The 144,179-nt window shown below is 34.1% G+C and overlaps 5 protein-coding genes, 2 long non-coding RNA genes and 2 pseudogenes across 19 annotated transcripts; 3 read left to right on the forward strand and 6 right to left on the reverse strand.

Moving 5' to 3' along the window:
- The first annotated feature begins 1,127 nt into the window (after positions 1 to 1,127).
- LOC144575226 (uncharacterized) lies at positions 1,128 to 2,173 on the forward strand. The gene is made up of 3 exons (XR_013518378.1): positions 1,128 to 1,317; positions 1,397 to 1,498; positions 1,958 to 2,173. It is a non-coding gene; the product is annotated as an uncharacterized LOC144575226 (long non-coding RNA).
- Positions 2,174 to 5,191: 3,018 nt separating this feature from the next.
- AUG3 (HAUS augmin-like complex subunit) lies at positions 5,192 to 16,903 on the reverse strand. Its single transcript, XM_078324712.1, has 19 exons — positions 16,620 to 16,903; positions 15,761 to 15,797; positions 15,389 to 15,492; positions 14,857 to 15,052; positions 14,421 to 14,487; positions 13,374 to 13,477; positions 13,043 to 13,127; positions 12,740 to 12,797; positions 11,773 to 11,904; positions 11,191 to 11,260; positions 10,568 to 10,625; positions 10,423 to 10,478; positions 9,817 to 9,969; positions 9,031 to 9,142; positions 7,554 to 7,695; positions 7,113 to 7,188; positions 6,914 to 7,009; positions 5,994 to 6,178; positions 5,192 to 5,336 (listed from the first exon to the last, which is right to left on the reverse strand). Exons 1-18 carry the CDS (start codon positions 16,796 to 16,798, stop codon positions 6,035 to 6,037), a joined length of 1,869 nt encoding a protein of 622 aa, XP_078180838.1. The 5' UTR covers positions 16,799 to 16,903; the 3' UTR covers positions 5,192 to 5,336; positions 5,994 to 6,034.
- A 3,046-nt stretch (positions 16,904 to 19,949) lies between these two features.
- LOC144574631 (uncharacterized) lies at positions 19,950 to 28,048 on the reverse strand. 3 transcript variants are annotated; one of them, XM_078324642.1, is made up of 12 exons: positions 27,909 to 28,046; positions 27,763 to 27,801; positions 26,830 to 27,276; positions 24,835 to 25,538; positions 24,324 to 24,648; positions 24,158 to 24,242; positions 23,740 to 23,796; positions 23,551 to 23,610; positions 23,254 to 23,427; positions 22,292 to 23,132; positions 21,591 to 21,775; positions 19,950 to 20,567 (listed from the first exon to the last, which is right to left on the reverse strand). In XM_078324642.1, exons 3-12 carry the CDS (start codon positions 27,189 to 27,191, stop codon positions 20,295 to 20,297), a joined length of 3,066 nt encoding a protein of 1,021 aa, XP_078180768.1. In that variant the 5' UTR covers positions 27,192 to 27,276; positions 27,763 to 27,801; positions 27,909 to 28,046; the 3' UTR covers positions 19,950 to 20,294. The 3 variants fall into 3 exon arrangements, with proteins under 3 accessions (XP_078180768.1, XP_078180771.1, XP_078180770.1); XM_078324645.1 differs by having other exon boundaries at positions 27,763 to 27,797; positions 27,909 to 28,043; XM_078324644.1 differs by lacking the exon at positions 27,763 to 27,801 and having other exon boundaries at positions 27,909 to 28,048.
- A 3,221-nt stretch (positions 28,049 to 31,269) lies between these two features.
- LOC144574655 (polyubiquitin-like) lies at positions 31,270 to 71,581 on the reverse strand (annotated as a pseudogene).
- On the reverse strand, positions 55,358 to 58,431 carry LOC144575152 (ribonuclease 3-like protein 3; annotated as a pseudogene).
- A 2,776-nt stretch (positions 71,582 to 74,357) lies between the features above and the next one.
- On the forward strand, positions 74,358 to 86,145 carry LOC144574689 (uncharacterized). 2 transcript variants are annotated; one of them, XM_078324713.1, is made up of 12 exons: positions 74,358 to 74,527; positions 75,632 to 75,807; positions 76,120 to 76,231; positions 76,458 to 76,546; positions 76,637 to 76,705; positions 76,787 to 76,919; positions 77,414 to 77,572; positions 77,732 to 78,089; positions 78,328 to 78,440; positions 78,620 to 78,764; positions 83,745 to 84,236; positions 84,799 to 86,145. In XM_078324713.1, exons 2-12 carry the CDS (start codon positions 75,660 to 75,662, stop codon positions 86,026 to 86,028), a joined length of 3,048 nt encoding a protein of 1,015 aa, XP_078180839.1. In that variant the 5' UTR covers positions 74,358 to 74,527; positions 75,632 to 75,659; the 3' UTR covers positions 86,029 to 86,145. The 2 variants fall into 2 exon arrangements, with proteins under 2 accessions (XP_078180839.1, XP_078180840.1); XM_078324714.1 differs by having other exon boundaries at positions 74,361 to 74,527; positions 78,623 to 78,764.
- A 15,346-nt stretch (positions 86,146 to 101,491) lies between these two features.
- Positions 101,492 to 103,420, forward strand: LOC144574693 (uncharacterized). Of its 5 annotated transcripts, none has more exons than XR_013518284.1 (3): positions 101,492 to 101,808; positions 102,755 to 102,873; positions 103,006 to 103,412. It is a non-coding gene; the product is annotated as an uncharacterized LOC144574693 (long non-coding RNA). The 5 variants fall into 5 exon arrangements; XR_013518282.1 differs by having other exon boundaries at positions 101,672 to 101,808; positions 102,577 to 102,873; positions 103,006 to 103,420; XR_013518281.1 differs by having other exon boundaries at positions 101,678 to 101,808; positions 102,738 to 102,873.
- Positions 103,421 to 104,421: 1,001 nt separating this feature from the next.
- On the reverse strand, positions 104,422 to 111,137 carry LOC144574612 (myosin-binding protein 3-like). Of its 4 annotated transcripts, none has more exons than XM_078324615.1 (5): positions 111,038 to 111,137; positions 109,163 to 110,369; positions 108,197 to 108,771; positions 105,941 to 106,586; positions 104,422 to 104,784 (listed from the first exon to the last, which is right to left on the reverse strand). In XM_078324615.1, exons 2-4 carry the CDS (start codon positions 110,304 to 110,306, stop codon positions 105,984 to 105,986), a joined length of 2,322 nt encoding a protein of 773 aa, XP_078180741.1. In that variant the 5' UTR covers positions 110,307 to 110,369; positions 111,038 to 111,137; the 3' UTR covers positions 104,422 to 104,784; positions 105,941 to 105,983. The 4 variants fall into 4 exon arrangements, with proteins under 4 accessions (XP_078180741.1, XP_078180742.1, XP_078180743.1 ...); XM_078324616.1 differs by lacking the exon at positions 111,038 to 111,137 and adding an exon at positions 110,837 to 110,978; XM_078324618.1 differs by having other exon boundaries at positions 104,612 to 104,722; positions 111,038 to 111,135.
- A 5,369-nt stretch (positions 111,138 to 116,506) lies between these two features.
- Positions 116,507 to 124,158, reverse strand: LOC144574811 (protein WVD2-like 3). 3 transcript variants are annotated; one of them, XM_078324882.1, is made up of 7 exons: positions 124,091 to 124,158; positions 122,385 to 122,839; positions 119,944 to 120,023; positions 119,370 to 119,436; positions 119,110 to 119,181; positions 118,630 to 118,740; positions 116,507 to 117,120 (listed from the first exon to the last, which is right to left on the reverse strand). In XM_078324882.1, exons 2-7 carry the CDS (start codon positions 122,826 to 122,828, stop codon positions 116,875 to 116,877), a joined length of 1,020 nt encoding a protein of 339 aa, XP_078181008.1. In that variant the 5' UTR covers positions 122,829 to 122,839; positions 124,091 to 124,158; the 3' UTR covers positions 116,507 to 116,874. The 3 variants fall into 3 exon arrangements, with proteins under 3 accessions (XP_078181008.1, XP_078181006.1, XP_078181007.1); XM_078324880.1 differs by having other exon boundaries at positions 119,370 to 119,460; XM_078324881.1 differs by having other exon boundaries at positions 119,370 to 119,460; positions 124,075 to 124,096.
- Between the last annotated feature and the right edge of the window lie 20,021 nt (positions 124,159 to 144,179).

The following is a 144,179-nucleotide window of genomic DNA, read 5'->3' on the forward strand; positions in this document are numbered from 1 at the left end:
GGTCTCTAAGCACATTTTATTGTAGAGATCACATCTAATGGTTTGGATCGACGATTTGGACTTTGAAAATGTAAAAAATAGTTATGGTAAATCAAAATTGTTATAATTTAAGAATCAGCCTTTGGTCTAGTGGCCAAGGCACGTGGTCTCTGTGTGAGAGGTCATGAGTTCGAAATCCGGATGAAGAAAATCCTTTGTTGTAATAACAAGGGTATTAAATAGTTGGGTGACTTGACTTCCAACCTTTACTTGAAAAAAATTGTTGTAACTTGATCCCTCCTCAAAACATATAATACCAGGTCGATACTAGGTCGGATATGACCCGCCATATATTTCAGTTCATGATAATGACACATCAAACTTTAACAAGTCTATGTGTATATTGGAAAAGCAACCAGAATTCGCATCCTCTGAGATATCTCATAATTAGCCTAAGGGCATTTCAACTAAAAAAAAAAAGAAAATCTCATAATTTGCGCGACTGTTTAGAAATTCTCAACCGTTCAAAGACATTCTGCACGAATCTCAAAGCTCAAACAATACTGGCCCCTGCGCTATCCCCGAATAGGCACCGGACACGTAGGTCACGCAAAATAAGAGATCCGAATTTTTTATTAATAGAAATAAAATAAAAAAAATATTTAAAAAGAACACTACTTTAAATTTTTTGCGAAAACTAGGTAGATCGGGTTTTGTAAACCCGTCCCGCCGGACGGGACTACACAACCCGTCCCGATTAATCATCATTAAGTCTTAACCAACATCTCGAAAAAAAAAAAAAAAAAAAAAAAAAAAAAATCCTGGACGGGTTTAAGCGTCCCGTCCAGCTCCGTGAAAAAAAAAAAAAAAAAAAAAAACCTGAACGGGTCCTCTTAGCCCGTCCCATCCGACATTCCTTTCCCGTAAAACTAAAACAGATGGAGGGGTTCCTTGTAATTTTGCTTTAAACTCTCTGACGAGCTTCCTTCTTACCAGTAACTTTCCTTTAAAACATCATGAAGGTGCTATTTCTGCTGTTTGAAACACTCCCCCCCCCCCCCCCCCCCCAACAAATTTGAGATTCATTCTTGTTTTACCATGGCAGTGTTGTTGTGGACTCACTACATGATAAGTTTTATTGGGTTTCTTGTGTTTATCTTTTCAATGCTATATGCCTCAAGTGCGAGGAACACTTACTAATCTCAAGATGCACCAATTATGTGATAAAATTTTATCCACTGTTGCATATATGCTAAGTTACTACCATTGATTGCCTTGCAGATTCCAACAGATATGCATCCATCCACAAAGAAATCTTCTCTGGAGACAGTTTTGACGGTATTCTCACATAAAGAGAGTATAATAAATTATATTATATTCATGTTGGACTTCTCTAAATATTAAAAGAAATATTTAGGTGTTACATGCAGGCGGCAAGTTTGGTGGGTCCAGCAGTGGATACAGTGTTTCTGGTGGTCTTCATGGTGTTGGCTTGTCTGTTGTGAATGCTTTGTCTGAGGTAATTTCATCTGTACTTCTGTAAGAAAAATTCAATTTTTTGTAGTACCTTTTTGAATTAAGAAGAAATTTGTTTTTCCATACTGGCATATCTTTGCCAGTTTTTTGTGTACCTTTTCCTTGCCACATTAAGTGATAACTAGTTAATTGATATTAGATTTTTCTTAAGAAAATAAGAAGGTTATCTGGAATATAATTTAGCTTTTGTTAATGGATACGGACATAATTTAGGGTCATGCCAAATATTGTAAGGAAAAATTAAGATCAAAGAGGCACCACTTGGGCACTAAAATATATGCCAATCTGACAGGAAAGCAATAAGCAAAGACATTGCTAGTGCAGCATTTATATTAGGCCGTTTTAAATCCACGAATTTTATTTAGTTGATTGTCATTTGATACAAGCAAGTTAGCTTATTGGTGTAAATAATCATTAATAGGCTCTATCTAAATACTGTTAGGCACTTGAGATAACTGTATGGCGAGATGGCACGGAGTTACTGGTAAGAAGGAAGTTCGTCAGAGAGTTTAAAGGAAAGTTACAACGAACCCCTCCATCTGTTTTAGTTTTATGTCGGATGGGACGGGTTAAGAAGACCGTCCAGTTTTTTTTTTTTGTTTTTTTTTTTTTTTTTTTTTTACGGAGCGGGACGGGACGCTTAAACCCGTCCAGGATTTTTTTTTTTTTTTTTTTTTTTCCGAGATGTTGGTTAAGGCTTAATGATGATTAATCGGGACGGGTTGTGTAGTCCCGTCCGGCGGGACGGGTTTGCAAAACCCGATCTACCTAGTTTTCGCAAAAATTTTAAAGTGGTGTTCTTTTTAAATATTTTTTTTATTTTATTTCTATTAATAAAAAATTCGGAATAAGAGATATCTCAGGGGATTTCTCGGAGTACTCAAGCAACCAGCCAGTAGCCACCGGTACGCGCATTTTTCTGAGTACTCACTTGTGTTATTGTGTACCCTAAAATCTTAATTGAGATCTCGAATGAGATCAGAGTCGTCATATTTAATCTCGCACGAATCACAGAATGGACCCTTATATCTAAATAAGCATCAAATTCCAATCGGTCGGCTGGGAGCTCATCAAAGCTCATTGTACCGAGCTGGGACGGGGAGGATACCGATTCATCAAATCTGGTCTACACTGCAGCACTGCTGCAATATTAATATTTAGAGAAAAAAAAAATTATACTGATTTGGTATTATTTGAAAATACAATCACCGGTTAATTTTTTCGTATAAGAGCACAATTACTGTGCATAGTTGTCTAATAGTATTGTAATTTGTTGGGAGGAATAGATGAATATACGTAAATAGGAAGTAACGGATGAACACGAAATAATATTATATATATCATTTTCTTGATTGATGAACGGTACAAAACGCATGAACAACAAAAAATAAATCTTTTTTTTTTTTTTTTATAATTGTAAATAAAATAATGTATAAATGCAAAGAAACTGAAATTATAAATAATCTAGTATATATCACCATACCTAATTAATTTATATAATGATTTTGCAATAAAATCAGATAGCTTATTTCTAACAGTTGGTTTATAACATTTTTCACCTAATCCGATGAATGGGCTAGTTTTTTTAATCCTGCAAATTTTAATTTAAATGCATGATTTGGAGCATCAGCACTTATATTAACAAATTTTTTATATGTATATGCAAAATATAATATGACTTGATACTCTTGCCAGTACTTTTTATATGTCAATGCATGTAATGAATCAAAAGATCCAAAAAAATGTAATAGATAGTTTATACATCATCTATATACAAGTATGCAATACATCTTGATGTCATCTTGGTTATAACTTTTGTTGGTTATACATCTTGATATGAAATATTTTTTATCTGATCAGTCCAACTTTTGAAATTCATTTCTGAAAAAAAAATGGTTAACAAACTTTTGATCAGTCAATTAGATTGAAACACCACCAAGGAAGATGGAAAATAGGGTTTGCAATTTTATCAATCAAGTTAATTGATAAAAAAAAATGAATCAATGATATTCCAGTGTACTTGTACAATCATATCAGTTTTCCTGTTAGTAATATTATAAAAACAATAAGCTGGATGAAATCGAACACAGGCAGCTATAATGTTTATAAAATGGTTGAGAATAGTGGTTAAGACAATATTTTCTGCGTGAGAATTTATATATTTTATATCCGATAATTTTTTAAAAAAATTAGAAATTAGAATAATATCTAAAAGAAATTTATGAATATCAGCATTGACATTTGACCTTGCAAATTGCAATTCTTGTTCTTGTCTGATAAAACTATCAGAAGATATAAAAAGATATCCAAATGTATCAGTTATCTAACAGGCTGCACAGCCAAGCTTGCTAACCACATGAACAGATGGAAATAGATATGTCAAAACTTGCAAGAATCCAAGAAATCTAATAGGAATATTATATGTACCTTCAAACTTTTTTCCAAAATATTTTACTTCTTTTTCTTTCAACTTAAAAAAAAAATGAATAAGAAACTATGTATCATGAAATAGCTAAATGTGACTTGGTGTACGTAATACTCAAGTATGCAATTAAACATCTTATTGTAGTTAATTACACTCTGAATATCTGAACTCGTTTCTATTTATATGCAACAACCTTTTCTTTTTAAATCTTTTCAAAGGCTGAAAAACTGTGAGCGGGGTTTGAACTCTCGACTTTTAAATAGCTAATGGAGGTTTACACTGATCTCAAGATTTTCTTACTTTTTACGCTACTAGATTGATTAAAATCACGGCATGAATCTAGTCAAATGAAACGTATTCAATTGTTAATATGTTATGTTGCTGAAATAATTTCCTATTATAAGTTACCATTATATTAACAATTTTGAGTTATGATATAAATTTGGTTCCTGCATTATTAAAGATTGATGGTTGAATCCATTAGTTGCATTATTTGTGATTCGAACCTAAATAATTCGCGAATCAATTTCGAACAAATTATATTCAGTTTGATTTGTTTTAGAACGAACTAATTTCGAATCGAATTAATTGCGAACTTTTTTCGAATCAAACACAAATCGAATCACGAATTACGAACTTTTTGTGCAGCCCTAATAGCACGAGTCGATGTCTGGCATTTCAATTGCAAACAAAACTTGGTCATCTGACACAAACATCGCAGAGTATAAGTATCATTTTTTATTGCTAAGTTTTGACATTTCAAGCAAGGTAGCGAGAACTGAGAAGGCGGTACTTGAGATGGCAAGTTATAGTTTCCGTTTGAGAAAAATTATCGTAGTCCTATATTTCATTCATTGTTTGTATACAGATTACAGAGACAATTTATGGTGCAACATTTAACACGATCCTCCAATAGGATATAAATTCTTATTATGCCGTAATTAAATCAAATTTAAATGTGTTATATCATAATCAAATTAAAAAAAACTATCACGGCATCTTAATCACACCATGACCACACGTGTTATGAGTGGTCACAATTGTCACATTTGATCATGTGCAACTATTTTTTTTTTCATAATTTAAGTTTAATTGAAATTCACTATTCGATTAAGATCTAACAATCCTAATTATGCGTGATTTGTGTGGCCACGTGCCGTACTATGTGTATCTGGTCACAATGTGACTTTTTTACATCCCCGTCTGTCAATGATGAATTGCATCTTGTTTAATATAGTAAAAGAAAAAGAGTATGGAAAAAGACATTATATTATAAGATGTACATAAAATTACAAACAAGCGGAGCCAAACCAACACAAAGCAACAAGTAAATTAAGCCATTGAAAGGCATTTAACAACATAATACACAATCGTCAACTATCTACTGAAAGAAACCCTGAAAAATTGTAAAAATAAGTTTTCATCAGTAAAAATAAAGAGAAGAATGATCGTGTATTCACAGCGTACTAACAAATGTCTAACAAGCTGTGAGTTTTCACCCAACATGTACCAGTATTGGGCCCTATCGCCTATCAGTACAGCAGAATACTCTGTTCAGTCCACTTTTTGAAGTTACCAGGTTTAATTTATAAATGCTTAAGCAAAGAAAGGGCTCTTAAGGCAAACGACCAAACAATTAATGAAATGCAGAAAAGCAACTCTTTCTGCATTATTTACAAAAAAAAAAAATGTTAATAAAATCGAACCGTTCATCTGTGTTTAGATCCGTGCATGAAAAAATTTAACGGTCCGATTTAGAATAACAGGGTCCTGCTCTCCTATTTGGAGAGCAGTGGAGTCAGATCCCTCACAACATTATGGTAAGGTAATAGAGTACCCATATCAAGCCTTGCCTAATTTCCTTGTGTAGACATTTTTAAATAATAGTTATGGTAAGGTAAGTTCTATAACCAACAATAATATCTTAGTTTTAACTCTCTTAACAAAATCAGCAATTTCTTTACAAATAATAAAAAGAAAGGGGCCCTTCTGCCATTTCATACTTTTTTGACAAGAAAAGGAAAAAGAACAAGTTAATAGTTGAGTTTTATACCTATAGGAGCAGAAAACAAGAGTCTGAAAAGTTAACTAGGGTTAACTGAGTTGGTGAGGAGCTTGAAGAGCGCGTGCACGTTGAGTTAACTCCTGAACTTGCCTTCTTAACCGGTCGGGATTACAAAAGAAGTCCACAAAAACCTGCCTTTCACGCCCCACCTCCACCTGATTGTGCTTCACGATCTACGCCATTTTGTTTTTTAATTTGTTAGATAGATCCATGATACAATAACACCAAGGGGTACGATATAATACCAGGCCCACTGAAATGGTTCAGTACCAAGTCAGTTTGGTATCAAGATTACTTATTTTTTTATATAGATATAAAAATGAGGGGGGGGGGGGGGTACAAATGCCTCGTGTATATCATGCCTCACATCTCTTATCTCCGTTTTCAAAGTCCAAATAGTCATCTGAACCGTTCAACATGTATCTTCATATTAAAATGTGCTCGGAGACCATAAAATTTGATCTCCGAGCACATTTTAATATGAATATCATGTTCAACGTTTCAAATTGACTTTGAAAACAGAGATAAAGGATGTGAGGCACATGTGAGGCACGATGAGGCATGAAAGACATGAGCCATTTAAACCCTCCTCTAGATATAAAAGTACACACAACTATTAATATCAATGTTGGCTAGAGTTTGATGTCTATTTGAGCCTTCATGTTTATAAAAAATGGTTGAGGAACCCAAGTAGGTCATTAAAACAGTGCAACAGTAACCACTAACAATATAGAGATGTATGTTCCCTATATAAGAGAGTGAATGAGACAAAAATTTGTTCTTACATCTATTTTCATTGCCAGGAAACCCCATAGTTGAAAACTTATCCACACATAGACCTCTGCTTGCAATTAGTTCTCATGTAAAGGATTGCCAAGAAATATGCATGAATAGAAAGAAAATAGTACCTCAGCCTTTTCACTATGAGCCTTGGTCACTTCCTCAACAAAAGCAGAGACTTCAGAGTTCACCTTCTCCATGTTCTCTAGAGCATTCATTAGAGCCTAAAAATACAAAAATGAGTCTGGGCATTTCCGATTTTATTCATTGGATCTCAACTCTCCTTATAATATTCAATTAAGAAAAAGGAAAAAAGTTTATATTTACCCTCGGAGTCAGTATCGGTTCAGCAGTGGTTGAAGATGCAAATAATAGTTGCTCCAGCATTTGAATAATAGTACATCTAAAAGGATAAACCAAAAGGCATGAGAATTTAAAAATGAGGTGTATGACTCATGATCTGCACCAGTATATGCATATGGTACAGTGCCAATATTGGTCCTAATCTTTTACCGTTCTACCCATTCCCAGATATTTGTATCATACAATCTAATCAGTCTACCAAGATTTACCAGTGTGACCTCAATCAATGTAGCAAATAAGATTTTCCCCTTTTCTTCTCTTCTCAAATTCCATGCATTTTTTGCTTGGGGTTTTAATTCATGTAATAAAAAAACACATTCCATCCATGAGGAATTAAAAAATAACTTCTGTACAAAGAAAAGAAACAAACTAAATGAAAATTAGCTAAAAGGAAAGAAAACACACAGTTCATTAATGCATCTTCTTCTATCAGCTGGGAGAGTGTTCTCCAGTTCAAACTGGAGAGACGTCAAGTGGGACCGAAGAGTTGAAATCTGCTGTACCATTCCATGTGCTGACACATATGATGGCAGTGCCGCTTGCACATCTACCAAGGAATCAAATGAAAAGTGGTGAGGGAATATCATATTTACCTGGCAACTTTTGTAAATTTGAGACTCGAGCTTGAAAAGGGAAAATACAATTTGTTAAGTACCAGATTGCAAGGAATGCTGGTATTGCACAATGATTTCATTTGACAATTATTTATTTTGAAAATCTTGACAATCTTAAAAATAAGGCTCAAATTTGAAATCCAACATTATAGGCATGATTTACACACCATGTTTGTAAAATATGATGAGAGGTCTATGTTTCACCGCACATCATTTGACTAGAAATTTAAACGGTCCAAAATTAAAGGTCTTTGCTGCATCATCAAACAATACTTAAACTGCATGAAATTTGATTGTTAAGCTATATATGTCCAATAACATACCTATAAATTTACTTGCCAATTTTCAATTTATTTGCATTTATTAGAAAATCCATTGTCAAAATGACAAGTGATCCCTCCTCTTGGACAAATTAGGTCCTTAACTAATTTACCAGTTTGCCTAGGTAACAGGCAAAAATATTTTGAGTCTAACAAGTAGCATACAGCTTAGAAATTACCCAGACTGGACCAGACATAAACTGAAATCTTCAGAAAAAAAAAAAATGACCTGAAAGCAACCTGAAAACACCTGAAATTCAACCCAATATGAAAAACCAGATAACTCAAAGCTGATGGAAACCTGCACCAATAGACCAGAGTTCCAAACAACTAAGGAAACTTTCTTTTGCCTATCCCGATTTTCAAAATCTTGAACAATAATATCATTGTTTTGAAAAGTTTGACAACACCATGCCTACTTTCTGAACGCATGCATTCACAAGTCATTCTGAACTCGTGCGTTTCGAAAAAACTGAAACAGCTGACTGAACGCATGCATTCATTGCCCTGTGTTCAGATTATTGGATTTTGGTACACAGAAACTTCATTTCAGCATTTTTCAGTTTTTTCAAGCATTTTTCAGTTGTCTGAACGCATGAGTTTAGAATTAAGTAGGCATATTGTTGTCAAACTTTTTAAAAACCGGGATAGACAACAAAATTCACACCTGAGTACAGATGATCCATATTCTAAAACCCTAGTACCCAGAGCTGTATAAATTTTGACTCAAGGACACCCTCTTAGAACCTAAGCCAACCAAACCAAAGAGTTTAACCAAGTGAAATGACCTGCATCCAAACCAGATACCAAGTTGGAAGCCAAACAAGTTGAAATGAACCCAAGTAGACCCAATATAAACAAAACAGAAGCAAAAGTACAAAATTAAGACGGCTCTTATTGATTAGCAAAAACTTTCAGGCTTGATTTGAAAAGGAAAAATGTACTTACTGGAGTGAATGTTTAGGAGGTTTCTCACACCATGGAGAAATGTGTCTCGATCATCTACAGCTCCTTGTTCTTGCACCTCAGATGCTGCTTGAATTAATGAGAGGTAGTGCCCCTATATTGCCATACAAAAAATGAATTTTAGAAAAATTGCTCTTCTACAAAAGAAAATGACAAAATGGATCTCTCCCAAACATAAAGTTGAAGAAAAATATTTATGTTTTTTTTAAAGGTAACCTTACTAAACATCAAAATATAAATGTGTACTCCTACAAGAACTGGAACATCTTGTATCCACCTAAACATAGTAAATATTATCTACTGCCTGCCTCTCATTATTTGTTCAAAAATTCCAAACACCTCTGCTTTGAAGTATTCAGGTACCCAAAGTGTACCTGAGATAATTTCATATAAGGGAATCTATATATTATCTCCAATTGTTCGTTCGCTATCCATGATATTCCTCGTTTGTGGCTTATACACAATATTTAATGTACCTGAGATATTTCATATAGGGAATCTATACTATCTCTGATGTTTTGTCAAGTATCCATCATATTCCTTGTTCGTGGCTTATACACAATATTTTAACATTTTGCAGTGCTACATACAGAATTGTGCATATTGCAAAACTATCTATAAAGCGATTTATAAAGAATTGAACCTCACATTACAAAAGGTTATAAAGGATACATAGATAAATATCGGACCAGCTTTCTTTAGATGGTAAATTAAGGAAATTTTCATTAGTAGATAAAAGTTAATTTAGCAAAAGAAAATTTGCCTTACCAGTCGGTCATTAGTTGCGGATAGATATCCTTGCAACTCAGATTCAATCACTTTAAGTAAAGAATTTGCACCAGAAATAGTCTTCCTCTCAAGCTGGCAAGCTACTTTCAAAAAACAGTGTCTGGCAAGCTGATTTACCAGATGATTTATGAACTGTACAAGATCAAAGTGTATCTCAGGTCAAAGTGATGTAAGAAGTGCAAACTAAAATTTGTATAAAGGAATATAGGATGTAGAATATTTAGCTGGGGTTTTGGTCCAGTTGAAAAGTGATGTTCCAAATTTTTTGAAAAACAGCAATTTTGTACCCATCTTAAAAAAGAGTAAATAATTTCCAAAAAATGTAAAATTTGGTCTCCAAGCACATTTTAATATGGAGGACATGTTTTGAGCACTTCAGATTGAATTTTTGGACTTTGAATACAGTGGTTCACAGTTGAATGTACAAGAGGGCATACAAATTGCAATGCACCATAGCCCATTATTTATATATGTACACACACACACGCGCGCGCGCGACTACAACCAAAACACAAGCAAAGAAATGAAAACAGAAATGGACAAACAAAAAAAGTGCAAGCAAATTAAAAAAAAAAGTGAGTATACCATTTTTTGTCGGTTTATATAGTGATCCTGCCGCATGACCTTTAAATCATAATCTCCTGGTAAATTAGAAAAGAGACAAATTAGCCAAATTTATCAACAGATCTAGCAGTATTAGTAAATTTGACTAAATGACCACAATTTGCACCTTGTAGAATATAAGTGTCTTGCAGCTGAGCAAGCTCAGAGCATAGTCGTGGGATAATCTGAAAAAAAAATCAGGGGAATAATAAACAAAGTGAAGATTATGATATGTAGTTTGGCATCGTATGATTTAGACAATTTTAGACCAATAATACAACAGTACGGCAAGACTGGTCGCTTATGTTAGTCTTTCCTTGTATGTGTACTTAACTTCTTCTTTTTCTTCTTCCTTTTTTTGTTATTTTTTCTAGGGTGGAGTGGGCATTCATGGAATATGACTTCCCTTTGGAGTATAAAACGTAATTCTTTTTCTAACAGCATAAACCATGCGGACATTAGAATAAATTTTTCATCCAAAACATTTTCAACAATGTTTCTTAGTTCTTACTTTCTCCATAATATGCTGAGATTTTGGGGTCTTTTTAACAAAGATGAGATCTCCTGAGTTCTAAATAGACACCCATGATTTGTTCTTTTTGGTAGGTATAGGTGACTACTTTGGTAAGTGCAGAAATGGAAGTTCCATTTATCATGCAACACTAAGAGTAAAACATAAATATAACCATCAAAGAAAAGCATTGGGTTCAACTGAATATATAAGCACTTCAAACAAAAAAAATGAAGTACCTCAGATATAAATTTCTCCACTTTAAGGGAAAGGTTATCAAGCTCAGCTGTTAGGTCAGAGCTTTTTCTCCTGGGAAACGAAAAAATATTAAGTAAAAAATAATAATCTTACCAATGGGAACATTTCTGAGCTCTGGTTGGTTTTCCATTTAATTTCACTAGACTCAATTAGTCTTCACTAGGCTCCTTATAGTGCTTAGCTAAGGTCCTTATCAGGGTTCAAAGCTTAATCAAGGCCTAAAACAAATTGATCTGATTCCACAATTGCCATAAACCCAATACATGTAGATCCCTGCAAAATGAGAAATATCACCTATGCTCCTCTAATACTTGTAAATCGCATCTCAGCACACTCTCTTAATCTCTTGACTGAACCAAACACCAAACTTTTCATCCTTACAAGAGATATGAATACATCTTTTGATTGCAGAGGAATACATGGAAATTGCCCCAAAAGAATAAGTTTTGTCATGCTGATTCATGACTACTAGTGCAGTTACAAAATTTATTTAAACACCACGCACTGTCAACACTTTGAATTGCACATGAAAGTTCCATAGAAAGAGAGTGCAAAGATAATACCGAAGAGAATTGTTGTCAGGATGAATATGAACTTTGTCAGAAGAAATTTGGGACTTGAGCATAGAAAGTATGGCTTGTTCTTTTGCATTCTCTACTTGTGCCTCCACCCACTGTCTTTCACTTGTAGCAAATCTGTTAAGATTAAACATAAACATGTTTTATATCAAATCCTAGTTGCAAGCCTAGTTATTTTACTCAGATGTACTTATTTTTACATGTTTATTTTTTTTCATTAATATTATTTTTCCTTCGGATTTGTGAGAGTACATAAAAATTGGCCCTTTAGCATATCCCCAACTCCCCCTTTCTCGACTTATTCTTACAAATCAATGTTCCCATTTTTCCAATAAAATTTGCAACAGGTACCACTTTGGTCCTATTGCAATGTTCCCTTGGTAGAAGTTGATGGAATAGCATTCATTTCAGCATGAAATTTCCTGCCAACACTTGTTTCCTATATTATGTAAATTGTTTCAAAGTTCAGGAACTACCATTTTGGTCCAAACTTTTGTGCTATCTTCATTAGATTCTTAAAAGACTTGAGCTTTTTCCCAGTAAGGGACCACATGCAAACTGTCCAGTTTGCTCTTAAACTTGGATGATTTTCTTGATTTGGTAATTGTCTGGAAATTGTCTCGAATAGTTTAGAAATTTCTGGATCAAAATAAAAATCTAGATTCTTGAGGACCAAATGGCAATTGTTAATAAGCTTGAGGACCAAAATAGAAAATTCCTAGAACTTCAAAGAAATTTGTGTAAATGGGGAAAAAAGAGGTCTTGGTGAAAAAATTGGGAACTTTAATACTTGGGGATCAAAACTGGAAAATATGATGCCTACTAAACATTCATGACATTTACTTGTATTCTGTTCCTTAAAACATTGATCAGTGTTAACTAAAAAGGACAAAAAATATTTGTAAGAGCCATTTAATATTAGAGAAAAAAAAGGTGACATGAGAAGCCGTACATAGAACGAAGCCGCTGCAATTCAGCTATGCGGTGGTGATGTGATTTCTCTGAGTCCCCTATGAAAATAGGAAATAAAATTAACAAATAATTTGAGTAAAACAACTACTAGTGAAGCGGCAAGATGAGGAAAGGCTGGAATAATAAATGAACAAAATGGTACCAAAAGTGAAGGCTCTATTCTAGAAACAGAGTGCAGCTTTCTATTCAGGTTTTGGAGGGTACTCAAAAGGAAAGCACATATTTGAAAGGCAAATCAGATTTGAATTAAAAAGTTCAAGATGAAAAAGGATAGAGCTTGTACCCCTTCTTAAGCAATTGGTAATGTCATCAAGGCTCACCCATGAACACTTTGACTTCCCCTCCTCCGCCACTAGCCTAAATGGCCCCTTTTAAACAAACAAAATGGAATCGAAAGAAAATTGTCAAAGTTATTTAAGAACAATAATATAAGATATTCGTTTGCAACATTTTCCACGAAAAATAAAACTACAGTGTGATACCATCTAAATCTAGTCTTTGGTTCAACAATCAAACTTTTTCACTGCAGAACTACATTCGTTTTGTTTCCATTTTATATAGAGAAAGAACCATTTTGCAAGGTTTTCAAAAAAAGAGAGTGACAAAGAGAAAACCTTTTCAAATTGCTTAGAAAACCAGTGGTTTAGCTCCTTGGTACAAGCTAAATCTCCAAGCACAAATGAGTGGAAATCTGAGTAAGCTAGGTAAATGCCATCCTCTGCACAAAATATACGAAGGGCAAGAAAACACAAAAGCAATTGTTAAACTTGTCAATTTCAGAAAATTTTCACAATAAACAAACTAGGGGCTTTATCAACAATGTAGAAAAGAACCGCAAGCCCAACACAGATGGTGAGGAGCCTCGCCTCTCTATGGAGAGATGCAGGTCAATTCCCACAAAAGGCATGCAAAGGATGTCGAATTTGTATCCCCCCAGGTACCTGAGGGTACAATTGAGTAAATCTGGAACATTCTTTAACCTGGCACGAATCTCAAAATGGACCCCTATATCTTCGATAGGCACCGGATTTCTTTTGGCCCGGTTGGGACCTAATCCAGACCGTTCTTACTCATTGTACCCGTCCGGTACCTGAGGGAGACGGATCCAAAGGATGCTAGGGTAATGGGCCATTGTATATATAAAGAAAAGAGTGAGGCTATGGTACTATGCATAGCACATATTGGTCCGTACTATGGATCAATATCTTCATTTTCAAAGTCCAAGCAATTGGCCAGAACCATTCAACATCTCCATATTAAGACGTACTTGTAGTTAAAAAATTTATATTTTTTAGAATTATTATACTACTTTTTTAGATAGGCAGAAAATCACTTGATCTAAAGATTCTAGACCATTCAAAAGTAGTGATTTATGACCTATCTGTATAATAATATAATTCTTGAAAATACAAAATTTAGTCAAGTACATTTTCATATGGAGATCATGTTGAATGGTTCAGATCGATTGCTTGGACTTTGAAAATGGAGATATTGATCCAAAGTACAGACCAATGTGTGCTATGCATAGTACCATAGCCTCACTAAAGAAAATATATCAACAATGTAGAATATCTCTTCAATAACTTCTGTTCTTCAGTTTCATTTTTCATTACTGAAAAGGTTGCCCATATTTTTCAATAAGTTAAAAGAAGAAGGCCCACCATCTCCTGAGTGGTAGTGAGCCAGTTCTTGTGCTGTTGCAGCCATCTCCCCTAAAACCTCATTCATCTATTAAACAAAACAAATAAATAAACCCAAGTTAGAATTAATAGATATCAAACATCAATGGTGGATAGTCAGGCCTACAATTATCTACTAATGGCCACTGATCCATAGTACACAGTCACTCTTTTTCTATTTTTTTGTTTGGTTCCTTATTATTGGATTGTTTTATAGTTCAATTGCATAATTAGGTTTTATTTGAACACTAAGCAGAAATCAAAATAAGGCTTGACGCTCGATGCTACTTGATGGAAACCAATCATCCATAGACTTTAGTAAATGGCAATAGCATTTTATTGTATAATTGATGTACCCAATATTAATTGAACCACAAAGTAAGACGTAAAAAGTATAATTCAATAAAAAAAATAAAACCTCTCTATTGCTAGCAGAGAGTTTCTCGTCTAATACAATGAGCTGTCCATTGATAGCTGATGTGGCACCTACACGGGACCTGCGTCCCTGGATAAGTGAAGAAGCTTGGTTTGCAAGCAACTCAAACTGTACTTGCTGTCGCTCGATTTGTTTCTTCAACTCCAAAGCCTCCTCCTTGTATGCATTCTTTGACTCTCTATATGGCAAACCAAGACCAAACCAATTAAGATTGGAACCAAAATTTCAAATAATAGCATAGCAATAAGGCAGACTATCGTTAGAAGGGTTTGGCCCCCAGTTTTGTCACGGTAAATAAATTATTGTAAGAAGGTATTTATTCTGCTTGCATACTTTTGGGAAAATGTACTATTATTTATATCATTTTCTATTTTTACGGGAATTCTGATATATAAAACCTTTTAGAAAACAAAAAATACATTCTCCAGAAAATTAAAATAAATGCTTTCGTTGATTATTGTAATCCCATAGATTTATTACTTTACACCTTCAGAGAGAGAGAGAGAGAGAGTACATAATGTCACTTAGTTTTTCTTCAGTACCAAATACCGCTTCTTGGTTATCCCGATTAGTAGTGAAGGCCGAAATGCTGTAAAAAGCAGAATCCAAATCCTCCCCCTGCAAAACAAAATAACCTTCAGCTGTATATTTATTTCATAGTACAGGTGTATACCAATTTACCAATAATCTGGTATAATTTGATAATAGGGGACAGGCTGGGTCAAACTAGAAAAGTAGCTGTCTCACAACCTTACTGTTTTTGAAAATATTGGTATGGGACCTCACCGGTACAGTACCAGCATTTGGTAAAACTGTAAGTTCTGAAGATTCTAAATACATACTAAAAAAGTATCCGGTAAGATAGAATTTTACGGTTGTTTTGTACCTCTAATAGCTTTCCTTCTTGCACAAAACGTTCATATCTGAAAAGGAAAACATCAAAGTATCTGTCAGCCTTAGGAAATAACAACATGGACCCTCTAATTTGGATAAATCACAAAATAAAAGAGGTTTCATCAGCTTAAAAAAAATGCAATAAGTTATTACTCTCTAAGTGTCTATCAGAAGATGTACCAATATTTTAAACTCTGCTCTTGTATAATATAACAAGTTCAAAAACCCGCCATCAAAAAATTTCCGTAGTAGATAATGCAGAAAGGGCAAAAAATTATAATTAGTTAAAAAAATATAGTTGACCACATGAATTGGGAACAAAGTTCTAGGGGGCTTTGAGACCAACTATAAATCCATACATACAGAAAAAGCTTGAATTAAGAGGGCAAAAGAATTGCAGCAATTATGAGAATTTCTAAAGGTTCCAGTTTTCTATTAAAAAACCTTCTATAAATTCACAAAATTAGGACCCATTCTCTATACTGCAAAATGGCAAAAAAAAAAAAAACAAGAAAAAAAAAAAAACGTGGTGACGAAATTGAGAGGACAATACGAGAACATCGTGGCATTTGGTAGAATATGTACGACATTTCAAGCTTTTAATTCGAAATATCTAGCAAAATTATAGGATTACGATTTAAAAGAAAATCGGTATACGTACTGAGGTGTCTTAGAAATTAAAGCACACAACAAGAATTGCAGCATTTAATACAAACATTACCAGGAATCCAATTTGTTTTCTGAGAAAAATTGAAGCAATGTAGAGACCAACCACTCGAACTTCCCCCCAAATTTGTACAATAAAGAAAATGAAATAATAGAAAATAGAACAGATGAAACTGGAGGCGTACTGAGAAAGCTCGGAAACGGAGAGGACATTAGAGGGGCGGAGACTGGAGCAGATCCAGTCCAGTAGAGGCCGCGCCTCCTCGTACTGGAACGGCCACTCGAAGCTGTCCGGATCTAACGACGAATCCTGACCATCCAATCCTAGTTCCTCCAAGAGTGCGCACAATCTAGCGCCGCTCATTTCACCCTCTGTCGATGTACGGCGTCGGGGGTTCTTCGTTCTCTTTTTTGAAAGAGCTTAGTTTAGTTTGGTGCAGAGTTGGGGACTTCCACTGATGATGTTGCTCAGTTGCTGTTGTATCCTCTGATGTAACTCAATTTTGAGTTTGGATCCGGACCGTCCGATCAGAATCCGAGTAATTCCGGTCCGAGCGAATGCACGGAGCCTTAAATTTTGAGTTTCCTTAAATTATATGAATTCTGAAGGCCTGATGAAATTTTATCTTCACTAAATTAAGTTTTACAATTTCGAAAAAAAATATTAAACCGGTTCATTATGTATCCGAAAAGAGCAGGACGAGCCAGATTAGGATCGAGTCAAATCAAACTTGGATGGATAAAGATTTCAGTTATTTCGATTCTCAGGTGTTTTCCTCACAATTTTTATTTGGATTTTTTTTTTTTTTTTACCAAACCGTTTGAGGTTTCACTTTTTCAAATCTCAGCGTTGATATTGTAGCTGGGATTGTCAGGTACTCAGGTTCAAATTTTGCCTGGTCTCAGTAACAAATTTATAATCCTGGCTGCATAAAAAAATAGGTGTTCGTATTTATTCATAAAATTTGGTTCATTATTTTGAAAAAAATGCTTCGAGCTAAATAAATTTTGAAGTACTTCAAACATTACAGCAGTAATCTCTTGCATTACAGACTTGGGGCTGAAAATGCTGAATTGATCCAAATTTTGATTGGTTAGTGCATTTATTTAAGGTAATGCAGGGGATCCGGATAATGAGCTCGATCAAATCTCCCCGAATTTTTTATTAATAGAAATAAAATAAATAAAATATTTAAAAAGAACACCACTGTTGAGTTTTGTCGAAAACTAAGTAGACCGGGTCCTGTAAACCCGTCCCACCGGACGGGTCCAATTGACCCGTCCCGGTTAATCCGTATTAACCGTTAACTAACATCACGGAAAAAAAAAAAAAAAAAAATTTCCCGGACGGGTTTAAGCATCCCGTCCCGAGTCTGTAAAAAAAAAAAAAAAAAAAAAACAAAAAAATTCCGGACAGGTTTCAGCATCCCGTCCCAAGTCTTTAAAAAAAAAAAAAAAAAAAAAAAAAAAAATCTGAACGGGATAAGTAAACCCGTCCAGAATTTGAAATATTATATTTATATTATATTATTATATTATATTATATTATATTATATTATATTATATTATTATATTATATTATATTATATTATTATATTATATTATATTATTATATTATATTATATTATATTATATTATTATATTATATTATATTATATTATTATATTATGATTTTAAACATTCGAATTAATTTAGTATAAAGTCAATCGGTCAAGATTAAAAGATTAATAAATTAATTTTAGTGCATTTATTTTTTGAACGTTTTCTTACCGCTTGACTTTATACTAAATTAATTTGAACGTTTAAAATTTTCACATGTAGATGCATCACTCGCAAGATAGGCAGGTTCTAACGGTTTGGATTCGTCATTTGAAAACGATTTAATAAGTTTTGGAGTTAAGCTCACCAAACACTTTGGTGAACTTAAGCACAACTAAACTAGTTCTATTCATAATATAATATATATATATAAGTATATTAATATAATAATATAATATAAAAAACAAAAAAATATAATATATATAAAATCATAATATAATATAATATAATAATATAATATAATATAATAATATAATATAATATAATATAATATAATATCATATAATATAATATAATATAATAATATAATAATATAATATAATATAATATAATATAATAATATAATATAATATAATATAATAATATAATATAATATAATATAATATAATATAATATAATATAATATAATATAATAATATAATATAATATAATATAATATAATATAATATAATAATATAATATAATATAATATAATATAATATAATAATATAATATAATAATATAATATAATATAATATAATATAATATAATAATATAATATAATATAATATAATATAATATAATATAATATAATATAATAATATAATATAAATATAATATTTCAAATTCTGGACGGGTTTACTTATCCCGTCCAGATTTTTTTTTTTTTTTTTTTTTTTTTTTACAGACTCGGGACGGGATGCTTAAACCCGTCCGGGAAATTTTTTTTTTTTTTTTTCTTCCGTGATGTTAGTTAACGGCTAATACGGATTAACCGGGACGGGTCAATTGGACCCGTCCGGTGGGACGGGTTTACAGGACCCGGTCTACTTAGTTTTCGACAAAACTCAACGGTAGTGTTCTTTTTAAATATTTTATTTATTTTATTTCTATTAATAAAAAATTCGGTCAAATCTCCTATACGAATCTCCATGCAATACGAACAAGGAGTAAAGTGATAAGTGCTCAAAACATTTCTTCCGTAACTAGAGCAGAAACAACCTAAGGTGGCAATTTCAATTAAAAAATATATTGGAAATTTTTTATAATAATTCTCAAATTAAGCTAAAAAATATAAAATTTTAGAAGAAAAAAAAAGACTTGTAGACACTTTTCTTATCACGGATTGGTAAGTACGACAATTACAAATTGATATACATTTTACAAATAATATAAACCAAAATCCCAGAAGTCAGATCTGAAATTAAAAGTTATTTTTAAACAGTTCATTAAAAATTGTCAAATTAATTCAAAGTCTAATTCCAATTTATTATATCAAACACCAAGTCGTTAGATATATTATTAGATTGCGCCTTTTTAGCAGATAAGGAATGAGATCAACCGCACAATAAGATATTAAGGCAATTCAATTTTACTTTCAATTTTTTCATGCATAAAATCATTTCATGCAAATAAGTTTTCTCTTACGTTTTGGGAAGATTTTGCTTTGTAAATAAACCGTGATTGTCTGAGAAGTGATCAGTGACAAAATGTAATATACCATACAGTCCAGTAAATCAGGCTCTTACATGTACATGGGTAAACTACCACAATCCTAAACTAGTGACATAGTATAATATACCATATCAGTTTCTACAAAAAAATAATTACATTAGATGTTGAATAATAAAAGAAAAAAAAAATACCATATCAGTTTCTACAAAAAAATAATTACATTAGATGTTGAATAATAAAAGAAAAAAAAAATACCATATCAGTTTCTACAAAAAAATAATTACATTAGTTGTTGAATAATAAAAGAAAAAAATACAAAGAAAATTCAAGTTTTCTTCATCAGAACTTTCTCAAATCACCAAATGGACTCCTGAAGAATTTCAGTTGCACCAAATCGGTTCTTGGGCATATCTAGAAAACCAAGTTGGTATCTGGCGTTTCATACGCACCTAATCCAGGATCAACATTGTCCTTCTCTAGGACAAAATTTGGTATTTATTTTTCCAGTTCATGAAACAAATTGGTGCAAATTACAGTTCATGGAATAAGTTCTTTATTTTGGAAAATTCAAGAACCAAAAACTGAATTTTCCAAAACAAACAGAAACGTTACTTCAAAACAGGTTGTTTCCGAGGTTTTCTTGGGGCAGTTACAGGCCTGTTACTGGTACCTGTATCCAACTGTGCACTGATATTGGCACCTCTTCCTCTAGCTTTGCGAGGTCTTGACTCAGTTTTGATTTGCATACTACCATCTTTCCTTGATTCTTTCTTTTGTTTGGGTCCTCTTGTGTTCGTCTGGTTTTGAATTAGAAGAGATGCATCTCTTTGTTTCAAGGGCTGATGATTCTTGTCACTAAGAGCCACCAAAGACTCCAGAACCTTTTTTTTTTTTTAAATGCAAATAATTAACTGAACAATAGATCGTGACAATTCAGAAAATTATACAAAATAGGTATTAGCCAGGCACCAACAAAATTTCCAAGCAAAACCAGAGGTAAACATTAGAACTACATATAAGATATGATAGAGGAAAGATGGCAAGTTTATATTTTTATTCACTCGTACTTGCTCAGGTCTGGCAGGTTACTTGAAAGGTGATCAGTATCATGTGAGAGAGTGCCAACTGGACTAGACGGCAGCTTTTAATTTTCCCTGCACTCAGTTTTTTTAGAAATTAAGGTTCTTTTCATTGTGCATGTAATTTTTTTTTTCATTTGACTCTAATTATTCTTGCAACCTCGTCTTTCATTTAGTAGAGATAGCTAGTAGTTTGCTACCCGTCTTCTAACATTTATAAAAACTAGAAATTAAAATATGTACTTCTTGTCCTTCTATGCTTGCCTTTTGCTCCTCCCTAGAAGTTTGCTCAGCCTCTGCCTCTGGTTTTACTAGGAGAAAGGTATACTGGGGTCTTCTTTGATTAAAATAAAGAGTGAGGCTATGGTAATATGCATATTATGGATCAACCCGTGCCATGGATCCATATCTCTATTTTCAAACTTCAAACAGTTGATCTGAACCATAAAACATGATCCTCATATGATACATGGAGAGCAAATTTTACATTTTTAAAAATTTTTTACTATCTTTTTAGATAGGAAGAAAATCACAGCTCTTGGATGGTTCAGAATTTTAAAATCAAGTGATATTTTACCTATCTAAAAAAGTAGGAAGAAAATTCTAAAAAATGTAAAATTTGGTCTGCAAGTATATTTTCATACGAGGATCATGTTGAACGGTTCAGAATCGACTGCTTGAAATTTAAAAATGGAGATATGAGTCCATAGAGCAGGCTACTATGTAATATGTATATCACTGTAGCCTCACTCTTAAAATAAATACAACCACACTCTTTATACATTCCCCATAGAGAAAGAGATTGAAATGAAAGAGAAACATTACTGGTGATTGGTCATCATCAGAGTCGACCATCTCCTCACGCTCAAACTCGACATGCTCGCTGTCGTCCCCACCATCATCGGAGTCACTGAGCTCCTCTTGCTCCATCACTATTCCCTGTATTGAGTCCTCATTTATTATAAGAACCCCACTTTGCTGGTATACACCGCCATTTTGATGCTCTGCCTCTGAGAAAGTAAAATTATAATCTTAGAAATTGAAAAGAGAGTTAGAATGAACAAGGAAATGGGGCACTAGGCCATTTCAGCGCTGTTAATATAATGCATTTTTTTTTTGTTATTCAGAGTGCCTATAAATTTCGTGAAAGCACCAGCACTCTGGTGTCTTTGAAATAATTGGTAATTATTATTTGGAGTTTCTAAATCAATACAGCGTAATTTATCTCTACTAATGCATTAAGCATGTAGTGACCTATCTTTAGTTTCCTTATTTGTTTTTTTTGGTGGAGTATTGAAAACTATTATCGCGAATTTCTAAATCTATACAGCATAACTATTATCTTTCTTTCTCCATTTTTTGTTTCTTATTTTGTTCCTCAAACAACTTGTTTGACACAGACTATGAATCAAATGGCGCCCACTAGATTTCCATCGCCTTTTGGAGGATGGCACAGTAAGCTACTTCAAACTTAATTAAAGATAACCAAAACAAACTCAAATAGAAAATATCAACAGCAGGAGTACCTAGCTCCACTGTCCTTTGCTCAAGAGAAAATGCATTAGCCACTTCAAGATGTGCGTCCTCATTTGCATCCATACTCTCAATCAGTGTGTTATTGCTGGGTCCACAAGGAGAAGAATACAGCTGTATATTCAAATCAAGATTATTGTGTACCCTCTGACGCTCCCCACTACAATTACTCTGACTATCAAGCCCCTCATCAGTACTAATTCTCCAGGGATGAAAAGCAAGAGTTACAGAATCTCCAGGGATCTCTTTACTAAATCCACGAAACCCACTTGAAGAACTATCGTTCATTGGACGGGTCGCAATTGGTCGATACAAGCTTAACTGCTGGTCTGGAGTCATCTGGAATAGCAAAGGATGCATTTGGAATTCCGCCTCAGTTTGGGAATTGTTATTCTGGGTACTATCTGGGAACAAGTCAAGTTGCTTGGGGGGTTCCACTATGCTTGAACTTGTATCTTTTGTGGCAGGGGTTTGACTTATATTAAATCTAGCTCGAGAGATGATTCGTACGGAAGGGGGGAGGTTAACAGGTGGCAACTCAGGTGCCAATTTAACAAGCCGATAACCCTTCTTTCTTCGATTTGGCAGGGGAAGAAAGGATCTAACTGTAGGAGAGTTATACTTGGACAATCTGGAATTAAGAGGTGCTAATGTTTGGCTGGGATTGTTGGGGTTAGAAATAGAGGGTCCAGTTCCTTGTTGTGGAATACTGCTGTTTGTATCATTCCTTTGCTCAGAGTCCGCCAAAAAGGCCTCATGAACATAAGCTTCTTCCTCGTAAGCATTATTATCATTCTCATATTCCCCATTTAAACCTTCATCCATCTCATTTTCCTGAAATATGCATTAGAATATCCAAATCAATTAATTGAGCTTTAGGAAAATAAGATAATCTCCGGTGATTTCTCTTTTGAGTAAGGCCATAATTAAAAAAAAAAAAATTAAAGTAAAGAACCTCTTCTGTATTCAGATCTTTTGAATCAGCCATAAGAGCTCTCTTTCTCCTGCGCTTCGCTTCATACCTTCTCCTTTTCTCCCTAGTAACTTCACTTTTTGCATATGATTTCTGGGTGCCCATTGCAACTCTCCACTGACGAGGCAGTAGAGCGGGGTCTCTATGTGGAACCACCTGCTTCCAAACCAATGACCAATCATTTTTATAGAACTTAGAGGCCCTGAATAAAAGAAAATTTCCAGATATTATATTTTGATAACAACAGGTACTAAAGTACAAATTTAGCATAAAGCTTACCTCTTGAATTTGCATTATTTCATCTGGTCCTAAAGGAGAGGTTTTCATGTGCCGCACAGCCTACATAAATTTATATTTTATTAGTCAAACTTCTTTTTCCTGACAAGACATAAATAAATAAGCCAGTATTCACATTACAAATTACTCTCTCTTTTTTTCTTCTCTCTTTGGTTGTTGAAGTCATTGTACCTTGATTGGATTATCTGGAGCTTTTGAAGAATTGCGGTTCTTTTGCCTTACAAATATCTACACAAGAAAGAAAAGAGCAAACAAGACAAACAAAATCACTTAGTAGTAGAAACCTTTTATAAACCAGGTTCTTAAGATAATCTATACTGATGTAATTAAAAATTGTAGCATTCTTAACTCGTATGAAACTTGGAAGGACACAGATTTTGAGTCTTTGACAGTAATCTTCTCAACCCATCACGATGAAATACATGTTACAGATATCTTTCCAAGATAGAAAAGGAGGCATGGAATTTCATATCACTTTTCATGATTACATGGCCGTAATTGATCTCTCAAAATTTCTTTTGGGAAAAAATGGTACAAGAGAAAATCACTTATTTTGTAAACATACAAGAGAGAAGTAAACAATAATCACCTGATGCTTAGATTTACATGGAAGATAATGCTTTTGTATTGCCTCCCAATCATTGTTGAAGTCCATCAAACCCATTGCTAACAATCTATATGGAACGGAAAAAAATCATACGCAATTTCAGAATTAAAGATTAGAAAATGAAGTTATAAATTAATTTCTAACCAACCTGTCTTCAGCATCAGTGAAGAGCACACGTTTGGCCACAGCTGAAACAGGGGGTTTATGTGGCAGCATCTCCAAATTAAAAAGTGAATAAAACCGCTTCGTGATTTTGGCGATATCGGCAGGTACCAATGCAACTGTTTGTTTCATTGAGTCTTCCACAAGAGTTGCAGCCAGTGTCTTTTTTGGCTGTTTCTGTCCCTTGTCAGTGTGGGACCCATTATCAGCTGTTTTGCTGCGGCTTGTAGGTAGAGGGAAGAGAGGCTCTCTCTTGGTGTAGCTCTTGTCCGTTGTGCTTTCTAGATGGCTTTGCTTATACCTAACAACACCTGACATGTGATGTATACAATACTGATCAGAAAATAATGTCCAGATATTATATATAAGATTACAATATTGAACCCTAGGTACCAACCACATCACACGTTCACAAATCTTAAAAAATACTTCTTATATGAAAAAATATTTAAGGTACAAGTATACAAAAAAGCACAAAAATAATAGTGGATACTCACTGGCCGTAACATCTTCCAAGTAATCCTTTGCAAGCCTGAGAGGCATAACATCCAAAACAGAATATATAGGGCCATCAATTATAGGCATCCATGGGGCTGATTCGTGTCTCCCATTAACACTACCGCTAATCGATGAGTAGAGATTCTGAGCTGCGAAACATGACCCTGGAAAGGCAACTGTCTTCCCAGTCAAGGCATCCTCACGCTTTACCACCATTTCCTTTAACAAATTCTGTGTCTCAGTTGTGTATTGCTGACGTGCGGGATCCATAACAGAGACAGAGAACACCTGCACCAGTAGCTGCACGTGCTCATGGAGCATAACATAAAGCTGTCCTATCTGCTGTGCCGTAAACCCAAACAACTGACCCGGTACAGTGGGTCCAGAAAGTGTAATGGCTTGTCCAGGTGGCAAGTAAGGTACAAGAGGTCTTAACAGGGCTGTCTTGGTGAGTAGGTCTGACTGGTGATTGTCTGAATAAGACTCCTTCATCCGCTTCTTCTGACGGGTTTCAGGGCGGCGATGGGCCCCACCAGTCTTATCTCCGGCTTCATTTACTATATTGTCAACAGGCTCGTCAGGGTCACTCTCTAGGGCTTCTTCAATCTCTAGCTCAAAATCGGCATCATTCTCATCCTCGTCAGCAACACCCACTTCTTCAGTGTTGTTTGGCAGTTCATCTGTCAGCACAGCAGTCAGAAACCTGCAATTGGGTAGCATCAGAATAAACTAGTACTGATCTGCACCTCTACTGATAACTGCTGCTATACTGAAGTGGTACTCCAATGCTAGTATCAGCTACTGCTTGTTGATGTTTGTCTGTAGCAATTTTACCAATTCGTGAAGTTTAATGGTATAATTAATCAAGGAGGGGGGTTTAAATTGAATTCTCGTCTTTCATTATTAGGAAAGAGTAAGATTAGATTATATATACTGTCAAAATAAACAAGATCCTTCATGTTGTGTATACCAGATTTCTAAAATGGAACGAATTCGGAGCAGATAATGCTACCATATTTGCATCCGCCTTAGCGGATACAAATATATGGATAATAAACGGATATCAAAATTTACACGGATACAGAGCGGATAATAAATACAGATACAAAACGTATAATTGTTGGATAATTGAGTCATATGAACTTTAAAATACAAATTCTAATTAAGAAAATAAAAAAATTAAGAAAATAAAATTAGGAAAGGAAGAACAGGTAAAATTAAAAAAAGAGCTAAAAATGGAGAAGAGAGGAATAAAGAAGAGCGGGAAATGGAGAAGATAAGCTTGGGAGGGAAAAGCTTGAAACATAAAGTAGTGGAGTGTGAAAAGTTTCAAACATAAAGTAGTGAAAAGTGAAAAGAAAGGGCAGCAATCCAGACGGTGGAGCATTTTAGCTCCACAGTTGAGATTAGAAGTTAGTTAAAACCTTTATATATGGTTTGGATAGAGACAACTTTAGAAAAATAAAGTGGATCATTATGATATCACCTGCTCCGATGGGCTGCAATCCGTTCCGGATAGATGCGGATATCCGATTATGTTTTTCAATTCTCAACTGTATCCGGGTCTTTCCTCCATGTTTTAAGAATATCCGGATCCGTATCTGGAAAACTATTTGATCCGTTTATCTGAATCTGGAATCTATGTGAATACAGAGCGGATTCAGACCAGATATTCCAGATCCATTTTCACCCCTACATCTAACGGTTTTATTTTGATAATTTAAATATTAAAGTTCCAAAAAAGGATGCATAGTACAGGCGCCATAAGTGGAGGCATGTGAACCAAGCTCTTAATAAATGAGACAAAACAGTTGCCAGTACTACTAATTACTAGTGTACTGCACAAATCCAATAAGACTGCTTATTTTAGGCTCTATACCAGTGGTGTAGCTAACAAAACATACTGTTACTGAAAATATATACTAACGTTAGGTATACCAGCCTAAAAAGTACAATTCAAAAAGTTGGTAATGCAAAGTTTTAGAGGTTCATACCTCCGGTACTCTTCCTCCTCGTCCACATTTTGCCCCTCAACATCCTCGTCAGACTCCTGGAGGAAAACCTCCAGTTCATCCAGACTGTAGTTCTCCAGTGAAAAGCGGGCCCGCGTCCTCTTGCATATTGCCTCTTCCTCCTCTTCTTTGCTCAAACCTGTAGTTGGCCCAACCTGACCAGACAGGCCTGCGGCCAAACTATTATCCCTGTTATTTTCATCTAAAGGGGATTCTGTCAGCGTGGGGCCTGCACTTTCATTTTCTGAGGTGACACCTGACGAGCCATCGTCAGATGGGATATCTTCTCTGAGAAAGGGAACAAAGTCAAGGTCCTCTTCTTCCTCCACTTCTTCTGGCTCCATTACGGTGTGTTCTTCTGGCAAGCTAAACACAATAGATCATAGTCTCCAAAAAGAGCTTGAAAGGTAGAAACTCCCTTGCTTGCAACTGCAAAGAAACGAAATGAAATGTCTTAGGATTTAATAGTAATTAGAATAGATGGGAGATAAATAAGTAGTAGTTAATGGGGTTAGGCTTATTAGAGTGTTGAGTTAGAAAAATTAGCTATATTACCCATGTAATTCTAGTAATTAAATATGATGAATGAAATTTGAGTCTCTCTCTCTCCCGCTCTCTCTCTACCCTCTCCGTCTCTCTCTTTTGAAAAACTTGACAGTGGCTGTCAAGCAGTCAAGGTTACCCTCTCTCTCTCTCTCTTCTCTTCCCTGTATATCTTCTCTCTATTCTCTTGTATCCACTTAAAACCAAAACACCAAAAAAGTTCCACAAATTAGCAAAATTCCCCCAGATCCCCTCCAATTGCCATCTACTTCCCGTTATGGACATGACACGAAAACACTCGAAATGGGAAGAAGTAAAGAAGATAGCGGCGCGCTTAGAGAATACGGGATGCATAGAAGGGTTTAATTTCACCTCTCAAAGCAAACCTAGCAACTGTAACTAACCGCCTACCTAAAGAAAAAAGATTAATTTTTATCTTAGCATTCACCGTTGTTCATCAAAGTGCGCAATTAATCGAGAAATTGAAAAATTAAGATGGAATCAGAGAATTTTAGTACCTCGCTCTGCACCTATTCTCCGAATTGATGAGGCAGACAAGACAAAGTGCGGATCGAAGAAGGTTGTTCGCGTCTCTTATCTTCCCTTCTATCGCCTTTTTATTTGTTAATTTCTAATAATTAGAAGAGTATACCCTCTGATCGGAAGGGAGGTTTTCTCGCGCAAACGAGAAAGAGAAATGGAATTGACGCTGTTCGCCTGATCGGAAGAGGGCGACGAGCGGGAAAAGAAAAGATTTCATGCGGTTTGGAGGCGTCAAAATCGCAGGGAAATCCAGCGCAAAAGCAAGAGATTTGGTGAGAATCATCAGTAAAAATACACAACTATCCTTGTTGGGCTCTCTTTTTACACAGCTGCCGGCTAGAAGAAAGAAGAGGCGGAGAGGCGGAGTTGTGAGTCTCGTGATTTGTGGCTCAAGTAAAAAATAATAGACGGAAAGAAGTTTTGGGTCTCCGAAGTTCGTGGCTGCAGGGAAGAAGAAGAGGCGAAGCTGTGGAGAGTGAGTTCGCGTCTTCTCTTTAACTCTCTTTTTGCGTTTTTGTTATTCATGACAATTTTCATAATTAAAAGAACTTTTAGAGCTATTTCTTACTACTTAGAATTGAATTCTTTCCTTTTGTATCCATATTCTGAGCAAGAAAATTCATTCTCAAATTAATTTTTTTTTTGTCTCTTTTCTATTGAATTGTATTCTGTTTTAATTGATTTCCGATCAAAGGGCATCGAATGTTTCGCGCTCGCAAGTCGCAATATCCCGCAAGAAGCCAAGAACAAGGCCGATTTTTTTATTAATAGAAAATAAAATAATAAAATATCGACAAAGGGTATAGATTTTGAATTTTGTCGAAAAATAAGTAGAACGGATTTAATAAACCCGTCCAGCGAGACGGATCTAATTATTCCGTCCGGCTCTAAGTATCAATTAATTTAATAACGACGTTAATCAAACTCAGCGGAAAAGGAAAAAAAAAATAGAAAAATCCGGACGATACAAGCAGACCCGTCCGGAATTAAAAAAAAAAAAAACAGAAAATCCCGGACGGTATAATATAACCCGTCCGGAGTTAAAACGTATCATGCTCATCTTCATTGTTCTTGGCCTTCACACAAGAAAAAAACAGGCCTGATCTATTACATATATAGAATAACAAGCATTATTTTGTGTTATATATGCAATTTATTTATGTATGCATCTCATTCGAATTTATGTAAATTCTCACATGAAACTAATTTGAAATTATGTATATATACTCCTACGACAATTTCCATGTATATAAAATCTGCAAGAAATTGCAGGGGAATATAGATAAAATTTGCCTTTTAAGAGGAAAAAATTACTTAGATGAATTTTGATATAAAATAAATAATGGACCTGAATGTATAATGATATTAAAGGAGAGATCTCCTCTTTAATATTGCCCTTAATAATCCGATATATATTCTCTCGCCAGAAAGTTGATGATGAATGATACATTTGGATACTGAATCTGAATTTAGTAAACTACTAAGTAATGACATATATATAGTTGTATATATACTTGAGCCATACTGCCAAATAAAGATGTGAGGACCTTAAAAAAAATGTAAGTGAGGGTTTGAGGCTCTTTTAATTTGAAGAAAGAGTAATAGCCAATAGGCAAGATTCTTAGTGTGCTCCTCATTCTGCAAATATAACATTCACAAATGAAATGTCATTCTTTCTTTAAAAACAGAGATCAAATTAGGATGAAAACAGTTATCGATCATTCACATGTTGGTATACCATCACCACAATAGATTATTTTTCAAGTTTGTTATGGGATATATTTTGCTTCAAGTACAGAAAGATCCACAAAATAGTTGTATTGTGTATATAAACTCTAATAAGCAGACTGAAAGATTCCCAAGCCAAATATGAATTGATACTCAAGTTATATTATACCATCCGGGATTTTTTTTATTTACTCTGGACGGGTCTGCTTGTACCGTCCGGTTTTTTTTTTTTCCTTTCCGCTGAGTTTGATTAGCGTCGTCATTAAATTAATTGATACTTAGATCCGGACGGAATAATTAGACCCGTCCCGTTCTACTTATTTTTCGACAAAATCCAAAATCTATACCCTTTTTCGATATTTTATTATTTTATTTTCTATTAATAAAAAAATCGGAAAAACAAGGCCTGTGTTTGCTTTCTGGACGACGCTTCGTTGGACAGTATGATACGTGTTAGAGAGTAGAGACTGACATTATAGAATTGGCTGTAAGATACGTGTTAGATTAAAAGAACGATGCAGATCTCATTGTACACGGTAAGGTTACTAGGGTACCGCACTGGATCGTAATTCTGAGACTCACTGACGGGCTCGATTTTTTTATTTAAATAGAATCAATATTAATGAACAAGTCTCATTGGTTTTTTTTTTTTTTTTTTTTTGAGAAACAACAGCTCCACCGATTTTTAGAATTGGTAGAGAAAGAAATAAGTAGAAATAATCAATGTAGGTTGTTCAAAATAAAATTTAAATTCTCCCTCCATTGATTTCTGAAACTTTTTTTTTCTAAAAAAACAAATCAATAGTGCTTGTTTTCTTAAAATAATTAAATTGATTCTTTAAAAAAAAAAATCAACAAGCTCGGAATCGAACCTAATCCCGATTTCATGGTTCGTAGGTAAATTATTGATTTTAAAAAAAATAGAATTAATTTTAATTATTTTAATATAACAAGGAATCAAAACGATATTGGAATAACCTAATTCCGACTTCACGGTTCTATTTTTTTAAATAGAATTAATTTTAATTAGCTTAATAGAACAAGCATTATGGAGTTGATTTTTATAAAAAAAAAAATAGCTCCACCAATATCTTGGTGGTGGACAGAATAAGTAGAAATGACGAACGCAGATTCCTTAGAATAAAATTTAAATTCTCCCTCCACCGATCTCTAAGATTGGTAAAGTTGTTTTTTTTATAAAAATGAAATCAATAGTGCTTGTTTTATTAAAATAATTAAAGTTTATTCTATTTTTTTTAAAATCTAAATTATCTGTTCTGTGTTATTGAATGAAAAAGAGATTTTGACAATCAATAATACAGACATGAACGAAAGATAATCTAATAACCGTATAACAGAAGGGAGGGTACTACAGTTTGATGTTAATGCTAATGCTATACTTTTTTCATCATGTGAGGTTAGATGTGATCCGTATAAAATGGCATAAAGGTGATCAGACTTAAATTCTTTATCAGTCAGTTTTTGGATAATCTCACAGTCACAGTCATGCAAATGGAATATTATTTAGCCTAAAATTACCATGCAGTCTATACTCTATAGTAAGAACTAAGAACAAACCAAAACACCAGAACAGAAATACAAATAGGACTAAGTCAACAAAACAAAGGTAGCTGTGTTGTCAGCCAAGGTTCTTTCATCCTCGAGTTGCTTCCCGGCGGCAGCAAGTATCAGACACTGCTGGTCTGATGGGATGCCTTTCTTGTCCTGAATCTCAGTCTTCACATTGCTCTCAACTTCAACTTCAAGCGTGATAGTCTCTCCTGTTAACAATTTCACAAAGATTTGCATCTTCTCTTGTCTTGTCTTCTGAAATATAAAGAAACACATCGTTAAAACAAAATAATATTTAATATTTTAATATTTTCTAGGGAATTAGGGGAAAAACACACAGATTTACATGATAATATGATTTTAACTTTAATATCCGATCGAGAATCCAAGATCGATATGTCAAAGAATAAGCAACCTGATCATTAAAATCAAGAAAATAATAATTCAGCAAAGAGGATCTAATTCTCTCATACCTTTAATTTCCGCGAGAATTTAGAGAGCAGATAATTCATTATTTATAGAAGAAATCTTTGATTGACCATTATAGTTTTTTCTAATAAAAACAAATTATATACGTGCCCATCATAATTACTTCTTTATTTAGATCTTTTTTCCATCCAAATTTTAAAATTAGTTATTTTCCATCTAAACTTAATTAATTGATTTAAATTAAGTAAGTTTATTATTTTTGACTTCTGTATATTACCGAATAATTTAAATACAGAATTTAAAATTGAAAATCATTTTTTTTTTCTGTGCTAGCACAAGTTCCAAATACAAATACAAGCAAATATAGCGACGTCCACTGCATTTATTATGTAAAATTTCCGGTCTCTCAAATTACAGGTATCTGAAAGTAAAATAACAAATCAATTCTAATTATGTGTGTGTATATAGAGAGATAATTATGATCATATACTAATGTTAAAATTTCAGACAATCATAATATCGATCTAAATATATATGTGATAGATTCATTAATTCTATGTTACAGCGATTGTTAACCTAATTAAACGAACAATTGGGCAAATATCAGAGAAACTCAATTTTGATTAAGATTAATTATATTTTCAACTGTTGGTAGGTTAAAAATTAAGTAAATTTTTTGTGCATACGCAATGTTATGAATGGAAAATTTTGAGCTTCTGGACAATATCTTCTCCTTTGTTCATCATTTTTATTGCCATTCTACCTCGGAAATTAAACGAAGTCGGTTAAATGTACAATAAACTTGTTATTTAACGATGTACTTATCTATAACTTGTTAAAAAAAATATAAATTATAAAAAATCTTGAATAATTCTTTTTGCAAATACTAAAAAGCAAAAGTCGAACTCTATTAATGCTAAGAAAGTAGCGATTTTCTTAACAACTTCTGCATAAGCAAAATTAGTTATTTAACGACTATTATCTATGACTTGTTAAAAAATATAAATTATTAAAAAATGTTGAATGAATTTTGCCAAAAACTAATTAAGAAGAAAAGTAAATTTCAATTAATCCTAAGAAAGTAGTGATTTTCCGCTGAATAACATGTATTGGCATCTATCCCATACCGTATATTTACATGCATGAATCTAGAATTCAACTAATTAAATGAATATCTTATACTAAGGTTCAAATTCTTTTAAAAGATCCAACATTATTAATCTAATCATAAAATAAACATTTTATTTTAATAATAATGCATATAAATAAAAAATATTCAAAATCAGCTTACAAATTTCTAAATAAAAGTTATATCTGTTACATTAATATTTAATAATTTATTCCAAACCTCATATTTTTTTTTTTTTAGTAAGAATAGGAGTCATGCTCCTATTTTATTAACCGCAATTGGTTACATGGTTTCAAGGGCTTTGAGAAATAGCCCTTTGACGGATTTACAAATGGTTAAGGAAATGAAAAAAGAAAAGAAAAAAAAGATTAATTTTCTGTAAAAAAATCAAAATTAAAATCAAAACAAGCTTCACGTAACTTTTGGATTTGAGAATTTTCACTGAATCATCACTTCTTCTGCTAGATCTTCAATCGTTTGAAACTGTTCTTGGAACAGTCTTGCACAGCGCTCTCGCCATATTATAAATATTGCAATTAGTAATAATCCCCTGAATTCCTTAGGCTTCTTGTTATCAAGCAACGTTACTTCATAGTCTATATCAACAGTGAATTGTGCACTATGTTGAGGAAACAGTAGGTTGAAAATCCGAGTGTATAGTAGCTTCGAGAACACACATTCTCTAAATAGATGCATAGAAGTTTCTTGTGACCCTCGACACAGGTAGCAAATGCTGACCATATTGAATCCCCTTTTATTTAAATTTTCTGTAGTCAAGATTCTATTCAAGAATAATAACCATCCAAAAATTCTGAACCGTGGTGGTGCTGGTAACTTCCAAAGGCGGTGCAATTTGCTTTTGATTCTTGGTCCATTCTTTAGCACATAATAAGCAGATTTGACAGTGAACAAACCGGTTGAGTGACCCTTCCACATTGCATCGTCTATATTTTCTTGTGACATCATTAACCTTGACTGGTCTATTATCTGATGAAATGCTTCAAACTCAGAATGAGCCCTTTGAGTGGTGATCGGTCTGAAACATGTTGCTTGTGTTTGCAGTCTGGAGCACCTTATTGAGAGACACTTCCTTCTCCCCAATCTTCATCCCATAAACTGATTGTGCTGCCATCTCCCATTTTTCGGATCATAAAACATTGACAAAATTGTAGTACACTCTTCAAATGGTTTTTGAAAAAATATGACTCACACAACCCATTATTTTGTGGCATATAAAGCACTTTGATCATGGATTTCCAGAGCTTATCTTCCTTTTTAACCCATTGCCAAATCCATTTGGCTAACATCGCTTGATTAAAATCTTTAAGATCTAACACTCCGAGGCCACCCAGCTTTTTTGGAGTACAAACAAGGCTCCAGTTTACCAAATGTATTTTCCTTTGATTTCCTGAGAGACCATGCCACAGAGAGCCCCTTCTTATTTTGTCAATCTCCATTATTACCCAAATCGGAAGCTTAAACACTGACATGTAGTAGATATGAATAGAGGTTAATTAAGACAACATTTATCAAAACAACTCTGCCGGCCATGTTCAGAAATTTTGCCGACCATCCTGACAATCTCATCCCCACCTTTTGTATCAGCGGCAAATAAGCTCTTCTTGGCAATCTTCTCATTGATAATGGTAGACCAAGGTAGGTAAAAGGAAACTGACCTCGACGGCATCCCATGATTTGTAAAAGCTGTGGTATAGGATATTCAGAACCTTGCACAAGGAGTTCAGATTTTGCCATGCTCACACTTAGCCCCGACAAATTGGCAAAAGTTAGAAGCACGATCTTTAACACTTGAATTTGTTGAATTTCTGGTTTAACAAAAAAGAGTGCATCATCTGCGTACAAGAGACAAGGCTTCATTCCTTCAATTGGCATTCTCAATGCTCCTATCGATACAAGCTTCTGTAGCCATCGTGGTATGAAATCCATGGCTAAAATGAACAAGAAAGGTGACAATGGGTCACCTTGACGAACCCCTCTTCTTAAAATTAGTTTTTTCCCCAATAAACCATTTATTAAAATTTGAGAGCTCCCTTGTAGTACCAAATTCTTTATCCAATTAATCCATAAACCAGGGAAACCCAAGTTAGTCATGATCTTTAATAAGAAATTCCAATTTAGCATGTCAAACGCCTTATGAATATCCGCCTTAAACATTGCTAGCGGTATATTTCTATTCTTTGAAAAATGTAGAATTTCTTGTGCATATACAAAACCTTCGGTGATCTGCCTTCCTTTAACGAAACTAGTTTGGGTTGTGCATAACAGTTTGTCAATGTGCTGTTGTAGTCGGTTTGCAAGCACCTTTGACATGATTTTTTGAATGCCATGCACAAGACTTATTGGCCGAAAATCCTGAGGCATAGAGGAATTTTCTTTTTTTGGAATCAACACTACATAGGAAGTGTTTAGAGGAGCAAGACTGGAGTGTGCATTAGTAACCTGAGTAAACACTGCCATGAGATCAGGTAGCATCACATGAGCAAATTCCTTGTAGAACTCACTTGTCAATCCCTCGGGCCCTGGACTTTAATTTATTGTTGGGGCATTGCACAATCACTTGTAATATCTCGTCAGCTTCTATTGGTCTTGCTAGAGTTGTTAAATCATGTGCTTCTGGATACAGCCTTGACCAATCAATATCGGTGTTGCTCTGCCAATTTTTTCCCATTAATTCTGCAAAATAATCGAAAAAAGCTCTAGCCTTCATCTTTTGGGTCGCACATATTCTATCATTGTATTTAATTCTTCCAATGAAATTATTCCTTTTTGATGTTGAGGCGTAAGCATGAAAAAATTTTGAGTTCTTATCACCCTCCATCTCCCATCTGATTTTAGCACGTTGTCTCCACATTTTTTCTTCTAATTTTGACAACTCAGTATATCTTTTCTTTAAAACCGCCTTGATTAGTTTTTCTAGATCAGTGACACCCCTTAATTCTTGCACTTCATCCACCCATTCGAAATAATCTCTACAAACAGTTAGTTGCCTTTTGATGTTGCCAATTTTATGTCTCGTCCAAGCTGTTATTTCCCGTTGCATGGTCACAATTTTCCTATGTAGCTGAGTAGGGTTTTCAGCTGTCGGCATCTCTGTCCACTTGCTGCGCACAAAATCTCTGAATTGTTCGGATTGCAACCAGAAATTTTCAACTCGAAACACGCTGGATTTTCTGAAATTGGTTGAAGCCTTGTACAAAATTGGACAGTGGTCCGAAGAAGAATTTGGTAGTGTCCTTTGGGTAGAATCTGGGAACAAAAGGCTCCAATTTGTAGACAGTAAAAACCGATCTAGCTTGGCCATCGATGGTTGTTCTCTTGCATTACTCCATGTAAACCTCCTTCCTTGCATAGGTATATCCATTAATTCAAGTTCACTGATTAGGTCCGAGAACTGTAGAGGTCCCCTCCAATCCGAATGCTCTCTGTTTCTATCATCAGAGTGAATGGTTATGTTATAATCGCCACAAACTAGCCAATGACAATCATCTATCGGCTTTGCATCCCTTAAGTCGGTAAAAAACCCTTCTCTCAAACCCGGCCTTGAAGGTCCATAAACACCAGTGATTACCAATTCAGAATGTCAATGCTTTTCAAATTATTTTGAAGACCGCCTTAGCAAAACAAGGTTGGGACGCATTGCATGCGCAGCTCCAACCCCACCTTCTCTTCTCTTCTCGTGAGGCGAGGTTAGGACACATATTGCAGCTCCAACTCCATCATTTCCGGTCCCCTCTCCCGTGAGGCGAGGAACGGAACCGATTACAATTGTTGAAAGTAATTTTAGAAAAACTCAAAATTTAGTTTTTAGAAAAACTCCATCATTACCATATTTATGTATGTATGTTTTTTCGGAAAAAAATTTCATATAAATCTTATGTCTCTTTTTTATTATTTTGTACTTGATTGTTTGTGATGTGTCTTCTATATATATTTCTCAATTTGATCAAGTATTTATATATGTCCGCAACGTGGTTAACAAAATTACTCCTCAACACTTCAGCAGTCCGCCCCCAATATTTTATTAATAGCATATGTTCGCAAGTAGCAAACTGGATATAATTAGTTGCACGTACAATAATTATTTTAAATAATGGGTCTCACTTCTTTTTTAAAGAGACTAATTTACTGGTTGGTATTTTCTTCCTCTCTTTGTTATTTTGTATCCGAGAAAGAAAGAATAAAATAAAATATCTTCTCTTTAATTCGCTGCTCTCACTCAATCATAATATGCTCGATATTATGGAGTTATTGTTAGTTGCTGACTTGCTTCTATAGTCGTGTCTCAAATAATAATATTTTCGGATCATCTTAGTGACGGTTTCAAATCTTATATTGAGACGGAATACGCATAAAAATAATGTTTCGCACAATCTGAATATTATCCTTTTAACTTGGTTTACTTTGATTTAATTCTTAGCTATCTGAATTTCTGAAAATTAACCCCAACAGCAGCCCAAAGCTGGAACGTTACAGCCCCAAGGAGCCCGAATTCAGAGCCAGTGAAGTAACTCAATTTTTGAGTTTTAAATGAGGACCGTCTGATTCGAATCCGAGATAATCTATTGAAAATGGAGTGCACGTATCTCGAGATAAAGATTCAAATCGCAAAGCAATCTCGATCGACAGATTTGAATCGGACGATCTCGATCCAAAACCCAAAAATTGAGTTAATTTAGGAGATCCGGACCCAACACCCCTCCCCTTTTCGCCCCCACATCTTCATCTTAATTCGATACTTTATCATAATAATAATTAGCGATCACCGTAATTGATTGAAACTTTTCAAGATTTAAAAATTAAAAAGTAGATGTGTTCAATGTAGGGGTGTAAACGGTCGGATACGGATCGGATAGTGGTCTTACCGTATTCGTATCCGTTATAATTTTTCGGATACGGATATGGATGCGGATAGTCTCGGATACGGATCGGATATCAGACGGATACGGATATTTTTCATAATTAACTTCTTGGTTACAAAATATATATTGTATTATTAAAATATTAATCACTAATTATGTCATAGTGTTATATTGTTCATCAAAATATATATATCTATATGCAATTTAAAAAATTATTGGGTATAATATGCAATTTAATAAATCAATTTAAGAACATATAACACATTTGTTGTGGTTAAAAAATATAAACAGTTGGATACGGATAGTTAAATGTCTTACTGTATCCTTATTCGTCATAATTTTTCGGATACGGATAGTGTCGAATATATATACGGATCAGATAATTTAGGTAATTTTCTGAATTCGAATCCGACCGAAATCGGATAATATCCAATCCGTTTACACCCCTAGTTCTCTGTGATTTAGTGTAAGAGAAATACCGTTCGATTATCCTAAAACTTTTCAAAATCAGCACCTAAAAGTCAACACTATACTCATGCTCTTTAACTTTTTTCGAAGGTTATGTGCTTATGATCGAAGAGCATCTAGAGTTTCTAATATTATGTTGCAGTTTTTAATCCAATTTCAGAGATGTGAGAGAATTTCTTATTTAGAAACTATGCAGTAAAGTTTCTTATTAAAAAACTATTTATAAACTCCATATTGGCCAAATGATTGACTCAAATTAATTCTCTTTCTTAATTTGTTGCTGACGTGGCTTAATATAAATTCTAAAATTAATTTTAGAGATGTGAGAATTAGAAACTTTAGAGACCTTAATTTCTAAAAAGCAATTAACAGTTATTTAGAAACTCATTTGAGTTACAGAGATGTAGACCTTAATTTCTAAAAAACAGTTAACAGTTAACTTGAAGAACAGTGTTGGTAATATTGTGTAATATATGAGGTTGTATTGGATAATAATATTTTGTGATATTTTGAGGAACTTTGGTAAAGTTGGAGACCGAATCTCCTGCACCAGGGTGTAGGAAATTCCTGCTCCTAGAGTCACTGCGGTGGGTCCGAAGTGGGCTCGAAATCAAATATTTAAATGTTAAAAGTGATTCCGATCCTACCCGGCAGTGGCTCTAGGAATAAAAATTTCCTGCACCTCTGAAGGCAGGTGTTCCGCTTCCATAAACTTGTAAATTATGAATGAAATTTATTATCCTTTTTTTCTACCGTTATTTTCTTCTCCTTTCTTATTTATTGTTCGAATTGATTATTTTGATAAAAAACTCTAAAATCCAACACTATTTTTTTTTTGAAACCGATTATTCCGAATTTCTGATAGTCAAAATGCTGAGCATATATAATTAATTTGTTGTTTAAGTATATCGAAGTAGGAATCAAGGACAGTAAATTCAGTCCGATGCTCGGCAAGATAAACTGTCTTTAATTACATGCATATATTTTGTGCGGCAAATTTTAAGATTCATGCAAGATTAAGTACCTATGAATCTTAATGTTGATCAGACAGATTCGACATAACATCAAACTGAATTTGGTTTGATGTCCATTAGACCGCCCTCACTATAAATTCAGGGTCTGTTCGGTACATGAGGTTTCCATGGATTTTCAAGGATAAAATATATTTGTGGGCATTTTTTTTAGGGTGTTCGGCATATAGTTATATTTTCTAATTCAATTCTCAAAAAGTTTTTTTTTTTTTTTCAATGGTGAATACCCATGGAAAAAAAAAATTAGGTCAGAAGTCTGATTTTTTTATCAATTGGTGGAGTTGCTAAGTTGCGTCATTAATTTTATTAAATTTACCATTGAACCATTGTTTAAGAAACAAATTTAATCAAAATTCTAAGCCCCAGCCGAGCACAATTATGTAAACAAAGCCTCAATTTAAATCAATTTTGTATCAGCTAATATCATTTGGGCATTAATTTATGTCTCAATTGAGAGTCCAATTAGATTCTTAGAGCATCTACATTCCTAAAACTCAAAAGGATTTCTAAATAACTGTTAACTATTTTTTAGAAATTATGGTCTTTAAAGTTTCTAACTCTCACATTCCTGAAACTCATTTTAGAGTTTCTATTAAGCCACGTCAGCAACAAATTAAAAAAGAGAAATAATTTGAGCCAATCATTTGACCAACATAGAGTTTATAAACAGTTTCTTAATAAGAAACTTTCCTGCATAGTTTCTAAATAATAAACTCTCCCACATCCCTGAAACTGGATTAGAAACTCTAATAGTTTCAGGGATGTAGATGCTCTTAGACCAAAAAAAATAAATAAAAGAGCCAAATAATTTTCACAATTTCTTAAATTGTGATTAAGCTAATAGTTTAAAATACATTAATACAAGAATTGAAACACAAAACTAAAAATAACTTCAAATAGCATTACAATAGTACAATAATAATTAATAAAACACAAAAATTAAAATAATTAAACAAAATAAAATTTAAAAGTACAAGAAATTTCAATTAAATAAAACTTCATAACAATTTTTCCATGCATTTGCCGAACACCAATATTCTTAAATTTTTCATGGATTAAATGACTTTGATTTTGACAAATTGAAATTTTCATTTCCATATTAAAATTCCTATGCCCACAAAATTTCTATTTTGCCGAACAAGTCCTCATAGTACTTGGGTTCACCTATATGGTCGCAGGATCCGTATACTCCCATGCAGATATCTGATCAAGTAAAATGAGCTCTCATTAAATCTCAGCCAAAGTAATTGAAATTCGGTGCCTATTTAAACACAGGGGTCTGTTTTGAGATTCGTATAAAGTTAAAACTCACGACTCATATTTAATTGTACTAAATCAAATTTAATAATTAAAAAGTAGACCAATAACAAGAAATTTAAAAACATAAAAATAACTCATTCATCCAAATTCAATGAGGAGACTATAGGGCTGTAAACGAGCTGGCTCGAGCCGAGCTGGGCCTTAGCTCGGCTCGTTTATTTTGGCCCGAGCGAGCTAGACCTAGGTCACCTAAGCCAAAATCTCTGGCTCAGCTTGTGATAAGCCAGCCCGAGCTAGCTCGCGAGCTGACAAGCTGGACTTTATTATACAAATTCAAAAATAAAAAAAATAAGAAATCTCATTCAAAAAATTTAAGAAATTGTCCAGCAGGTACATCTTCAAGCAACTAAAGCCCATATTATTTCTTCCCAAACCGAAAATACATTAATTTTGCATAATTGCACCTTTGAAAATGGAACTGGACTTAAAATTATACGGGACTAAACCCTAAATCCACTGTAGTTTAACGAGCCGAGCTGGCCCAGTCCAAGCTGACCTTTGGCTCAGCTCGTTTATTTTGACCCGAGCCTGAGCCGAGCTGGCTCGTTAACAGCTCGGTCCACTACCGAGCGAGCTAGAGGCGAGCCACGAGCTTTTTTGACAGCCCTAGGAGACTACAACAAAGCCTGATACTAAAGTAACATAAGAAGTAACATGTTCATTATTGCTAAAATATACAGTAATTAAGCATGTATATTCTTTCGGTTTTAATTATTAAACTAGTATCGTGTTCCTTTCAACAGAAACGTATTATAAGAAAATAAGAAAATCTCATACAAAATAACATAATTTCATAATAAATAGATCAATAAAAAGAATAATTATTGAACAATAAAAAAATAAACCAACATATTCTTATACAAATGTAAAAGTCATTCTTTAATTACATACACTTATGAGCTTTTTTTTACTGGTGCAAATATTTGTTTGTTATGTTGCTTAACAGGAAAACAAGAGGAAAAAAATATCATCAAATAAGTTGTATTATTTGTTATTGTCATATTATGATACATTCTATTGTCATAATATGTCTCTTGTTATTTTTATAAGAGTTATCATACTCTTCCTACCATTTATTTGCATTTAGATAGAAAATAGAACAAATAACATATAAAAAAAGAAAAGAAATAAAAACATGAACAATCAATTATCAATCAATCCCAAAATTCCTTAAAATGACATTTAAAAAAAAATGAAAAGAAATCAGGATCAAAAGAAGGTAGACTAAGACTTGTGGCGAGTACGTATTTAAATAAATTTAGACTTCTATACTTATAAAAACATAAAAAAAAAAAAAGATGAACAGAATCAAAAGAAGTCAAACAATTTGATTGGAGGGCTGATATTCAACTGTTGGCAGATCATGACATCTATGTGCTTAATATATTAAGATTCTTGCCTTTCCATTTATCTCATCCTTGGACCATTTTAGATTTTTCTTATTACTTGGAGACCGATAAGTTTTAACATGCTTAATTTCTTCTCAGATCATTGTTGCCACCGCATTTCTTCCTTCGGCAATTGGTGGCATTCGGCGCGAGGCGTCCGTAACACTTGCGGCATATCATTCTTACATTTTGCTTATTTGCAAGATACACGAGTTCCTTGTCGTAGATATAGCCGCCTCTCAGCCACAACACCAGATGCAACGTCGACTCCTTTTGTATGTTGTAATCGGCCAAGGTCCTTCCACTCTCGAGTTGCTTCCCGGTAAATATGAGGCGTTGTTGGTCAGGTGGGATCTCTTCATTGTTCTGAATCTTAGCTTTCACATTGTCGATTGTGTCGCTACTCTGATCGTCTTTCCCGTTAGAGTTTTCACAAAGATCTGCATCTTGTCCTGTGTAATATAAGTAAACATATCTTTTAAAAGAAGAATATATATATTTATTATAATAAAACTAGATTTGAACATACATATTGATTGCTAGAGAAGTATTAGACAAACTAATCGCAAAATTTAGTTTATGTTTGGGGAAAAAAGAGAGGAGAAAAACGGAGAAAATGCAGATTATAGTTTCTACTCGATGAGATTATTGTGCATTATTAAAGTAAACTTTAATCTCTGGGGATCCAAGATGTCCAAAAATAAGAAAACTTATCGTTAAATTAAGAAAAGAATAATTCAATAAAGAGGTTCTATTTCTCCCATACCTTTTCCGCGTGAGAAGATTTTAGATAAAAGCGATTTACACAGATTGTGGGTTTCGGAGAGGAGAGATAATTCAGTACAATTTATAGAAGAACTCCTTGATTTACCATTATTTGTTCACATAATCACAATGACAGTTTGTTAGTTTCTTGTAATAAAAAAAAGAGGGAGCTTTCAGAGGCAGGGGATGGTTTGGATTTTCTGTGATTCTATCCATGCAGCTCCTTCTGAGTGCTGATGATCAGATGACGCATTGATGCTAGATAATAGATTCCGACTTGAGTAAGGCTATCATATTACAGAATACAGATTATTAGTGTTATGGAACCATAACTTTATTTTTAAAGTTTAAACAGTTAAACACGATCTATATATGAAAATGTACTTGAAGACTATATTTTATATTTTTTGAGGAGTTTTTTACTATCTTTTTATATAGATATAAAATTGCTATTTTTGAATGATTCTGAATTTTTAGATTAACTTATTTTACACTTATCTAAAAAATTAGCAAAAAAAGTGTATTAAATGTAAAATTTGGTCTTCAATTTATAGGGGATTTTTTTTTCTGAAAAAGTGGGGATATCACCTGTTTTATTACGAAACGCCCGAATTCTTACAAAAGCATAGTCCAAAATATACAAAACAAATAACAACTAAATTAGAAATAGAAATAGATAAGGCAATATACAAAATCAATAACATCTAAGTCAACTAAAACAATTAAGATGTATCGCTTCAAACCACAACACTCATAGAACTAGAAACGTCATTAGGAGAATCATTGAGGAGACCGGCAGTTCCATCAATAGCATCATACTCGGCCCTATCACACAAATAGTCAGAGAGGTCTGACCCCTCTAAACCATAAAAAAACGTCCTCGTCTGAATCCCCCATGGAGCTTCCCCTTTCCTGAGTGCTTGTATCCAAAAGTATAATCAGAGGACATACATGATTCAAATAAGTTGTATCCATAGATAAAATGAGAGTTAATTTAAAGTATGAATCATTAAGTCTTGCCTTATACCAATAAGAAGTTTTTTTTTAAAAACCTTCGCAGAAGCTGCGAAGTTGTGAGAGGGAATCGAACTCTCAACCTTTGAATACAACAACTCTATGACTTTTTCCTAGTCAATTGTGCTACCTCCCCTTTCTCCACCAATAAGAAGTTAAAGCTATAATAGTGGAACCTATAGAACTAACATTAAGGACTGGTACGTGTTGGAAACATATCTTATTTTTGGTAAGCCACACCAATCATAAAGTGGCAGCATAAATTAATTCAACAAGTAATGAATTCTTTAACGGAATCTAGTTATCAAAAAGCCACAAGTCAGAAATAGTACAACAATTGTAATGAAAGTTATTGTAATTCTCTATCCATGATTAAAGCAAAGAAATATAAGAGCAGGTCACAAAAAAATGATCAACGATCTTGGATTCATCACAGAAATGACAATATTTAATACTACACTGCCATCCCCCTTTAGCTAAGTTACATCTAGTGAGTAATATAAATTCATAACACGGGTGGATCTATATTAGATATTTACCATATAGGCTGATTCTTCTACTTTTCTAATATTGAATTATGTCACCATTATGCGAAACATGTTTGCGTGGTTAAATTCCCAACAAGCCTCAACCAAGGAGATTCATTAATTAATAACACTTTGATATAATATATTTCATGCACCACAGATGATCTAGAGCTAGCTACTCGAGATTTTGTGAGATATAATAATAGAAAGAAGTTTGGAAGCCAAGCAAGCTTAATTTGGCTACCAAGATGCATGTCCATCTAAAACTAAATAATAGAACTGAGAAAAGTATATAACACCCTCGATTTCAAAATTTAATCAATTGGGTTGAGGAAAGAGAAGATTACGGAAATGGTAAACTAACGCCATTTGCGCACAATTAATTAATTAAATTAAATAACATCCGGAAATTCTTGTATTCCTTCATTCCCAATCAAAGTATGGTATTCCAAAGTCAATTATTGTAATTTTTTTTTATATTCAATCAACATTTGATATTTTGATATTCATGTCAACATTTGGTTTTCCGGATTAAATTATACTCGTTCCTATAAAATCATTTGATTCGTTCTATATCGTTCCTAAAAAAAATTCATTCCATACGATATAGTACTATCGATCTAAAATTCTAAATATATATACCATAGATTCATTCTATATTATAACGATTGTTAACCTAGCTAATTAAACGAACAAGTGGGCAAATATTAGAGAATCTCAATTTTTACTAAGATTATACTTTTCAACTGTTGGTAGGTAAAAGATCAAGTAAAACAAGAGAAGCTTAATTAGATAGAAGAGAGCAGTAGGTTTAAGTATTACAGTATTTGTCATCAATAAATATAATGGCTATATATGTTTTCTGATGAGGGACCTCATAACCAGTCGCATTGTAAACTTTTGTTAAAAAAAAAAAACGAGCACTCTTGTTATGTTTCAATTGTAAGAAATACAACTGAAGACCTACATGCATATATATATGAATCATGAAAGGAATAACCAACAAATTAAAGAATTTAACAATATGACTTTAATTAATGGTAAGACACATTTGCAGCACAAACATATACAAAAACAGTGAAAGAATTAGCTTTTGGCCCAGTAACAAAATCACATGTTCTCTAATAAGGAAGGTCATGAGTTCAGAATCCGGATAGATGAAATTTTTTGTAATAATACAAGTTTGAAAAGAGTGTTAATTGGCTTGATTTCTAATACTCTCATTCAAGAAAATAGACAAGGCAGGAAAAAATATGCAGAGAATTGATGTGAAGACAAAAATGGTCTATTAAAATGACATAAATACATAATATATTATTTTGTTGTAAATTTCTTTAGCAGTACACGGATAGAAATTTCCAATTTAAAACAACATAACTTAAAAATTATTCACAATCTAACAATACATATATACTACCTTCAACAACCTAATTCTAACTAATTTAGTCGTTATGTTACAGTGAATGTAGATTTCTTTATTGTACAATCTTCTCCATTAGTTTCTCTACTGGAGGGCATCGCTGGCCCTTCAGACCGTTAAATTCGTTATTCTCTCTTAGTCTGGCGATGGGTCCTGCTTGCCTGTCTTCACTCCCTCCTCTTTTAATGGCTCCTGCACCGCTTTTGGCCGAACTAACAGCCCATTATCGGCTTTCCCCTCTTCTTTGGATCTGTTAACCAATTCAAACTTTCCTTCAACGGTCGCTCCCAATTCCAATTGCGCCCATAGCTGACACAAGAGAGAGAGAGAGAAATAGATCACCCATTTTTTATGTTATATTGAATTAAGCAAAACCAGACACCTTACTAATGTAATGCCAACATGTTTTTGATCCAATTAAATTTAACTAATAAAGTATACTGCATACCGGTACAAGTAGCTTCCTCTTCTGGTCAAAAGTGCCAAGTATTGGAAACTCATCGACAGTTGAGAAAGCTGAGTGCCATCACCGCCTTGTCTTATATTCTCAAAGTTTTTCTTTGTTAATTCCTGAATTGCCCCTAATTCATATAATAAATTTACACATACCAAAGATGTGACAATTAGCTGCAAAGGAAAACTTTAAAAAGGAAAGATCATTCCTGCTTTCACTTAAATATTTTTTTATTTGGTAACCCGCTTTCCAAATTTAGAAATTAATAATCACGTGGAAGAGAAAAAGAAAACACAGAAACTTTCACTTACCCTGTTTCCATTTTCTGAATGGCTGTAAGTACATCCACCATTTTGCTATGACAATGGCTGGCCAAAGGGGTCTTGTCTTGCTCGACTTCATCCATACCACCTGCCCTACCTCTAATTCCTCTAGCAAACATATGAAACCAAAAATCAATATCAAGGAAGTTTTCAGGAAGTGTTTTATTGAATGGTTTTGGTCCCAGCAAGTCTGATATGGGTCTTGAGATTCCATTTCAGATTAGAAGTTGGTGCTGTGATATTTAGTCGTTCTCCTTTGTTTGGACTTCAACACAAATCAAAGTTGGTAGGATAACTCATGGATAACTCAGGTCTTAATTAAAAATGTAATGGCTTGCTACCCGCTAGAATACACAAGCATAACAAGCACTATATCATGACTGGAGGAGGACCAGGATATACTAATATCTCTATCGATCTAAAAATCCTAAGAAAATAACAGTGATAGACAATAAGAGAGGTAATTTGATTGCTTTTGTACACAATTCAATATGCACCAAAAAAAACCTCTTTCCATCAATTTAATCGTAATCTAATTTTGCGGTAGCACCGTAAATGCCACAATTTTTTTAATTTTACCCTCAAACAATTCCATTGCTTTTTAAAGAAATAAATAAATTCACCTCTGAAAGAAAAGTCATTATTAGAACTTGTGAGAGGAGCTGTATTATAGATAGTCTGGTTAGAAAGAAAAGTTCGGGTATGGAAGAGGAGGAAGATTTGGAGGTGGTGGCTCTGCTTGGGTGTGGACAATAAAAATACAGTGATGGACAATAACAGAGGTATTTGATTGCTTTTGTGTGCATTCAATATGCACCCAAAATAACCTATTTCCATCAATATCGCAATCTAAATTTGCGGCAGTATTTTTTTTTTTTGAAGCAATAGTGGGTATACCTCACTGATTTCATTAAGAAACCATATGTTTTATGCAACTATGGTATCAAAAATTGGTACCAAACAGAGATAAAAGAAATTTCAGTCATACCCTAAATTTCTACATAAATTTACAAAACATCTTAACAAATATTTAAAACACGCATTCATCAACAAAGTTTGAAATTGAATCAACTAATTTGCGGCAGTACGTAAATGCCACAATTATTTTTAATTTTACCTACAAACAGTTATTTCACCTCTTTAGCACGTACCATGAGCGAAAAGACAGCTAATATTATGCTCTATATGTACTACTTATGACTGCCTCAGATATTAACTTGAAACCCTAATTTTGACAGATGATGATAACCTATCCAAAATAATGGCAAATACACCCCTCCCATGACCCGAATTTGACGGCTGAGATCAAACAATCTTTTTTTGCCATAGTACCCTAAGTGCCACGAAAGACAGCTACAATTACGACCTATATAAGTATATATACAAACATGCCACTGCCTAAGAAACTAATGTGAAATCCTAATTTTGATGGCAGAAAATAACCTATTCTAAAAAAAAAGACAAAAACACCCTTACAAAGATCTGAAATCCTAATATATTAAAGAAACTACTTTTGCAGTAGTTCCTTTAATAATTCCTTTGGCTTTACAGAAATAAATACGTACGTAAAGAACTCACCTCAGTCTCAGATTCCAATACCACAATGGCCAGATCTAGTTTGAGCATGTACAATTGCATTCATTTCTAATGGTCATAGAGCACAAAAGGAAATTCTTATTCTTCTCTCATTTTTTTTTTCCAAACTTGTTTATATGGAGAGGATGAGCCAGAAGACGGCTACAATCATGACCTATATATACAGGCATGCCACTGCCTAAGAGAGTACCGTGAAAACCCTAATTTTGACGGCGAAAAGTAACCTATCCTAAGAAAAAGGACAAAAACGCCCTAATTTTGACGGCTTAGATTAAAAAACTTGATCTAAGATGCATGTATGCAAAACAGCTGGAGGGACTACCCAAAACCCTAATTTGGATGGTTCAGATTTAACTATTTCCACTATGCGGCTCAATGCATGTATGCAAAACAGCTGGAGGACCTATCCAAAACCCTAATTTGGATGGTTCAAATTCAAAAATAAATTTTCCAAAATAATACACATAGTGGAAATAGTTAAATCTGAACCATCCAAATTAGGGTTTTGGAAAGGGTATATCCTCCAGCTGTTTTGCATACATACATTCCGGATCAAGTTTGTTTAATCTAAACCGTCAAAATTAGGGTGTTTTTGTCATTTTTTTAGGATAGGTTACTTCACGCCGTCACAATTAGGGTTTTCACATTACTCTCTTAGGTAGTGACATGCCTGTATATATATGTCATAATTATAGCCGTCTTTTGGCTCATCCTCCCCATATAAACAAGTTTGGAAAAGGAAAATGTATATTTCCAAAATAATAAATAATTTCTGTATTAATGTTGAGAAACAGAGTTTATAATTGCCCTGACAGAATGAACAATTCCTAAGTTGAATATTCTTAGTTAGTAAGTGGTAAATCTCTATCACCCCCCTTCTTTTGAGCACATCGAATATGTAATTGCCAGCTAATTTGAAACAAATTTCCTATTTAGGACTATAACAAGGCTCTAGAACATACTGATCTCTATTTCCTGCTTCGCTTTGGCTGCCTTCTTGCACCTTTCATTCCAATTAACTCTACAGCTTCATATAACCCAAACAATTTTTGAATGTTTAACCTTTAAACTAAACTAAAAAAAAAGGAGGGGTCACTTTACAATTATTTAACTTCTAAGCAAACCCTTTTGGTGTAGATATTCAAATGAGTAGAGAACTCAACTCCAGAAGTGTATAGAATTGACCTTAATATGTTTCCCCTTCAAGTCCACCAGCAACTTGAGAGTACCAATACAAAACCAATGTCACCTCGAACAATGGTGCCTCCAGTAGGGCACAAAATGATCGATGTACACCAGTGCAATCAAAGATAAAAAAAATTCATCAGCTGTGGAGCCTCCAATTATTAAATCCTTTTAGGCATACTTGGGAAGTCTTCAACCTGACGAAGAGTGAAAAATTGATTGCCCTCTTCAAATTAGTAGGGTCATATATATATCAAAGGTCTCCACAAACTAGTTATGGGCCAAGAACAGATTGGGATTCGGATCCCTAGCTCTTTGAGGCCAACCCGAGATCAAATACGCAAAACCCATGATCTTGTAACAACTAAGATCGTACATGACAGGTGCGATTTAATGACCGCAATCTATGTAAGCGTCATCACTCCTGTGCGATCTCTCCTAAGTCCTAATCGCTTTGACAACACGGAATGACAATTAAACATGAAAGGTAGGACGAGCTCAAAACTAGAAACATTCACAACCAAGGAGATAATAAATTAGCAACTCGCCTCAACCAAGGAGATAATAAATTAATAACAATTAATATAATATTTCTCATGTTCATGCACCACATTAATAGCTACACGAGATTTTGTGAGATAGCTATTAATGTGGTGCATGAACATGAGAAGGAGAGAGATGAAGTCAGCGGATAGCAGTACTTAACTTCATCCATCTCAAAAATGACCGGTCTGACTTCAGACACAACCTGACTTTCTTGCAAGTTCAATACTACAATACCAGTCCTTCATTATCCTCCTTCATTACCCTCCACGTGGTCAATATAACTTATGAAGTCTTCCACCGGTCTGACTTCGTTGAGCATTATCCTCCTTCATTATGAAGTCTTCCACCGGTCATTACCCTCCACGTAGTCAATCGATACACTATGTTTTGAAGGAGGATAATGCTCAACGAATTCAGACACAACCTGATGACCATGTGGAGGGATATGATCCTGAGGTGGACGACTTCATTTTTGAGATGGACTCCGAATATGAGGCGGGATCCGACCTGGATTAATCGGGTCTAGATTTTCTGCAGTAGCTGCTGATTGGGTAATTTTTTTGCAATGAATTACAAAAAAATTAAAATTCTTTCTTGGAATTGTAGAGGTTTGGGGGATTTGGAGAAATGTTTAGTAATCCGGAATGTCATTCGGTCTTCGAGATGTGATATCGTTTGTTTACAAGAGACAAAAATAAATGATATGGCATGCTCTCATATTTCATCTTTTCTTCCTTCTTTCTTTAATAAACAATGTGCTTTCATTGATGCGAGAGGCACTTCTGGGGGATGCCTAATTGCATGGAAGTGGAACTACAATCTTATTTCATCTTGGTCTACAACACACACAATTTCAGTTTTGCTCTTGCAAGTTGGATCAGGGAGGATGGTGCTAATCACGAATGTTTATGGCCCTAGTCGTGACGAGGAGAAGAGGGATTTTATTAATGAGCTAAGAAGTCTCTCTGAGTATATTTCACATCCATGGATTTTTCTCGGAGATTTCAATCTTGTGCGTTGGTTAATTGATCGATCAGGAGATATGCGAAGCTTTGGATTGATGAGTGAGTTCAATGATTTAATTATGGACTTATCTCTGATTGATGTCCCATTGCGAAACAAAAGTTTTACTTGGTCCAATAAAAGGCCAGATCCGACCTTTTCGAAAATTGACAGAATTTTCACAACCCATGAGTGGTCAGTCAATTTCCCCTCGATGGTCCTCTCTGCCTTGGAAGTAGTCATCTCTGATCATGCTCCACTACTACTCTTATGCAAACAACCGCAATCATGCCACAAGCAATTCAGGTTCGAAAAATTTTGGTTTTCTTACAATCAGGTCGGAGACATGGTGCGAGGGGTATGGCAGCAATCTTCACAACCACCGGGGGAAGGTTTCATTCACAAAATTGAGAATCTCCACCGACAACTGAGGCAGTGGCATTTACAATCACAAACTCACTTGGAAAAGGAACTAAATTCTAGTAAGCAGGCCATTTTGCAATTAGATCAATTGGAGGAGGTGTGGCAGCTAAGTCAGACCGAGTTTTCACATAGACAGATGTGGCGAGAAAAAGCATACCACCTTTCCACAGTCCTTGAAATGCGGTGGCAGCAAAGAGCAAGGTGTAGATGGCTTGCAGAGGGTGATAATAATACGAGGTTCTTCCACTCTTTTGCTTCTTCTAGGTTGCGTACCAATACTGTGCAATCCCTGATGGTTCAAGGTCAATCTGTTACTGACCTAGCATGCATCCGACACCTCTTCTATAACCACATGCAATCTACTCTAGGCACTACATGTCAGGTAGATAGCTTTGACCCCTCTGCCTTATATGATATGGGGCCGGACCTAACAGTGCTGCAGGACCCGATAAGTGAAGATGAGATAGAGAAAACAGTGTTTGGTTTGGCCAATAATCGGGCCTCAGGGCCTGACGGACTACCGAGTGAATTTGCCAAGGTTTATTGGACCGAGATTAAAACTGAGGTGATGCAACTGGTAATTGATTTCTTTCATGAGAAAATTGATTTGAGGCAATTGAACACGGCCAATATAGTCATGATACCAAAGAAAAATGAAGCTATGGAGTTAAAAGATTTTCGGCCTATAAGTATTATCAGCTTAATACCCAAAATTATTTCTAAGTTGTTAGCTACGCGATTGTCTCGGGTTTTACCCGAACTAATCTCAACCAATCAAACAGCGTTTGTAAGAGGGAGGCAAATATATGAAAACTTTGTGGTAGTTAGAGAGGTGTTGCAGCATGTTTCTTATGCTCGACAGGAGGTGGCTTTTTTTAAAATAGACTTTGCAAAGGCCTTTGATACAGTTAATTGGGAATTTTTAATACGAATCATGCATGCAAGGGGGTTTCCAAGTAAGTGGATGCGGTGGATTGAGATGTTACTAACCACATCGAATTCTAGAGTGGTTATAAATGGAGAACCATCAGCATATTTTAATCACAAGAAGGGGCTCCGTCAAGGTGATCCTTTGTCGCCTATGTTATTTCTAGTAGCTGTTGATGTATTGCAGAAAATGATTACTCGTGTGAATGAAACACTAGATACTCCCATTTCGGCAAAGTTATCTGATTCTATCATGGCTTTCCAATATGCCGACGATACAGCTATTGTAGCTCATGCAAACATGACAACTATGATTACTTTGAAACTGGTGCTTAGATTATTTTCGAAGGTTTCGGGCTTACAAATTAATTTTGCTAAAAGCTCGTTCTGTCCTATAAATTTAAACCATCACAAAACTTGGATTGTTGCTAGTGTTATGGGTTGTTCACAGACCCGTATGCCTATGTCTTACTTAGGCATGCCTCTCTCTATTAAAGCTCCATGTAGACCAGATTTTTTACCCCTGATAGAGAAGATAGAGAGCAGAGTTCAAGGTTGGCAAGGGAAGCTGCTTTCTAAGGGTGGTCGGTTACAGTTAATTAATTCGGTACTGTGTAGCATACCTATCTACCTAATGACATGCTTCTCATTGCCTAAATGGGTGATAAAAAGGATTGAAAGTGTTTGTAGAAATTTTCTTTGGGGCAAATCACAAGGTGATGGAAGAGGGGTGCCTCTGATTAATTGGGGTATTATTTGCACACCAAAAAAATTTGGTGGTATGGGGGTTCCTAATTTGCATATACGTAATGAGTCTTTACTTCTTCGATGGTGGTGGAAGACAAATCAGTCGGGTTCCTTATGGTGCTCGATCATTACCACTATAAGAACACACAGGCCAAACAGAAAAGGACCTAAGATTTGGCTTGTTAATGGGTCATTTTTTTTGGAAGCAGCTCATCAAAATACAAAAACAATTTCAGTGGTGTACAAGATGGGAGGTAGGCAGTGGTAAGTCTATTTCCTATTGGTATGATCATTGGGGGTCTGACCCTATCAGATCAATTAGGGATAGACAAAGAAGACCACAATTGCAACTCATCTCTCTCCATGATGCTGTTTCTGATGATTCCCCGGTTCTTTCATTTTATTCTGGAGCGATTCTGGTTCTAACAGAATATGATGATATGCTAATTTGGCAATGGTCTGCAAGTGGAGAGTACACAGCCTCTTCATTCTATAACTTGATTTCATCAGCAGGGAAGATAATTTGGCCATACAAAGAGGTGTGGGTTGCGGCAGCCCCGTCAAAAGTGAAGATTTTCAGCTATTTGCTGCTACAAAATTGTATTATGACACATGAAGTGATGCAAATAAGGGACATGAATTGCGAGATGCGATGTGTGATGTGTGTCCATTAGAAACAGCTCAACATTTGTTCTTTGATTGCATTAATGCACGACAGGTTTGGAGGCAGCTGCAAGTACTGGTGCAATATAGACACTCGGTGGAATCAACGTGGGTGGCATCAAGACAACGGTATTGTCAGCAAACTGGGCAGCACAAACATATTTGGACTACTCAATTTATGGCAGTCCTTTGGTCTATATGGAGGCAAAGAAACGAGGTTATTTTGCCGGGGGAAAAAGCTACCAACTTGGATTGTGGCAAATCGTGGTATGGAAGATGCCTCACTGTGGGGGCAGTTTTGTGGGAAAAACAGTTCTTTGTTTAGGGGAGTTCAGGCACAGTAAGGAAGAGAAGTATGAATAGTGTAATAATGTAGGAATATGTTGTTGTAATGGCATCTAATTTTAATATTGGTAGCCACTACCAATTTTTCAAAAAAAAAAAAAGAGATTTTGTGAGATATCATTATAGAAAACAAGTTTGGAAGCCAAGTAAGCTCTAAACTAATTACTAGGCTACCAAGAAATCTATCTAAAATATATCATAGAACTGAGAAAAGTATATAACGCCTTCGATTTGAAAATTTAATAAATTGGGTTGGTGGAAGAAGGATATTACGCGGAAATTGAAAGCTAATTAACGCCATTTCATGATTAATTAATTAAATTAAATTTCGAAATTCTTCAATCGATTTTTGGTATTAATTCGAAAGTCAATTATTGTATTTTTTTTTTATACTCAATCAACCTTTGATATTTTTTATATTCAATCAACAGTTTGTTTTCCGGGTTAATTCTTCTCGTTCCTAAATAATTAATATGATTTGATTCATTCTATTGAGTTTCTAAGAAATCATTTGATTCATTCTATTTAGTTTCTAAAGGAACATTTGATTCATTATATTTTGTTTCTAAAAAATCATTTGATCCATTTTATTTAGTTTTAAAAAAAAAAATTCCATTTAGTTCCAAACTTCCAATTCAATCATAAAGGTTTGCGACTATCAGTATTTCAAAAAAAGAAAAGAAATAAATTGGAAATTTCACTGATCTTTTGTTATGTGCTAGGCTGCTAGCACAAGTTCCAAATACAAGCAAATATTATAACGACGTCCACTGCTTTTTTTTGTATATATTAATGTCCGGTCTCTCAAATTAAATTAGAGGTAACTAAAAAATAAAATAAAAATTAAAGCACTGAAACACTTGGCAGCGCCTCTTCCAAGCTTATAAACAAATAAATAAAGTAAAACAACAATGTTATATATAGAGAGAGACTTATGCTAATTAATATACCATGTTGAAGCACTATGCACAGATCTTAATGCAATGCACACGGATCGAACGGTAGAGGAACCCTTTAGATTTAAATTTGAGTTTGATGGGCTTTATATGCTTTTAATAATGGGTAAAATGAGTATTTTATAAATTTAGAATGAGTTTTAATATAAAAGACAATAAAATGGGTAATTAAATTTGTGAGTATTTGAAGTTTAGAGGGGAAAATATGTAATTTTGAAGTTTTTGAGGGGTATACGTGAAATTCCCCCATTTTTTTGCAGAGAAATAGCCTGTTAAAACGGCATAATATATATTCTTTGTTGTTAACTCTTTAACGGTACACGATAGAAATTTCCAATTTAAAACATGAGAAAATAAATTATTCACAAAATCTAGCAATACAAATATATATATTTGGATGACTCAGACATGAGTTACATGTAGCATGAAACTCATGTCTGAGGTATCGCAACAATACTTCAAAAGGCAACTAATTAAATTGAAAGAAAATTAATTATTATATTCACTGGCAATATTAATTAGTACTTGCTTAGTTATTAGCCATGCATGGCAGCAGACTCCAAGTCTCCAACTCGATCTCTATATATTAATTGCTTAGTGACTTTTTGAGATGATCCAATGCAACCTTGGCCGCACGGTTGTGACAGATCGATATCCTTCTTGCGACCATAAGTTGCACTACCAATTAATCAGCTCTCCATCTACGAGAACATCTATGGTGTGGCTCGATCTGGGCCCAGACGCCCAGTTGTTGTTAAATTTCAATTCGCGGTGCAGCTTCTGGCATAGCTCATGGAGCTCGGTTACAGGGTGCTTCTCAAGAGTTTCGATGGTAATAAAAGGCTAGCTGTCATAATCTTATGAATATCTGTTTTCACTTTTGAGAGAGTTGCAATTAGAGCTGGGAAAGATGGTGGGTTACTTGTATTATATTATGCATGGTCTGATCGATGATGAAGGACGCAAGACTAGAAGCCTAGCTAGCTAGTTATTGATACATCACTACTACAAAAATGGTCATTGTACACTGCACATTGTACACGGATTTGATAATTTTACCTAAAAACCGTGGAGAAATTGTAATTTTTTGGAAGTCCGAAATATCGGTGGGATCTCTACACGGATGTTTATTAAATAATCAGTGTAGAAAGCCTTGAGAGAGCTACACGGACGTTTATCAGGAACTGTACACGGATTATTATTTAAATAACAGTGTAGAAAGCTTTAAGAGAGCTACACGGATATTTATTAAAGAACCGTGTAGAAAGGTAAGAATTGTACACGGATGTTTGTTTAAATAGCAGTGTAGAAAACTTGAGAGAGCAACACGGACGTTTAATAAAGAGCCGTGTAGAAAGGTGAAAATTGTACACGGTTTTTTGTTTAAATAACAGTATAGAAAGCCTTGAGAGAGCTACACGGATTTTTAAGTAAAAAATCCGTGTAGAAAAGTTATTCTAGGGTTTTCGTTATATAAAAGACCTCCTTCTAGCAGCGCCGTTTTGATCAATTAATACTCTCTCTCTCTCTCCTTCCAGAAGTGTCATTCTGATTTCTGTGCACAAAGAGCTAGGATCTGAGATCTTTGAAGTTAATTTGTATTTCTCATCTCTATCTTGCTGAGCTTAGTCATGTATATATATATATTTATCTTTTCTGTTACTAGCTTATTATTGCTTATTTAGGTCAATTATTAATTAATGCATGCATGCTTGATTTGTTAAGATAATGTAAATAATTAGGGTAATGTGGACCATTTTTTGAAAGTGAGAAGTAAAGAAAACGCCTAAGGTCTCCATCATCAGATCTGAGAAAAACCGTTGAAGATCAGTACTAACGCTTCCGCCTAAAGATGTCTGCACTTCAGAACTGTAAGATTTAAATTACTTTGCTATTTTATTTTGAATTTACAGATTCTGGATTGCTTGTGTTTTTTTAATTGCAAAACACGTCATGAATTATTAAGACTATCATTTGGTATCAGAGCCATCGTAAATTCATATAAGATGCAATATTTTTTTTTTACGAAATTGATTTTCAATGGTTCGTATAAAAGCTAGACAGATTCAACTAATTTTATATATAAATATTTTCTTATAATTTTGGATGAAAATTTTAAAGGAGAATTTTTATTCCCTATTATGTATGCACATATATGTTGATCAATGGATTCTTATTGGAGATGCAATATGTTGGAGACCTTTAACCAAGAGGCATCATGTCATGGATCACATGGGAGCTCCTTTTTTGATATGTTGGATCTAATACGCCTTAGTTTGTATGAAATTTCGGTCCAAATTAGATCATAACCAAGAGTTTTGGCAATTTGAGCCCAACTTAACGAATTTTGGGCCAAAGCTTGATCATGTGATTACTAAGTGGTAAGGATATAACTTTTATACAAACATTGTATTGGATCCTGAGGAGTATATGTTATGTTTTATCACATGAGATTGCATGTACAAAAGGCTTTGTATATATATATGTTGCATGAATTGTAATCTTCTACCTTTCTTGTTACTAACTAATACCAAATTATAATTGTAGTATGGACCAAAGCAAAAGTGTTACATCAAGGAGCAAATTGACGATGTCAGATGTATGTGGACAAGGCAGTTTCAATTTAAATTTTGTAATGCTCAATATGGATTTGTATAATTTTGTATAATTTAGTGTACATAAATTATTTATACTGTTATATAGTTTTGGAATTATGAGTTTAAAAGACCTCTGTTTAATGTTTCTCTGTTTTGGAATTCTAATTTTAAATGGCTAACAAAATTGGAAGCTAGCCACAAAAAAAAAATGGGAAAAAAAGAACAATTCTACATGGACATTTAACTAAAGTCCGTATAGAAAGGTATTTAAACATTAAAAAAAATTGAAAAAAAAAAAATAATTCTACACGGACATTTAACTAAAGTCCGTGTAGAAAGGTATTTAAACATATAAAAAAAAATAAGAGAGCTACACGGACATTTAGTTAAATATCCGTGTAGAAAGAGTAATTGTACACGGACATTTAGCTAAATGTCCGTGTAGAAAGGTATTTAAACATATAAAAAAAAATAAGAGAGCTACACGGACATTTAGCTAAATATCCGTGTAGAAAGAGTAATTGTACACGGACATTTAGCTAAATGTCCGTGTAGAAATGTATTTAAACATATAAAAAAAATAAGAGAGCTACACGGACATTTAGCTAAATATCCGCGTAGAAAGAGTAATCGTACATGGACATTTAGCTAAATGTCTGCGTAGAAAGAGTAATCATACACGGCTGTTTATGTAAATATCCGTGTAGCTCGGTTATTTTGAGAGCGACGCTGGCAAGCGTTTGTACACAGTTATTTATGTAATAATCCGTGTAGCTCTTGATAATCGCACACGGGTAAATATCCGTGTGTAAATATTCAGAGATTTCTAAACCCTCACATTCCACACGGTAGGAAATCCGTGTAGCTCTCCTATTTATGTCCGTGTACAATCACTTATTTTGTAGTATTGACTCGATCCCAAAACTCAACATGCAAATTAACATGACACATACACACAGACCTTCCAAACAGTCTCATAGGACTTGTTGGTGTCAACATATACAGCACCAAGAAGAGACTCGATGATGTCAGAAAGCACTTTTGGTGGGTCCAAAAGCCCATTTTAGTGTCTTTAGCAAAGTCCTTTAATTATCTTCGCAAACAAACCATGCAAGATTACAGCAACGATCAGTTAGGTGTGTCATGTGTATAACAAACTAAAAATTGGCCAGTTTAAACATTTCAGAATTCTATTTATGTATTGATGCGATTGAATGTTCGGGTTATCACTTATGATCTGGTGTTAAAGCTGGAATAGTTTGATGATGATAATGATGATAATGATATGTACAATAATGGAATAGTATTCGCGAAAGTAAAAAGTAATTTTCTGCAAAGATATACTGACAGAAAAATGTTTTACTGAGTGTATCGGTATTACTGGCAGAAGTATATATCCGCGATGACACCCTCACTAATACCCTCGCGAATACAGTCCAATTCTTTAATGAGGAGGGTTCAAATGCCTCCATTTTTTGTGCCTCCATCATGCTTCCACTTTTATAAATTTTAATAACTCAAAATTCAAATCTTAAAATTCAAAATAAAATTGTTGGATATGAACTACATCATTTTATCTATGCACGTGTAAAAAATTATATCATTTCAAGTTTGTTTTGGTTGTCATCTTAAGCTTGTAAAAATGTATACTAATGTGGATAATTTATAGACGTTGATTTTTTAACTTATTGATTCACATAAAAGCAAAATCAAAATGTAATAATTTTTTATGGGCACATAGAGAAAATAACATAGATCACATCCAACGGTTTTATTTTGACATTTAATTTTTAAATTTTGAATTATTTAAGTTTTAAAAAATGGAGGTATGATGGAGGTACAAAAAATGGAGGCATTTGAACCCTTCTCTTCTTTAATTATATGTATAGTTAGTAATAACAATCATGACATTAATAACGACAACAATGATGGTACTACTTCAGTAAAAAAAAAGTTACAGGGGCATTTATGAACAAGTACCTAAACAATTCAATCCGATAATATGATATTCTACCATCCAGCTGCCCAATGAGATATTTCATCAGAAGTAAAAAAACTATGCCCTCCCCTGTCTTGTTCCAATAGAAAAAGAAAAGAAAAAAACCCTTGAAAATAGTCATTTTTTTTTCCAAATTCAAGAAATTTTTTTTTTTGTGTCTGAATATATCTCAACAAAAGTCAACGGTTAAAATCAGAATATTAACAGGGTCTGTTATCCCTTTGGAATAACAGCTGATTTATATCCCACTGTGTGTGTATAATTCGGTAAAGCTTTAACAAGCAACCTCTTTGGAATTCAGATCAGCTGAAATCCCAGATGTATGAACAGTAATTCTGAAATTCTTGGAATTCTGAATCCAACTGTTGAACTGTTTCGAAATGCGTGCACAGAAAAAAGTTGGACGGCTGAATTAGAAATTCTAGAAATTTCAAAAGTACTGTTCATGCATTCGAATTTCAGCTGATTTAAATCCATCTCTTTGAGATCCTCCATTCCCTACAGAGGAGAGAAATGTAGCAGACCTAAAACAATTCCCGTATTATGCTGTGCTACTTCTGCAAAATACTCATCAAGGCATCAACTGTCCGGTGATAATGATTATCAGGGAGTAAATGAAAATTTAAATAGTATTAATGAAAGTTTGTTTCTAATAAAATTATACTTCATAGCTTGAAAAGAATAATATTATTATTCTTCAGATGAATTACAAAATAAAATGCGACATCTAAACTACACCTAATTATGATAAATATTATAAATAATTAGTCAATCAAACATGATCGAACTAATATTTTATTTCACTATTTAAGGTGTATCATAGAAAATAACTTTTTTTCTTCTATTAGGGTGCGATCGATTGGAAGACTTCATAAAATAAAATAAAATAAAAAAGTAATAAAGGGTGCGATTTAGGGGTGAAAACGGAGCCGGATTATCCGACGGATATCCGCTCCGAATCCGAATAAAACCGGAGCGGATACTTGCCGGATATGATTCGGATAATTTTATGATATTGGAAAGTAATTCGGATACGGATAAATTTAATTTTATGATATTGGAAAGTAATTTGGATACGGATAAATTTAGATCTGAGAATACGGAGTGGATATCCGCTTATATCCAGAACCAGTATTCCAATCTCTCTCCTCTCTGAATTTTTCGCTCAAGTCGAAAGTTCAAGGTGTATCATATATACTCTTTGTTCCGGTTTGTATAACTCTTGTGGGACTAAACAAGTTTATATATCCGGAGAGACAAATGCTTATGTGGCCACCCAATTCCACATACCTTATCACGTGGCCACCTAATTCCACAGCCAATAGAAATTCATAAATGAAGTATCCACGGATCGATTCTGCACTCATATCTATCATCCCTTTGATATCCGGTGATGCTAAAGTCAGCGCGCTTCTATATATCCCTTTTGCTCTGGTCTCGGAGAAGTAAATGAAAATGTCAAACTAAAAACGATAATTTGGATTTGGAATTGAAAGTGCAAGTGCAAGTGCAAGTGCAAGTGCAAGAAAAACAATTCTCGATAGGGAAATTAAAGCGAAATATGTAATGGTTGGGTTTTGTAGGTTTCTCCAAGTTGTCCACAGTATCTTCCCTTCGCGATTGGAAATAAATAATGTACGGAGTCTCTCAAGTGTCAATACGATTCGAACTGTCTGGAAACTCCAAATTTGAATTAGAGACGATATGAATATTTCCAGATATCAACGAAAGATGATCTAGCTAGTAACCAAGCGATCCGTTTCCGTAAGCAAGTACATTTTATTTCTCTTGGTAAATTAAGTTGTATGTATTATAACTCTACGAGGGCTGAACTCAGAGACTATGAATGAAAGAGAAAAAAAAAATTCTCTACCGTTGTTTTCTTTTCCTTGATCATTTATTGTTTCAATTGAATATTTTGATTAAAGCTCTAAATTCAACCTGATAAATTTTGAAATCGATTGTTCTGATTGTCAAAAATCTTAAAATGCTGAGTATATAATATGTGGTTCAAGTATATCAAAGTCAAATGCATTTGATTTGCAACCATGAGTAATTAACGAATTGACAACAGAAATTCATTTATCCAAATTTAATCAAGAGACCACCAAAATAACATCTGAAAATTAAGCAACATGTTCATTGTTGCTAAAATCTACAATAAGCTTGTGTATATTCTTTCGGTTTTAACTATAATTTTTTCTCCTTCCAGTTATCTCATTCTTCAACCATTGTATTTTTTTTTTATTACTTTGAAGTCATTAACAATTAACATGCTTTCTTCTCAGATTGCTATTGTTGCTGCATTTGGTGCGAAGCAGCGTAATACTTGCGGCATATCATTCTGACTACATTATGCTTAATTACAAGGTACACGAGTTCCCTGTCATAGATATAGCCGCCGCATGTTGTAAACAAATTCTTGTTGAATATACACATGACAGCTGCTGCCAGGTTTAAAAAAAAAAAAAGATATAGCCACCTCTCAACCGCAACACCAGATGCAGTGTCGACTCCTTATGCATATTGTAATCGATCAGGGTCCTTCCATCCTCAAGTTGCTTCCAGGCAAATATGAGATGATGCTAGTCCGACGGGATCCCTTCCTTGTCCTGAATCTTGACCTTTACATTGTCAACCATGTAGTCACTAGTGGAAAAACTGAAATCAAGATCGGCTTATCTGGATCGGCTGTAAGAACCAATCGATACTAATACCTATCAGTATCGGTTCTATCACTAAAACCGATACTAATAGCAATTGAAACCACAGCACCTGAACTATCAGGATCGGTTCTAAGCTAAGAACCGATCATGATACTATCAGGTGCTGTGGTTTCAATTGCTATTAGTATCGGTTTTAGTGATAGAACCGATACTGATAGTGCATATTTAGCTTTTCCCAAAGTCTGATTCTTCACAGAATCAGTTTTCTTTCTTCCTCCGGTTGGTTGGCGCAGCAGCTATTTTAGTGGGCATTGATCAGCTATCTCACTCTTCTTTTCTCAGGTTCATTAATTGATTGATCATTTCTTTTCTCAAGTTTGATGTTAGATCTAGCACCATTTAAGCTCTAATTCGGCTCATTTTATAAACCCTAATCTATCTTTTAGGTTTTAATACATTTTTATATTTTAAGCTTTTCTTTATTGTGAAGATGAGGAAATTCATGCTATATATGAACTTTTGATATAACTATATTTGCACATGCATGGTATATATGAGCTTTTGATATATACCCATATATACCCTAGCATGCATCATATATATGTTATATAGGATTTGGCTAATATGCTATGGGTTGCATAGAGGCCTCCCATGCTACGGCTCAATATTTGAGTTTTCAAAACCCTAACGGTCGATCCGAACCATTCATCTTATTCTCCATATTAAAATGTGTTTGGAGACCAAATTTTACATTTTTTGGAAATTGCTTACTATTTTTTTAGAATTATTGAATATCGTTGTTTTCTATGGTCCAGATTTGTCAGAAAATCAGTGATTTTCAATAAATCTAAAAAAATAGTAAAAAATTTCCAAAAAATGTAAAATTTGGTCTCCAGACACATATTAATATGGAGAATAAGATGAATGGTTCGGATCGACCGTTAGGGTTTTGAAAACTCGAATATTGAGCCGTAGCACGGGAGGCATCTATGTAACCCATAGCACCGTAGCCAAGTCCATGTTATATATATATACATCCCTTAATTAGGTTTCGATGGTTTAATTTTGTAGTTTGGCTATTATTGAGAGATTTGGTGCAGCGATTTTCATCTCACTCGGTACGGCATCTAAAAAAGTTGTAAGTAAAATATAAAACTCATGTTTAATTAGTTTTGTGCATGAATGTGTATTTCGATAGCTAGACTAAATAGATTTGTATTACGTATGTAGCTAGAGTATTGTCTTATGAGCCACAACCGAATGATTAATGCCTTTAGGTCATGATACCCGTTCAAAATTAATCCATTAGGGATTAATTTTGAATAGTCCTCGTTTTGGGACTGCTCTTTGAATACTTCGTCTCAATTAGGATGTGACCACGTGTTAGTCGTGTTTTAGTATTTAAGAAAATTTCTGCAGCATTTCTCCTTATTAGTTCCCCGAATACTCGGGGAATTGAGGGGAAATGCTGTCGAAATTTTCTTAAATACTAAAACACGACTAACACGTGGTCACTACTGAGATGAAGTATTCAAAGAGTGGGATAGGATGGTAACCAGGCCCCATGTAAGCCCTATTGTGAATATAATTTAGTACCCCAAGATTGTTCTAAATTAATTGTGTTCTACTATAATTGCAGATGGACCGCAGTTGGATGTACGAAACATCACGTCTATCGGATGAATATACGACAGGTGTCGAGGAATTTATCAGAGTTGCTATGGAAGATATGGCGAATAAGGGGAGTACAATGATGTCGTGTCCTTGTCGTGATTGTAACAATGGTCAAAAATTATCCAACCCGAACCAACTGAGGAGCCATTTAATCCGTCGTGGATTCAAGCAAGGATATCAGTGTTGGATATGGCATGGTGAGAGTTTTCCAACCGACATAGATACTAGTACTGAGCATCAGCAATACCATACCATTGGAGATGAGGGGAATGACTTACGGGGATTGGAAACCGACGTAGGTACTCGTACTGAGCAACAGGAGTATCATACCGAAGAAAATGATGATATAGTTGTAGATAAATGTGATAATTTTGATCAAATGTTACGTGATATAGAAGAGGATTTTGATAATGATAAGCAGTATTGTTTGTTTGAGAATTTGTACGAAGATTCTAATAAGAAATTGTATCATGGTTGTTCTAAATTTTCAAAATTGAAAGGTGTATTAAAATTGTATAACCTTAAAGCATCTAACGGTTGGAGTGATAGAAGTTTTACTGAGCTATTACAAACTTTAAAAGAAATGCTTCCGGAAGGAAACGAGATACCACCCAATGTTTACGAAGCAAAGAAAATATTGTGCCCAGTTGATTTGGAAGTTCAAAGAATACACGCGTGCCCAAATGATTGTATATTATATCGAAATGAGTATGAAGACCTTCACGAGTGTCCAAAATGTGGTGCATCACGTTACAAACCAAAGCAGATTGCCAGTGATAAAAGTGATGATTGTAAACCGAATAAAGGACCTCCTGCAAAAACATTGTGGTACCTCCCCGTAAAACCGAGATTCAAACGTTTGTTCTCAAATGCTAAAGATGCGAAATTACTGCGTTGGCATGCCGAAAACCGGAAGAAAGACGGGAAATTACGGCACCCCGCTGATTCTCCTCAGTGGAGGAATATTGACAGAGAGTTTTCTGAATTCGGACGTGGCCCTAGAAATCTAAAGCTTGGGCTGAGTGCAGATGGAATAAATCCGCACAGTAGCATGAGCAGCAAGCATAGCAGTTGGCCGGTTCTATTGTGCATTTATAATCTTCCACCTTGGTTATGTATGAAGCGCAAATACATTATGTTGACCTTGCTCATATCAGGACCCAAACAGCCCGGGAACGACATAGATGTGTATCTAGCGCCATTGATTGAGGATTTAAAAGAATTATGGCAACCCGGAATGCAAATGTATGATGCATACAGCAAGGAGAAATTCACTTTACGGGTCATGCTTTTCTGCACCATTAATGATTTTCCGGCTTATGGAAATTTGTCGGGTTATAGTGTCAAAGGAGAGAAAGCGTGCCCTGTTTGCCTGGATGATACAGTCGATGTGTGGCTACCCAACTCCTCTAAAAATGTGTACATGGGTCATCGTAGATTTCTTCCTTCCAACCACGCACACCGAAAGAGAAAAAAAGAATTCAATGGAAAGACCAAGAATACCAGAGCAAATTACCCGTTGACCGGTAAGCAAGTTTATTCGCGAGTGAAAGATTTGAAAGTTCAATTGGGTAAATTTAAAAAGAAGGTGGTGAGAAAGAAAGGGGCTCCGAAAATATGTTGGAAGAAGAGGTCAATATTCTGGGATTTACCATACTGGGAGCACTTAGAGATTCGACACTGTCTCGATGTGATGCATGTGGTTAAAAACGTGTGTGATAGCATAGTTGAAACATTATTGAATATTCCGGGTAAAACTATGGACGGTATCAATGCTCGAAAAGACATGCAATTCTTGAACATAAGGCCAGATCTACAACCAGCAGAGAAGGAAAGAGAAAAAGGAAAAACTTGTACATATCTAAAACCCGCAATGCATACGCTATCGAAAGCAGAGAAAAAAAGCTTACTGGAATGCCTTCATGGTGTCAAAGTTCCATCTGGATATTCTTCGAATTTTAAAAACCTAGTTTCACTGGATGATTTAAAATTGACAGGAATGAAGTCTCACGACTGTCATGTTTTAATGACACAGCTTCTTCCTGTTGCAATTCGGGGCGTATTGCCAAAGTGTGTTAGGCAGACCATTACGAAGCTTTGCTTTTTCTTTAACGCCATCTGTTGCAAAGTAAATGATCCTGATACGCTAGATGCTCTGCAGAAGGAGGTTGTTGTCACTCTTTGTCATCTTGAAATGTATTTTCCGCCGTCTTTTTTTGACATCATGGTTCATTTAATCGTTCACCTAATTAGAGAAATTAAGATGTGTGGACCTGTTTTCTTGCGGTACATGTATCCGTTTGAGAGATACATGGGATTGTTAAAGGGATATGTCAGGAATTTAGAAATCAAATCAATTCGGTTTCAAATCAACCAAACCGAATTTATTAATTGTTTACAATTCGGGTACCAAACCGAATTTAGAAATTGTTTTAGAGATTTGTTAGACATTTGAGAGAAATTTGTTAGAAATTTGTTAGAAATAATTTGTTAAATTCGGGTACCAATTATTTTAAGAATATACTTGTTAGAAATTTGTTACAAATTTGATAGATTAGGGTACCAATTTAAGAGGTACCAATTTGAGAAATAATTCGGGTACCAATTTAATTCGGGTACCAATTGAATTTAGAAAATTCTTGTTGCTAATTCTTGTTGTTGGTACATTAGAATTTCGGTTGTTGTTGGTACCTAGCTTAAGAACCAAAATAAATGTTGTTGGTACATTAGAATTATTGGTACATTAGTAATTGTTGGTACATTAGAATAATTGTTGGTACTTAGCTTAAGAACCAAAATAATTGTTAGACATTTGGAAATTGTTGTTGGTACATTAGAATAATTGTTGGTACCTAGCTTAAGAACCAAAATAATTGTTAGACATTTGGAAATTGTTGTTGGTACATTAGAATTTGGGTTAATAATTGGTTTAGTTACCAAACCAAAATAATTGGTTTGGATTTATTTGTTGATTTAATTTGAATTGGTTTGAAGTTAGTTTGGATTTATTTGGACTTTGAATTTATTTGGACTTGGATTTATTTGGACTTGCAAATTCAGATATGGAAAGCAATAGTGAGACAGCCTCGGCTAAGAAACGAAGAAGAGGGCCTAATGCAATTATGGAGAAGTTTAACGAGAAAGGGAAACAGCTGGATATTGACAAGTTTCACAGGCCGTTTGTTACTAAGGATACAACGTCTTTTCCAACGGAATTCGGTATATTGGTGAGAAGGTATATTCCTATAAGTTTTCAATTGTGGAAAGATGTTCCAGAAGAGAACAAGCTGAAAATATGGGAAACACTGAAGGTAAATAACGTAGTACTAAGTTCACAAGCTTTTATTTGATATTAACTAACTCTAAATTTTGATTTCTATTTGTTTGGCAGCTGAGATGGGGTATAAAAGATAACGAAAAAGTGAGGAACTATTATTATCAGAAGATGGCTACTTGTCACCGGAGGTGGCGAACCGACATGACTAAATTGTGGAGCGCGGGTGAGACGCCCGATTTTGCCAAGCAAAATATGGAAGAAAAAGACTGGGAGGTATTTGTCAAGTATCGAGAGACGGAGGAGTTTGAGGTATGTTTATTTCTGCGGATCACCTACCTTATCTCTAAGTAAGAATTCAAATTCTCTTATAATTAAGGCCTACAATGATTGTCTTGACATATTAATTGTAGACTGCTAGCAAGATTGGAAAGGAGAATCAGGCTAAAAACGAGTATCCGCATTTCTTAGGATCTAGAGGTTACATGGGCGAGGGTTTTCGGAGTAGGCTTACAGATGCTATGCAGACGATTGCAGACGAGAAAGCGTCTAGTGATCCGTCTTCCCAAGGCTCAACAAGTGCATTGAAACCAGAAGAGGTCCTTGATATGTTGATTGAGCATAGGCACGTCACCTGGAGACTAGGAAGACAAAAGCTCGATAAGGAGACCAAGGAACGCTTTTATCCAGAAACATACGTACCGGTCAACGAGAAAATTGTAAGAATTTTAGATATTGTCATTCATTGAAACCTCTACTTTAATTTATTAGTTTATAACATGTTGTCATTCCAGGAAGAACAAGAGGCGGCTCTGAAACAAGGCTTGTTGGCCATCGAATGATACGACGATGTTCTCGGAAAATCTCTGCCAAATCCGGAACATCCTGGGAGGGTGAGAGGAGTGGGAGGTTTGGTTCTTATCAGAAAAACATACGAGAAAAGCTCAATAAGGAGGAGACGCGCTCCCTCGAGTTTCGAAGCAAAAATGAGGGAAGAACTGAGGGAAGAAATGGAGGACAAAGTAAGAGAAATAGAGGTGAGACTAGAAGCAAAAATGAGGGAAGAAATGAAGTCTCAACTTGCACTTTTGGTTCAGCAGTCAATGGGCCAACAAGTTCAGACGTTTACCCCAACAATCCTTCAGAGCAGCAGCCAGTCAGTCAAACCAATTGCAGATCTTTCCGGGTATAATGAGGTAATGCAAATTCAAATTCAATAATATTCAAATTTCACCATTTATTTTCCATTACATGTTGTACTGTTCATACGTTTTAGTTTATTCGAGTAAATACATATATCTGAACAGGAGGCAGAACTAAGCTGCAAACTCTAGGCAGTTGTCAATGGGAACACTGTTACAGTAGCCGTGGGGACAATTCATGTTCCAGTTGCACCCGATGGAACAATTCACAGCAGGCCGATGGCACTCGATCATGCAAGAGTAATGGTGGATGGTATTTCCGATGTGGATTTCATAGAGCACCCATTACCTGTACCAAATGGCGAGCAGGAAACCCTAAAGGATGCCCTCGGCAGTTTCACTGCATGGCCGATGTCCATGATAGTGATAGGTTCAAATGAGGTATATTATTATTACAAGTTCTTATACTTCCGAATTAGTATCTATGTGATAGAGTTATAGATGATTTTGGATTTTACTTCAATTTATTATGAAATTTTGCAGGAACCAGGCAAAGAAATGATTATTCCTGGAGGTCCGAAAGCAACGAGTCACTGCAAGGCATTTGATGGTATCAATTTTGACAAGCTGGGACAGACATTCAAGCATATTCGTGATCGGTTTTTGGAGCTAGACGGCAGCCCAATCGAAATCGATTCCCCAGCTGATCTTTTATGTTCAGATGACTCCATACGCATCTATGCAGATGATTATGCGGCCTTGCTTACTCCACGGGAGTGGCTCACTGTACCAGTTGTTCAGATCTGGATGCTGTGAGTTAATATTTGTAATAATTGCAGAATTTTAGTACTTGTAATTCAAATTTCACAAAATTGAGATCACCTCTGTGTCTTTATTTTGTAGGTATTGGCACAAATACCTCAAGGAGAAATATCCCGATGAGCAGGTTGGTTTCATGGACCCCAGTCAAACGAATGCCACCCTGTTGAATGATGACCGAGGACGTGTTCTTCAATACATAGGGAAAGCACTCCGAGAAAATCGGGACAAGAGATTAATCTTCATACCATACCATCAGATGTTAGTGTTACATATATATATTCTAATTTTATTATATTTCTTTCAATTCATATAAATTGAATAATATGACATGCTACAAACCTAACATGCAGAAATCATTGGATATTGTACTTATGCCAACAGAACGTTCATTGTACGTGTACGATTCCGATAAGAAGTGTAAAAGAATGCTGATGATCAGTGCTGCTATCGAGGAGTAAGTGCCTTTCCTAAATTTTACGTTTTGTTTAGAATACTAATGATTTTATTATTATATTATCATTTCAAAAATGTCTCGTAAGTACTGATTGTTCAATATTTTCATATTTCAACAGCGTCTTCATAAAGGAAATGGGTGCTTCTTTAACGGTTCGTAACGATTGCAAGGTAATAGTTCCTATTGCGATATAATTATAATGAATATACATATAAGCCATTTGTATGCTCGTAATACAAACATTTTATTTTTTTGAAACTTGTTATATAGTGCCCACAACAACCAGCCGGCTGGGAATGTGCATATTATACCATGTTGCTCATGCAAGACATAATAAAACACTGTCTCGATGTTTTTCCGCAATTGAAGGTATATATGCATTTATAAATTTTTCAAAAATAAGAATTGTTGCTTCAAATATAATAAAATACACAATTTAATTGTATATATATGCTCTTCACAAATTCTAAAAATGCAGGATATTCCCGCTAAATATACGGTACAACGCTTGGCCGACTTTCGCCAAATGTGGGCCAAAGTCTTGCTGAAAGAAATTAAGACGAGAGGAAGTTAGGAACATGAATTTTTTGTAATAAGTTAGGATGTGTATGATATATAATTAATTTAGGATGTGTTTTATTGATAATTAATTTAGGATGTGTTTTATTGAAAATTAATTTAGGATGTGTTTTATTGATAATTTAGGATTTGTGATAATTTGAAATTTCGGCCAACTAAATAAATATGGAAGCTGGCCATTTAATAAAAAAATATTTTTTAAAAATTCAATAGAGTATTAGGATCGGTTCTTACGTAAGAACCGATCCTGATAGTGATTTTCTGAATTTAAACACAAATCAGTATCGGTTCTTACGTAAGAACCGATACTGATAGTTATTTTCTGAATTTAAAAAATCTAATTTGAAATATACATCTGTATCGGTTGTACAGTACAACCGATCCTGATAGTTTTTTCCTGAATTTTAAAAAATCTAATTTACAATATAGATCTGTGTTGGTTGTTAATTACAACCGATGCAGATAGTAACTATTAGTATCGGTTGTAACAACCGATACAGATTTGTTTGGTATCTGTGTCACCCTCATCAGGATCGGTTGTGAACCGATACTGATATCTGTATATAACCGATCCTGATTCTATTTTTTCCAATGGTGAGTTGCTTTCGACTTCAAGCGTGATCGTTTTTTCTGTTAGAGTTTTCACAAAGATCTGCATCTTTTTCTGTGTGCAGTTCAAATCATGATATTGTTAATTACGGTAAATTATTTTATTTTGGAATAAGACAACTAGTTTGAATATATATTTGTTAATCGATAGAGAAGTATTATGTCAGGTTCCTGATCTGACTTGGATAATCAAAACGAAATTTGAACAAAAAAGCAAAGAATCGATCGAGCCCAATATTAGACAGGCTAATCGCAAAATTTAATATCTTTAGGGGAAAACAGGGGGAAAAGAGAAAAAACAGAGATTTATATTACCTTTCATTATTTATTGCTAAAATCTACAATAAGCATGAATATTCTTTCGGTTTCTAATTATTAAATTCTTGCCCTTTCAATTATTGCATCCTTTCTTTCAAAAAAGTTATCTCATCCTTTGACCATTGTAGATTTTTCTTTTTACTTAGAGACCGATAATGAACAGTGTGTTTTTTTCTCAGATCGATATTGCCGCCGCATTTCTTCCTTCGACAATTGGTGGCATTTGGCGCCGGGCGGCCGTAACATTTGCGGCATATCATTTTGATTACATTCTGTTTTTTTGCAAGATACATGAGTTTCTTGTCGTAGAAGTAGTAGTCCATAGTCAGCCATTGCACCAGACGCAACGTCGACTCCTTCTGTATGTTGTAATCAATCAAGGTGTTTCCATCCTCGAGTTCCTTCCCGGCAAATATGAGACGCTGCTCGTTAGGTGGGATGCCTTCCTGGTCCTGAATCTTGGTCTTCACACTGTCAATAGTGTCGCTGCTCTCTACTTCAAGTGCGATCGCTATTCCTGTTGGGGTTTTCATAACAAAGATCTGCATCTTCTCCTATGGAAATTAAGGAACACATCGTTAGAAAAGAAAAGAAAAGAAAAGAAAAGAACATATATATTTATATTTATTATAATAAAACTAGATTTGAACGTATATATTTATAACACTGGCTAATCGCAAAAATTAAATATTTTTTTAGGGCAAAAAAAAGGGGGAAAAGGAGAAATACACAAATTTATATGATAATTAAGTGTTCTAAATGCAAACTTACAGATCGCTTGAATAAGAAAAGAATACAAATTGAGGATTTTAGATGATATATTTCAGTACTTATAGAAGTCCTTGATCGACCATTATATTTTCACAGAATCACAGTTAGTGAACTTAGTGGCGGCTGATGGTTTGGATTTTCTGTGGTTTTAGTGTTTTACCCATTCCGCTCTCCTGAGTCTAAATGTTGAATTAAGCCACCATTGAATGAAACATGTCTACGTGGTTAAATTCCCAACACGCGCACCTCAACAAAGGAGATTCATTAATTTATAAGAGCATCTCCAATCCAGCAATTAAAATTAATTGTTAAATTAGCAATTATGAAAATTTTAAAAATTAAGCAATCCACTCTTACATTGGTGTAATCAATCAAACAATTGAGAATTAAATATTTGACCAATAAGAATTAAACATTTGGCCAACTCATTTTTATAAAATGATTTCTTATTAAGTAATTCTTTCCAACAATTGCTAAATAAGCAATAGCCATACAACCCAGCAATTACAAAAACAATTGACACATCAGCATAAACAATCCATAAGCAATCACTGTTGGAGATGCTCTAACACTCTAATATAATATTTGTCATGCACCACAGATGATCAAGAGCAAAAGAAGTTTGGAAGCCAAGCTAGCTAGCTTGCTTGCCTATCAAGATGTCCATCTAAAATTACAACTAGTACAAGACCTTCGATTTGAAAATTAGTTTATTTTGCAAATTCAATCAATTGAGTTGGTGGCAGAAGAATATTATTACAGAAATTGTTAAGTAATGCCATTTTGAATGTGTTGTGTCCTCAGTATAATCACCAAATAATTTAAATACAGAAACTAACTTGGAAATTTGATGGTCTTTTTTCCTATGCTACCGAAAATTCCAAATGCAAGCAAATATCACGACGTCTACTGCTTCTTCTTTTTTTTAAAATTTTAAATTTCCAGTCTCTCAAATAACGGTCGAAAGTAAAAATAACAAATTAAACTAATTCTATTTTTATATAGAGAGGGATGAGTGAGGTTATGGTACTTTGCAAAGTGCATATTAGTTTCTTTATAAACTCATTTTTGTTTTTTAAATTTCAGACACTTAATCTGAATTGTACGTTTAATATGATTTTCATATAAAATTTTACCTAGAGGTCAAATTTTATATTTTTAATTTAATTTATTTCTTTTTAGATAGGGAGAAAAACAACCTTCATGTTCATGTTTTCTAGTGAAATGCCATGTTTTTAATGGAGTATCAGTGGTTGATTGCTCAAACACAATAAAATTTATTTATAATGCTATGCTCCAAGCAATATCAGTCGTACCTGAAAAAAAATTAAACTTAACCCTTTGTTAGAAAAAGAAAAAGAAAAAGAAAAAGAAATCTTGTGCTGTTACTTTAATTATTTTCGGAACACGTAGCACAATTAAAGATATTGACAATGCTGTATTAATTTTATGCAGCACACAAATAATAAAATTAAAATAGAAAAAAAAAATGTATATATAACTCATGTCTTGCATGAAGCCAAAACATGACTGTTAATATATTTATCCTTTTAAACCTCTCTTCAGTAATCGTTAAATAGTTTTTTATTATAAAAAAATATTAGACGAATGGAAGTAGTGACAACTAGTATACTGTCAAGTTTAAATTAAAAGTCTAAATGAACTGCTAGATCCACTACATGAATTAAATCCGTACAATCTGAGAGGAGAACATTTTCATCGAGGCCGTCTATTCCCTGTGACGTCATCAATTCGCAGAACCAGAGCATCCATTTCAGGCAACCAGTTTCCATTTAGGGTAAGTTGTGAGTCTGCAATCGGACCGGATCTACATCCCTTTTCCGACGCCTTCCTTAGTTAAGGAAACCTCTACGGTTGCCGAATATGATGATCCTTGCGGAGCTCACCTGTACCGTTAGATTAGGATCAGACAGTTAAGAAAACATCAATTACTTTAACAGTAACCACAGTCCTCAAACTAATGGGAAGCGTATCATCTGCATTCTGCAGAGCCAATTTCTGCGGAACTGTGCGGAGCTTTTAATCTAATTTATTCGTTTTGAATCAAACGGATCAAATCAGATCTTGTCCGAATTGAAAAACAAAATAATATCAAAATTAACAAGATCTGATCTGATCCGTCCGATCCGAAACAAACGGACCAGATTAAAAACTCACCACAGCTCTGCAGGAATTGACTCCGCATAGATACGCTTCCCAAACTAATGGAGATCAAGATCAATCGACAATCTTTTTTGGCAACTAGCGTCCCTTGGTGCACGGGTGAGTGGGTGAAATATTCTCTGTGACATTTAGTCGAGAAATTCCGTAAAACGAGTTATATATTCAAAGGAACAAATATCTTTTCTTCACCTGCTACAAAAAAAGGTACGAAAGAACGAGACAATTGGAGCAGAAATTCGAGTTCGGGTCCCAGTAAGGCCATGGCAAGAATACAATACAGGAAATACATAGTCCATAACCTCTGAGGTAACAAAATAATTCTGTTTAAATAGAAACCGTCCGATAAGAATTCAGGCCAATCCTGCTCAAGGTGAAATGCACCGGTTTCCTTTAATATTCGTGCGGATTCTGATCGTTCGGTCCATATCTAAAATAAATATTCTGTTACTTTAGGGATTGATTGGGAAATAAACCCTGGTTTCGATAACTCCTTTGCAATCTCCTTTTCATAGCGGCCATACCTACATCGTCTCTGTTTCTCTCTCCTCTCTTTAGACCCGATCCCTACAGAGTACAGACTCTTCCTCCTGTCGGCTCCTCTCTCACGCTCTCTTAAAACCTGATCGAAGAAGGCACAGTCTCTCCCGCTGTAAAAATTTGATCGAAGGTACAGTATCCCTCTTTCTCCCCCCTCTCGCCCCCTCTACACTACGGTCTGCAGAGAATAAGTTTATTCTTTCTTTCTTTCTAGTTCGGTGTACTCGTCCGTGTTATTTCTGGGATGCTTCCAAGTCGTGCGGTTGTGTGTACATGATCTTGGAAAATTGTTGTTTGTACAGAAACCCTGGTGAGGGTATCTTTGTTTTTTTGTCCTGGCAAGCAGCTTCTGTTGCGTGTAATATCTGATTTTAAATTAGTTATTAGCAGCGCTAATAGGGGAGATTTGTGGAATTTGGTTATAAGTTCCTAGTTCCCAGTTTTAGTTTGTATTTCGTTCTCTCTATGTTGCTTTAGGGTTTTAGTATCTGCTGAGAGCTGTGTTTCCGAAAATTAGATTCTCTGGATACCTTACTCTTGTGGAGGTCGTATTATGGTATCCATATCTTCTTGTTGTCTATAAATACATGGTTTCCCAAAATTACAATTAGTTAGAATAATTTTATTCAGATTCCATTTTAGGATAAATTACAATTTGCAGTCTTTTCCAGTCTTAACTTAATATAGGAGTGTAATAATCTAGAGCTTTATTAAGGTCGCCGCAACTTTATATTCTTTATGGGAATTTTCAAGACGCAAAATTCAGATGAGAGAAATTTTCCATATCAGGGGAGGGGTGGGGGGGTAGGGGTTAATCGAAGAAGTACAGCTACTTTTTAGTGTGTCAAAGCTTTGTGGTATTATGGGATGGTGTTTAGATGTCTGTCTTATTAATTTTGAGTAAATTGGCATATTTGTCCTTTGTGTATGGTGAAGTGATAATGCTCTAAAAAATTATCCTTAGTTGATGAGTACCTTCGCAAGTGCCACTTGGAGAATAGATGTTCAACCATAAATTGGAATTTGTGCTTATGCATAAGTATCTCAACTCGAAATTGGTACAAAAACTTCTTTTGCATTGAAGGCACTTGAACTACGTTTCCTTGTTCCTCCCAAGCTGACAAAGTTGCTCTTATAGAGGAGAAAGACCATATTTTTGTTGTTTTGTAAATGCTTCGAGCAATTAATTAACACCTATATTGATGTCTGAACCTCCTATTCTTTTTCATTGAAGAAATTAAAATTAGAGTGTCAGTCGAGCAATGTCTGCGAGTGCAAGTGATGATTTTGAGGCCACAAGCCGGTGCGGATCCTTGGATGCAAATTCTGAGTGGCGGTCCATTGAGCAGGTTGAGAATGGGACCCCTTCCACCTCACCACCTTACTATGATTCTGATGATGATGATAATGGTGTGTTATTTGTACTGATTTTAAACCTCTTCTTTATTCATCTTTTGTTTGACCACTTTTGCAAATTAACATGTGAAACTGAAAAAAAAAATAATAACAAAAATCAAAGGATCAATGAAGAGCGAGATCAAGTATGAGAAAAGAAGAAATAATCTGCCTTACTTTTGCAAATTAATTTGCATGTAACTTTTCAATAAATTTGTTTATTCAACCAGCTGAGTATAAACCATGTTTGAAGCTTTTTTTCCCCCTAAATAAGAGAGTTCCTTAGAAATGTTACTGGTATCTTTAATTTTTGTTTGTATCTGTCAGGACCGAAGCCATCTGAACTGTACGGGAGGCATACTTGGAAAATTGAAAAATTTCAGACAATAAAAAAGAGGGAACTACGTGGTGATATGTTTGATGTTGGTGGTTTTAAATGGTACAAGGATCCTATATATACGTTTTACACATTTTTTTTTTCAGTTTTGTTATCATTTTGACCTTATGGAGCTTAATAGGATTTGGTACCGCACTGGTTGCTACTTAATAATTGTATGTGGTTTTCAGGTGCTGAACTGGTAGATTGCCTAAATTTTGAGGTGCTAAAATAATTTTGTAGAATGGTGCTTTCTTGGAATTTGAAAAGTTTGTTAATTGGTTTTTAGGTACATTTTAATATACCCACAGGGCTGTGATGTGTGCAATCACTTGTCGCTCTTTCTTTGCGTAGCGAATCATGACAAGCTTCTACCTGGTAGGTTATAATGCGTATGCAACTTCATTTTAATTTTTTTTTATTTTCTAACTAGTAGTGTGACCTTTTCTGTGTTATCAACATTTTCAGGATGGAGCCATCTTGCGCAGTTTTCAATTGCAGTTGTTAACAAGGATCCGAAGAAATCTAAATACTCAGGTCAGTTGTGGCCTCTTTTTTAATTTTCCTTTTATTGTTTATGCTTGACCTAAATGCTTAGAAATTTTTTTTTTGGTATAGACACTTTGCATCGTTTCTGGAAGAAAGAACATGATTGGGGTTGGAAGAAGTTCATGGAATTGTCGAAAGTTAAGGATGGTTTTATTGATGATGATGAGAATCTCATAATAAAAGCTCAAGTACAAGTTATCAGGTAAAGAACTCAACTTTTACATCATTTCATTATGATCTCCAGACTTTGCAAACCTACAAATTTCATGTATACCCTGGAAAAAAAAATTAAAAAAAATGCTATCAGTACATAGCCCCACAAACACGAAAGTTTTTTCTATGCACCTTTGTACCTAGGTTACAATTTATTTTTCAGAAAATGGTCCCTATGTCCGTTCTTATGTCTACAAAATGTTGAGAAAAGTTAGTAGCTTTGTAGAATGATTGAGCAAGGAGGTTATGTTGGATATTTGCTACTTTAGGAATGGCATGTGACTTTATTTTAATTTACAGGATTATAGTTGTTTTGCAGTGCACATTGAACTAATCCAACTACTAAGCTCTGTATATGACCTTTAAGTTGTGTAAATAGATTGAAAATGATGGTGAAATTGGGATTTAAATAGCCAAGGGAAAGAGCAATATGTAAATATGTTTTACATTAAGTGTATTTCATTTAATGGATTTTCATTGCAGAGAGAAAACGAATAGCCCATTTCGGTGTCTTGATTTGCAATACCGAAGGGAGCTAGTACGGGTATATTTATCAAATGTCGAGCAAGTCTGCCGCCACTTTGTCGAAGAAAGGAAAAACAAGCTCAGTAATTTGGTCCTTGATAAAAATAAGTGGTCTAGGTGTGTCCTTCATTTTCCTTTGTTTTTCTAAGGCACAACAATTTTTTATTTCAGAAGAAATTTCCATACCCACATGAGTACTGGAAATGTCTTGTTTGCTGTTGTGTGCACATTTACATGGAAAGGGTTATTGACATTTGCTACATGTGTCAATTGCAGTTTTCGTGCCTTTTGGTCGGGAATAGACCGAATCTCAAGGCGGCGCATCACAAGAGATCGAACCGACTCTATACTAAAACTTTTAGTCAAGCACTTCTTCATAGAGAAGGAGGTGACCTCTACTCTAGTGATGGATGCTCTCTACACTGGTCTCAAGGTGCTTGAATGGCAGAGCAGGGGAGATGATGTGAGGTTAGCATTGAGGTTGCCTGGTCTGGATGACATGCCCGAACCGTTAGTTCGGATTGACGAGGATATGTTTGTGTTATCTGATGATATTATAAATCTGATTGAGAGGGCCTCATCAGAGCCTGCTCTTCGTCAGAAAGAAGAGAAAAATGCACAAGCTGGCAAGAAGGTATGTTGAAAATACTTTTGACATCATTGCTTGTCATTGGTGTACTTTTTAATAGGTATGTAATCGAGAACTGGGGAATGAACTGTGAATCATTTGAGAATTTGGGTTCTGATTCAATTTTTTTTTTTGTATTTCCTTTCGAAGTGTTGATAGTACCTTAGATTTTGTCTCATGTATTTACATTATTCAAAAGTACTTGATCATAAAAATGTGATCCTTATCAGCCAAAATTTACTAGGATGGTGCTTGTGGTGAAGATGCACATAAAGATTCGATTGAGTCTGATGAAAGGCGTTTAACAGAATTGGGCAGGAGGATGATGGAGATTTTTGTACTAGGTCATATTTTTAGGTATGCTTTCTTGACTTGACTTAATTATATTTCACATGGCAAGAAGTGCTGTAATATATCCAATACCTATTATTGCATGACTGGTAATTCATTTTTTTTCCTTGCCGTGTTGACTCATTTATTTAAATAAACATTTTTTTTGTGAGGGTTTGCTGACACTAAATTCATATTAACAACAGTAGGATAGAGATAGCATACCAGGAGGCTGTGGCATTGAAGAGACAAGAGGAGCTTATTCGGGAAGAGGAATTGTTTGGTAGTTCCTCTGATCTGAGGAACAAACATGGCAGCACCAAGGAGAAGCGTTCTTCAAAGAGAAAGCAGGTCTGTACCTCTACTATATAATGGATCCTCATAGAAAGGCTTATAACTACTATAGATCTTAATTCAAATAAACATACTGGTACTGTACTGGTAATGCCACTAGCCCTTTTTCTGGATTCCATTTTCTTCTGTTTCTTTATTTTTTGTGGCATTGTTGTCTGATTTCCTAATATCACCAATTTGAAAGGATAAATTTATGATGCTAAGTTCTTGAATATTATACATAAAAATGTATAAATTTTAGGACTGGCAATACAAATTCTTAATATTACCTCATTATGTAACAATTTGATCGTTCTGTACGATGTTAGGCCAAAGATAAATGCGCTTATTAGAGTATTTTGACAATCTAATTTATGTCTACATTCATTAGATTTGAAGATACCATGTCACATCTGTTGCATTGACTATTCACAAACCCGAATTCTTTCTGTTGAGATTTATGTATGTTTATTGCATTATTAGAACTATAGGGTTATATTGGTAAGAAAAAAATTATGGAGAATTGTAGGGTTACGGATGTAATTTGTAACGCCTATATAGGTCCAACTTTCTATGGAATAGAACAACAATTCATTTTCACTTGGTATCAAGAGCTATGGTTTCCTGGCTGTTTTCTTTCTATTTCGCGAGTTACTGTAGTGCTACAGTACCTCCGCCAAAACAGATCCAAGGCAGAAGGAGCTCTGCCCGTCTCCCGTAGGGTCGCCCGGCCCCGCTGAGCACTGGCCGAGCTCTGCCCCGCTGAGCTCCGCCCCGCCAATGCCACTGCTCCGCCGTTGATGACCTAGTTCCGCCTCAGCCGAGCAGCAGCTCCGTTATTCAGCCAGCAGATTCGTTTTTTTTCCTCTCTCACAGATCTGTTTTTTTTTAGGCCGAACCAGCCATCCTCTAGGCCGAACCAGCCACTCTCTCCTTCTTCTAGGCCGAACTAAGGTAGGTTGGGTTCTTGTTGAGTAATTTGGCCGGCGTGGGGGGCCTAAACCCCACGATACTTGAGAAGAGCGTTTAGATCGGGTTCTCGATTGGGTTTTGAGCTCAAATCTTGATGCGATAGATGAAGATCGGGTCACGAAGAAGAGAGGGGGAGTTGATCTAGATCCGTCTTGAGGGTGCAAGACCGGGTCTTTACGAGAGAAATGAGAGATTTGGACTTGGATTGATACGTGAGGAGTAGATCTGAGTCAAATCAATGTCAGAGGAGGAGACTGGAAATGCGTTTGCGAAGGCTTGCGCGAAACTGACCTCTGATGAGATGGCTGTCATGGTGCGACGAGCGTTAGCCGTGTACCAAGCTTCTGTTGAGAATAAGTCGAAGGTGCAGAAGGTTGAGCTATCACATATCGACATGAGACTCGAAGGGCCAGTTACATACTTGACTGAGGAGGAGAGCCGGATTAGGCTACAGGCTAGGGCAGCAGGACTTTCAGGGGTGAAGTCAGCACTAGTGGTCTCCAACTCAGGTCACACAGGTAACACAGGGTTCAGAGGTGAGCCTCAACGGTGTTACAGATGCGGTGAGATAGGTTACCTGAAACATACTTGTCTTAAGTCACCTAAGAAACAAGATGCATGTGAGAGGGGGCAGTCTAGAGGCTGTGGTTATGGCCGGGGTGGTATGAGAGGTGGAAGAGGAGACTACCGGGCAAATTTGATGGTAGCAGAGGGCAAGAGTGAGGAGATACTGAAGAGAAAGCAGAAAACAGCAGGTAATGAGAAGAGTGTGGTAGAGTTGCATCTACCTCATCTTCACCCAGGGATAACTTTGAGTGTTTTGCTCAATCAGCTACAGGTGTTTGTGATACACTTGCTCTTGCCTCCATACCCACCACTAGATCACCATATTGGGTAGTCGACTCTGGTGCAACTCGTCATGTGACTGGTGCTGCTGGGGAGTTTTCCACCTATACTCACCTAGCAATCCCAGATAGCTTTCAGACAGCCGATGGTACGGCCCAGCCCGTGGTTGGTAAGGGTACTGTGAGATGTATTGATTCAGTGACTCTGACTAATGTGTTGCATGCTCCTTCCTTCCGGTAAACCTAGTGTCTATTAGTGCTATTATTTATAAGCATAAATGCATTGTGACCTTTGATATTTCGAGGATGGTTTTTTAGGAGAAGGGGACAGGTCGGATACTAGGGACTGACACATGGCGTGATGGGTTGTGGTATATTGATAGAAAAGGGATGGATATAACACTGGCATCTGTGGTCGATAGAGTGGGGACAGGGAGATCTGGGGTGAGTGTGGAGGATAAGTTACTTCTGATTCATCGACGAATGGGGCATTCTTCCTTCAGCCTACTGGAACGTTTCTATCCATCAAAGTATGAGAAAGTTGACAAACAAAAACTTGTGTGATGGATGTGAGTTTAGGAAGCATACAAGGAGTTCGTATGTAAGCTCAGAACGTATAAGCTCTCATGCCTTTGATCTGGTACACTCTGATGTATGAGGGCCTTACTCAACAACTCGATAAATGAGTATAGATTTTTTGTGACTTTCATCGATTGTTATTCTTGTGTCACATGGTTGTACTTGATGAAGAACAAGAATGATGTACTTGCTTGCTTCAAGGATTTCCATAAGGCGGCTCAGACTCAGTTTGGTGCTGTGGTGAAGGCACTGAGATCCGATAATGGGTCCGAATATACAAATAAGACATTCAAGGAGTATTTGTCAGTTCATGGAGTGGCAGAGAGGAAGAATAGACACTTGTTGGAGGTAGCCCGGTGCATGATGATCTCCATGAATGTTCCGAAACATTTGTGGGGACAAGTAGTCATGACAGCCGCACAATTGATTAATAAATGCCATCTAGAGTGTTGGACTGGCAAACTCCGTGTGTGATGTTGAAAGAAGATAATGGGGGTATTATTTCTCCAAAGGTATATAGCTGTGTGTGCTTTGTGAAAAGATAACAGACCAACAGTAGAAAAGTTGGATTAAGTTGGATTCCAGAGTGGTGAAATGCATCTTTATGGGTTACTCTGGTACTCAAAAAGGTTATGTGTGCTGGAGTCTGATAGAGAGGATATTGTTTGTGAGTATGGATGTTATATTATGCGAGTTCGAACCTTACTCGTACATATCACCGGTATATAGAGCATTCATTGTATCATTAGACACTGTCTTTATCCCTAAGTGTTGGCAGGTTGCTAAAGGAGATCCGAAGTGGAAAGTAACCATGTTAGAAGAGTTCAGTGCCCTCTGCAAGAACAAAATCTGAAAACTTGTGTCACTACCACTCAGCAAGAAGGCTATTGGATGCAAGTGGGTCTTTATAGTAAAGCAAAATCCAGAGGGTCTGGTTGAGTGCTACAAGGCTCAGTTGATAGCGAAGTGGTATAGTTAGACCTATGGCATTGACTATGATGAGACTTTTGCACCCGTGGCGAAGATGAGTACAGTGAGGACACTGGTTTCCATGGCAGTGAATGAGGGATGACAGTTACACCAACTCGATGTGAAGAATGCATTTCTTTATGGTGATTTGTTGGAGGAGGTGTGCATGGAGGTTTCACGAAGGTTTGGCACAAATCAGACAGTGGGTAAGGTGTGCAGGCTCAAGAAGCCGCTCTATGGGTTGAAGCAATTCCCTCGGGCCTGGTTTGATAGGTTCAGAAAGGCTATGGTAGGCATGGGCTATCAGCAAATCAATGCTGACAACACGGTGTTTTCTCGACAACATTGTGGTCACATTATTATGCTGGCTGTGCATGTCGATGATATGATCATTACCGGTGATGATGAGGGGGAAATTGCACAGTTGAAGGCAAAATTGGGAAAGGAATTCGAGGTGAAAGATTTGGGACAGTTTTGGTACTTCCTTGGAATTGAGGTGGTTCGCGGAGCAGAGGGGATTGTTCTATCCCAAAGGAAGTATGTCCTATACTTGTTTACAGAGACAGACATGTTGGGGTGCAAGCCTACAGTTTCTCCAATTGATGTGAAAGCCAAGATAAGTGCAGAGGTAGGAGAACAGGTTGATCGTGAGAGATACCAGAGACTAATAGGTAGATTGATTTATTTGACACATACTCATCCCGATATCTCATTTGCAGTGAGCGTGGTGAGTCGCTACATGCATGACTCTAGGAAGGGCCATATCGACGTAGTGTATCACATTATGAGGTATCTGAAGAGTGCACCTGAGAAGGCTTGATTTTCAGGCAGAATGGGCACATGAACATTGAGGGTTATTGTGACTCTGACTGGGCCAATTGCTAAGATGACAGGAGATCCACATCTGGCTGTATGTTCGTAGGGGGCTACTTGGTCTCCTGGAATATCAAGAAGCAGCCGGTTGTTTCGAGATCGACGGCAGAAGTTGAGTACAGGACTATGGCATTGGGAGTTGCTGAGATGTTGTGGCTGAAGAGGTTATTGGAAGAGCTCAAGGTGAATCACGGAGCTCAAATGAAGTTGTGGTGCGATAGCAAGTTAACGATCAGCATTGCCAATAATCATGTACAGCATGACAGAACCAAACATGTAGAGATCGATAGGTTCTTCATAAAGAAAAAACTGAAAAGTGGTTTATTGGAGCAAGTCATGTAGCTACTGGAGATTAAGTAGCTGACTTCCTCACCAATGGATCTAGTTAGACTATGTGACAAGATGGACTTGAGAGATATTTTTTGTTCATCTTGAGAGGGAGTGTTGAGATTTATGTATGTTTATTGCATTATTAGAATTATAGGGTTATATTAGTAAGAAAGAAATTATAGAGAATTGTAGGATTACGGATGTAATTTGTAACATATATATAGGCTCAACTTTCTAAGAAATTGAACAACAATTCATTTCCACACTTTCATCATTTTTTTTTGTTTAATTTTGTTAAGGATAAATAAATGTCCTCTCCACTAACAATTTAACAATCTTACAAAAGTTCTCGGCTCAAACAAATATACCTTATTTTCTATATATTACTATTATTACTAAAGCTCTATCATGCCAATTTAATCTTTTTCAGACAAAGCAGAAGCGCAATGGCAGGAAAGAGAATAAGGGAAAGGTGAAAGACTTCACACTTGATGGAAAGTTAGTTGACAATTCCAATGAATCTGACTCTATTAACAACAAACCAGAGGACGCATCTGACTTATCGAACAATGACGACCCGAAAGCCGATGCACACCAACCTGACTCAAACGAAGCCAATAAGCCAGAAGCAGCAACGCCTCCTTCTGTAGACATCAAAATCCAAGAGTTCACTCCTGAGGGGGGTAGTAACAGTAGGAGGAGGTTGTCTAAAAGTGGGAGTAGGAGGAATAAGGAGGGAATTAATCAGTTTAACAGTATGAGTAGTGCCGCCAGTGCTGGTCCAAGTAGCCCGCCCCCTGATGTGCCGACACACTCTGGGCGGTACTACTCTGGAAACTATAGGGGGCCCAGGTCAGAATCCGAGAATCTTGTTGTTTCACTCAAGGATAGGATCAAGCTTTTACAACAAAGGCTGGTTGAGGTAAATGCTGGTTTCTTTTGTTAAATTAAATGGGCTGTGTACAATTTGTCATCTGGATTCATAGAAAGCAAGGTGGGCCAAGGGGTGCATGGCCTGTATATTATTTTTGAGTCTCAGGCTCATTCGGAGTCATTCAGATTGTTGTTTCCAAGCATAATATCAGCATCTTTTGAAAGCTGATTTGTTGTTTGTAGTGATACATAGGGGGTATATCCTTGAGTGTTTTTTCTGTTATATCAGGTAATCTGGACCCATTGAGCATGCACAACCAAAGTACTCTTTAGTGTGTTTTCTTTAATATCATGTGTTAGAGATTAGGATAAGAGGTCGGCAAGAACCTTTAATTTGTAGACCTTATTCCTAACAAGCACTATTCTGACAGAATAAATAAATAAAATAAAAACTAATTGAAAATAGGGTATATTTCTGTTTGTTGACTGGTAGGGTGCAGAATTATGTGCTCATGACATTTCTATTAATTTGTCAATGAATTGCTTCATTGTTTAATTTATTTATTTATGAGGTTTTTGTCCCAACTTTTTTAATTGGTTCTTTATGTTAGGTTGAGGATTCTCTGCTAAAGAAGTTCAGTGCTTGTAAAACCGAAACTGGTAATGAATCAACCTCAGCCTCTGCCTCCTCTTCTTCAAGCCCCATGAAGAACCCAAATAAACCCTCCTCTCATCCTTCCCCAAATTTACCCTCCCAAGAGGACTCCAAGCAAATTCTTGAAAACATAAGCAGCCCTGCTGTCAAACCTTCTGAACCCATAAAATCTACCTCGAAAGATCATGTAACAACTAATCCTGTACTAACTAACAGATCTCAAGCCAATGGAGCTGTTGATTCTTCTTCCAGCTCGAAAACTGATAATCATAAACAGAAACAGAAACAAGTAACAAAAGAAAAAGGTGGTAATACCAGTGCCAACAATACTGGTAATGCTACCAGTCCTGTTACTGCCAAAGTGACGTTACGACAGAAACCAGCCACACAACCTGCTTTTTCAATTGCACCATCAGCTCCTATTTCAACCCATGCTCCTCAGTCCTACCGGAATGCAATAACAGGCTCCAACCACCCTGTCAAGCCGTCTCAATCTCCAGTTGTGGTAGTACCCCCTGAGCATGGATTGAGGTTTGGTACTGTCACTATAGAAACCCTAAATGGAGATGCACCGCATGAATCCTCTTGCCAGGAGTTGTCTGTCAGCAGCAGCAGTGTGGAGAGACCTGAGTTGAATGAGTCACTTAACGGCAACACTGAAGAGGCTGTACCAGACATGGAGCCGTCCAGTTTGAGCTCGAACCAGCAGTCCGGACTGGTGTCTGACGAATTTCCCCACCTTGACATAATCAACGACTTGCTTGACGAGGATCAGAGCAATGGAAACAACCATAGCTTCTTTAGTCGCCAATACTCATTACCTGACAGAGCAAGCATGGCTGCTGATGTCAGCCCTAGCTGGGCTCGCTCACCAGAGGCTTACTATGAAAGTTTCCCTAGGGTTTATGGGTCTTTTGGTACTCCTCGACTCAACGTCTCGGCCTATTCTGATAGCCAGATAGAGATGTTGCGAAGCCAATATGCATACTTGCGTGCGAATAATTTTGCCGTCATGCCAGGTGTCAATGTTGGAGATGTGAATGGTTATTCTATGTATGGGGGGAACCGTGTGGGAGAATATTCTGATAACTTGGCGAGTGGTGGGATTAGTAGTAATGGGTATTCAACATACTACCAGGGGGCGGGTCCCAATGGTAACATGAGCTCTTTGCAGTCTTTAGATTAAATGGTGATGTTTACACAAAAAGGGGTTAGTATAAATGCTTTTATAATCTCAGCTTTCACGTAAGGTGTTATGCTAAACCTAATAATTAATAAAGAAATTCTAATTGACTGAGTTGCTTTTTTTAGTTTCCTTTTTTTAATTGAATTTGTTGTTTCATTTTCGGGTGCCTGAATTGGCTGAGCGTCTAAATTAATAATCCATATCTGATTTCAGTAATCAGTACATTATAGCTTCTGACCACACTTGGCTTGTAGTTTCCAAATTCCCTCTTTTTCATTTTAGAAAATTAGTGAGTTGCCAAGGACAGACTACTGTCTACTAGCGAGAGCAGTGGGTGCCGTAGCTGGATTGATCTCAGAATAAGGTAACCTGTACGTATCATTAGAACTGCTGTATGGGGCAGTTTGTTTATATAATAATTTATGAGATGTGAGTACCAAGGTCGAAGCATTTCCAGGTTTCTTAACAATAGCTCATATACCCCAAAAAAAAAAAAAAGTACATGGTATGTCAATAGAGGTGAAAACAGAGCGGATAATGCTGATACCATATCTGCATCCGTCGGATAATGAGCGGATACGAATACAGATACGGATAGTAAACGGATATCAAAATTCAAAATCAAATCCGCCTTAAACGGATACGGATACGAATACGGAACGAATAGTTCACGAATACAGATTCGAATACGGATATAAAATGAATAATGGTCGGATATTTAAGTATATGAACTTTTAAGATATAAATGTTAATTAACAAAATGCAAATATGAAAATAAATAAATAATTTAATGTAGTTTATAATTTAATTAAATACAGCAACATGATTTCCATAATCCATTGCATCTAAATAATGTGTCACAGAAAATCAGACCACTTCCTTTTATGATATATTCTGTGTGTTAGTCCCACGAGAGTATACTACATTATTAGTTGAATTGTTGGAGAGAGAATAGTTGAAATTGAAACCCTTCTAACTCACGTGAAGCACTTGACTTGTACACCTCACTTAATAAAGCTTTTATGTAGACTTGTACTTTTTTACAAGCAGTGTTGCTTCTATGCCCTTTGCTGGGTAGTCGCCTGCTGACTGTACGTATGAGTCTGTATCCCCTAAGGTACTGGACTGAGTATAATACTCCCAGTCGGGCTAAAAGTAATATAGCGCCTATTTGAGATTTGTGTCAGATTAAAACTGATGACATAAGATCTCATTCTACTAGGTCAGGTATTTCACTGGATCTGAATTCTGACTGTACTGCTAGTTTTACCCTCATTCTTTCTTGTTGATTGTTTGTTGCTTCTTTATATATGTTGTTGGTGTACGTGTTGTCGATACTATTTGTCTATTTCTGAAGGGATGGCTGGTTAAATCATTCATTTTGCATTTTAATTCAATCGTCTCTGCCAGCTTAATTTTAAGGGAGAGGAGAGAAAATTGTGAAATCAAAGCAGTACTTTTTAGAAGAGGATGAAATTGTGAAATAAAGCAACTTGCTTAAGATCAGTATCGAAATTGTAATAAAATAAAAGAATGAAGAGTTTCTGAATAATATCCTTCTAATATCTTTTTCTAGATCAAAATGCAAGGTACAAACAGAAAAATATGAAGTGCAATAGTAACAAGAATATATAACAAAAATATAAAGTAAATCCTTGCAAGTTGCAAATGGAGACATTCGCTATCCTCCTCCGCCACCGATATTGCATGGAGTGCCATTATTTACATGCCCGTTGGTGCAACTCGAAGACTGAGATGATGACGGTGCAGAGCCTTTCGTGAACGATTCAAATGTTATCTTCATTCCCACAACTCTTGCCTCTGTTTTCCCTTGCCAGAAAAATATCATGCTTACTAGTATAAGTACAGTTATAACCATGGACAATTTTCTCTTACTTGAAAACATCACTCTAGTCTCTAGAATCAATCTAGAGCTAGAGAGCTAGAGAGCTAGAGAGCTAGAGAGCTAGCTACCAGAGACAAAAGAGAAACAGTATGCAACGAATAGGGAGTGTGCTTGAAACGGTGAAAAATGCATGGTACGTTTACTTATACCGAGATTAAAAAGTAGCTAGTCACTTTTCAATTGGAGAGCCGTATAACCCAAGGATTTGTCAAGGATGATATTAATTGGATTGGTCTTATGATAGCATATAGTTTGCGACTGCAACAAGTGCGAGGAAGCAACGAGGTAACTACATTTACATGAAATCCACATTCAAGGGTTTTGATTTTGTCCTCTCCTTTCACTACTGCAACAGGAGACATCCTTTTTGCTCAGATGTTTTAGTTTCTTGTCAACTATAAATCTAGGGTAAATTTAGCTAGAGATCACTAAATTTTGTCATTTGTCACGAATTAGTCACTCAAGTTTGATTTGTTCATTTTTAGTCACTCAATTTTGTTATTTGCTCCAATTAATCAAGTAACTCTATATTTTTCCGTTCAAAATGCTAACGCAATATGCTCATTATGTTAGTATTTTTGACGGAATATATTAATTTCATTAGTATTTTAGATGGAATGAGTATATTCCATTAATATTTTGGACGTAATGAGAATATTCTGATAAGATGTTAGATAGAAAAGTATAAAGTGACTTGATTGGAACAAATGACAAAGTTAAGTGACTAAAAATGAACAAATAAACTTGAGTGACTAATTTGTGACAAATGACAAAATTTATTCTGTGAGTTTTTTTTTTATCAAAACAAAAAGAAAAGAAAATAAAAAAGTATTGCACTTCAAAACTAATATATATATTTTTTTGCATTTAGAACAAATGAAACTGTCTTATTAATTACATGGAATTCAAAACGCCTACTTGACTTAACATGTATAACCGTTTGTGTTAGTAGCTTATGAAGAAATGGCGGTGTCCAAAACTTTGTTTAAGAGAGACAATCCCAATTAAGGTGAACTCTTGTGCATGGCATGAACTTCTTTTTTGACCAATCAATAGAATAATTAAAGTACCATTAATTACAATTAATGAGATTATTTTTTTGTTAGTACTGACAGTCTGACAAGACAAAAAGGAATTAAGAGGATGGAAGCGATCCTTTTAAAGACTTATATGAGCTGTAAGCCTGTAAGTATATATGATCAGTCTATTTTCAATCATTATAACTGCTTTTAATTAGCACGTTAATGTTAATTAATTATTTTTACAACGACTAAAATTGACACTTAAAACCTATTCTACGTTTTTTTAACCACAGTTCTCTTCACACTCCTCAATGGATAAAGATGTCGATAATGTTGCTTTGACTTTGTCTAACACACAAACAATAGAGTTAAAATGGCAAAAGATACATATAACTTTTGTGTGTTGCATGAAGTAAAACAGTGTTGTCAAAATCTTTACCCTTTCCCATGTCAATGTTTAGGAAATAATTTAATTGTTTGTGAAAACCTAATTTATCAGTGTTCTCTGTTGCGAAATGTGAACTTCAGGCGTGACAATTGAAATCATAATTTAAAAAAAAAAAAAAAAAAAATTGGAAACTCAATAAAATTGACTTGTCACACAGCAGAAACAAATTTCAAAATATAAATAAAGATAGCAGACTACTTGCATGGAGAGTGGAGAAAAACGAGTTGTGTCGTGTTGTGTTATGACTAACACGCTGTGATTTTGGTCTTGTATCGTAAGGTATTGTGATCAAGTTAATTTTTCACGTGCTGTGTTATGTTGTGATCAAAATATCAAGGGTTGGTTACGGCATGCGAATAGTCACACCACGTGAGTCACGTTGTGCCCAAACGTGATTCACGTGACCATTTGATCATGATTTATGTTAGTTTATTTAAGATTTACCATTTGATTAATATCTAATGGCCATAATTACACATGACTCGAGTGACTACGTACTGTGCTGTGCTGTGACTAAATCTTTCACGTGATGTGCCGTGTCAAATTTTGTAAAAATAGTCACGTCATGAGACACGTGAGTCACAACACGTAACCGACACACGTGCCTTACCATTTAGTGTTGTAACCGTGCCATTCCGTGATCTGCCGTGCCATTTTAATTTCCACTCTATTTGCATGCAGCTAATATTGGTAAAATTGAATTTGATTATTGGCTTCTGCTGTTAGTTATGACAGAAATCCATCAAACTTTTATTAAAGAAATTGAACCAAAAGTTATCTATATATTAAAAATAGCCTAAGGCGTTAATTACAAAAATATCTATTGAAAAAAAGCAAGAAAGAACAAAAAGAGAAATCCACAAGGCCTAAATGAAGAACCAATAGTATTTTTTTATTTTTTTTTTATGTAACAATATTGACAAAAAAAAGAGAGGCTATTTTCTACCCCCCATTAGGGCACTCGCCCCCATTGTCTACATGTCCATGGGTACAACTTGAAGCGTGCGATGGCGGTACGGGGCCTTTCGTGCTTGTCTGGTACGCAGTACCGCTTTTCTCTATATTTGCAACTCCGGTAATAACCCGTGCTTCTGTTTGGCAATACCATGAACCTTGAATGCAAAGAAGTATAACTATAGTGAAAACAAAATTGTAGCACATTACTCCCACAATCAAGCTTTTGAGCAAAAGTACAATTAATCAATAGAATGGAGATTGATTTAGGAGTAGGCATGTAAACTAAACTATATATGAAGGGCTATTTATAGTAATTATAATTATAATTAGAATTATAGGAGGTGAGCATGCACTCCTGATTGGAGAGCCGTCCTGGGTTGGGCTTTTGGGTGGCATACACTATGGGCCCACATTGTCTGACTATGACTGTCAATGCCTCAATGGGAGTGACATTAAAAAAAAAATACAAGAGATAAAACTATATATAGCATTGCATGAAGCACTAAAACTCTAAAAAAGTCTTTTATTTTATTTTATTTTATTTTATCTTTTTGTTGTTGTTGTTGGAATCCTCTCCATTTTGTAATGAATGAGACACACCAGTCAATTTACCATGTACTTGCTGACTCCTGATTTCACCTGGCTTCGCCCCTGTCTGTATTTGGAAAGCCCTGAATATATAGGTTTCACTGATAAGGGTTTAGAATTTAGGTTAATGTAGTATTCATTTTATCTGTCAACAACTTTTCTCCAGTGTTAGCATGAAAGGAGATGAATATGAGAATAACTAATACTCAATTTAATAATGAACTAGAGAAACCTTGTTGGCTCAAAATGAGTATTGCCAGCAGGGACTTAAGAGAAGAGAAGCAATTGAGTTAGGCTAAATAGGAGCTAGAAGAAGTAAAATTCACTCTACTTGCAATCATTGGATTTTCTTTAAAATAACTTATTGCTGCTGCTTTTGGGTGTAAATTATAGAGTGCACCAAATCCGATTAGTTGGTTGATGCTAAATTAAAAGAATTGTTCAAACCGTTAAGAGTATAGTAGTGTTAAAAATATCTCTTTGTTTTCATGCTTTAATTATAATTCACATTTTTATTTTTATTTTCAAAGTTCAAACAGTTTATCTGAATTGCACAACATGATCTTCATATTTAAAATGTGTTTTGAGATCAAATTTTATATATATATTTTTTTAAAAATGATCAGTTTTTAGATAGGAACAAAATTATTGTTTTTGAATGGTCTAAAATCTTTTTTAAAAAGTAAGTTTGTACATATATATGTGTGTGTGTGTAAAATTTAGTCTCCAATCACATTTTAATATGGAGATCATGTTGAACTGTTATAATAAATTATTGGATTTTAAAAACATAGATAAGGATGTGACATATGAGATATAATTGAGGCACAAAAACAATATGACATTTTAACTCTACTCTTAGATATAATATGTTCTTTTAAAAGTATTGATGTTAACATAAATTTTAAGTTAGGTCGTTTCTAAAATTTATTTGTTTATTATTGAAATACTTATATTTTAAATTTAGAGATATATTTGTCAAGTTATATATGCTGATATCAAATACAAATATTTAAAATTTTATTATCCAGTGTCTAAACTTGCACGACAAGGTGTTATTATTTAGTACTGTGATGTATATACTAATTCATTAACAACTTTGTACAAAAATTCATAGACTATATGCATATTTGAATATTAAATACGAATACCTATAAGTTTTATAAATAAAATAGGAGATATTTGTTTTTGGAAATGTTATTAAAAAAAGGCAAAAGACGGAGAAAAATAATTTATCATAATTCATAAAGGAAAAAAGAAAAAGAAAAAGAGAGAGAAAACCGGGTGATACCAAAAAAAGAAGGTAGGAGGAGACAAATCTAAGAGATGGAGCCCAGAAGAAGTAATATTTTTCTCAAAATTGAAAAGTGAAAACTCAGTCAATTATTTGGATTAAAAAATGTACTGCCGTGTGGTATTAGGTGAGAACTCGTGGGCATTCTAACTTTCTAAGGCCGATGAATTCGCCCAATTATTTTTTTTTCAGAAGTATTGGGTTGAAGTTCGTTTAATTCCATAAAGAAGTACCTATAAACCCGTTTAAGGGTAACAAGATCAGAAAATTTAGGTGTACGGTCTAAACAGTAACTTGATTCATGTTCTAGGAATAGGCACGGTTTCGGTTTGATGAGCATCGAAACAAATTTGATTTGATATTTCATCGGAAACTGTTCGATATGCATTAAGATTAATGTGGACAGTTTTAAAACCACACTGTGATACTTTGACAAAAGGTTGTGTAGCTTCTAGAAACAAATTTGACCAAAAACCACGCTATGATACTTTGGAGTTTAGAAAGGTTGGCAAAAATATATAATGCTATAAAAGAAAAGCCGACATTTTTATTTTTACCCAATTAAAAAATTATTTTAATAATAATAACCAAGGTTTATGAAGAATTTTAAAAATATCCAAACCGTGGAATTTTAATTCCCGCCCGTGGAAAATTTCCACGGGCCCAACTCCTTTTTTTTTTTTTTTTTTTTTACAAAACAGAAATTTGTATTTTTTTTGTATTGAAATATTAGAAATGTTGGATATATTTCTTTGAAAATAGATGGAATACAATATAATTTGATTTATTAGAAAGACTGCAACAAATAACCCGGATCAATATTTTTCAGATCGGATTTTTCACGGATGTAAGAAAAATTAATATATTTCTTTATGTGTTATTGGAAAAAATTAAAAATGCTTAGATTCCGAGTTATTGATCCCGGTTCAAAAGTCACTTCTATGTAATCTAGAAAATATTATGATCTTTCTAGTACATTTAATTTATTAAAAGTTGTATCTGTTTTGAGAATTATTTTTGAATAATAATCATTAAATAAATTAAAATTTTTGTTTTTTTTTCAAAATAGATATAACTTTTAATAAATTAAATGTACTAGAAAGATCATAATATTTTCTAGATTACTTAGAAGTGACTTTTGAACCGGGATCAATAACTCGGAATCTAAGCATTTTTATTTTTTTCCAATAACACATAAAGAAATATATTAATTTTTTTTACAACCGCGAAAAATCCGACCTGAAAAATATTGATCCGGGTTATTTGTTACAGTCTTTCTAATAAAACAAATTATATTTATTCCATCTATTCTCAAATAAATATATTCAACATTTCTAATATTTTAATACAAAAAAAAAATTGTTGTTTAAAAAAAAAGTGTTGTGCCGAGTTCTTAATTCGGTCCAAAGAAAAAAATATTTGATAGGTTTTGTTTTTTTTTTTTTAAAAAAAACAGAATTTTTTATTTTTTTATTTTTGTATTAAAATATTAGAAATGTTGAATATATTTCTCTGAAAATAGATGGAATACAATATAAGTTGATTTATTAGAAAGACTGCAACAAATAACCCGGATCAATATTTTTTAGATCGGATTTTTCGCGGTTGTAAGAAAAATTAATATATTTCTTTGTGTTATTGGAAAAAAATAAAAATGCTTAGATTCCGAGTTATTGATCACTGTTGAAAACTCACTTCTAAGTAATCTAGAAAATATTATGATCTTTCTAGTACATTTAATTTATTAAAAGTTATATCTATTTTGAAAAAAAACAAAAAATTTAATTTATTTAATGATTATTATTCAAAAATAATTCTCAAAATTGATACAACTTTTAATAAATTAAATGTACTAGAAAGATCATAATATTTTCTAGATTACATAGAAGTGACTTTTGAACTGGGATCAATAACTCGGAATCTAAGCATTTTTAATTTTTTCCAATAACACATAAAAAAATATATTAATTTTTCTTACAGCCGTGAAAAATCCGATCTGAAAAATATTGATCCGGGTTATTTGTTGCAGTTTTTCTAATAAATCAAATTATATTGTATTCCATCTATTTTCAAAGAAATATATCCAACATTTCTAATATTTCAATACAAAAAATAAAAAATAAATACAAATTTCTGTTTTGTAAAAAAAAAAAAAAAAAAAAAGGAGTTGGGTCCGTGGAAATTTTCCACGGGCGGGAATTAAAATTTCAAGCCGTGGAAAAATTCCACGGTTTGGGTATTTTTAAAATTCTTCATAAACCTTGGTTATTATTATTAAAATAATTTTTTAATTGAGTAAAAATAAAAATGTCGGAAAGAAAAGTGGTACATTGACAAAAAGGTTGTGTAGCTTTTAGTGAGAAATTTTTATACCACAAATTTGACCAAAAACCACACTTTGCTACTTACTGCATATAATTGGACCTCAACTAACCTTTATTTTCCCGACAGGAAAAAGGTTGTGCTACGGTGCCGAATTATATTACAGCAATATCATTGTATTTATTGATAAACAAAGGCCAAGTACCTCTCATTTTCTTTCATGAATCATGAGTGAAACCTAACACACTTGGGGTTTGAATTTAAACATCCCCACCATACTTTATTAGAATTTAATTCCCAGGTCCAAGGACAACTATCAAAATATTGCATTTTAGAGGCGGTCATCTCATCAACCTTTTTTAAAAAAAAAAACCTTGACAGTGACTGTCAAGTATACATCTCGTCAACCTCTGAGTCTCGTAGAATAGCAGTAGAGGGAGACCAATATGTATACTAATAGGTCCTATGAATTTATATTTTTATTTTAAAATTAAAAAAAAATTCAAACTGAGCCTTTAAACATGATATATATATATTAAAATATAAGGAGGGATCAAATTACAACATTTTATAGTGACATATCTTGACACCATATATTTATACGTCAGTTTTGTGGTTTCAAAGTCTAAACAATTAATCCAAACCGTTCAACATGATCTCCATATTAAAATGTAATTGGAGACCAAATTCTACATTTTTTGAAATTTTTTTAGTATTTATTAAGATGTGTACAAAATTGTTGTTTTCAAACAATTTTGGACCATTGAAAAACAGTGATTTCAAAAATTAAAAAACATAGTAAACAATTTCCAAAAAAATGTAAAATTTGGTGTCCAAGCACATTTTAATATGGAAATCATCTTGAATGGTTCGGATCGACTGTTTGAATTTTAAAATCGCAAAAATAACCTATAAATATATGTTGTCAAGATGTGATGATACCATAAAATGATGTAATTGAACCCCTCCTCTTAAAATATACTTGGAATCAAATTTTATACTTTTAACAAATTTTTTACTGTTCTTTTAGATAAAAAATTACTTCATCTAAAATTTTCGGATCATCTGAAAATGGTGAATTTTCCACTTATTTAACAAATAGTAAAAAATCCTTTGAAAAAATTAAAATTTTGTTTGTAAATACACGTTTAACGATTCGGATCTGCTGTTGAACTTTAAAAATAGAGATATGAAACCATCGCACGGAAAAACCCGTGATATGCATATTTGGTTTGTGAATACATTTTTATATCACGTTTAACGGTCCGGATCTACTATTGAACTTTGAAAATAGAGATACGAAACCATTACATGGAAAGATCCGTGATATGCATACTAGTATCGTGCCTATGCGTTGCAACGAAGACATATTATAAGATTGAATATAATATGAAGAGACCTTTTTGTTTGACATTCACACAAAATTAAGAAAAATATATTTAAATGAAAATAAAAGACACGATTAGGGGCGTCAACGGGTATGGTAAGGGTCGGGTGGAAGCATTTTCATACCCGTACCCGTCACAAATTATTCTTATCTGTACCCTACTCTTACCCATACCCTACTCTTACCCGTTGTAGTTGTCGGATAACGAAACGGTAGCGGGTAAATAACGGTTAATACTTGTATAATAATTATTTTCATTATTTATTAAATAAAACATTAAGACATATTTATTTGTCACATATATAATCACATTACTAATATGAAAATTAATTCCAACTAAATTGTTTTTTTTTATCAAAACACAAATAAAAAAAAACAAATATCATTATTCTTTAATTAAAAAAAAAATCAGACATGCAATTAAAAGCAAGATGGTCGATTGTTCAAGTGCTTTAACGGTGAATTATGTTTAACACAATTACATGAATGATTAATTGTTCAAGTTAGAAAATTTAATAAATTTTGTTTTCCAAGATCAAGAGTAGTTGCTAGTTAGACTGTCGGAGATGGATAATAATTCAATGCTCATAAAGATATATAATTTTTTTTATATAAAATTACCCGATCGGGTAATGGGTACGAAATAGGCTTTACCCGTACCCTTATCCGTTTTGAAAACGAAAAAAATCTTTACCCGTATCCGTACGTGATAAATTTACGAAAAAAAAATCCTACCGATACCCATGGTACGGGTCAAGTAAACAGATAAAAGGTTGCCATTGACACCCCTAGACACAATTGAAAAAAAGAAAAGAAATCCAAATAATAAATAATAATAAAAGAACAACTACAAATGAAACGAAAATTCAAATAATAAATCAAATCAAAATCAAATCAAATCAATCAAAACTATTAATACCACGTTGGATTTTTTGACATCCAAACATCTATCTGTCCAGAGAGGATCTGAGCCATCCATTCAAAAGATCTCAGCCACTGATCAAAATCATTTTTCAATCTCAGCCTTTAATCATAAATTCTGATTTTATGAATCTGTTTCATGTTGTCAAAATTGTAGAAGTCTAAATTTAGTTCGAAACATACTCGCTACATCAAAGAACGCATAGAAATTATTTCACTTAAACAAATAGAAAAACGCATTTCTCTGTATTCGCTTCTTCCCAAGTAAGGCGAATCCGTGTCTCTTTTTGTTTTTTTGAAGCACCGATCTAGGCCTCCTTTTTCAATACGCCGCGAGAGAGAAGGCAGGGAGAAGGACAACGATGGCGCCTCTAGGGTTTGCATTTCGCGGCCAAGGGGTACGATGATGGCTCTAAGACTCTCTTCCTCCCTCTCCGCGACTCTCTCAGATGGGAAAAACAAAGAGAAATGAAAAAGGCGAAGGAGAGGGTTGAGAGGGTTGATTGATGTAATCTACGGGGGTCAGTGATCGATTGCGCAATGAGGTTGCCTAACTTGAATCTAAGGTACTGTTTTGGTGCATTTTTTAAATTGACCCAATCTTTTGTTGTATTTTTTTAATTTGACTCAATTTTTCTCATATAGGAACTAATACCCTACTTAGTTTCAGAGAATGGTAAATAATTTTTATTACCTGTAATGCAGTACAATAATTCTGTTTGATTTTAGTAAAGTGAAATGTTTCGTTCTTACTTCTTGATTCAATTGGGCTAAAACCCTAAACCCTAAACAAAGAAGAAGTTGAAAATCAAAAACAATAAAAATAACATTTATATAATTTTAATCTGAACCAGTTAGGTCATGGTGATTACACAAGCTCAAACACAAAGGTTTTGAGAATGGTGAATACACTAGCCGTTGAAAATGAAGACTAACCTGATCTGTTTATGACTGGGTTAGCATATAAGATTAAAATGGAATTTATGACTCAGCAGGTCATGACTTGACAGTGACAGACCCCTTGGGTAAAACATAAATGTTCACTTTTTGGGTAAAAAGGAAGCTCAAGTTAGCTCTTCGGTACAAATTCTCTGGTCTTTTATCTTATTCAGAGAATAATTTGTCAAATTAACACTGAGTTACTTTTCATTATTTGTCAATTAATAGATGTTCTCTTAAGGAGGTACTTGATGCTGCTATTAGTGTTTATAAGGGAGAATGGTCTAAAGAAATAGGAGAATAGGAGAATTGCTTTTATATGGTCTTTTATTCTATTCAGAGAGTAATTTGTCAAATTAACATTGACTTACTTTTGGTCTAAAGAAATAGGAGAATAGGAGAATTTCTTTTTGCATGGTGTAAAGAAATAGGAGAATCTGTCAACTCGAATTAGTGCATAGAAATAGCAATTTTCCTATAAAATTGACAAATAGGAGAATATCTCAGTTCGAATTAGTGCATGGAAAAAGCAATTTTCCTATAAAATTGACAAATTTTCCCATAAAAACTCACAACATTTCTACTGTCATGATTGGTGTTATATGCAAACAGCAAACTTATTCTTGAATGTGGTCAATGTTTGTTTTATGTTGTTATTTATAGGAAACTAGGTGATAAATTCTGGATTTATAGAGGATCAGGGATACGAAGCTTTAGAGGCTGATTTTGCAAATGAATATTTGGGAGGTGGTGCTCTTTTGAGAGGTGGTGTGCAGATTGGATTTCTTTTCTTCTTATAGGTGGATGCCTTAATTATTTCTATTGTTCATACTTGTAAACATTTTTTGAATTGTTTATGCAATTTTTTGGATTTTAAAGAATTTTTGTAAGAAAGCATTTTGTTGCATTTTCTTTCTATGCAACTGTTTTTTTGTGAATAATGTTCTTGTATTTGTTGGGTAAAATTTTATAATTCAACTTGTGTGGGAAATAATCTTGTTGTAATATATATATTTTTAGCAGGCAGGCAAAGAACCTACCTATATTGTATTAAAAAAAAGGTACATGTTACAAATAGAAAAAGAAAAAAAGAAAAGAAAAAAGGAGACTTGTAATAAGTAAAATTGGCTCACTGTTGTTGCAATTCCAGTTGATTCAGCTCCTTTTTCTTTGATTTCTTTTTCATTTTCTCCTTAGCGATTTTGGATCAATATAATTTTGGATCAAACTTAGTTCTACTTAGCGATTCAGAGTTTGAGCTGATTGCAATCGTCATATAATTTTGCATATTGGCGGAGAAAATCATCAATATAATTTTGGATCAAACTTAGTTCTACTTATTAGTGATTCAGAGTTTGAGCTGAAATTAGGATCTGTCGATATAATTTTGCATATTGGCCCTGTAAATTTTATTAATCGTAAAGGAAATAAACTCTGAATCGAAGAACTGATTCAAAACCAAACTCTGAATCGCTTTTGGTGAAAGCACCGTGACATCCGATTAGAGCTTCTTTGCCTTTGATTTTGTATAGGGGTATAAGAGGAATAAATGGTTTATCGATTCATTGCTGTTACAAAATCATAATGTAATAGCTCCTGATCATCCTCTTTTGCTAATTTCTTATGCAATTGCCACATAAAAGTATTTTTTTTAATTGAAAGCTATAAGCATTGATTAATGAGATACAAGTTCAGCAGTGTTACAATTCCTAAGAAACAAGCAAAACTGGTACACTGGTACATGCAAGAGAAACCGAACAGAAAAAAAATTTAAATTCTGGTACAATTGTCTTAAGAAAACAAGAAAATAGAAAAAAAAAATGTAGACATTTTATTCTGTTGAAGTACTGGTGGGTTCAGCGTCATTTGAATTTAAGGTTTAAGATATCATATTCCTTTATAGACTATTCATCTGATGTGGATTAAATAGTTCTTGTAGAAATTAAAGAAAAACTTGAACTTTTTATATAATATTTTGAAAACATGTAGAAAATTTTATCATGTTTTGATTATATTAATTGTTCTGTTACTGAAAATTGATTCAAGAGTCTTGACATTGGTTCAACACTGAAGTTATCTACTTGTATAGATTATCATTTTAGTGTGGTATGCCTCTGCATTTATTAAATTCAGAATAATTTTCTACTCTTTTTTTGTCTATTCCTTGTTTAATTATGTACTAATTGAGATCATATGATGGTGTTGAATTCATTCTAGATTGATGAAGATGAGGCTGAAGAGGGGCCCACCGGTAATTTATGAGGATAAGCATTCTGACGAGGAGGATTAAATGAGGTGTCAAACAGAATAAAATGAGGGGGCCCACCAGTAATTTGGTATTAGTTCTACCCTAGCTCTAAACGAGGTGTCAAACATTTCTTGCAGGTGATTTTCTACTTTATTGGAGTAATATAGACCAGTTTTTCTATTCTTTCTATCCTTAAGTTTTTCTATTCTTTCTATTTTCGCTATCATTAGTGGTCCGGCACGGTTGTGGTGTAAGAAGACTATATAACAAATTATGAGAGCTTGTATAATAGTGCATAATATGATTGTGGAGGATGAAAGAGATAAATATGTTAATGATGATAATATTTGGTCTGATGAAGAAGTTAATGTTTGAATCTGTTGCAGTTTTGTGATGGAACCGTATAATTTTGTATAAACCCGCTGCAATTCAGCAATGTCAAACACTCCTCCAATCAAGCAACAACACGATCACAATCAAACATGTGTGCCAGGAAGCACTCGAGCTGCCTCATGAGTTAGCTAATATCTCAAGAAGTAGAATGACCTTCGAGGGCGTACTGGAAAACTGGACTGCAGGATTGGTACAACCACGATACCGAAACTGGCCCTACAATATTTCAGTCGGAGCGAGAAGGGGTTGGTACATGTAACACAACTGGTACGAGATAGGAGTCATTACTGGTAAACATGGGGATCAGTTCGGGTTTTAAAGTCATGGAGATGGTGCCAATTCAGGATGCTGGTAGCAAACAAATAGGTTGTCAGATGGGAAATGACAAACTTACAAGGAGCTCCTTGTTTTTCTTCTTATTTTCGAAATGATGGATAGTGGCAGTTAGATGTAATTATAGATTTCAGTTTATCTTTCCTTTTAATTTAGAGGCTTATTTTCAATTTTTAAGTTTCTCTTTTATGGTACTGTAGTTGTTTGAACTATATCGTTTAATGCAATATACCTACGGGTCTTTCCTAAAAAAAAATGCCATGCTTTAGTATTATTTCATTTTATTATATGTTCTGAGTTCTTTGTTATTAACATAGATTGTTTTGTTATATTATTCATGTAGATTATAATATTATTCAATTGTCTTTTATTAATTATATTAAATTTCAATGTCTCTACTTTCAATTTTTCTCAAAAATTATATTTTTTTTATTGGAAATTATTCATTTCAGGTTGTTTTGAGAGGAAATTATTATTCAGAGCATGTAGTTTTAGTTTTTTGAATGATATAATTTGGTATCGGTGGTCAACGGAAAAAAAAAACCAACAAAACGTTGGCGTGGCCAGATATGCAATTAATTTGCAATTGCATGGACGTAGAGAATTTGAAATCAATTACAATTGCATTTCATTTTCAACTTTGACAGCTATTTACAATTGCATTTCGCTAACACTTATGGAGATGCTCTTAGTAATTTTTATTTTGCAACATTTGGAAGTCTGGATAGTACTTTTTATTTCATATTTTTTTTCATGTACTTGTTGTTGCCGCTTCACTTGATAATGTATTTGCACTTTCGCAGCAATCGAATTTATCAAATAAAGGTTGAAAACAAATAAAAGCAAAAAAATAATAATAGAAGGTTTGTTTATAAGCAGCTGCAGTAAGTGTTGGAAGGAGAGAAATGGATGAGAAGAGCAATTTGGAAAAGAGTCCAAGACTTTTATTCCTTGTCGGGTCTTCCTATTTCAAGCCCGATTATTTCTCTTGTTGTTGGTACCGAACAAGTAGCTGCCAGCAGGTATCCTCTATTCTTAGAATCTTTGTTGGTACATGAGAGTTCTGGTGCTCGAGATCAACTTAAATCGCAAATGAGTGAGGATGCAATACTATGCACGCATATTGGTCCATACTATGGATCAATATCTTCATTTTAAAGTTCAAACAATCGATCTAGATCATTCAACATGATCTCCATATGAAATTTTACTTGTAGACCAAATTTTACATTTTTAAAAAAAAAAATTTTACTATTTTTTTAGATAGGTAGGAAATTATTTAATATAAAGATTTTCTGACTATTCAAAAGTAGTGATTTTCTACCTATCCAGAAAAATAGTAAAAAAAATGTAAAATTTAGACTGCATGTACATTTTGCAATGGGAATCACTTTGAACAGTTCAAATCAAATCGACTATTTGGACATTCAAAATGAAATTGATTTGTAGTACTGACCAATCTGCGCTATGCATAGTACCATAGCCTCACCCATGGCAAATTATGAATGAATTTCACCAACTGATGGGCTCTCTGCATACATTGGGATGCTGTTTTTTTCTTGCACTGTTTAATGTTTTTTTAGGAGAATGTTTACCCTTTTACTAGGAACCCTGCTTATGACCCCGAGACAAGATTAATTTGTTGCACTTTTAACATTACTTCTAAGTCAATTCTAAGTTGGACCTATTCAATTACTATAATTTTAAAAATAATTATGGGTCTAACATACAATAATTTATAAAAAGTTCAATAACTTTCTTTAGTCATGTGTAAATCTCTATGGAACTAGGGAGTTTAAAGAAAAAACAAGACTCGAAGATCAAATTGAAAATGAGGCACTAGCAATTTATCAAATTATTTACTAGAAGGCTCAAACTGCTCGTAAAGTTTTATAACTTTTAGGAGAAAAGTTGGAGAATTATCTATTGAGTTGGTCTGTCCAATGATTAGAAAACTACAAAATGAAGCTGTAGAAGAGCTCCGAGTGAGCTAGACCACGCTTAAGATGTGGTGCATGATTAAAGGTATAAAGCGATGGCTCTATGACATTCTAACAGGTATAGATGGTCTTGCAAGGAATGTTAAGGTACTATATATTGAGAAATCATTTAAAGTCTTACCAAGTTTTAATTTTGTGTTGTATTTTACTGACTTTATCAATTAGTTACTTGAATATTACATTTACTTTCATCGTGGACATCTTTGCATTTTGTTGTAGGAATATGGAATGGACTCATACCTGAAAGTGAACGGGATTCATCTGACTCTGAGTGAGTGAGAAGAGATAAAAAGAAGGTTTGAAGAAGATCCCAGCACGACAATAGATGGTGAAATCTTTTTAATAAGAAACTCTCTGTGTAAAAGGAAGTCTAACAAGAGACGCTATGTCAAGAATGTGCAGAGCTAAATGTATATTATTTGGTTTTGGAAATATGTTTTGTGTTGTTCTCTTAAAATTATATATGTGGCCCTTTTAAATCTTAAAATTATATATGTGACTTTTTTTAATCTTGAAATTATATATGTGACCCTTTATATCATTTGTGATTGAAAGCGCGCAAAAATTGCTTACAAGAAGAAGAGAATAAATCTTGGATGTGATGCAATTTAAAAAATATGTAATCATCTTGGATATTTTTAGGATGAAATACTAACGTTCTTGTTTGCTTTCATTATTAACTACTATATGATTATGCAATTAATTTTTAAATTAATCACATTTAAAAAAATAATCAAAATAATATTTCGATCCCGTTGCAACACGCACGGACACTTGACTAGTAACAATAAAAGAACAACTACAAATGGAAAAAAAAAAAAAGGATCACATATAACATGAAAAATATTCTTGAAATATCATTGCGATTTAATATCTAATTTTCTCCACAAGCAAGACAAGTCATTAAACGATTTAGAGGAGAAATAATCAGTAAAGAAACAAAATTGAGAAAAATATGATTAAATAATTCAAATAAAGATTTTCTCTACATATATATTCTTGATGAAAATTATTTTAACAATGAAATTTTTTTTACAGAAAGTTCTAGATATTTTTCATTCTCTCCAGATCGGAAAGGTATGATTATTTCCATCAACACAAGATCTGTTATTCATTTATTCACAAAGATATAGTAGCCCTAAACAAGATTCGAAAAGATATGATTGTTTTTATTTTTATTGTTGAAGTTGAAACTATAGAGAAAGAGGAGAAATAAAATAGAGAAAATGAAGAAAACAGATAAATAAGGAAATAATTTAATTGCAAGAATCAAAGATAGCTGTAAGGAGAAAAATGAAACGAATTGCTAGGAATTCATTTAATTATAATTGTGACAAACTATGTAACAATCTGTGTGACAGATATGTTTTTAACTAAATTTAGATTTCTACACACAAAATAGATGTATTTAAACAAAAAAAGACAGATTATGTGATTGGAGGATTGATATTCAATTCAAAAATTTATCTTTCAATATCAACTATTGACGGATCAACAACTACGTGCATAATATAAGAATGAAGATTACCATAGTCTCACTTGTAATAGTAAACATTTCCTTTAATGTGTGAAATTAGTAGTTCGTATATTTGTAATTTGCATGATATTAGCAATTATAAAAAAAATGAAACAAGCTTGGCCAGAGATAAGATATATTACACGCCCCTTCTATTCAAATTTTTCACACAAAAATAACAGCTAAACCTATTGTATTTCTTTTCTCTAAATGAGCTACTTACAAAGAATAATCCCTCTACACATTTTTACACTTAAAAAAAGAGACACGAAAGAAAGAATAAAAAAAAAAGTTTTATCTAAACACACAAAACATACAAAACATACAACCTGGAAGAAAAACAAAAACAAACTCAAGAGGAACAAAAGAAGAGCCTGATGCTGCATGTAACTCCAACTACAAGCATGTACACTTACCAATCTTCAGTTATTAGAAGTAACACACAAATTGAATTCTTCAAGTCATGACACAAATCCCAGAATCTGAAATGGAAAGTAAACTCACATAAAAACAGATTATTAAATGTGCTATCATAATTGAAAGTTCTAGAAAAGAGTGAAGATCTATTGATAACGAATTAATTTGACAACCTTGACAACCGTAAAATGTAAGTTATAATTTTGAAATCTAAAGTAAGATGTAGTCTATACTTTACACACATCAGATACATGAAATTGATTGAACTTGATGTAAGTTTCACCGTTTCATTAAAAGACATACAATTTACAACGATCCATATTTAATAGCATTTGATGGAACATCAAATAATTTTAAAATTTCATAAAAATTGATACACAACTAATCTACAAGGAGAACAACATGTATATAATTTTTCCTATTTTAAAAAATATATTTTTGCATGATTTTAGAAAGCGTTGTCAAGATTGTTTAAAAAAGAAAGAACACCTTTTGTACTCCTCTCTCTATCTTTTTCCAAAGATGGCTTTACCCTGGTATAACGAGTTCTAAGTATTTGACAAGCATATTGATGATTCGCACATCTTTATACAATTAATTTTATGTGATCTATGGATATTAACAGAACAGTATTGGTACAGAGTGATAGCATCGGGGTAGTAAAGCAAGGGTGAGCTTAAGCGAACCTATGCTTTACTAATAAAATATCTCTTAGAAATATTGCAGAGGTTATATGAGACAAGTAGAACTAGGGTGTTCTCAAGTTCACCAAATCATTGGTGAACTTAACTCTAAAATCTATCAAATCTACTTTTACGAAAGATGCGTTTATATCTAAAAGTTATAAATTTTCAAATCAATTTAAAATAAAGTCAAGCGGACAGAAATGATGAAAAATAAATGTATTAAAATCTTTATACTAAACTAACTCGAAAATTTACAATTTGACATATAAATCATTTGTAAAGTATATTGGTTTTAAAGGTTTCAATTCGTCGTTTGAAGCCAATCCAATAGATTTTATAGAATTAAGCTCACCAAGAGGCTTGGGGAGCTTAAGAACACGCTAGTTCTACTTTTTTTCTTTTTTTTTAAGAAAACCCTAGTTTTACTTATATGAGACACCTACAACATCAGATATTCTTCTTTTTCAGAGATAAGCAGCTGAAATTTTGATTTTTTAGGGGAATATAAGAAGTGTAACCAAGACAAAGATGTTACCTTTTCTAACACGATCACAACTAGCATAGGCTATAATCATTTTTTATTTCCCATGGGCAATTCCGAGATCCCTTAAATCCCGCAAAGAGAATGCAATTTCCCGAATAAACCGTGCGCCTTCCTGGCCACTTTTGAGAGAATTTAAACTATGCTCAAGAAAATTATGATCTGCCTCAAGGGCCTTTAATCTCTTGGAAAGCCGAGAAATCTCCTCCTCCAGTTCAACCAAATCCTTGTCCCCACTGATGCTCTTCATCACTGGTACGGATTTCGAAACCTCACCATTTTCTCTGGCAAAATTCTCTTCTTCTACCTCTTCAATAGTATCTAGTTTTGGGGATTTTACAAAGGAGCTATTGTTGGAGAAGTGATGCAATTTCTCTTCTAATTCACGCAATCGATCTGAGATGTAGAACTTTTGTTCTTCAAAGACTAATGATGACACTTCACTAAAATCAGGGTCCACCCCGGTATCTCCTGGCTGTTCTTGGTAGATTGCCAGGTCAGCTTCGAGTTCTTCAATATATTTCTGTTTCTGGGAAATTATTTCGTTGCATTTTTGAAGGGCTTCCTGATCATACTCTGCCTGTTCTTCCATCACTCGCTGGTATTGTAATGCCTCCATTTGCATGGCAGCTTTCTCCTCCTGTAAGGCTCACAATAAAAAAATAATTGAAATAAATAAAAGTAGAGTCTGTGTGTGTGTGTGTGTGAGAGAGAGAGAGAGAGAGAGAGACTGATTTCAAGAGGTGTGCTGTGTTGGTTTGCTCCAATTTTTAATTTTTGAGATTTCAATGGGTTATAATGCTGTTCAATACGGGCGATAAGGGCTGCCCAATGTAATATGAATGTCAAAATATGATTAATAGTCAAGCTTAATGTTCTTTAATTTATTTAATTTATTGGATAGGATCAAATGGCGATAGGCATCTGGCATCCTATATGACAGAAAAGTCCTACACAAGCTCAAAGGCAAGTTCTAGAGAACGGCTATCAGACCTGCGATGTTATATGGTGCAGAATGTTGGGCTACTAAAAGACAACACGTTCAAAAGGTAAGTGTAGCAGAGATGCGTATGTTGCGTTGGAGTTGTGGCCATACGAGACGGGACCGCATTAGAAATAATGATATACGTGACAAACTTGGAGTAGCACCGATCGAAGAGAAGATCATCCAACATCGTTTGAGATGGTTTGGACATCTCCAACGGAGGCCGCCTGAAGCACCGGTGCGTACTGGAATTATAAGGCGTATCAAAAATGAAAGGAGAGGCAAAGGTCGACCACGATTGACATGGGACGAAACAGTAAAAATGGACTTGAAGGAGTGGAATGTATTCTAAGGAGTGGGTCTCGGACAGAAGCGCGTGGAAGCTAGGGATTCACGTACCAGAACCATGACTTAGTAGTAGTTAGGGATTATTTAGGGATAATATTATAGGTCTTAGATCATAGGATTAGGAATTTGGAGTCGAGGATATAAGCTTAGGACTTTGACCACTACGATTGATAGTTTAGGTAGAATATAGTTAATATTAGTATTAGTATTATTACTATCACTATTACTTTCACTTTCGCTTTTATTTTATTATTTTTATTTTTATTACTACATTATTACTACTTATCTTTATTTTATGATGGTGATTGGGTTTCATTTCTAACCTACCCCAACTTGTTTAGGACTAAAGGCTTGGTTGTTGTTGTTGTTGTTGTTGTTGGATAGGGGAAAAACATTGCTATTGGACGATACTAGAATGTTTAAAACCAATGGCTTTCCCCTTATCCAAAAATAATAAAATTAAAATTAAAAAATAACAAGGCTTGACTTTTAATCATATTTTGACGTTTAGCATTAGGCAGCCGAGACCACTTGCTATTGTCATGTACTACATACTGTCACTTCTATGCTATGGATACTGATCATCTTTATCAAATTGGGATAAACTGTAGTCATGGCGATGTACCAGTACACACATATATTGACCCCTGTCAGTACAGGTACATGTTAATACAGCGGAGGTACCATACTAAAGGGTATACTGCAAACATGCTAGAATTAGGGGTGTCAACAGTTGCGTCAGGTCAGGTCAGGTTTGTCGGATAGGCAATATTTCATTATTTTTTTATACAGGTCAGACCCAACCCTACATGTCACAGATCAATATGTTATAACTTTGGGTCAACCCAACCTGACCCACACAAGTTAAGAAAACATATATATACTTGTACTGGTACACATGATGCCAGAACTCATACCTGTAGTCTAGTAATCATGGCCATGGCCTGATTGGCAGCAATAGCGCTTGCACTCCTCTCCTCCTCCAATTCTTTATACAAGAGACTAATTGATTTCCGATCCAAATCAATCTGCCTCTTAAACCGATCAACTGTACTCTCCCCTTCGATCTCACTCACCATGCTTCCCTCTATTGACATCATCGACTCGCTCCTCTCCAGTGACAAAGTCTTGGTTATGTTATATAAAACCCACTCATCCCCGGCTTGCTGGATCCGGGGGCTGACGCTGAAATCGGTCCATGGCGAGTCAACCCCACGCGCGGCTGAGATTTGGGAAATCAGGAGTTTTAGTTCTTCATAAACCCTAGATGAGTCTTTTCCTGTTATCACATCTTCGTATCTAGGGGAGGTGGTGGCTCGGTCACGTATAGCGAAGTTGTATGCATCAGTTAGACTCAAGCTACCGCTTCGAGAAGGAATTGGGTTTGGGATAGGGTTAGGGTTAGGGTTAGGGTTTTCTGAGCTCAGATCCTTTGCTGGTTCCTCAATAGAAGAAATGTCATCTCGAGTGGCTCCATTGCTCTCTGATTTATCTAAAATAAGGAGAAAAAAATGTTTAATTGAGATCCCTGAGTAGACAAAATAAAAAAAGGAACATTACCATAAAGTTATACTTGATATTACCAATACAATTATCAGTTTGGATGTTACTTGGGGCTTCCAGTTGACCAAGTGAGATACATTCTCCATTTTCTTTTAGGATCAATTTTTTGTATTTATTTTCTTCGTTTTTGGGATTAGCTGCACTTTTCATTTTCTTTCGCTTTCCCTTTAAATCTTTTCGAACTGAAATTCTTAAGACTAATCAGTCCTCAGTAATACCGAGCAAAACACCATCAACTTCAAAAAGAAAAATATGACATTATGCATTGCAATACTACAAAATAAATAACTTGTGTAAATAGTTGATAAACGCATCAACACCTTTCTCAGTTGCACTGTCCAAATCAGCACCTATTGAATCTTCGCATGGCATCTCCCTTAACAATTGTTTCTCTGTTTTCTCATCTGGCTCTACATCACACAATTCATCCAAAGTATTATCACGCGTACTTGTATCAGCACCTATTGAATCTTCGCATGACATCTCTTTTAACAATTGTTTCTCTGTTTTCTCATCTGGTTCTACATCACACAATTCATCCAAAGTATTCTCATGCGCACTTATATCAGCACCTATTGAATCTTTGCATGACATCTCTTTTAACAATTGCTTCTCTGTTTTCTCATCTGGTTCTACATCACGCAATACATCCAAAGTATTCTCATGTGTACTAGTATCGGTAGAAATAATATCCTCTTCCCTTTCTTTACCATCCAAGAATGGTTCCAACAAGCTATCCTCCATGGCACGATCCTCTGTTTGTTTCAAAACATCAAAATCATTTAAGTCGTCTGTGTGCAACTCAGAGTTGGAATCCTCAGTTTTGAGCTCACTATATTCGACATGTGGCAAACCATCGGCATCTTTCTCCAATGTAACCTCACGGTTCGTGCCGATCTTAGTAACATCAATGAATTCAATTCGACTTCTATCAATTGTATCATGAGCCAACCTAAACCCTTGACCTTTGGCTTGTTTTAACGGCTCGGCACAACAGGAACAAGAACGTACAAGTGGACTTATGTGCAAAGAGTTGGCATCCTCTCTCAACAGCGGCACTTCTAATATGTCGGTTTGGTCAAATTCAATGCTAAGATTCCCTGCTGACGAGTGGTGCTCGCCATTATTCGATGAAAACAAACATTTCTGACACATGTCATGCACATTTGACAAACGACGGTGTACACAACAATAGGCCAAGCTGGACATCTCAATTTTGTGGGAATCACAGAGCAAGTCATGGTACAATGCAGGACCCGAGCAACCTATCATACGGTCAAGTCTCGAGCAAAGGACACAAGGGGGCTGTAATTTGGATTTTTTCGCAAATTTAGTTATCAAATAGGAGAAAGCTCCATTTAAAAATAGTAATACCATTAGGAGCCACTCCAGCACGGCAGAGGAGAGAACTGACGAGAATTGGTGAACATTTAGGTGTTTGCTATTTGTCGCCTTGGATCCCATTTTTCCCTGATTGTTTTATATTACTGCAATCTAGGAAAAAGATAATACCACCTTCTTACAAAGCTGAATTGAGACAAAGAAATTAATTAAAGCATAGAAGCTTAACATTTGAATCTTACGGTTTACCAGCAACACACACACACACACACCACCCCCCCCCCCCCCCCCCCCCCCCCCCAAAAAAATAATAATAATAATAATAATAAAAAAAAAATGGAAAAGGCTAACTCAATTTATTAAAACATGGTATTACAATTCAAGATAGTTCAATTTACTTAAAAGTCAACTCAAGTACTGAGTTGCTTTATGAAAAATAACTGGACTAATAAACCAACTCAACTCAATTCTTTATGAACTGAGAACTTAAATATAGAAAGTTCAAATTACACAGTGAGGCATGGAGAAAGCCAAATTTCAAAGCTAGTGGTCACATCAGTAAACCAAGAAATGAGCATAGAGTAAGAATAAGAATAATTGAACTGAGATTTCAAATTTCATCAAACTAAACAAAATTAACAAAACATTGGTACCTCAATAAAGTTCGATTTTGATTATGAAATTTCTCGAATTACTTAGACGGATTTTTTTTTTTTTTTTTATCACCAAAATATACTTGCTACAGGTTTACTTCCCCCAAAGTCAAAACAACAGAAAGAGGAAACCCCCAGATCTACAAATGATGAAAAGAGGACCAGAAATTAAGAATAAAAAGAGAAGAGAGATGAACGCACCTGAAAAGTTCGCGAATGGAATAGAAGAAAAATAAATTAAAAGAGAAAAGTTGAGCTATTTAAAAGTTAGAGAGAGAACCGAAAGTTGAGAGCTTTTCACATCACCTCACCGTCCAAGGGATCTCTCCAGTCTCCACTCTCTCTCTCTGTCTCCCTCGTCTCCTGCTGTGCTAAACACACACCAAATTAGTTTACTAAGTATTCACGACACTCTAAATTATTGGAGCTAATGTGGATGCACACGACACGTGCAGTGCATTTTTAGTTATAATATTTCGGAAATAAATCTGCTGTGGTCTTGGAATTGGAATTGGAATTGGAATTGGAATTGCAGGGACTCTGTTTTTTTAAATTCTTCTTTTTATTTTTTTTGGAATGCATGAATTACAAAAATAATTATATTTAATGTATAAATTTCAAAATAAATGAATGGATGAATTTGAAATAACAAAGTCCATGTAATTTCCAGAGGAGCAAAGAGGCTCCACTGCTTGATGTATCTAACTACATAATTATATTATGTTTTGGTTGTGGTAGACTGATTTTCTTATGTTGCCAAAACTTCATTAGGTTTTTTTTTTGTTCATATGTCAGTGTGTGTTTTAGGTTGTTCTGGATGTTATTAGCATTTTACTGCTTTTGGATATTATAGTTGTGGCTCCAATAATTTCTTTAATAAAACGGGCGCAAAGTCTTTTATCAAAAAAAAAAAAAAAAAAAAAGTCCATGTAATTTCAAAGATACAACATATTTATTTTCTAATATTTTTGGGTACACATTTTGATGTTTCTAATTCATGTGGCATATGAATGGTGTTCAATACGAAGGGTTACACGAGAGAAAGAAAAGATAGTGAATGAGAAACTTACTATGATCACACTCGGTCCGTACTTGGTTACTTATTCCGTAACAATAAAATCAGAAGTGGAGTGGAGGTGAAATTGTTATAGTTTATGTGATTTTTCACATTGTTTTTATTTTCAAATAGAGAGTATATAAGGTAACTTCTTTATATGTCATATTTATGTCTTTGTTTTTCTTGTTAAGTAAAGATTGGAGCTCAAGCTACCTAACTATTTATCATCCATAATAGATTTTTTCATACAGATTTCAAACATGTGACATTTTACTCAAAAAGCATTATATTTACTACTAAATTAAAAGTTGGCTCTTCAGTCTAAAAAAAGTTTACAAATTTATATATACCATTTTCAGTCATAACATTTTCAAAAAATCATAATGAATTTGACCTTGCAATCTGGAATGAAATTTTTTATATTGTGATAATTTGTAATTCATGAAATTAATTTCCGCACATATATTTTTTCTTTCTAAATGTTATACAGCTGCGATTGTTTTGATAAGTTTTATTCGAACAAAGTTCGATGTTTATTTGATTAATTTGGAATTTATAGTAGCTTCAATGGGTAGTATCGTGGGTTTTTTTTTAGATATGAAATTCATGAAAAAAAAATTAAGAGACATGCATGCTCACAATTTTCGAAAGCGTTTTGGTACAAGTGATCCACCAATAATAATAATACAAATTAGCCCTAAATTTTTATTCATGGACAAATCGGTGATGAAATTGCATTAGATGAACGAAGCATTTCTCATTTGTTCACATACTTTCGATAAAACATTCATTAGATGTTTAAATTAGAATTGCGAATTGGTTATGTTTGTTTATGTTATTTGTTTGAATAAGTCAAATATTTTCAAACTAATTTGGATATATAACATAATGAATTGGTAGTTGCGTGGGTTCCATTTCGAGATATGAATAAAAAAAAGGTTCTAAAATTCACGTGATTTTGATAACGAGCATTAGATTTTTAAATTAGAAATTTGATGTATTATTATTATTGACTCCACATGTGACGTAGTTTCAATTCATGGAAATTCATGATACTGATGTCATTATAGGATCATGCAATTATATCACATACTCAGGTAACAATAATATAGTGATGGTTCTTTTTATCATTTTATATATAATATTATGATTAAAAATGTCTCAAAGATTTTCATGTTAGCGTGTATTTAATAAATAATTGACCGATCTAAATTTTTAGATAGATCGCAAGGATCGGTTGATATTAGCCGATGGGGTCAACATATTAATTGAGACAAGTTATTGTTTTGCAAATTTTGGTTTACTAGTGTACCGGGTTCTTTAATAAAATAAAATAAAAAAAATCGTTTACTAGAAAATTGTAAGAGGTCGTAGAAATAAGTTAGTGAGTGTAGCATTGCTTGTGTATTATTGTCTGACAATTCGGAATCACAATCCAGATTCTGTGTTACAAGGTTCCTATTACAGAACGACTGACAAACGGGGTCATGCTTGTTAATCATCCATTCATGCAGAGAGTTATTTGAAATGCATGCGGGGTCCACATGTCAGTCACTTGCAACAGTGACAATAAGAGAAAACTTGTAGCAGTGGATCTGGGTGCAAACAATGACGCCTTGGCCGCCAACGGGCAACGGGCAACGGGCAACGGCCAACCTAATCTAAATTCTAAATTCTAAAGTCGGCTGGAAAATGAAAAGCACATAACTAAAATATTAATTACTAATTCTATTAATTAGGCTAAGAAGATACCTACTCATGCACCTAAACAGAACTTACCTGAATTTTTATTTTATTTTCCCGTTGATATAAATATTTCAACAAAAAATTACTTCATCTACGAATTATGAACTTGATATACCTGGTCACAAGTCATATAAATCTCAAAGTGTACTATGCATAGCGCGGAATGGTCCACACTACGGATCAATATCTCTATTTTCAAAGTTCAATTGATATGAACTATTTAACATAATTTTCATATGAAAATGTACTTGTAAATCGAATTTTATATATTTTTTATTTTTCTACTATTTTTTTAGATAGATAAAAAATTACTTGTTTTGAATGGTCTAGAATTTTTAGATCAAGTGATTTTCTACCTATCTAAAAAATAGTAAAAAAATAAAATAAAAAATTAGTTTGCAATCACATTTTCATATGAATATTTACATATCAACTATCTAAACTTTAAAAACAAAATTATTAATATGTAGTGTTGATGCGGACCAATCCGCTCGCATCCATAGTTACATAACCTAAATCTGAATCTTATGTGTTCAAATAATTAAAGAATGCTTCAATTTTTTATTTTTCAAATTTTGAAAGCTTGAGTGTTATTATTCAATCGAAGTTGTAGAATGCATATATTTTTAAAACTGCGTGCATTTTATTAATTTTTTTTAAATCAGATAGTCTTGAAAAATCTACATATATAAATAAAAGAAGTTTGGTGGAGCTACAGCCGAGATTTTTATTTTTACCCAAAAAATAAATAATTTTATTATAAATAACCACGTTTTTTGAAAAATTTTATTTCTACCCAAACCGCATATATTCTGTGCGGCCCGAATTAAAAATTCGGACCGTATAGAATATATGCGGTCCGAAATTTTTTTTTTTTTTTTTTTTTTGGATTTAAAAATTCGGACCGCCTAGAATATTTGCGGTCCGAAAATTTAATTTTTTTTTTGTTTTTTTGCTTTTTTCAAATGGCCTAGGCAATTTTTGAGTGATAATATCTCACGATTTGTTTAGAGACTTTGGATGAAACTTCGCAGTCTTGTTCTACGATGTCAAGACTACATGTCAGTCAATTTTCATGAATTTTGAAGATGGTTTCCTATGTTAACCAGAGATGCAAAGTTGGACTCAAAAGCACTCCTTTAGCAGTTCGGGCAATTTTTGAGTGATGATATCTCACGATCTGTTCAGAGATTTTAAATAAAACTTCACAGACTGTCCAACTTTGCCCGAACTGCTAAAGGAAACCATCTTCAAGACTGTGAAGAGATTTTAAATAAAACTTTAACAAGTCTGTGAAGTTTTATTTAAAATATCTGAACAGATCGTGAAATATCATTACTCAAAAATTGCCCGAACTGCTAAAGGAGTGCTTCTGAGTCCAACTTTGCATCCCTGGTTAACATAGGAAACCATCTTCAAAATTCATGAAAATTGACCGACATGTAGTCTTGACATCGTAGAACAAGTCTGTGAAGTTTTATTTAAAATCTCTGAACAGATCGTGAGATATCATCACTCAAAAATTGCCCGAACTGCTAAAGGAGCGCTTCTGAGTCCAACTTTGCATCTCTGGTTAACATAGGAAACCATTTTCAAAATTCATGAAAATTGACCGACATGTATTCTTGACATCGTAGAACAAATCTGTGAAATTTTATTTAAAATCTCTGAACAGATCGTGAGATATCATCACTCAAAAATTGCCTGAACTGCTAAAGGAGTGCTTTTGAGTCCAACTTTGCATCTCTGGTTAACATAGGAAACCATCTTCAAAATTCATGAAAATTGACCGACATGTAGTCTTGACATCGTAGAACAAGACTGTGAAGTTTCATCCAAAATCTCTAAACAGATTGTGAGATATTATCACTCAAAAATTACATAGGCCATTTGAAAAAAGCAAAAAAAAACAAAAAAACAAAAACAAATTTAAATTTTCAGACCACAAATATTCTAGACGGTCCGAATTTTTAAATCCAAAAAAAAAAAAAAATTTCGGACCGCATATATTCTATACGGTCCGAATTTTTAATTCGGGCCGCACATAATATATGCGGTTTGGGTAGAAATAAATTTTTTCGAAAAACGTGGTTATTTATAATAAAATTATTTATTTTTTGGATAAAAATAAAAATCTCGGGAGCTACAGCCCAATAATATTGGTATAGTCTTTAACAGCGACTGAAGAAACTAGAATAAATATTTGTACCTGCAAGTTGTTCCCAAAAAACAAAATACAGCTCACAATCTGCCCCAATTAATTTTCGAATTTTTTATGGCATTAAAAAGTAAATTTAGATACATGACATCAACATTGAAGAGACTAGTCAGTTTGGACAGGTATCCCCCCACTTCTTATATATGAAATATGAAATATGAAAAATGACACGTCACGCAAGCTGATCCCATCGTGTTACGAAACATTACGTGGCCAATTTTATAAACATTGTTCTCTATTTTAATTTATTTACATTTTTTTTTGTTTTTTAGTATATTTTATTTACTTTTTTCTAAGAACTAAAAAAATAAATTTTCACATAACATTAAATGATAATGTCACGTATATTATGTACTGTACATTTGATGAAATTAATTGTTGTTTATCCCTTTTGACCTTGTGACTAGATTAATAACCAGGAAATAAAATACATTTTCTTGAATTGCAAATATCCAGACCCATTTCTTCTGTATATACTAAAATTTTAATTAAATGAAAACAAAAAACAAAAAGATTTTTTTTTTTCCATGAAGAGGGGGAAAGATCCAAGTAATAATAATAAAAAAAAAACAAAAAAACAAATTTTAAATTTAAATAAAACTCAATTTATGATATTCCATCCCCCATTTCAACTCACAGAACCTAAATATTCACTTTGCCCAAATAAGTTATGTTATTTTACATATGAGACCACATGTTTGTCTTTCACGATTCCATACACCAAATAGAACAAAGACCACTGGTCACCAGATAAATCTGTCCTTTGCTTGCACGACACATTTACAAAATAGCCCTGGGATAGTATAATTTACAACAAACCACAACTCATTTTAAAAATTGCAAAAAAAAATCGACCAACAAAGCACGCACACTAGTGTGAAGGGTGAAAGAGAGAGGCTGTCTCTTGGTAAGAGAGGTATAAGAACAATAATTTTAAATAATAGTTCAAAATTAGAACCCCGATACATCACTGTGATAAATTTTCCTTCTCAGAAAAAGAAAGTGGTAACTTTTGAGTCACGTCTGTACAGTGATATTGGTACCGGCTTGCCCTGCGGGCTTTTGCCTCACAGGTTTGCTGGCCACCTTTGTTGTTGTCATTATGGCAGTTTTCGGGGTGCTAGGTGCAATTTTGGCTGTTTCATTGTGACATGAGTCCAAGCTGTTGCGGTGCATCCTACAACAGTAACCATCTCTCTCTCTTGCATCGCTACAGCTCTTTCTTCGTGTCAACTTTGGAGATTTGGCACGAGTAGGAGGCACCTTTTGAACAGAGAAAATGAAAGAAAGAAAGTGAGATGATATAACATATTGAACGCAAAAGAATCTGTTTCTGTAACATGTCTAGCCTCTCAAGTTATTTATGTCTGATATCATAAAAATTGATGAAACTATATATCTTTTGTTCCTGACATATGAGTTTACTTGGAAGAAACAGCAAAGGGTGGTTCTACTATTTTGAAGTAAATGGGGTAACATAAGGTACACATTAAACTGTGTATTCTGAAGGGAAAAAAAAATTACATGGCTAAACATGAAATTGTTCCTTCCTAAAATTGATATAAATTCTCCTGATTTTATTAGTTTCCGGCAACTATGGGTTGTAATGAAATAAAACCTCTGTAGTCTCTTTGAAATAAAACCAAGTATACAAAATCCACAACAATATTATTTGTGGAAAGAAAAGCTAAAAAGTTACCATAGACATAGATGCGACATAATACTTTTATTCGGTCGGATCTACAAACTCTAAGATTGCGTATATTAATCATTTACTCAATATATATTACAAAATATATCAAATATTTTCTATTTTGATAAACGACTAAAAAACCTCATCACAAGCATAGAAATAATATATACCAATAACGTTTCAATAAATTTACGTATGACTAATAGTAAAAATCAGTTTCCTTTACAACAATAACTAAGCCTTTAGTCCCAAACAAGTTGGGGTAGGTTAGAAATGAAACTTAATCGGAGTCACAAAGTTAATGTAGATAGTAATATAATAATAATAATAATAATAACAATAGTAGTAATGCTAATAGAAATAATACAAACAATAATACTAACTATATTGTGCCTACACTATAGATCGTGGAGCAAAAGTCCTAGGTCCTACGCCCTTGACCCTGAATCACCAGTCCTATGACCTAAAGCCCATGACACTACCCCTAAACAATATTTCCTAGGTCATGGTTCTAGTATGTGGATCGCTAATAAAATGTAACATCGATATCATGCAAATTTTAGTTGAACACAGCATGACAACATACAGATGAGACTGTTCAAAAGAAAATTCTTGCTTTGACATATTCTTTTTAAAACAAAACATTCTTGGTGCTTAGTTGAGGCCTAAGTTTTTGGAGGCGTAAGTTGGTTAGTCCAACTTAGGCCGGCCTAAGTTATTCATATTTGATTGAGATCTAAAGTTATGTCATGACCTAAGCTATTAAAAAAATAGATCAATTAAAGAAGAGGGGCAAAAAATGTAGTCGCTGACAGTCGGACCGTAGGAGGACTAAATATTAAGCCACCTCGAGAGGCGGTTTAAATTTACAGGCCTAATTTTAAAGTTACGCCTAGTTAGGCCGGCCTAATTAATCCGTGTTTGGTGGAATAACTGAGGCCTAAACCCCTTATTCTATGGTTGAGGCCTCAACCAGACACCACAAAATATGGTAACTACGACCATTTATTTTATTTGTTGTCAGAAAAAATTAAGCATCTGAAGTACAAAGAAACCAGAGATCGAAACAAGAATATTACCTTTTTTAGTTCGACCTTAGGAGGGGGTGGCTCATGATAGAAGCTTGGTACTGGGTTTGCTCGAGGTACCATTGTCTTCCTCATTTCTCTTATAGCTGCCTCTTGTTCTTCCTAATATTAATTTAAAAACAAAAATTTAATGGCCCAATTTTCATGCAATTGTCTGAAAAGATCGGGCCAAGTCTAAGCCAGTTTGTTTGCATATTCAAAATTTAGTTCTATTACTCATCTAGTCAGGGGATACAAAGGTAGAATTTACCAAAATAACCCTGGAATTTACAATTCTAGATATGAATTGAAGAAAGTCAGAGAATAGCTGGAATATATAACACCAGATATATGTTACAAAATTTCAGATATACATTGGAGACAAAGTCAATAGATTTCTTTTGGAATAGTAAACCTTCTTTCCATATTTACTGTGTCCAATATTTAACTATCATAAAAAATAATATATATAAAAAAAGAAAATAGTAAAACCTTCTTCCTAGCCTCAGCTTGAAGTTTCTCTGCTTCCATGGCCCGATGCTTCTCCTCTAACTTGGAGTAGTACTACACCAATGAGCAGCAAACAATTCAAAATTAATACTCCTATTCACTAATCGAAGACAAAAATAATAATAATAACCAGAGACAGTAATAGAGTGAAAAAGAAAAACACAGAGATGTTAAACTCCAACTAGTACTCTGGACCCCGCCCTCCTTTCTAAAAGGTAAACACATAAAAAAAGATGCTATACCTCTCTCCTTTTTTGTAGACGTTCTCCAATTCTGAAGGTAGGGGCGATTGGTATGGTTAACTTTGATCTTGAAGACCGTGATGGTGTTGTTCTTTATCAGCTCAGGAAAATATATATAGTAAAACTTCACAAATAACATTAGTGATGCCAAAAGAAACTAGGCACCATGCTCTCCACACTGTACTAATCGTGAATTACATAGCCTTCCCCTCTTTCAATCTTATAAATATGCCAGAAGTAGCCCTCTTTGATGAGATATGGCTTATGAATAATACTGGCTTTTATGAAGCCTTATGCCAATATCTTCATCGGCAGCATAAAAGAAAAAATCCACCCATATCTTTTTTAGAATATTTTGATTTATACCAGGACCGCTGAATTATTCAGTAGTTCTATATAAATCAAAATTTTCTGAAAAGATGGTATGGGCGGATTTTTTTGTTTTTTTTGGTGTTATAGATAAACAAAATCAGAGCCTTGTGTGATATATTAGTACTTGCTTCTGAGCATATCTTTGTGTACAGCATATTGAAAAAAAGGAGAATAAAACTTGTGAAAGTCTGTAAAAGGATACGAAGAAGTAACAGAGCAGGTGTCGTCATCATCCGGGTGCAAAGAATTGTCGGGATGCAACGGCTTCCGAGTAGCAATGCCCTGCAATTTATAGACAATTGCAGAATAGATGTTATCCATTTCATCAAATAAAAATAAAAATAGTTTTGAGTAATTATATATGTGGTCCTTGAGGAATAACTCTTTTCCTATTGTGGGGCCCGAAGTTTATAAGTTCTGTTTTGTCTCTGAAGTTTTCAATTTTACCAAATTTTATTCCTATGGTAAAGTATTTTAAGAAGTGAATGGATGATGTGGTTATATACTGGCATGGATGCTAGTATCAATGCCATTTCATTTAATTTCATTAAATGGTTCAGAACTGCAGATGCTTATTCTGACAATGACAACCTCGTTACATTAGCAATACAAATTTATCCACTTTAGCTTCCTCATAATATGATTTTCATCGACAGTCTATAGTCTAAACAACTGTCACTTGGAGGACCAATTCAGTAGAAACTGAAAATTCCAGGGACCAAAATGGGAAGTTCAATAATATGATTAGCAATAAAAATTTATCCACTTTATTTCATCGATAGTCTATAGTCTAAACAACTGTCAATTGGAGGACCAATTCAGTAGAAACTGAAAATTCCAGCGACCAAAATGGGAAATTCAATACCTCAGAAATCAAAGTGAGAAAAGGGCTGTACTCTAAGGACCCATCTGTGTAAGTTACTTGACATACATTACTCAAAAGATAACAGATGATTGTGCAAACAGACCAGTGTTCTAAATAGCGCGCTATAGCGTTTTTGGACCCTAAACGCTACGCTATGGTATCAAAACGCGCTATTTGAGCTACTGGCGCTATAGCGGTAATAGCGGTCCGCTATAGCGCATAGTGTGTAGCGCAAATAGCGCGCGCTATGCAACATGAGCTTTTTTTTTTTTCTTTTCAATTTATATGGGTTTAATAAAGTCTCGGATTGGATTTTAACCGCGATTTTTTTTTTGCAATTGACGTACTAAGTTTTATAGTAAACTATTAATTATTAAATGAAAGATCCATCAAACAATATCAAATAAGGAAGCTACAGTGCGCTATGTAACATGAGTTTTTTTTTTTTTTCAATTTATATGGCTTTAAATAAAGGCTCAGATTGAATATATTAAGATATTTCTTGAAGTAACAAAATGATACTTACTATATGGTAGTTTGAATATTTTGAATAGATTAAGATAATTAATTATGCCATGATGTCTAGGTTATTTTTGAAATTTAAATAGAAAAAAGATAAATTATGTCATAATGCTGAATATATTTTGAATAGAAAAAGATCGATAGTTTATGATATTAGTATTACTGTGGATATTTTGAGTCGCAATTTGGACTTTGTATTGGTTCAATATGAATATTATAATTTTTTAATCAATTTGATGTTATTTATTGTTATATGAACTTAGATAATGTTGATATTTAGTACAAATATATGATATAATTTTTATAAAAATAAAAAAACGCTATGTGGCATAGCTTTCGCTATAGCTTTTTTTTCCGGCTTCCCGCTATAACGCAATAAACGCTATTTAGAACCTTGAAACAGAAACAAAATTCGAAAAGAAAAACACAAAGGCATGTGCTAACTGGTTCCAACCTACCAATCAAGATCAGGTACAAAACCATGCAACCAACAACAGGAACCTGAATAAACACAATCTTGGCCAAAAGAATATTAAATAGAAAGGTTATCCTTACATACCTGGGATAAAGGTACAAATACCTGGTACAAGTTCATAAGCATGGCCAGCATAGAATATCATTAAATGTTTTAACTTTTAAGCTTCTTTTTATTAAAAAAAAAACTTAAGAGTGAGGCTATGGTACTTTGCAAAGCTCAGAACGGACTGAACTATGGATCAATATCTCCGTTTACAAAATTTAAAGAACCAATCCATACCATTCAACATGATCTCCATATAAAAATGTACTTGGCGACCAAATTTACATATTTTTTTTACTATTTTTTTAGATAGGTAGAAAATCACCTTATCTAAAAAAATTTTTAACATCCAAAAATAACGATTTACTATCTATCTAAAAAACTTCTAAAAAATGTAAAATTTGGTTTCCAAGTACATTTTCATATGGAGATCATGTTGAGTGGTTCGGATCGACCGTTTGATCTTTAAAATTGGAGATATTGATCCATAGCACGGACCGATCCACGCTTTGCAAAGCACCATAGTTACTATCTCTATCTTTTCTTCAAACTGGTATGGAAGCATTTCCTTATCAGTCTTATACGTAGCTATCTCTATTTTCTAATAATAGATTTTTCGTAAAAAAAAAGTTCCTGTCTGAAGGTTTTTGGTGGCATCAAACAAAACTTTGGAAGAGAATAAAACGCAAAGGGAAAAAAGAAACAAATGATAAATTAAAAATGAAAAATAGCAAACCTGGATCTTATGCGAGCTGCTCTTCTCCAAAACACGTTCTCCATTTCTTGAACCAACTGGAGAGACCGAGGGTTGTGAGGGTTTCCCAGTCACCCTCTTGTCGGTTGCAAGTGCAAAAGGAAGTGGTAAATTGTGTGGCCTATGCACACCGTTACCAGAATCCCCAGCTGGTGTACTGGTCCCACTTCTACTATCCATTGATTTTGAATAAGAGATCGATTTCTTAACCGTTGTAGAAACTAACTTCTCTTCTTTGGTGTCGCTTGCCATCTCTGACATGTGTAATTGAGGTCGTTCCTTTAGTTCTCCTTTATCTTCCCTTTCTTCTCTCTCTGGTATTTCTTCTAGGCCAGATCTTGGTGAGTTGTCACATTGACTTGAATTTATAGCATGACCATTTGAGGGAGGTATGACCACGCAATCTGATTCTTTATCGGTCGGCATTTGTAGGATTTCTTTAAAAAATTGATGTCAGTTTACCATTTTGTAGCATGAAAGAAGAATTTCAAGGGTTAAAAGGGAGACAATTTGAAAGTTTCTCAGAAAGGACATGCAAGCATGTATGTTTAATAGATAAATAAGTAAATAAATTAACTAAATCAATGAATGAATGAGTTGATAAATAAAAGTATATAATAAGTACATCACTATAAAAAATTTGGTGGATTTTCAATTCTCATAAATCAAAGATAATGACATATCAATATAATTCATTATGAAACAGTATCTAGATAAAGTAGGGGGTGCCTTGTTCCCTTTATTTAACAAGTGAAGCTGCAAAATGTACTGCATCATTAACAAGAAGGTACCTAGTCAGATTGCATTTTTCTAAAATGACTACACCAGTTTATTAACAAGTTACATTATTTACAAATGGCTCTAGAGGAAACCAGTATATACATATAGAATAAATAAAGTGATCTTAAGAAGGCTTAGAAAATGATACTAAAGTAGAATATATTAAACAGATCTTCAACCTTACAGCTATAGCACTAACCCTCTAAACAAATACTAAAACATCCCAATTAAAACCAATAAATATAAACTAAAGAAACAAAAAATTCAAATGTCACTGAAACAATGTGGACACCCACGCCCATAGAATAATTGCAATCTACAGTTTCAAAATTATTAAACTTCTTTATCACAAATATATTATTGCATCAGAAAAACTATGATTTCTAAAATTCAGTCGATGAGACCCCACAGAAAGAAAGGCAATTTTTATTCTTCAATTTCTTACAACCCAAAATTTATTTAGAGTCCAAATATATTAAAATCTGAGACCAATAATGTAAATACAAATAAGAAAGCAGTACACGAAGCAAATGACACTAATCCTATAGAAGAAACTTCAATTGTATCGCCGCCAACGAAATCAATATAATTATACAGTCAAAATTAAAAAAATATATATATATTTTTGATTAACCGAGACTTAATTAAAACCAGCAATTTAACAAGTAAGATATGACCCGCACGACGAGAATCAAAACTGAACAGGAGCGCACATCCCCAATTTTTCTTCTCTTTTCTTTTCAATAAAATCAAACCATATACCCTCGTTCCGACAAATCCAGAGGAAAAAGAAAAAAAATAATTATATCCTTACTAGACCGCACGAAACCAGAAAGCGAAAAAAATATGTAGAATTATTAAATAAATAACTAAGTATTCTACTAAAACTCACAAGAAGAAAAATTCACCTTCTGTTGGTCTAAGCAACGGTCGGAGCTGAGACGAACGAGGAATAATTCTCTGCTTCAGTTTTGCTTTATAGTTGACATCCAAATCGCCGTTATATTGCCGTTAAGTTGTGCTGAGTCCATACCTCTGAGGTAACAGAATATTTCTGTTTATATATTAACCGTCGATCCGAATCGTAACATCCGATTGATTCTGATCGAACGGTGAATATCTTAATAGAAGTATTCTGCTACCTCAGGTCATAAAATTAGCACTAAATCGGTCGTTTGTAAATCTCTCTCTATCCCTTGTATCGGCGCTATGTCTCCGTCCGTGGAAAGCGACGTCTGGTCGGGCAGGGTGCAGAAGGGTAATTATGTAATTTTATACATTATAGTCTGTATACCCTGTTCTTACATTCTGATACGTGGGACCCGCAAAAACGGAGAATTATCCGTATCTAATCTAATGTATAGTGGGTCCATACCTCCTGTTATAACAGATTTGCTCTGGGTAAAGAGCTACAATAGATCCCAGAACTGTAAAGCAGCGGCTTCGGGTTCTATTAATTTGAGATCCGAACTATTACCGTGCTACAGTAGCAAATGGATAAAACTAAAGCTCCCTATTTTGTCCCCAAGTGCTTAGTGGATAGGCTGACAAGGATAGGGTCAATTTTGTGCCGAAATTGGAGAATTTTATGCTATGTAGACTTCATTTAAAAAAAAAAAAAAAAAAGTGTCAAAGAACATACAAGGTTGACATTATGAACGAAAGTCGATATCAATGTTATTTCCGTTATCAAACTATTTTCGTGGACAAATTAGGGGTGTAAGAATTGTTCTATAGGTCAAATTGGCTAGGCTGAAGTTAATTATTTCTGAAATTAAATATGGGTAAATATAATTGGATCGCATGCATGGGCGAAATTAGAAAATTTAGGTAGGGGTAGCTAGGAAATAAAATGTAAAAATATATAATGTGGAATGTGGAATTTTAACTCAAGAATTCTCACGATCCAATGAGCAACTTTAACCACTAGGTTACAAGAAAATACTTGTCATTTTATGAGAGGGACTAAGTTATATAACAACTTAAGAGATAAGAAATTTTAATATACATAATTAAAAAAATTAGAAATATAGGAGTGGCTTAGTCACCTTTAAACTACACTAAGATCCGTCCCTGATCAAGTCGTGCATCTAGGTAAGTTTATGTGAAAATGTTCATTTCAATAGATTTGATCAACTAGTGCAATCGACAGGTGCACAATATTATAAATATACATGCACAATTTATTTTCGGCAATCTATTATGTTTGCACCACTTCAGAAATTGAGAGAGGGAAAGAGAAAGAAAAAAGGAGTTTGTCAGTCGATGTTAACACTCCGATTTACAGTGTTTATCAACATATTCACGTGATACTAGTAGGGACGTAGCTACTATTATTGTTGTGTACATTTGACACGAGAATGTAAGAGACGGTTACTGCTCATACGACTAGACAAATATCTCCATTGCGTGTCTAGTGATAAACTTTATTTTAGATTAGTTTTACACTGGAATGTTGTTTTCAAATAGTAATTAATTAACGGAATTAAATTGAATTGTTACATTTATATAGTCTATCCGAAATTGTAACAAGAAAATGATTAGATTGGACGATTGGACTACATGACAAAGCTCAACAACAAATCCCAACTTTAATAATATATATATATATATATATATATATATATAGGCATATAGCACACGTGACACGCCATCTCATCTTTTTTATTATTTTAGTGGAAGTTATCAACGACGCTACTATTCTATAGTATAGTATAGTGTTTCCCACGTAACTCTGGATATAGCGGGTCCAGATCCGATTGGCTCCGAATGGTACAGTAATAGTATGCAATGGAAGACTTTTAATTGGATTATTATCATTTGAGCGAGGCTATAGTAATATGCTTGTTATGTAACGATCCGTGCTTTGTTATGAACTCATATGTATATTTATATTTAAAATTTAAATCAGAATCATTAAATATAATTTTCCTATGTAAATGTGTACAGAAATCAAATTTAAGACTTTTAGAAGATTTTACTATTTTTGTTAAATAGATAGAAAATCACTCCTTTCTTATGGTCCATAAATCTTTAGATCAAAAGTATATTTATATATATATATCATGTTAAGTAATTTAGATCGACTATTTAAACTTTATAATTATTTATATATATCATGTTAAGTAAAATTATAAAGAGGAGGGTTCAAATGCCTCCATCATGCATCCATCTCTCTCCATCATTTTCAAAGTTCAAACAGTCGATCCGAATCGCTCAACCTAACCTCCATACTAAAATATATTTGGAGACCAAATTTTATATTTTTAGGAATTTTTTTACTATTTTTTTAGATAGGTAAAAAAATATTGTTTTTAGATGGTTCAGATTTACTGATTTTGTACCTATCTAAAAAAATAGTAAAAAAATTCCTAAAAATATAAAATTTGGTTTCCAAACATATTTTAGTATGGAGATTAGGTTGAACGGTTCGGATCGACTGTTTGAACTTTGAAAATGACAGAGAGAGATGGAGGTATGATGGAGGCACAAAAACATGGAGGCATTTGAACCCTCCTCAATTATAAATTATCAAAAAATAAAGCTGTTAACTTTTGATTCATAAGAAAAGTGGAGTGCGATTTGTTTGACGACCTCGAACTCTAAAACAGCCACCTCCTACTCCCTAGTCCATCTCTCTCATCTCCAGGGGTGGAATTGGGGGTGCAAGCGGGAGCCAGACACCCCCCATCAAACTATGAATGTTGAAACCATACATACATGCATCAACTATTTATACACATTTTTTTACAGATGCATATCGATTAGCACCCTCCAAAATTCAAATCCTGATTCCGCCCCTGCTCATCTCTTCTAGGTCTCAATTCTGACACAACACCTCCCTCCTTTCTCTTGGTTCTTCCTTCTCCTTCTCGAGTGGAGAGGAGAATGAGGGAGAAAGAAGGGACTGCAGTTGAGCGGAGCCGAGAGTGCGGTATCGTTGGAGCTCGGAGTGTAGATCGAGTATCTATTTTCATCTCGATTAGAGCATGACGGTGAGCATATCCGATTGTCGGAGTGTGACAGCGGACGAAAAGAGTGGATCCAATTGTGAAAAGAGATGTGGATTAAGGTAATAGAATAATTAAGAGTGTATACAAGTAGATTAGTGTAGATGAGTGTTTTTTAGATTATTTCGTAAGAATAAAAGAGTAAATTTAGATATTAGAATTATTTGACTCATTGTAATACTTTTTTTATCAATGAAATTGTTAATAGAACTTTCAAGTTACTAACCTTAGAAAAAAAAAAAACTTTTAATTCACAAAGGTGACTTGGTCATTCCCGATTAACTTTTAGACAGCCTCTGTACGTATGTAGGTTAAATATACAATAAAAAAAAATTTAGATAGTTGTCATTTTTTTTATGAGTGCGAATAAACAGACATATATATTTTACTCGTAAATTTGATCCTGAGACTCCACCGTGAAAAGCTATATTATTACTATTGGATAATAGTCATAATAATATAATGAGGAGCGGATCTTAGTGCATCTGAAGGTGGTTAAATTATCTCTATAATTTCAAAATTTTAATTATGTATATTGAAATTTAATTTAATTTAATTTTTCTAAAATATTTTATATAGTCCGGCTCCCTCAATTAATATTAAATATTTGTTTGTAAATTAGTAGTTAAAGTTCTATTTTGTAATTGAGAGGACATGGGTTCAAATTAAGAGTGAAAACGGAGCAGATACGAAGCGGATAGTGGTAAAACTATATCCATATCTCTTTTTTCATTTTTCCATATACAGATATGGAGCAAATATCAGACGGATACGGATACGGATCCGGATCAGATTAGATATTTATGAAAATAATAAAAAAATATTATAGTTCGTAATATTTATCTAATTATAATGGTGAATAACATAAAATTTTTATAATATATATTAAAATATATAATATATATCTACTATTCGGATACAAATAATTAAAACGTAAAATCATATCAGTATCCTTATTCATATGGATATTCGGATATCAGATATCCACATCTAAATTTTTGAATACAGATCGAATACGAATCGGATATTATCTATACTGTTTTCACCCCTAGTTCAAATGCCACTCATATATTTGTGTATTTATAAACAAATTCTAAATCGCCCCATGATAATAATAAAATAATTAATGTCTTTTCAAGTCCCCTCTGAACTTCAACCATGCAAAATTTATTAGATGATTTTAGATAGGATATAGCTGTCAAACTGGATGATTCATATATGATCCGATTTGTTGATGGCAAAATAGTAGCCTATGATTGGACATTGGACAACTATCATGTCATATCTGCATGATTTAGATTTTACATCCAAATGAACAAGAAACTGACCTCAGATAATACTAAAAATGTTAAATTGTATTTGTTTTCTTAACTTCATTTTTTTTTAAATAAGAGCGAGCTCTTATAAATTCCAAAACATATATTATTATAATATATTTTATAAAAATTAAACATGCATGTCTTCGAAGAGAGACAACATTATCATGTGTGCTAGCACTTCGGAGTAGGTCCGATGCCCATTGGACCTACTTTGGTTCGATGGGTGATCTGGCCATCCAATTGCATCAAGAATCGTGCATTCTGTATTAAATCCGTATGAGTTCTTATCAACTTCTGTGCGCACAGATCTTAATGCTAATCGTACAGTGATAGAGCTAATTGAACCTAAAAGTAGGTCCAATGCCCATCGGACCTACTCCTATCTCGTGTGCTAGATCTATAATTAGAGTGGAAAAAATGTGTCGTAACTAACACACTATGACTTTGATCTTCTGCTGTGCCGTGATTAAGTGAACAGTGACACGTGCCGTGATCAAAATGTTGAGGAGTGATCACGACACGCGAGTCGAGTCATAACTCGCGTGCCGTGTCCAAACATAACTAGTTACGTTTCTCACATTTAACTATTTGTTTTATAATTTAAATTGGTTTATTCAAGATTCACTATTTGATTAAGACCTAACGGTCCTAATTACACGTGACTCGCATGATTATCTAGCGTGCCATGCTGTGACCGGATCTTTCATGTAACGTGTCGTGCCAAATTTTCAAAAGTTGGTCACGGCACGTGACACGCGCGTGAGTCACGACACAGAACAATCACATGTGTTGTGCCGTTCTGTGACGGAGCCGGCTCCGTAGTGCTATTTTTCCCATTCTATATATAATTATTTTATTTATAAATTATTTCACAAGAAAAAAATTCTTTATAAATTTGAAGTGTTTTAATTGACGTTCTAACGATGTTTTGAGGTTATTGAATTGATCATGAGTTTCTCAACATGTGCATGAAATAAGAAATTAACTTGCTTAATTAATTAGCTGGTGGGTGACAAACTATTTATTCACCTAGCTTTGCATCAGGGATTAACAAACAAAAAATTAATTCCAAATAAAAAAATCGTAGTCACATCTTACAAAATTAACCATTGGTAAGATAATTAAGTGGAGCATATTTTAATATATAAATAACAGCATCACTGGTACTTTGGTAGTATCTCTGTAGATGTAGACAAATAAAACATGCATGATGCATGTCATCCAAACAAATCCAGAAAGGTAAAGGGTATTTTCGTCAAAACTAATTTCGTCTCGGTGCTTCCACTATAATTTAAGAACCCTTCATGAGTTTTGTAAACAATAGATAAACACAAGATTAGCCTTCGAAGTTGTTGCCTATAATGTCCCCCGAACAGGCAACAGCCTCTTTTGTGTGTCGTCATGCGACATTCCTTCAATCCCTCTCGTCGAACATGTGACAACATGTATGGCTACAGAGTCTTACATGCATAAGATTTCTCAACAAGAATGGTGGAGATGGGGACAGGGTCAAAACTCAAAAGGGACCTCGCGGTTAATCCGTTTAACGTGAACTGATTGACTCCAGTTGTTTTAGGTCAGATCCTCTCCATTTTAATTAGAGAGTTCTCTCCTTCTCTCCATATACAGTGATCAAACAAAAACAATGAGACAGTCTAGAATATTATAAAGTATTTTAATTGTATTTACAGTTTAAAAATTGACAATAAAGTTCTTGTAATTTTTACTATTTATATAATATTATTATTTCCGGTACACAATTTTTTTTGCTATAACAAATTTGATGTGGTATAGTTGTAGCATCTAGTCCCTTATTGAGTAGTACATATTAATAAAATCTCTAAATATTTTATTGTAACAAGTCTAAGACTTGAAAATTTAAAAAGTCAATTAATTTTAGGTTTAAAATTTTTATGAGAAATATTCACTGCGCCTAATTAATATTAGAGTAGAGAACTAGATGATAGAGCATCATATCAAATTCAGTATGATACTTGATAGAAGTTGTTTATCAACTTTAGTATAGAAATTCGTGTGTATTTGATTTACACAAATTTTAAAGTTGTATGCTCAATCTTGATGCCAATAACGGCTCCGACTAGATATCAGATCAAATTTGATCTGATGTACATCAGACCATCCCTTCCAATTAATATTAGATATAATACATTATAGTTTATATATATAGATGAACTGGAGAGACAATATATATGTGTGATTTTTGTAAGACCGGAGAGAATCGGCATCATGTGCCCACCGAAAGGTTAGGTGCGCTTTCATTTTGTTTTCAAAATGCTATAGTAATAGTATGCATGATTTAGTTGAAGCCTATATACGACCATTATGTACTTGCCTATACTTGAAACTATTCATGATTTATATAGTTGGGGGAGCAATTGTGTGGCCAATAGGAATGCAACAATTAGGTGCAATAAATTAAAACGGTGTGATAATTTTATTTAAATTTCAAATTCTAGATGACAATTTCATTTGTAATTTCAGAAATAGTATGATAATTTCATAAATATTAAATGTATGTATCATAAAAATACATGCATTAATTTAATTTAATTTTATCATATTATATTATCCATTGCTAGAATTATGCATAAAAAGACAAGTTTGGTTTCCATTTGATATATATAGAGGTTCATAAATCAATTTCTCGCATCTAATTTTTGGGACCAGGTGTGTGTTCAAGTAATCTTCCTATGAGGTGAGGTCTAGTGTTGATTACCATCTTTAATTCTTTTTCCATACATGTCACTTATATATATATATATATATATATATTACATCGTGACATAGAATTAATTAATAGCTTAATTAATTAAGGTACGTACAGTCGGTAGCCACTGATTTCCTATCAAAGTACACACACACACACACACACACACATATATAGCATCATTTTTAGGGAAGGTGCATTTGAAACTTGAAATTAAGTTGAAACCAAGAAATTTCAAAAGCTTCGTAAGTTCATTTATAAGAGCTAAATCCCGGGTTCGACGCATTCTCCTTAAGTTTCAACTTTCAAGTAAGGGACAGGGTGTGTCGAACACGAGTCCGTGTCACCCTAGCTAGCTACACAAGGTAATTAAAATTTAAAAACAAGGACGTACGGTTCAGATTAATTATTTTAATTAACTTAATTGTTTACTGTGTTTGTAGGGGGTTTCCTTTGAGATTTGTACCAAGTTAAAAGAATTAATGGTCCGAATTTACCACTTACACCTCAACTAAAGTACCTTAGATGGTGATACGGATTTAGTCAAACACACTGACTTCCTTGGGATGTATTCTCTTTGTAAGTTCATTTTGTGGCCAATATATAGGACCTCATCCTTCACCCTTAAAGCAAATTTTTGGCCAAGAGGGGATTAAGATGCTCTGGAGATTAAATTTAAACTCGAGCTTGTTAAGTAAGGGTGTGGAGATTAAATTTTAAGCTGCACCGAGGAGAGCTTGTTCGACAATAAAATTGAAAGAGTAGTGTGGTTATGGTATTATGCATAGCGCGGATTGATCTATACTACGGATCACTAGCTCTATTTTAAAAAGATCAAATAGTCAATCAAAATAGTTCAACACGATGTTCGTATGAAAATGTACTTGCAGACTAAATTTTAAATTTCTTGGAATTGTTTTACTATTTTTTTAGATAGGTAGAAAATCACTTGATTTAAAAATTCTAGACCATTCAAAAATAGTGACTTTTTACCTATTTAAAAAAAATAGTAAATTTTTTTTACAAATGTAAAATTTGATTTGTAAGTACATTTTTGAATGGAGATTAATGTGCTACAGCATTGATAATATCAGAATTTTTATAGTCCGAAAACGCTATAGCAACACTATAGCGTTGTTATAGCGCTATTTAGAACTCTAGATGCTACACCATGCCATAAACTCTAGTGACGCTTCTAATATTTCCATCTTAAAGGTCTGTAACATTTAGAGAAAGAGGGTCAAGGAAGAGAAACCGTTTATACGCCAAGTTGAAGTAGCATGGCTGCATCTTCCGCATTAGGTAATTTTATGTTTGTGACAATTATATTGTTCAAGATTCTAAGGATTATGTTTGGTCTATGTTAATGCATAGAAACTTACATGTAGTATCAGAGCATAAGGTTTTGAACATATTAATCTTTCCAATTTATGAACCACCATAGCAAAGTAAAAAGAAATTTATGTAGCCATAATTTGCCCTTAAAAATATATTTGATGGTGTAGAATATTTTATGTCTAAACGTCGGCTGTTTCTCTCTGTAAAGGAATGCTAATATAGTATTTTTTTTTTTGAAATCCTGGCAGAGGCTGACCAAGAGTTACAATACAGCTAAAATCCTATTACATCATCTAGGCATCTTAAATTTAATTGAGATGACTCTGTTTCTAGCAATATTTACACCACATCGTGTGTTCCACCCGAATTCTGTCTGACAAAACCCCTGGTGTTACAATTTCATCCCTGAAGATTTTGGAATTCCTCGCCTTCCAGATATGCCAGCATGTGCAGAGCACCAGCTCTCTTAGTCTACTGCCATTGATCTGAGCCCGAGACAGGAATGACTCCCATATCTCAGCTATGTCCACCGCCTCTTCAGTAACATCTGTAATCGTTGTAAGAGCCATTTCCCTCAGTCGAAACCACACTTCTTTTGCTAATTGACATTGAAACATCAAGTGTACCGTTGTTTCAAGTTAAAAATTCAATGTTTGACTTGATTCTTAAAATGGTAAAAATTCAAGTAATTAATACTTTTAGTATTTTTCTTTATGGTACGAGTAAATTGAAATTGCTAATCCCACAAATATTATTCGAGAAGTGATTTGTGTAATTAACGGTGAATTAAGTTTAATTAAGGTGATTAGATGCCAATTGAGTTTTATTAGTTGGTTTTTTTTATGGATCTAATTGATAATGGTAGTACTGAAACGTTTTCATGGTGTTAGCTTTAAATGTCACATCTCACAAAATCACTTGATAAATAGATTTAAGTGCGTTACTTGTAACATAAGTAATAGATATTTATGTTTCGGCTTCATTATGGTGCTAACTGAAGAAAATTATTTTATTTAGAATAAGTCTAATAAATTAAATGGTCAAATATATAGAAGCTAAGGAAATAAAGACAATTAAGCCTTTAAATTCTGTTAGGCCAATAAATTAAATATTGTGTAGCCAATAATATTATTATATATATGCATGATCTTATGTTATATAGTTTGTTGTCACCAAAGTGGTCAAACTATAATGATTCAAAAAATATATATGAAATATTATGGATCAAAATTTGTTATATAGTTTGTTGTCACCAAAGTGGCCGAACTAAAATAATTTATTATATATATATTTTGGATATCATGCATAAAATAGTCACTTATCCATAATAATGTTAGAATGTCTATTATAGAAAAGAATATGGATAAATTGACGTTTACTTATTTTTAGAATTTGGGGAATTACCCAAAGGTAATTTATAATTCTATGATTAGTAAGCATAAAGTAGGTAAAATAATATTTTGGTCAAATGTATTTTGTATATCCAAAGATAACATGTATATTTGGCTAAACATATTTAATTACCTAATAAAGTTTTTATGGCATTTTTAATGGTTTGCCCTAGTAAGAACTGTTGCGATACTACGAATAAAACAATGTCTAAGGCAAGTTCTGTCTAGGAAAATCGGAACTCGAAGAGATCCATTGTGATCCCTGGTTTTCCTGGGAACTTACCTGGTTGTGATTTAGTGTGTAATAGTAATTGGTCCAAAAGGCAACCATTGATAAAATTATGATAATATATTATAGTATCTACCCAAATGAGAATTATAATATATTTTACAATTTATTTTCTGAATCTATTACGTTATTATTTATGAGCATTCTTTGTATTAATTTTCAGCTGTTTCACTTCATTCGCATGCTTCTTCTGTTATTATGTTTAATGGATTAAACTTTTCTGAATGGTGCGAACAAGTCAAATTCCACTTAGGTGTTTTGGATCTTGACTTGGCACTATTGGAAAAACAACCTACTGCTATTACTGATGAAAGCAGTGAGGAAGAAAAGTTACATCATAAAGCTTGGACACGGTTTAACAGATTAAGCCTTATGTTTATGCGAATGACTATTGCCAACAACATTAAGACTATTATTCCACAAACAGAAAGTGCTAAGGAATATATTAAATTTGTGGAAGAAAGATTTCGTTCTGCAGATAAGTCACTCGCTGGTACTCTTATGGAAGAACTCACGACCATTAAGTTTACTGGGTCGCGGAGTATGCAAGAGCATATCATTGAGATGACAAATATCGCAGCAAGGCTAAAATCTTTGGGGATGACTGTAGATGACTCATTCTTAGTGCAATTCATTCTTAACTCTTTGCCTCCTGAGTATGGACCATTCCAAATTAATTATAACACTATTAAGGACAAGTGGAATATTAGTGAATTGTCCAGTATGCTTACTCAGGAGGAATCGAGATTAAAGAAACAAATGAGTAATTCTATCAACCCCGTTGGTCAAGAAGCTAGTAAAGGACCTAAGGAAAAGGCTAACAAGTATAAGAAAAAGAAGAAATTGGCTGCTAAAGCTTCACATGCCGATAAGAAGGAACAAAAGGCAGATAAGTGTCATTTTTGTAATAAAACTGGACACTATTAAAAAGATTGCCTGAAACGAAAATCTTGGTTCGAAAAGAAAGGTAATATTAATACTTTTGTATGTTTCGAATCAAACTTAGCTGAAGTTCCTAATAATACTTGGTGGCTTGATTCTGGTGCTACATCTCATATATCCAATATAATGTAGGGATTCAGTTCGATCCAAACCATAAATCCAAATGAGAGCTTTTTATTGATGGGAAATCGTATGAAGGCTCCTATTGAAGGCATAGGAACTTATCATTTAATTTTGGATACTGGTCATTACTTAGACCTATTCCAAACTCTCTATGTACCTTCAATTTCTAGGAATTTGATTTCTCTCTCAAAACTTGATGTTTCTGGGTTTTCTGTTAAGTTTGGAAATAAAGGTTTCAGTTTATTTAAGAATACTTGTCTAATTGGTTCTGGTATTCTTAGTGATGGATTATATAAATTGAATATTGATAATATTTTTACTGAATCCTTACTTACAGTTTATCATAATATTGGAATAAAACGTAGCATGGAAAATGAAAAGTCTGCTTTTTGTGGCATAAACGTTTGGGTCATATTTCCAAAGAAAGGATGGAAAGATTAGTAAAGAATGAAATTCTCCCAAATTTGGATTTTACTGACCTTGGTATATGTGTGGATTGCATTAAGGGAAAGCAAACCAAACATAACAAGAAAGGAGCCACAAGAAGTAGTAAGCTTTTTGAAATTATACACACTGATATATGCGGACCTTTTGATGTTCCATCTTTTGGTGGAGAAAAGTATTTTATCACTTTTATCGATGATTATTCACATTATTGTTATATTTATTTAATTAAAGAAAAATCTCAAGCGGTTGATATTCTTGAGATATATGTCAATGAAGTTGAAAGACAATTAGAGAAAAATGTGAAAATCATAAGGTCAGATCGAGGTGGTGAATACTATGGAAAATATAATTAATCTGGACAATGTCCTGGTCCATTTGCAAAGTTCCTCGAGAAACATGGTATAGTTGCACAATATACTATGCCCGGCACACCTCAACAAAATGGTGTAGCAGAAAGGCGTAATCGGACATTAATGGATATGGTTAGGAGTATGATGAGTAACTCGTCATTACCTAAATCAATGTGGATGTATGCAGTAAAAATTGCTATTATCTATTAAATAGGGTTCCTAGTAAGTCAGTTGCAAAAACTCCTTTTGAGTTATGGACTGGAAGGAAACCTAGTTTAAGACACCTGCATGTTTGGGGTTGTCTAGCAGAAGCACGAATTTATAATCAACATGAAAAGAAATTGGATTCTCAAACGATTAGTGGTTACTTTATAGGTTATCCAGAGAAATCCAAATGATACATATTTTATTGTCCTAATCATAGTCCGAGAATTGTAGAAATCGAAAATGCAAAATTTATTGAGAATGGTGAAGTTAGTAGGAGTGATGTAAGACAAGATGTGGATATTAATGAGATAAAGGTAGATATTAATTTACCTGTAAGTATTCCTTTATCCACATACACTCCAAGTGTAGTTCCAATTGCTGAACAACAATTTGGCAATATAAAACAACATTTGATTAATGAAACATCCCATGAGGAAACTAACTCACAATCATCTAATGTAAATGAATCACAAGGAATACCATTAAGAAGGTCTCAAAGAGAAAGTAGATCAGCTATTCCGAATGATTATGTGATTTATTTACAAGAAGATGATTTAGGAATAAATAAAGATCCGGTTACGTTTTCACAAGCTATAGAAAGTATTGAGTCTGATAAATGGATTAATGCCATGAAAGATGAGTTAAAATCTATGGAACAAAATAAAGTCTGGGATCTCGTTGAGTTGCCAAAGAATTGTAAATGAGTCGGCTGTAAATGGGTCTACAAGACCAAGTATGACTCAAATGGCAACATTGAACGATATAAAGCTAGACTTGTTTATAATTCTTTGAGAATAATTATAAAGGAAGGCATAGATTATAAAGATAGGATTATAAAGAGACATTTTCAAGCTATACTCAAAAGGAAGGCATGGATTATAAAGAGACATTTTCACCCGTCTCAAAGAAAGACTCATTGAGAATAATTATGGCTTTGGTGGCTCATTATGATTTAGAGTTACACCAAATGGATGTGAAAACGGTATTTCTTAATGGAGATCTTGAGGAGGAAGTTTATATGGATCAACCTAAGGGTTTCTCAATTGAAGGAAAAGGTCACATGGTGTGTAAGCTTAAGAAGTCAATATATGGACTTAAACAAGCTTCCCGTCAATGGTATATTAAGTTCAATGATACCATAACATCTTTTGGTTTTCAAGAAAACACTGTTGATAGGTGTATATATCAAAAGATCAGTGGGAGCAAATTTATAATCTTAGTCCTATATGTTGATGATATCTTACTTGCTGCTAATGATTTGGGTATACTACATGAGACTAAAGATTTTCTCTCTAAGAATTTTGATATGAAAAATATGGGAGAGGCATCCTATGTGATAGGAATTGAAATATTCCGTGATAGGTCACAAGGTTTGTTGGAATTGTCTCAAAAAGCTTATATTGAAAAAATTCTAGAGAGATTTCATATGGATAAATGCTCAGCTGGAATTGTTCCAATTCAGAAAGGAGATAAATTTAGTCTCATGCAATGTCCAAAGAATGATGTAGAACGTAACACGATGGAATCTATTCCATATGCTTCTGTTGTTGGAAGTCTAATGTACCTGCAAACATGTACAAGGCCAGATATTAGCTTTGCTACTGGAATGTTGGGCAGATATCAAAGCAATCATGGCATTGATCATTGGAAAGATGCAAAGAAAGTGTTGAGGTACCTACAAGGAACAAAGAATCACATGCTCACATATAGGAGATCCAATCAACTTGAAGTGATCGGATATACAGATTCAGATTTTGCTGGATGTCTAGACAGTAGAAAGTCTACTTTTGGATATCTGTTCCTTTTATCTGAAGGAGCAATATCGTGGAAAAGTGCTAAATAATCTGTCATTGCTTCATCCACAATGGAGGCAGAATTTGTGGCATGTTTTGAAGCCACGATTCAAGCATTATGGCTGCGAAGCTTTATTTCAGGACTTGGGGTTGTCAACACCATTACCAAGCCGCTGAAAATTTATTGTGATAATTTGGCAGCAGTTTTCTTCTCAAAAAACGACAAATACTCTAGAGGTGCCAAGCACATGGAATTAAAGTATTTTGCCGTTAAAGAGGAGGTTCAAAAACAAAGAGTATCTATTCAGCACATAAGGACTGACTTAATGATAGCAGATCATTTAATGAAAGGTTTACAACTAAAGACATTTAAGGGACATGTACAAAGAATGGGTCTTTATTGTAAAGATGAATGTATTTGACACTCTGAGCTCAATAAAGTGTTTTTGACTCTTATTTTTCTGTTACTTATGATAGTGTATACACGTGATGTTTTCTTATAACAGAAAAATAAATATTATATGGACCATTATGAAATTTATATAATCTAAAGACCTATTTTGATAGATTTCAGATATTGTAGTATATGGAAGGAAATATGCTTCTTAAAATAGTGTATGACTGCCATAACTCGTATTTTGTGAAATATTAAAATATGGTAATTACTTATGAGGATTAGTTACTTTATGCGCGCTTATGAAGGTGCTATTAAGTGTTGAAGTTATATTGTTCGATTATCAGGCCAAGTGGGAGAATGCTAGAATAAATTCCAATTATGTGGCCTAGATAATGGATATGAATGTGTTGAGAGTTTTAGTCTCTTAAAATCACCAAATAAATTTTGTAACTCTTAGTGTCATGAATATTGAGAGTTTCAATTCTTTTGGTTTTCCACTATTAATAGCACACTAAATCTAATCCATCTATTTGGTATTTGATGGACGTACCAGATTAAAGCTAAACAAGTATAAATAGGTCCTATCCCTACCCATTAGAGGTTACACACACAAATATTTTCATCTTAAAGGTCTGTAACAAAAAGAGAAAGAGGGTCAAGGGAGAGAAACCGTTTATACGCCAAGTTGAAGTAGCATGGCTGCATCTTCCGCATCAGGTAATTTTATGTTTGTGACAATTATATTGTTCAAGATTCTAAGGATTATGTTTGGTCTATGTTAATGCATAGAAACTTACATTAAGCACCAATAATCAGTAATTCATTGTGAAATAACTACAGTATGCATGAAAGAATTTGACATGTGTTATCTAATTTGAGAAAAACCATATTGACCAAATTAAATTCCCAAAAAATATATATATACAAGGAAAATAAACCACAAACGTGACTTGATGATGAACCCTAACCACTATAAAAGAGACAACTTACGCTCATAATAAAGTATGGAAAGCAATTTGTCCTGTCCGTATAGAAGGGACCATGCCCTGTTTTTTCTTGCAATTATCAATTGCTTGACACTGATAGTTAACTTGTTTTGCTCATCGATCCCTTCTACTGCATTTTTTTATTTCTAGCATTTTAATTTACAAAATTAAAATTCAAAAAGTAGCACAGTTGGAACAATATAATTCTAACAAACTAAGTATGCGCTTCACTCAGGAATTAACACAAACAATTCAAGTACCACACTTCACTCAGGGATCAGCACAAACCAATTCAAGTAGAACAACAGACTAAATTTACATTTCACTCAGTGACTGAACTAGCTAGTTTCTTATATGATGTGAAGTTATTAGGGACCAAGGTCCAGATTCTACAATCAAGTAATTAAATATAACATGCGGACGTCATTGGAATTTAATGGGTTGTTAGCAGCACCAAAAAGCACCCTGATTAATGATTATTCCCTTCCAACAAATGCATTATTAATTCATTAATCATTATTGATACGTACAGTACAGTGATAGGTGTCTTTCACTCGGTCATTGGTCAAACAAACAACAACTCTAGCTTGTGTATTATTGTATACTTCTCTTTCTCTATAGTAGTTGGATTCTTAATAAATTCTTAGTCATCTCATGTCGCATGTTTTAATCATCCTGACAAAAAACCATGTATTTTGTTTATTTCTTCTCATTTAAAATGTGGTAGATGTGCTTAATATGTTAATAGATTTTCTTTTTTTTAAATGATACAATCATTTTGTTTTACGCTTGTGTTACTTTTCATTAATTATACATTATTTTTGACGTTTTAAAAAACATTTATTTGTTTTCAAATTGCCGCATTGTTTACAATTTCACATGCATAATTGCCGCATTGTCCATTTGTCAAGACTTGTAAAACTAAGTGTTTATACTATTGCTTGTAATTATTAATTATGGATCTAAAAGATTTATAAAATAAAATATAAATGATAATATATTATAATTTTGTAAAAAAAAAAAAGATAGGAAGGGAGATAGGGGTGTCAACGGGTAAGGTAAGAGTCGGGTGGAAGCATTTTCATACCCGTACCCGTCACAAATTAGCCTTACCAGTACCCGTACCTTTGCCCATTACAAATTATCTTACGCGTACCCTATCCTTACCCGTTTTAGTTGTCGGATAACGAAATGGTAGCAGGTAAATAATGGTTAATACTTCATAATAATTATTTTTGTGCTTTCAACTATTAAGTTTAGTAGGCTTTTAAACTTTATTGGAAATTTGGAATTTACTAGAAAGCGTGGAATCTATTTAAGTGTTTTAATGGTGAATTATGTTTAACACAGTTACATAGATGGTCAATTGTTCAAATTAGAAAATTTAATAAATTTTGTTTTTCAAGATCAAGAGTAGTTGTCAATTGGACTGTTGGAGATGAATAACAATTCAATGCTCAGTAAAATATATAATATATATAATTTTTTTTATATAATTACTCGATCGGGTAACGGGTACGAAATAGGCTTTACCCATACCCTTATATGTTTTGATAACGGGAAAAAAACTTTACCCGTATTTGTACCCGATAAGTTTAAAAAAAAAAATTCTTACCCATACCCGTCTTATCGAATACGGTATGGATTGGATAAGCAGATAAAAGGGGGTAAACGGATAAAAGGGTGCCATTGACACCCTGAAAGTTTGGAGAGATGCTTGCTAAAATGAAATAATGAATTGGTCCCAAGATTGAAGCAAAAGTAAGTTTGAAATAAAGGGAGACCGTTTAATTAATGCAAATTTGTGATTCTCCCGTGACGAGGAAGCAAAGTACAAATAACAAATGGCATGAATGAATGAAGCATGAAATAATGAGCAGAGATTGGGCAGCGGCAGCGCTCACGGAAAAAGAGTTGGTAACTGTGCATCTTTTATTGATGTTAGATTAGATTTTACACACCATCAATTATTACACAGTCTTGACATTGTGGTAATTTAATGAGCAAAAAGAAAGCGCACGGTTACCATTTTGGTATGCTGCCAATTTTGTTTTTATAGCCCTGATTGATTAGCCTTGAATAATTATTGGGCTGGTCTGAGTTTCCTTGTTACAAAAAAGCAAAGCCTTTTAGGATTGAAAATAGAGCCCAAACAGTATCTAAGACCCAAGACAATATATTATTACTCCTTGCTGGAACTCTCCCAGGAAGAACCCTAATCCCAACATTACCAGCTCTATATTATCTGTGAAGAAACAATTAACATTATCATTATTCTGGGATCGATGGATAGTGCTTTTGTTAGTTCCACACAACAGAAGTGACAATTCCAGTGCTTAAAATTTGGATATATATATGTTCACCCCAATCATTTGTTTGGAATTTTAATCGGAATGAAGCAGGATTTTTGTATCAGAATTTAATCGACTAATAAATGCATTATCAGTTTACAAAATATTCGAACAATTTGGTAACTTTGGTTAAAAGTGCACTTTATTTTTTATTTTAATTGTATTTGATCCTTGGCATAAGACACAAAATCTATCATACAACACAAAATCATTGGACTTATTATTTCGTTAATTTCTCCATAAGCTGATCTGGAGTAAAAATGATATTAGTAGTTGTGTTATCACTTTATGACCATATTTGATTTTAAATTTAAGGAGGATTTAGTTTTTTACTTCATGTTACTTGTTTTATTTTACATATTGTTTGATAGTTTAAGTCATGCTTAATTAAATTATTCCGCTTAGCAGAGCCCACAGACAAAGTAGGTGAAGTAAGTTAATATGCTTAGAGATGTGGCTGTCGACTGTCGTAACTCCATCTTACTTCAGATTTATATCTTACTGCACGTCTTACTAGATCTCCAACCAAACATGGCATATATTGTTTTGTATAATAGTTCATTTTCTATTTTTATCACAGAATAAAATTTGAATTTTACTAACTTTTGCATTTCAAGATTTTTTTTATCCAAAATATATTAATTAAAAATTATAAATCCGGTAAAAACATGCTCAAGCTCTAGTTTTGATTCATATAATAATACAAAAGGTTTGAAGGAGATAATTACATACTTCTAAAGTAAAATGCAAATTTATGCTTTTCCCTACATTTTAAGAGCTTATATCAATTATTACTCCTTTTTCCTACATTTTGTATAGTCGGTCTAATACATAATTATTTGTTTAACTGTGCATATAGTAAATTTTTTTTTATAAAAACCATATAAAATTGTACAATAACTTGTGAAAAATTGAAAGAAATCCAGAGGTGAAATTAGAAAATTTGAGATTAAAAGACTGAATGAATAAGCTCATGTACACTGTGACCGGAAACAAAATAAATAAAAATTCAATAGAACATAAAAGAAAAGAATAGACTAGACTATTATTTGAGAACGAATTCATTCTCAACAATCTTATAGTTACCCTAAAATTTCTTTCAATTTACAAATAATGCCATCAAAACCTAGCTTCTGTTGGGTTTTCGACGGTTCAAACCCATTGATTTAGCTTAAGGTGCGGAAAGAGTAAAACAAAAAATTTTACATGTACCTTAAGCTACGGATTAAATGAATCAGGAAGATCCATTTAATCCTATTTACAGATCTACTCCATAATTGATTTTCTAAAGCTTTAAATCTATTTACCAATTAAATAGATTAATATAACAATTTATACCTTGTTTCCAAATCACAGTTGGAATGCAGACCGAGCGAGAAGAGCTACACCAGGGAAGGAATCGACTCGGAGTATCACACGTGTGATACCTCTATCGGTTATCCACCAGGACTAACCGGAGAGCGGTTTATTTCTTCTGCCATAAATACCGTAAACCGTAGAATTCTGCAGAAACACTATTCACTGAAAAAGGGACAGATTAAATATATTTAAGACTCCAAGTTATTCCGTTTCACTTAAAAAGCAAAACAAGAAATACCGCAGAGTTTGCAAAAATATATTTTTTCGAATCTCGTAATAACCGAAATCAGGGAAGAGAGGAAAAACCGATTAACGAAGTAATCAGATTAACACGTGAATTAGTAAGTTTTCTCTCTACCCTCACCCCTCTATTTATAGTGTTTTGAGGACGTTCGCAAAAGACCGAAATACCCCTCAAAACAAATCTATTTACCAAAAACCCTTGACACCTCATCCTTTAATATGTGAAAAGACCAAAATACCCCTTCCAAACCCTTCCACACTCTTCTCCATGCTTCTACACCCTAAGGTGTCATGCAAGGTGGCATAGGTGTGAAATGACCATTTTGCCCTTGGCCCATTAAGGCATGAATAGTAAAAGGCTTTGATTTTGGGCTTTGACTTTGGGCTTTTAATTTTAATTAAGGCTTTGATTATTTTGGGCTTTTAAACCCATAATTCAAATCCATAATTAACAAATTAAAATCCAAATCAAATATATATAATTGTCATATACAATTATAATTGTCATATATCAAATTTCCCAAGCGTACCGAAACTTTGCTCTCTTTGCTCTCTTTCTCTTTCTCTCTTACCCAAGTTTATTTCAAGCTTGGGGGAAGTTTAAAATCACCATGAATAAAGACAAAGACTCGGTAAAAGAATAAAATTGTTTCAATCAAACCTAATTATGTAGTCTTTACAATCATTAGAAGCATCTCAAAATATGAAGTCCAATTGACCAATT

This window comes from Carex rostrata, chromosome 23 (assembly GCF_964058835.1).
Source record: "Carex rostrata chromosome 23, lpCarRost1.2, whole genome shotgun sequence".
NCBI lineage: Eukaryota > Viridiplantae > Streptophyta > Magnoliopsida > Poales > Cyperaceae > Carex > Carex rostrata.

Bases quoted from the DNA above. Each gene is read 5' to 3' on its own strand.
- LOC144574689 (XM_078324713.1), top strand. From the start codon at position 75,660: ATGTCTGCGAGTGCAAGTGATGATTTTGAGGCCACAAGCCGGTGCGGA. The intron at 76,920-77,413 runs GTAAAGAACTCA...TTTTCATTGCAG, and splicing joins GCTCAAGTACAAGTTATCAG to AGAGAAAACGAATAGCCCAT. The intron at 78,441-78,619 runs GTATGCTTTCTT...TATTAACAACAG, and splicing joins GTACTAGGTCATATTTTTAG to TAGGATAGAGATAGCATACC.
- LOC144574811 (XM_078324880.1), bottom strand. From the start codon at position 122,828: ATGCCGACCGATAAAGAATCAGATTGCGTGGTCATACCTCCCTCAAAT. The intron at 119,461-119,943 runs GTATCCTTTTAC...GAGCTGATAAAG, and splicing joins ACCTGCTCTGTTACTTCTTC to AACAACACCATCACGGTCTT. The intron at 118,741-119,109 runs GTTTTACTATTT...AATTAATATTAG, and splicing joins AAGCTGAGGCTAGGAAGAAG to GAAGAACAAGAGGCAGCTAT.
- AUG3 (XM_078324712.1), bottom strand. From the start codon at position 16,798: ATGAGCGGCGCTAGATTGTGCGCACTCTTGGAGGAACTAGGATTGGAT. The intron at 13,478-14,420 runs GTGGGCCTTCTT...TATTTTGTGCAG, and splicing joins TCACTACCACTCAGGAGATG to AGGATGGCATTTACCTAGCT. The intron at 6,179-6,913 runs GTACTATTTTCT...AAAATGGCGTAG, and splicing joins CTCATAGTGAAAAGGCTGAG to ATCGTGAAGCACAATCAGGT.
- LOC144574612 (XM_078324615.1), bottom strand. From the start codon at position 110,306: ATGGGATCCAAGGCGACAAATAGCAAACACCTAAATGTTCACCAATTC. The intron at 108,772-109,162 runs GTGTTGATGCGT...TCCTTATTTTAG, and splicing joins GGACAGTGCAACTGAGAAAG to ATAAATCAGAGAGCAATGGA. The intron at 106,587-108,196 runs GTATGAGTTCTG...TGAGCCTTACAG, and splicing joins CCATGATTACTAGACTACAG to GAGGAGAAAGCTGCCATGCA.
- LOC144574631 (XM_078324644.1), bottom strand. From the start codon at position 27,191: ATGGAGCCAGAAGAAGTGGAGGAAGAAGAGGACCTTGACTTTGTTCCC. The intron at 23,797-24,157 runs GTGATTATTGTT...TTTCTTGTGTAG, and splicing joins CATGTAAATCTAAGCATCAG to ATATTTGTAAGGCAAAAGAA. The intron at 23,611-23,739 runs GTACAATGACTT...AAATTTATGTAG, and splicing joins CTCCAGATAATCCAATCAAG to GCTGTGCGGCACATGAAAAC.